The 144,179-nt window shown below is 40.0% G+C and overlaps 3 protein-coding genes across 7 annotated transcripts; 1 reads left to right on the forward strand and 2 right to left on the reverse strand.

The window, feature by feature from the left end:
- Positions 1–24,048: 24,048 nt before the first annotated feature.
- ALG5 (ALG5 dolichyl-phosphate beta-glucosyltransferase) lies at positions 24,049–48,297 on the reverse strand. Of its 5 annotated transcripts, XR_008238953.1 has the most exons (11): positions 48,176–48,297; positions 47,161–47,332; positions 45,813–45,859; positions 44,617–44,685; positions 43,267–43,359; positions 41,592–41,705; positions 40,214–40,273; positions 39,511–39,619; positions 36,826–36,977; positions 26,512–26,597; positions 25,216–25,316 (listed from the first exon to the last, which is right to left on the reverse strand). XR_008238953.1 is itself a non-coding variant. In XM_052812756.1 (10 exons), the coding sequence occupies exons 1-10, from the start codon at positions 48,236–48,238 to the stop codon at positions 25,204–25,206; spliced, it is 969 nt and encodes a 322-aa protein (XP_052668716.1). In that variant the 5' UTR covers positions 48,239–48,297; the 3' UTR covers positions 24,049–25,203. The 5 variants fall into 5 exon arrangements, 4 of the variants coding, with proteins under 4 accessions (XP_052668716.1, XP_052668717.1, XP_052668718.1 ...); XM_052812756.1 differs by lacking the exon at positions 39,511–39,619 and having other exon boundaries at positions 24,049–25,316; XM_052812757.1 differs by lacking the exons at positions 39,511–39,619; positions 43,267–43,359 and having other exon boundaries at positions 24,049–25,316.
- Positions 48,298–48,304: 7 nt separating this feature from the next.
- EXOSC8 (exosome component 8) lies at positions 48,305–61,851 on the forward strand. Its single transcript, XM_052812760.1, has 11 exons — positions 48,305–48,363; positions 50,298–50,334; positions 52,581–52,644; positions 54,997–55,070; positions 55,619–55,664; positions 56,721–56,826; positions 56,914–56,959; positions 57,215–57,311; positions 58,370–58,490; positions 61,136–61,242; positions 61,639–61,851. Exons 1-11 carry the CDS (start codon positions 48,347–48,349, stop codon positions 61,752–61,754), a joined length of 831 nt encoding a protein of 276 aa, XP_052668720.1. The 5' UTR covers positions 48,305–48,346; the 3' UTR covers positions 61,755–61,851.
- SUPT20H (SPT20 homolog, SAGA complex component) lies at positions 61,780–98,568 on the reverse strand. The gene is given in 26 exon segments (XM_052812755.1): positions 61,780–62,306; positions 63,175–63,302; positions 63,847–63,952; positions 66,131–66,229; positions 66,231–66,251; positions 67,612–67,667; positions 70,076–70,227; positions 71,316–71,628; positions 73,387–73,554; positions 73,787–73,895; positions 76,034–76,151; positions 78,206–78,238; positions 80,472–80,629; positions 81,621–81,692; positions 82,729–82,785; positions 82,872–83,028; positions 84,295–84,434; positions 85,410–85,463; positions 85,599–85,715; positions 86,231–86,334; positions 87,012–87,138; positions 93,381–93,447; positions 93,532–93,590; positions 94,734–94,769; positions 96,868–96,964; positions 98,448–98,568. Coding segments are annotated over 25 exon segments (2,595 nt in total). The 5' UTR covers positions 96,871–96,964; positions 98,448–98,568; the 3' UTR covers positions 61,780–62,165.
- Positions 98,569–144,179: the final 45,611 nt, after the last annotated feature.

The raw sequence follows: 144,179 nt of genomic DNA on the forward strand, positions 1-144,179 counted from the left end.
CACCCCGCGCCAGGGCTGTCACCTGCGTGGGGTCTCCTACAGAAATCCCCTTCGGCGGGTGTCGGCACCAGTGCTTGGGGACACGGCAGCCAGCTGCCGGGCTCCCACTGACGGGCAGAGTCAGCGTCTCGAATTTGCCGTCCTGAAGATCTTCCTGGCGATTTCGTGAGCTGGGCTCATAGGACCTCCGTTTAGCTTTTGACTGCAGCACAAAAAAAAAAAACCCAACCAAAACCAAACCAACAAAAACATTCGTAAATAGGATTCGTAATACCCGCATGGGATTTTTGAATGGTCCCATCGGTTCATGGGACTGGTCAGACAACAGCAAACTGGAGCCATTATTGGTGAGCAGATCTATTTTCTGCTCCAGATATTACCTATTAAACCCTCATATTACCTATGAGCAACCATTTCTAGCTACGTAGCGTATTGCATTAGCTGTAAGAAGGAGGGGCTGAAGGAGGAATATCGGGGAAGTCAAGTGGCTCCAAGGACACTAGAAATAAAAGGTACTCGTGAAACTGGGGCTGGAGGCAGTGCTACGAACAGGTACCGGCAGAACCTGCCCCGGCTGCATTGAGGGGTTCCAGTTAAATTGCACTGAGCCTTCTGAGGTCAATCAATAAATATGATTAAAGATACCATTCTGCTGACATTTTCGCCAAAATTTTTTACATTGTAGAACATGACAGAAAAGCTAATGTTGTTTGAGTAGACATCAAAAAGCCACAATGGAATTAGAGCTCCACAGCGCAAATTTATGGAGGCACGTGTGTGTGAGCCTTGTGGTGGAACAGGGAGATACAACGTAATGCCCCAAATACCTCTGTGTCCCACCGTGGCCCAAAATGTCCTAAAATACTGGCGGCTTCCCTACTGCTGTCTCGCTTCTCCTACGAGAGACTTCTTGACAGATAAGTGGCAGAAGAGATGCTGTTATTTATAAATCCCTGTAAGCATTTTTAAAGTGCCAATCACACATTCTAACTCAGCATGACTTGAGATTTTATATCCATAATGCTGTTTAATTTTATCTGACGATCTTCAGACGTCACAGCGCAAATGCTATACACGCGGCCAGTTAGGGTGGCTTGGCTGAGGTGTGGTGTGTAACTCAGCGAGGCATGGCTCTCGATGATGAATCTGAGGGCTCTCATACCCAAGACCCGCTGGGTCTCACTGCATCTCCTTCAGGTGTTGAAACCTCCAGTTTCTCGTGCCTCTGCTCACAGTTGCTGCTGCCAGCGAGGAGGTGGCGGGACAAGGTGGGTCAATCCTCTCACCTCTCCGGTGCACAGCCCGCCGTGCATCTCCAGCCCGTCTTCGTCGGCAGGGTGAATTAAAATGCCAGTTCTGCTACTGGAGGGATCCCAACCAGTGGGGGATCGTGGCAGAGCCACTGCCTAGATTTATCAGTCAGTTTCTACATCTTTACTTCAATAGGAGCTTCAAGTTAAATAGGCATAAACTATTTGTGAAATGACTGAATTGCATCCATATTTGTGTGGTGCCGATTTTAACCGCACCATTTTGAAGAAGTCTAGCTAAAAGAGATCACATGGGGATATAACTAGAGTTTGATACACTACAGATTATACAGCAGGGAACGCTTTTTTTGCAGAGAGATGTATTTCAGATCATGTGGCATGTGCGCGTAGCTGTTTTATTACAACAGCTGAATATATGCTGGTGTTACGTGTGATCTGCTAAACCTATTGAACTATGTGTCTTCCCAGGAGCAGGGCTCATATATCCCACCTCTCCTTTCCCCTCTCTCCACACACACTTTCAGACCCATCCCTGAGTCCAAATCCTCGTCCGCGTGGCTTTCAAAGCCTGTGAGGCTCCGCTCTCCCCTCCTCCTGCCGGCGTGACTCATCACCTGTCACTCCTCTGCACCGCCTGGGCTCTGCTAATTCCATTTCTCATTTGCCATTATCCCTCTCAAGTGCCTCATTTCCCATCCTGTCCCTTCTAAGTGCAAACGCCCTCCCTTAGCCTGCAGACGGTGTAACTTTCCTTCCCAAATCCCATCCCGTAAAACACAGACTAACCTTCTTTACTCATAAACCAAAATCTGAGAGTGTTCTCCTTTTTTTGGTCTGTATTTTGTCTTTTATGCTGGATAGCTCTGTAAAGAAAATAATCAGTAAAAGGATATGTAGAAGATAGTAAAGACTGGATGTAGTTGTAAAAGGGAAGGAAGGGTTCTCATTTCTTTTAGCACCAAAACTGTGTAAAACACATAGAATAACATGAATTTTCCACTTGGAGGGAACTGCAAGTTCCTAAGAGCTGTAAATATGTCGACTCTGTGTATGTACTGCTCCAGGGCTCCAGCAAAGTACTGGCACTGTCCACCACTGAACAAGAAATAGCTGTTACAACAGCAGTGTCGTATGCTGTGCGACAGATATACCTCAGACGGCTCCAAGTGTGCTGGCGTGGGCACTAGAAGGCTTCCAGCCACAGTATCATGGATTTACTGTGTGAGTTACATTTTCCTCATGGGCTTTCTCTAGGCAAAGACACAGCAGGCACTTGCCTCTGGCAGCAGATTCTTGGGAACAGCAACATAGCTGTGGTTCTGCTGCCCGCTTTGCCCGTGCCAGAGCCCTGGAAAGCAAGGGCTGTTCCTGTATTGCAGGGTGGAGTCAGACGTGCGGGGCAGCACAGCTGAGAAGGAGAAGCTGACTCTTCAAGCAGCAGCAATCGCCATCTCACTCCCTCAGCGGGTGCGTGAACAATGAGCCCAAGCCCTGCCAGTATGCCTAGCTCCAGACCTTTCGCTCCCCTTCCCAGGGTAGGACTGGGCCAGCCCCAGCCCCTCACCCTCGGGTTTGGGTAAGTTTGACGTTGCTTGTCCTGTCTAGAAGCTTGGAGCTTGCTCAGTCTACCCTGCTTCTTATTGACAGGCAGTTTGGATATCTCGGTATCCTAACTAAGGTCTGAACAGTTTGGACACATCCGTATCAGGTTTAACAATAAACACTTGAACCGTCAGGGAGTCTTCTGTCACACATCTTTTCCAGCACAAGCAGGATAAAACATTTGCTCCATACAAACATGTTTCATGCTACTCACATCAAATTCCTGCATGTTTGTGGCTTCAGATGCTAATTCTCAGAAGAAAAACAGGTGGAAAAAGCAGCTGCAATCTTGTGCAACACATTGGTGAATGCGGCGTTGCAGAGACTGTGCTGGGCAGCTGGGTTCTCTGTTCCCTCACAGCAAAGGCATTAGAATTGCTCATCTCACTACTCTTTGCTTCAGACTCTAAAAGTCAAGCTATAAATTCAGAGATTTTCAGAGAGGCAGAAGAAGGAGGTAGGCAGGCATGCCTAAAGGGAGAGAAGGAAAAAAGGGAATCAGCAATAAAGTGGACAAGTAGCAAGGAGCACCTGAGAAGACTGTAAAGCAGTAGTTCAGAAATACTGGGAGACACAGAGGTGAGCAGGCTGAGTGACTTCATGTACTGCCACCAGAATGTGGATTCTGTCCCTTTTGGGTCAGACGACCAGCAAGATGTAAAATTTATCATTGAATTTCGTGGCACTTTTCATCCAGATTTGAAAGGGATGTCAAGAAGTGAATGAGCACACTGTGATACAGACAAATGAACTTAAAACATTCTTGGTAACTTTCAATTCCCAACCAAAAAAGACTCAGGGAAACATGTGAACTGGCCAGGTTACTACAGTTTTTAGAATTGGAAAGGATAATTTTCTACCCAGCACTGTAACTGAGCTAAAGATTTTTGTTACCGTGTGTATGTAAGTACCTGCTGAAGCAGCTGCACAAGAATGAAGTCATATTATTTGTGATTAAAGATTTTGAGGGCAAATTCTGCTCTGAGCTACAAGAACATAAATTTTAAGTAATTCCAGTGAAATTTGTCATTATCTTATTATACTCAAACTCCATAGACTCCCTTGTTTTTTTCCTTTCTTTGATATACCTACAAAGACTTGACTTTAATCCACCAAAGTTTTTAATGCATTGAGATCCAGCTACCTGTCTTGTTATTTGTGCAGAGTTTGTTCCCTGCTGCAGAGGGTATGACTTCGAGATGCTCCGAACAATATGACTGTTGGGATGTCTTTTTATTCCAAGAGATGTGGATTGACCCCAGACTAGCTAAGATTAGTTTGAAATACAAGATCTTCCAGTTGACAGAGTCTATTGCTTCCTCCTCAGAACTATGAGACCAGGTGGGGGAAGAGGACAGAGACAACCTACTTTTGCGCTTCTTGTTCCTTTTGCATAACAGTGTTGATGCCTTAGTAAACCTTAGAAGACAAACTCTAGAAGGATTCTGTTCCCATTCTTTTTAGGCAGCACTGGCTGAAACGTGTAGTAAGAAATCACTTCCCTGCTGTTTGCTTGACCTGACTGAAATACTTCTGTGCCTTAGTCTCGGCTGGCACTGGTTCAAGAACCGCTGTAATCCCCTGCCTTCACTTCACCTTCTGAACTTTACATCTAACATTGGGCAGAATCAGATGAAGTGTCAGCCATTTTATCCGAGTCCACTCTTTATCTTACTAGCCTGAACGGTTTTCTTGTTAAGCATTTGCTCGGATGAAAAGAAGCAGTATGGAAAAGAACCGGTATGCAAAGATTAATAAACAGTAAGAATGAACCACTGTCCTCTGACTTCACACATAGCCAGAAGTCCCAGGATTTCCCTGAACTTTGGCATCAAAGCCAATAGCTATGGTTGATCTAGAGCAAATCTTCTGGAAAAACAGATTTTGAAATCTTTAGTGGTGGAAAATCCATTACAAGCCTTGCTAAGTTCTTCTGTGGTTAGACTCATCCTTGCTGTAAAGAAAAATGGCTTTCTCTGCTCTGAATTTTTCTAGCTTCAGCTTCTAGCAATTCGATCTTATATCTTTACGTGAGTCTACAAGCTCATTATTGCTACATGTCTGTTCCTTTACAGCCTGTGCTTATGCTACCTTTTCCTTCATACACTTGAGAATGGCCCTTAAGTATCAGGTGATTAAATCTTCTTAAGAGTTGTTGGGCTTTCCTTTGAGCCCTTTCCAAATTCTCAACATCAAAAATTTGAACTGTGGACTCAGAACTCAGGGTTACCTGGAGTGTGCAGAAACATGCACTGTTTTCTTGCACCAAGTTTACAAATAACTTCCTTATGGATGGTGGGGGAATCTCTCCCCCTGAAGGGCAGATTAGGCAAAAAACTGTCAGAACTGCTTCCTTGGAAATGGGGAGGGATGGAGTGACCTTGAGGTCCTCGCTTGCCCTATTGACAATCTAACTACATCACGCCTTTGATTTTTTTCTCTTCCCTTTTCAACAATGCCATCATTTGTGTCATTGGCAAAGTTCTCTGTAACAACTTCATAGTTTGTTCTGCATCATGGTTAAAAACATAGTTAAATACTGTGAGGTCAAGAAATGATCTCTTTGAGCCCTCATTAAAACCCCATCAGGTTGATAAAATTTTCCCCATTTATGGTGACATTTTCAGAGCTAGGAACTAGTCAGTTTTTAATCAATTTAGAATAATACAAATTCAATACAGCTTACATTAATTTCCTAATTAAAATGTCAGGTAGCGTGAAGCTCAATACCTCTGAAAAGTCTGTAATATCAAACCCATTTCCTTTACCAGCTAAACTTTTAATTCAGTTTTAACTTCACCAGATATTTTTGTTGACTAGTGGTACTTACATTGTCCTCCCTTAACTCTTTAGCAACTATGACCTGTGTAAACTGTTCCACTGTTTTACCTGGAACTGATTTTAGCTCTGAAAGACCTCTAATTACACCACCTATTCCATGTATCTCTAAAAATGCTGGCATAATATTAGCTGTCTTCTACTTTAACGCTCCTAGCCTTCCAAAATCTGTTGAGGAAGTGTGCATCAGTCAGAGAGCTCCTCAATGCACACATTTAAAATTCTTGAGAGCAAGGTGTCAGGATCTGATGATTTCAAAATGTCTTAAGTTAGGATTTGCTTTTTAACATCATCTTCAGTTATCATTGAAATAGAAAATATGTTATTACCTTGCAGTATAAGTAATGTATCATTTAACTTTTTTTTCCCAGATATTTTTTTAAGTCTTTGCTTTAATATTCACAGTCCTATCACTTCCAGCTAGTACTGATACACATAATTGTTTGAATTACTTGAATTTCTGGGATGCTTAACTCCTTTCTTACTGTTAATTCTGCTAGCCATGGGTTTCTCCTCTTTTTGTTTCCATTATTATTTTTTTTCTAAAATCTCTATTTATTTTTTGGCTCCTGTGTTTTATAGAATGTATTTGAATTCATACTCCTTCTGAGTCTGTCTGTTCTCTGTTAACCAGAATAGCCTCCGTTCTCAGTTGGATTGTGGTTTTGAAAGCATATCCTAGAATGTTTTAAGCAGTTCCTAATTATTATTGCCTTTTCTATTTATTTTCTTTCTTTTCAGCTGATTTAGTTTTTAACTGTTTTCAGCTTTGTGAGACTGGATTGTTTATTTATTTATTATTTTTTTTTTAAATTACCAAGAACATGTATAGCTGTCTGAGCTATCTTCTGGTCACACATCACAAATGCAATCAAGTCACAATACCTTGCACTTAAGCAATCTCTTTTATTTAGTGACAGATTTCTCTACCAGTCAAGACTGAGTCTAACATGTATTCCTGTCATGTTAGATGCTGAATTTTGGGGGCTAGGGAAGCCACCCTTAGTGAGCAGAACTTTTCACAAGAAATTAGTGACCTGACAGGATACCCTTCCTGACCCTTTCTGAAAGTACATTTAAAAGTGAATCTGTAGAGAGATTTTTCACTTGGCCATGTTATCAGTGAAGAATAGGTGGGAAGATCAGCATGTTTTGGAAATATTAAGAGTGGGGTCATCTTAACATGCTAATTTCAGTTCTTGTGGGCCACCTTCTATTTGAAACTCAGCTTAAACAGTTCCATCTACACAAGTTTGGTGCAAAATAGAAACAAAATACTTTTGTCTTTATAATGTTAAGGGATGGGCATATGGAAGTGTTACATTAGTCACCTGTGAACTTCTTAATAGTTCTCACTATGTTTTATCTTCATAAGCTGGCCACACTGCAGCTGTAATCCCTAAAAAGCCCTTGCGTGTTGTCTTTATTTTGAAGGTATGGTTATTTGGATCCTCACACGCTTATGTGGTTTCTTCATAGTCTTGCTGTAGAAAGGGAAAAGAATGGTCACAACAACAGGCCAATTAACTTTTTTTTCTTCCCTTCGTTCATGGACTTGCAAGCTCATTAACAAATGTCTCAAAACAGAGACTGTAAAGATGTGTTTTACTTTCAGAGAAAGCCCATCTCAGAATGTCATCTGAAACTCTCTTCACTAAATGGTGTCCTCGGCCTTCTCTCTCCAGATGAAAACATGAAAAGATGTTCACAATTAATGTTGATGGCAAACACATCCTTAATAATGTTTTATTTTAAAACACTCCCATGGTTTTAACAAAGACAGTATATATGCCTTCCGGATGGGGGCAGGGGAAGCCATCTTTATAAACTAGTCTATTTAAAACTCAAAATATAATGAGAAGGAAAAAAACATCGGTGAACCATTCTATGATTCTATGATATCTAACAGACAAGAACATTGTACTGATAAGCACAGCTTATTTGTTCAGTGTTGGCATTAAAGCAGGATGCAGTGAGTGGAAAGGAAAATGCCATTTGTATTAGAAAACCCACTGTATTTTAATTAAAAACTTGATTTATATGGATCAGATTTATCTGTATTTTCACTATCTGGCAGAAGTAAAAAGAGCCTCATAAACTTATAGTTGCTTCAAGCAATAAGGGTCAAGCAATGCATCATTTTACCATGTGTTTGCTTTTAAACAAGTTGGGGACCGACTGAATATTTTGCCTGGGGGTTCCGAGAAGAAAACCATTGCACTCCAATCCACTCCTTGCAAATACGTTAACAGTAGTTGCCTTGGAGATCATGAAGTTATTACTGCTCCGTAGGACCAGTAGCAATGGTCTGTTTGGAGGTCTGTGCCTTTCCAAGGGAGATGTGTTTGGTAATTGTCGTGGTTTCAGCCCAGCTGGCAACAAAGCACCACGCAGCCGCTCGCTCGCTCCCCCTGCCCAGCCACGGTGGGATGAGGAGAAAATATAAAGGCAGGCTCGTGGGTCGAGACAAGGACAGGGAGGGGTCACTCCCCACTTATGGTCACGGGCGAAAGACGGGCTCAACTTGGGGAAGGAACAAAATCAATTTAATTTGCTCCCAGTCAAACCAAACCAAGGCTATTGGGAAGTAAACCCCAACCCGAGAGCAGCTTCCCCCCCGCCCTCCCGCCTCAGCCCCACTCCCGGTTCTCTCTCCCCAGGGGAGCAGGGGACGGGGGCTGGGGTCGGTTCCTCACCCCTGGTCTCTGCCGCTCCTTCCTCCTCAGGGGGAGGAGGACTCCGCGCTCGGCCCCTGCTCCGCCGTGGGGTCCGTCCCTCCCGTGGGAGGCAGCCCTTCTCCAACTCTTAAACCTGCTCTCCCACAGGTGTTTCCACTGTCACTGACGGGCTCGGCCTGGGCCAGCGGCGGGTCCGGCCTGGAGCCGGGGGAGCTGCCAGCAGCTTCTCACAGGAGCCGGCCCTGCAGCCCCTGCCCTGCTACCAAAAAACCTGCACCACACAAACCCAAAACAGTAATTTATGCCCTGATTTAAAGCTGAAAGGTAGTTCATGGGAACTACCACCATTTTCAATAAGTTATTGATGAAGCAGTTATTGAGTAAGGATTGCAAGGCTAAGCATGTGATAAATTCACTCCCCTGGGAATCACCTGGCACCAAACACCAGGCCTCACATTTAATCAAGTTATCAGACAAGCTGAGTTACATGAAAATCTGTTTTACTCTGTATCAGTTCAGTGACTATTTGTTAGACATCCAAAACGTACAAATCTTAAAGAATATTTTTACACCTACAGTTTTTAACCCACTCAATGCCTAAGACAAAATACTTTGAGATAGCGCATTAGTCTTACAGCTTCTAGTCTTACCATAAAAAAAAAGAAATAGGGGGAGAAGAAGCTGTTTTCCTATGGAGGAAAACAGATCAACATTTAAAGACGTGCCACTAAAATATACCTCTAGGTATATCACTATATGAATTTTGGACAAAAAAGTATTTATTCCTTAAGTCATAAGGCAGCTACTTATTTTCTAGAATCTTACCACATTTGCATTACAGGGATGTATGGTGGTGTATATACTGTTGACTTTTTATGATGTCTCTTCATCTTTTTCCACCTTCCAGTCCATATTCAAGAAAAATTTCCTCATTCCTTCCACAGGGACATCTGCCCAACTGTAAGATGGACCTTTTTTTTGTTGTTTTGTGGCTTCCGAACATTTACTTCCCTCCATCACAAGACTTAAAGGCACCATATTCTACAAACTAACACATTTAGATTCAGTGAAACCCTATGTTACTGCACACTAATGTAATAATGAGAAATGTAATTAAAGTCACTACTATAATAACATCTTATCGGAATGCACAATGAAGATAAACTTGCTTATTCCAGAGACAGAGGGCTTATTGCATAGGAAGCAGTTTGTTCTGGTGGATTCTTTGATCTACAACTGGTATCTCTCTTAACTGGAAGGGTGGGGAAGGGCTTGGTATATATTGCCACATTTTCGTTCAGCTGCCAAGGGAAGAATAATTAAAAATAAGGGGGGCTTCAGGATCAAAGAAATGGAAAAAGTTACGCTGCCTAGTGAACAGGCTGAGGGAAAAAGTTTTTAAAAAGATCTTCATTAGTAAATATTTAGAAGGCACAGATGCTGAATAAACACCTCAGCTACAGACTTCAGCAGAACAATTACTGTATGAAAAAAATCAAAAGACTCAAAAGAAAAATAAAACTAGGTTGGTGGCAAGTATGTAAACTGTGTATAGAAATACCACAACTATGCACAAGGTATCAAGTTTTCTTCATAAAGGGCAAGAAATTACTCTGACTCATCTCTCCATATTTTGTACACAAATGAGACTGTATGGCAACTGAAAGCCTCAGAGACATTTCAGCACTCAGTCCCTGGGAACTGGTTTCAGCATACTGGCCCTTGGCACTGTGTATCTCAAACTGGGACATTCAACTAGCTCCAGTCGCTTCCAAAGGAGGCACTAACAAGCACACGGAAATAAAGAAGAAAAGGAGCGATTTCTTTTTTCTGCTTAAGGCTTGCCAAAGCTAGAGCGCAGCATTAATAGTTTATTCCAAATACTTAAACACTCAGTGCATGGGTCCGTGTTTGCAGAGTCCAAGTGGAAATGACTCAGCATGCAAAAAAGAAAAAGAGCAGGCTGTCCTGTTGTAATTCACATAATTAAAATATTCTGCCTAAATGCATTACATCTCCCCACACACATCAAAGGCTTGTGTTTCCTCAAACTCTCCATTTACATTTAGGGAAGCCAGAGTTCTTAAGCTCTTATGAGAGAGAAAGTATGATGTGGTCTGGGCATCTCTGCCTTGGTGTGGATAACAAATCACAACACTGTGTAAAATACCAGGTCCCAGGCAAAGATGCATTCTGTTTAGTATATACTGCAGCAGTGCCAGAACTCAGTTACCCTTTGCTGTACTAAGAGCTGTATGTCTAATTCAGCTTGTATGTTAGCCTGTATTGACATGAGCCTGCATTAAGGCATCTCGGTCCCTCAATGACCTAGACCACCAGCAGCCCAGCTGTGTCGGAGAACTAGGTTGCAGGTGTTAAGGAACTGGCATGGGAATTTATGTCCTAGCTGGCAGATTTAAAGGCTTCCTGGGGGTGAGTGATTTTTGGTTTACTTGGTTTTTGAAGGTTGTGTGGGGAAGTCCTGGGAAACGGAGGGATACCTAGAATGGTGGCACTTCTGATGCGAATGGGGCAACGGCCTGCTGTGCCACTGTTGGTATTTGGATGGGGCTAGTCTCTTCTCCTGCGGGGTTAGATAAAATCAATGAAGACTTTCTTCACCAGCATGGGTGAGGTATTTGCTGTCTTGCCCAGCAGCCTCCAGGTGGTGGAGAATGCGGGTTGGGAGGCTGCAGTTCAGGGAAATAAGGACTCAGAGATCCTGATGTGGGAAGAGCAGCAGCAGCAGCAGCCGTGGGCTTTGCTCCACTAATGAGAGTGACAGTCATTGCAGAGGGCTACTGAAAGCAATGAGCAGCCAGCAGTAATTCTTATCTGGGCTGCTTGCACTACAACTAACCGGTAATGGGGTGGATGCAGCCTCGTGGGGCTTTGCTGGGAAGAGAGATGGATGGGAAGATGAGGGGCAGGCACTTAGTGCTTGTTGTACCCTCTTGTATCAGGTCCAGGAGGCCAACTGATGTGAGCAAGCAGAATGATCAAAAGCCTTAGAATGAAAACTGGATGCTACTTTCCCCTTTATAGCGTAGTTAGCTGGACCTAGACAGGGGTGGCACCGGGTCAAGGATGCTAAGAATATGAAAAGCGTGAGGGTAGGGGCCGGGGTATGGTGGTAATACCCACCACCTCTAGATGTCAGGTTGGATCTTTGCCTTGGCTTAGGGGCCTCTGTTCCAGCTGACTATGTGATGGACAGTCTCAGGAGTTTTCTGGTGGGGGCAGCCACTCCACAAGCTCAAGTCTGTCACCTGGCCCATATTACCCTTGGCTGAAGAAACCTCTCCCTTCAGGTTTCTTTACTGTTATTTGGTACTTCCAGTGGGCTGGTGCCATTTACTGGGGTATTGTATGGTGTATCTTATGAAGACTTATGACTGACTACGATAAACAACTACTGCACAGTGCTTCTTCAGGGGATGAAGAAATGAGACCATGGACTGAGCATATTTTGGAAAAATTTCCTTGCTCAGCTTGTTTTCTTTTCCCATTATATTCCCAATCTAGTTTTCTCTAGCAGAAGTAACTGATCATTCTGTTGCTTTTAGTCTTATGCCACAAAACAATGGTTTCCCAATTAATTATGCCTTAATGAAGAGTTGGGGAATGGATCTCATTTCCACAACATGGCTGTATAATCCCCTTCTGGTAAAGTTCTGATGGCAGTTGTAACAGTTCTCCCTGCCTGCCTTAGCCCCTCAGTTGGAAGTTGTTGAGCTTAAGAGTAGGTGCTTGATCACGGCAGGGTGATTCTCCCAGTGTAAGGTAGGCAGTTGGGCTCTTCGTAATGGACAAGACTGGGTGCTCCCACAGTGGGGTTGATGCAGTCTGTGTGCAGCTCCCTGATGGCTGATGAAGGCAGGGCTGCTATCCTTAGGGACTGTCCCACCTTCCCTGGCTGTGCCTTCTTGTTCCTTCCCTTCTACAGGCATTTATAATTGGGTCTCCATGTGGGGAGATTGATGGGTAAAGGTCCAGCTGAAAATGAAGCATGCTTCAAATGTGTTAGCATTCAGCTGGACAACATGCTGATGTAGGTGCGGTTGTGCAGTAGTGACATGAAGGAAGAGATGAGGACAACAGACGAGAAGATCAAGACCACACCTTACAGCAGGAGGGGAACCTTATGTAGGCTTAGCGATGTGACTGTCTCTCGATGGTATGGGAGCTCCATATGCCTCTGCACGGCCATTTCTGGTTTTGTTTTTATGCATGTGGGAGCAAAGCCATTTGGAGTCAGCTGCTAGAAAACGCATGGTACATTTGAAATGTGTGCTTCAGGTGGCACTTGACTCAGGCCTTCGCAAGGGACTTGCAACCTCTTTGTAGGAGACTGAGGACCAGACCTTCTGAGGAAGGTAGGAATTAGGGACTGTGTTACCACAGCGACATAATGGTTGCAGGAAAATGGAGCAGAGGGGTTCTGGGTCCTCCTTAGCTTGAAGGAATTTAATCCGCGGTACCTCCCTTCTGAAATAGCCACTGAGCTATGGAAAGGTCTAGCATGAGGTCACTGAACTCTTGTTGAAATTGGGCTCTTGTTCAGCAAAGAGTGCAAGGCTCTTGAGGACACAGACTAAGTGGAGAGGTACACAGTCTGCTTTTTTACAGAGGAATGTGTCTGAGACAGGGAAGTCTTGGTTCTTGTCGATGTGCTGGGAACTGCTTCACAACACTTGCCCGACAAGCCATTGAATGAAATGCCTCTGCAGCACCGGAAACAAGACTGAGGACTCCTTTCCCAAGGGGATATTTAAACTTTTCATTGGAAAAGATTTAAACTTTTCATTGGACATATTTTGTCAGCAATGATTTTATTACTTGGTTGCTATTAATCATGTGCCTTACTGTGGCATTCATATATCAAATCATTAGCTTTTTATTTTCTGGCAAAAATTTAGTAGATCTGTAAGAGTGACTGTTCCCTGCTGTTGAGAAAGCCATGGCATCATAAAACTTGAGAAGCCTTGCACTAATGTAATCAATCATCTACTACATGACATCTATATTTGAAATACTATGTGCATGTATAATGCCTCACAATAGAAAACAAAATGCTGGTAGCACTACCATGTTGTGGCTCTGTTCTGGCATTTGGTGAGTTTGTGTGAAACTTCTATTCTGCAAACCCTTCTTCTACATGAAGGTCTGTTCCCTCTGACTTAGTGGCACTTATCAAACACAAATTGTGTGTTGCCACATAACATTTTGATGGCAGGTTTGCATCTTAGCAAAATGACAAGTATATCTTTTTTTTTTTTTAATTTACATTATCTCTCAGATGAAAGATAATGTTTGCCACTGACTTTACATGCAGTGCATGTTTCCTATAAGCTTTTTTGCTGTGTTAAGCAAAGCCCTGGGAAATGTGAGCCAATTTCTTTTGCAGTTCTTTAGTGTCTTCCTGTCTACAAAGGCAACAGCCATCTTAGGTGCATTAATCACTTTGATCTATCCTCTTCTTTGAGAATTAGGAATTAATCTATACAGGACACAGTCCTATCTAGAAGGACTGTAAGGGATTCAACTGTGAGTGAATATAAATGCAGATTAAATTGGGGGCAAAATGTTGACAAGTCTGCAGCAGAAACATGGAAAGACTGAACCTTTTGCAGAGCTAAGGAATGTGAGCTTCCTAAGAAACTTTTAGGGTCCTTGTAAATTATTATCTATAATAATAGAGAATCGCAGTCTATATGCTTGCTGACTTTTCCTAATTCTTAAATATCTGACTGAGCGCAGTAGTGGCTTTATGAATGACCACTCTGCAAATGTTCTCCCCAAACATCTTGCTTGATGGAAAAATAAAAGCTCTTGCACATTGCTCAAACTTGTGCAACTATATTATGCATTAGAGTTGCACTTAGTAGCAAAGATGGTATTCTCCCCAAAGTAATCACTGTGCATAATGAAACTTCTTTAAAGCGGGGAATGTAATTGCTTGGTGTTGACTGCACACCTACAGAGTTATATGCATAATGCTTACATTAATAGACAACATCTTAGGAGGAAAGGAGCTAAAACCCCAGGATTTTTAGTGCAGCCTGCAGGCAGGGTAATTGGGGTCCCACGTAATCAACAAAATCACTTCATAACCCCCTGTGAATGTTTGCTGTTCACAGCAAGGAGCTTCCATTCTAACATATTAAAATCTTATGCCCTACCACTGGAAAATTCAGTAGGGGTTTTTTGAGGGTAAATAAATTATCATGCCCATCTTCCAGATTAGGGCTAGACTGATATACTGTATAATCCTGAGTGAATCAGAAGTAGCCAGGAATAGAAAGAATGCTTCATTATTTTACAACCCAGAGAAATCAGTATATGTAAAATTAGATTCCCTTAAACATGCAGGTCTGTTCAAGCCGCTCCTGAAATTCCTTTGTGATGGGGGAGGGTGCACGCAGCAAGATCAACCTTCCCTTGCTCCTTTCTCTGAAACTGTTTCAGTATCAGAGGCAAAGCATCCATGGTTTCAGGGAATGGAGTTGGCCTTGCACTGGATTTTCCTTCCTTGGATCTTCTCAGTGTAAGACGTGACCACATTCTCCCTCCTTTGAATGACTGTTCAGGTGTAATTAATTTCTAGGATACCTGAGCAGTGAGCCTGTATTTTGGATTTTACCATGATCCTCTTCTATTGTCTGAAGAAGGCAATGTCCAGGATATGAAGTTAGCTCTTCCTTCGTTAGCATGAGGCTTAGGAAGGCACTGGCAAGTATGTGAAAGACAAACATAACACATGTAGACAAAATCGTAACATCTCCACTCTGCAGTATTTCTGTAGGGTCAGACAAATCATAGCATTCTTTATTCCTTGTTTACCACTTAAAGATGAATGGCTCTAGTAAGTTGTCTAGCTGTATTTATTCATTTTGGTAAACAGTCTTTCCCAATAAATAATTCATTTGATAAGTGAACTGAAAAGGTCCAGATTTTTTTTGCCATGGGATCACTTGTACTATATGCAGATACGGGTGCGGGTGTAAGAATTTCAGAAGTATCGTGGAAGTTGAGGCAATGCATGAAAACGTGAATAGAGCACACAGAAGTTGCTTAAATCTAATATATTCTTGTGCAGTCACCTATTCTTTTTTTCTGTCTTTCTAGCAAGTACTGGAATGAAATGGCTTGCTGTCTCCTTTATGAGAATAATTGGTCCTTTTTGTAGTCCCATTGCAGTACTCCTGCAGAAAACTGTTTATTTTTCTTCTGTTCCTGTTCTTATGAAGCATTTTATTGAAAAAATAAATTGTCAAGAATAGTAAAATTAGACATAACATCTGAAACTTTTTTGTGAGACCAGAATTTTATTGTTTGATTAAAAAACAGTAAAGGTTGTTCTAACCTCATCTGTGCTTAAGCTCTCATTATTATGAAACCTTCAACCAGGCAGAACCTAGCCAGACTTGTAAAACTACCAAAGGAAGAGCTGACATAGTTGATTACCATTTCCAAAACCTATGACTTGGCTTAAAGACTGGAAGATGGCCATGGATATGGTTTTTGTTTTTTGGCAACAAGATACAAAAGTTATCAGCAGTACTGTTGTTGAGACCTTAAATGGCATCAGACCTAGTCAGCCAAAAAGAGTTAGAAATTCCTTGTGGTTTTGACGTAGTTCCTAGTTTGACAGCAGATGACTGAGAGTATGCAGGGGGGTGGTTTATGACAGCCTGTGCAACTGAGGTTGTAATGTGGCTACAGGATGAAGCCTGTCCTTGACATAATTAGCTAAACCTTTCCCTACTCTACAAAGATAGGAAGATAAAGATTTGTCCCACATGCGGAAGGCTGCTGTCCAGAGACCATGCAAAGTGAATTTGCCAAAACTGTTTGCAAAACTCAATGATTCTTCATCATCCTGTGGTTCAAACAGCTCTTCTGATCTCCAGTCCAAAAGCTGACACTCAATATTTCCCTTTGTTTTGTAATGGGATCTTTATACAGCTTCAGAATAACCCCAGATGAAACATCAGAACATGGCAAAAACCAGATGGGAATTCCAGAGTTAATGTCACCTCATTCTTAAAGAATATTGTACAGAACATGCCAGCGACAAAGGCTTGGATTCAGTCTAGATATTGAAGTTCACTCTGCTAAAACAACAAATTGCTGGAAGTTCAAAGGAGGAAAGTGATCTTGACAGCAGAACACAAAGACCCAAGGAAGGCAGAGCCTGACTGATGGAAAGGCATGGACCTGAGAGGGAGTGAAGGTCAGGTAGGTAAGAAGGATCACCTGTGGCTAAGCCACATTTTGGGAGGATGTTTGTCTGCTCTGCAGCTGTTCCTTGAATACTAACAGTACATGTAGAAAGTGACTGTGAGTATGAGTAAGTTATTTATATAATTTGCTGCTTGCATGGGAATGCTGCGAAGTGTGGTAGAGTAAATGTAGACAAAGGATAACCACCCCACAGCCTGTTAGCTTACGACAGTACTGCTCACTGATGGTAGACTGTGTCCTTAGAAAAGGTATGAGAATTAGGAGGCCTTAATGTCATACCTGGGAGCCGCAGGAATTTCGAAGAGGACAACTCCCTGCTAGTGTGGCTTTCCTCCATGGAAGTTTGAAGCACTTCCCCTGGGCCTGGTGAACTGCTGTAATAATGCTTACTTTGCAGTTGGCCAGCATGCCCAGCTGACCCATACCCTGTGCTGCTGCAGCTTGCTTGCTGCTGTTTTCCTCAAATAAGTCAGATTATTTCTAACAAATGCATTTACAGTGCATTGAAGATCTACTGCTGACCTGGCTGCTGGTTTGAAATGGGCTGGACAGTTCTTTTAAAAGGACTTCTTTCTTTTAAAATGGGTGTCGTACATTTGTCAGGTATGGAGTGCTATTACCAGTGGCTTCCACATCCAGCAAGAGTTCATCTCCTTCTCCAGAATGGGAGACACAGAGAACATTGCTTTAGCAAAAAAAGATTTACCTTTTGCACTGACATGCACATACTAAGGCTGTGTGTGTGTGTGTAGTATAAGAATCTGACAGATAAATGGACAATGTACAGACAGATTCACTATTACCTGCAAAATTGTACTGGTACTTGGAAGACTGTGCCCAGCAAGCGTGACTGGAAAAGTTTGTTTTTGTTTTTTTTTTTACACCAGGGAAATATCTAATTATGCAGTTAGGGCAGTTGAACAGATCGATGAACAGTATAAAGAAAAATGGATTAAAAAATATCCAGGAAAATGGAGGCTAGTTAGCTCTTTCTTTTCTGATGGATCTATTAAATGAAATCATATTCTAGCACACCCCTCTCAGCTATGATCTCACAACTATTACTTAAGCTTGGTCATATAAAAATACCATCTCTTTTTCCAGTAAGAAATAAAGGTTTGTCTGTAGCTTCTCCCCTGAGCCTAGATGACCTCTTGGGCTAGTGTGCTCGAGACTCCCTTATGTGCTGTTGGCTAACGCAATCAGCACAACATAGCAGCATCCAATTCTTAACCTCTGAATCCCTATCCCAAAGAGGTAAATAACTTACGTTTCAGCTGGCAGGTTGCAGCCTTCAACAATGCTGGAACACTATTTTAATTCATGCCCCTTGAGCTGTAACAGACATGCCACTGCATCCCTAAGAAACATAAACGGATCATAAATAAGGTTAGATGTTATTTTAAGTAATAAACACCGAGATACAGAAACTTCATTGCAGCCTTCTGTCTTTGCCTGTCTCTTCATTTTGACTATTTTTAGTTTGCAGTCAGCATTATGACTGTGAACTCAAGGAACACTTGGACAACAGGTACATAAATAATTATGGATAGGTCTCCAGAGCCTTAAACATTAGCAGAGAATTCAAGTTAACTACTGGCTGGGACTGTTCAATGGCTTGGAGACGTTGTGTGCTTATACATATTAAAACAATTTTATTTCCCATGGTGAAAAACTAACCTGGACTCCTCTGCATTGGTGGTGGTGGAAGGGTCTGCACAGCAGCTTTGAGAGTTGTAAATTGATGTGTTACTGAACACAGTTCTGCAGAATGAACTGGAGCTGTCTTCTATGTTTGGCTGCTTATACTTCATAGTAGTGATCTCTGAGTACTTTATATAGATTAAAACTGATTAAAGCTGTGTTATTACTCATTTAAGAGTTACCCGGCTTCGTGATAATGCTGCAGTGTCACTGAAACCAGTTAGGGATATTGAGTCGACTGCTACAGTTGTCACAGAAAACATACTGTGCATCAGGACATGCCTGAGAGTAAAAAGAGAGAATTTCTACTGTTTTTTCCAATCCATACCTGAAACTTGAGTTAAAAAAAAGGCTTGTGAGGATTTTGCACTGCTGTGGCTTTGGGTTGTGATCAAAAATGGTAACAGTGAAGAAAACTTGTGTAAACCGCTGAACCTTTTTCAGTAACTTGTTTTTTTGCATGTGTTTTTCAAAGAGAACTCTTTGATATTAAGTAGCCCATTGAAAAAGTCTCTTATGAAGTGTTAGTAAAGTGGTCAGAAAGGTAAGTTTTTTGTGCAGAGATGTCAAAATATTTTCTAAAACTTGAAATCTATCTTTATGAAAGCACTAACTATGCAGGCATTGATGTTGGTAAGAATGTTGCAGAATTACCATGTATATTTTCTCTATTTGTTTTTATTTCCTCTGCAAAGTCTGTGAGATTACTTTGTTTTGATGGGTCTTTAAAGGGCTGGGTCATGCAGGACAGTGAGTAATCTAGAAGACTTACATCTCCATGGGTCACCCCTGCAAATGCAAGGGTACGAAGAGATAGTAAAGTTTAAGATTCCACTGAAATACAAATGAGGAGACCTTCTGTATCTCTGCAGGTCTACAAAGAGAAGAGTGAGGACAAGTTAGGCAGAGCACTGGTCTGCATGACAGGCTTTGCGATCAGGGAAGTTGTCTACATATGCTCAGAAGAACTTGGTTCTCTACACAGTCTCTGCAATTAAGTAGGACTGCATCAAATGTGAATCAATCAGCCTTTCTCCTAGTAGGAATGACCGGGAAATGTTCCAGCCGAGCTTCCCATTTTGTGTTGTGGCACTCCATAAAATCAAGTGCAGGCTCTGGAATACATCAAGAGACAGAGCCAGGACTTTCTTGCCGGAGCTCCGTAATTAAAGGTCTCATTTTAGGAGGGCAACAAGACCTCAGGTCTTGTCTAGGCTTAAAAAAGGAGGAATTTAATTCACATTTCCTACCTTAGAAAAGTGTCCTAGCCTCCAGGCGACAAGTCATTCTTTAAGCTTGTGGTGAGTTCACAGCTGTCGAAAGGGGAAGTCCTCCTTTTGCTGCTGCACCCTGTGCCTGCTGGACCACTCAGTGAGTCATTTTAAATCACTAAAATGGCAGAAAACTCTCTCAGAAGAAAAGAAAGGAAAAAAACCCCAAACAAGTGGAAGATGGCGTCCTGCCACTCTAGTGAGCTGAACTGGCTTGAGAGAGACTCCAAGCAGCCCCAGAGCAGGTGCAGGGGGAGCAGGAACACTCCTCTTCACAGCTTTGTGCAATTAAACCAGCACAGCTGCTTCTGAAATGTTACCTAGGAGAATCTTCCACTGATCCTGGGATTGCTCTGCAACAGTTGAGATATGTTGGGCGTGAAGGAACACAGAGGAGAGTAGAGCTCTCAAGAAATCTACCACCTGATACCCTAAGTAAGTATAGTAAATATATAGTAAACAGACAGTAAATATCCCAAAGAGAAGGGCTGGAACCCAGGTCTTCCTCACCCTCAGGTGGGTGATATGCTAAATGAGGCGGTTAAGTTTCACTGCTGGGCTTTATGCACACCAGTGGCCAGTGCAACAGCTTAAATAGAAAGTAGTTAGAGAACACCCCATGGGACGTACGGGTTTGATCTCCCTCCAGTGTGGGAGTCTACTCTTGGTCTCCCATTTCTCAGATACAGATTTGAATTGGCAGACTAGTAAGCAGGCTCCTGCGCTGCTAAGGGAAAGCTTAGACCTGTTTTCTGAAAGGCTTCTACTCCTTCCTACCCTAAGAAAAGGGTTCTCGGCTGTGCAATGAGCAGAGATCTTCCCACATGCTGAACAGGCTGATGTTAGACAACTCTGACTGAAGCCAGCAGGCTGGTCTGGGATGTGTAGTGTTTCACCCAGGTAAAAGGTGCCTCACTCAGGATTCTGGATTCCAATAACCTTAAACATAGGCACCCGGGAACCTGATAATTAACTTCTTAAGTCACATATTGGGTCTGGTCCAAAAACTCTGTCACCTGATGTGATCTTCATGGGAAAATCGAGATACATGATTCCAAAATTCCCATTGGTTCAGACAGCTACACAGAAAAATAATGGTAATAAATTAAATAAAGTTGGAAATCAGATAAACTGAGTAACTAGTAAGTATCTACAAATTTATGGATTTAACAAGAACAGCTAACTCTTCCTTTTAAGGCAAAAGCTTGGGAAAGATCAGGATGTGAATGACTGTTAGGATATGTATTTCATACAAAGACTGGGCATCTCTGATCTCTGACAGCTACAGATTTCTATTAGATATGTTAACTTTTAAAGGATCTGATTTCTGGCAATTCTAAATGAGTTGTGTTTCCCATCACTCTGCCTCTGACATTTCTATAAACCTCTTAGGTTAGCATAAAATGTTTTCATGTCAGATACTGCTGCTTGTGTAATTAATACTGTAATTTGGGGTCTCTGCCATGTGGTTATCTCTTATTTAAATAATTCATAGCCATTGTGTAGCTGCTTTTCAAAATACCTGATCATCCTTCATATTTGCTTAATAGTTTTCAGTGCATACTTGTCATTGTGCTTCCTTTTCTCTGCATTCAGTAAATATTTGGATTAAGTTAATGTTGACCTACATATTGATACAGGGCTCAAGGCACAAGTGGACTTAAGATCTCAGACCCCAAACTGAAATTTGACAGTGTTCAAAATCTTCGCTCTGCTGTGGCCTGACCTGAAGACATGTAAAAGCCATGGACTTTAAAAACTTCCAGAGTTTCTCAGGTGTACTAAATTTCACTAGGGACAGGCTCTTAAGCACTTTAGTTTTGACAGTGAAAGCCACTTTTTGCTAATCTTTTATTTGCTCCTTGTTGGGATCCACAAAGCAGGTGCACCTTTACTTCAAGAGTGTGATGTGTACATGTACCCGACCAAAAAGCATTTAGAGGAACACTGATAACTGACTGCGAGCAAAAACCTAAAATCAAGCCTAAGTCTAACCTTCTGTTAGAGCATGTGCCTGGTGGAGTCCCGGTCTCCTGTGACAGCCTGTGTGTCTTGTATTTCATAATCTGCAAATACAAGGAGTTGAGTATGCTACCCAGAAGACTTCTGATCACTACATGAGTGACAGAAGGCAAAGCCAACCATCCTTCTCTGCTAAAGTAGTCTCCTTTGCTGCCTCTGCTTCAGAGAAAGCTTGAAGCAGTTCATTCAACAAGTGCAGGTAACTGTTCCAGACCTAAGATCATTCCACACAAAGAAAAACAGTTCTCAGAAAAGCAACCGATAATGCTTCAACCCAGAACACACTATGGCAGACTTGGAACTCAATTTTTTTAACTCTTATCTGCTGAAAGATAGGGATAGTGCCATATCTACATCACTGAACTGTCCAAATATCCCTTTGAAGTGATTTGCAGAAGGGTTTGGGAATTCTTTCACCACTCCTTAAGATGTGGGCTTGGATGTGGGTTTAAACAATAGACAAACTAAATCTGTACCTCTAACACCCTCTTTGAATGTGTTGACCATTTGGGCAAGAAGGAAAAGAACCATATGCCTGTCTTATTTTAACTTGATCTGATAAAGGAGAATATAGTGCCTCTCTTTAATCCTGTCCTTTAATACTCTATCCAAACTTCCATTTTCTAAACAGAAGGCCAATCAAGCAAGTTGCCTTTGCCATACAACTCACCGTTTCCTGAATCAGTTCCATGCACTAAAAATATGTCTTTTAGGAAAAGTAGTCCTTACATAAGCAAGTATCTCCTCTCATAGAACATATACACAGTGTGGGAACAAGTCAGAAAGGCTACCTGTTTCCTATGTTCTTCATACCTGGCTTTCCAACTCTGAAAAGTGAGCTTTCATTGAAACTTGGTTTGTATCATCACCCATCTCTTTGTGAAAGATTCCATTGCTCCTTCATGCGGTTCAGAATTGGAGCCTGTATATCTACTGCAGATTTCAGTGACCAGGGCTGGAAGAGTAACCGATACTGGTAGCCAGTTATTCTCTTTATGGACCGGCACAGAAAGAAGATCAGATATGATTTGCCAAAGGATTTTGTAGAGGTTAAATAGTAACTGAGAAACACTGAAAAAAAGCTCCTGGGTTTCAGCCCAGACTCTTAATATCACTATATCCTCAGTCCTGACTTGTTTTAGACAATTTCTGTCCTAACCCTATTCTTGTGGAGGACTTGGCTTAGTGAGCCCCTTCAGCTTCCCCTTCCCTCATTAACACCACTTCCTTTTTTCCACCATTAACTGATCTGTCTCCTTCCCCACGCCCTTGTTCCAGTCTCTTTGCCGAGTCCATCGTTCCATCCTCATTCCTCGTGCAGTCTCAGTACTTCCCATCTTCCACTTCACTCTCTGGCTTTCAATCTCAGCCCCAGATCAGTCTCCTTTTCTGTTCCTCCCCATTCTCCTTCTGTCCCAGTTTACTCCTTTTGTTTTTTCATCCCAGTTCGGCCTTTATCCCCACTGCAACAGAATGTGTCAGGCTATACCTATACAAGTAAACTGCACTGTGCCAGGTGTCCCACAGCTGCCTATCCCCGCTCTCAAAAAATTTTCAGGCATAGTGTGGCAGTCAGTGCAGGTCACGGACTATCTCCAACAGACAGTTTAGATGTAGCCAGCCTGCTTTGAAAGGCATCTGAGAAGGGAGATGTAGGCATATGGATGTGACCAGTGCCATGTCTATCAGCCTCAGAACCAGAGAGCAGAATCTGGGCTATGAAGACATGTAGTGACCTTCATCCATGGCTCAAATCCACTGAAAGCATAAGAGAATTCCCTGCCACCAAGCTCTAGCATCCAACCCCACAAAAATCAAAGATGGTAAATCGAGCCTTACCTCTGCATCTCTGAGGTGGAAGATATCGAGTATTTTGCTGGACTGACATATGCACAGTTGCTAAAGGAGACTGCTTAATAATGAGAGAGTTACTGGAGAGTTTATCTGCTAAGTTTTGAAAAAACTTTATAGACAATGCACAAATTAATTAAAAAAAAAATCATAAATTTAGCACCCCCCTTCCAAGCTTTGGCATCCAATCCAAAAGCAGAATTTTTTTAAAGAAGATGTCACCAGAAGTTTACTTATCATGCAGAAAATAATGCATGACCTAAGCCTCATCATTTGAAAAAGGTGAACTATTTTGTTTAAAATTTCAAATAAGCTCAATTTTAAGGTAAGACATAAGAAAAATTTTAAGAATCCGCTTTTGAGAACTGGTTGGCAACTTTAATGAATTATAGGCAGAGCTATCATTGTCCAGGTTTGATCAGGGAAATTCACATTACAAAAACTGAGAAGCTGGTATTTTATTCTAGCAATGGCAACGAGGAGTCATGTGATTGATTCTGCAGAAGTGACAGAGATGTGTGTGGACTAGGCAAGAGAATAAAGCCTGTGAAATCAAACTGAAGATACTTTTTGAGAATTTATTCCAACACTTCAATTTATAGAAAACTGAGGTAACCCTAACAGGAGCGAAACTCAACTCGATATTGCAGAAGCAATAAGAAAAATCACCAGTGAAATCATATGTCAAAGTACAACCATATACCATTCATTCTTTAAATCTATTCAAATTTGTACACATTTCTGAAAGAAAGATTGGCTTGGTTTGTTGGCAATCCACAACTGTTTTGAAAGCACCATTGAAACTTGTGTACTGTAACAGAGTATGACATGACTAAGAAAGACTCAAGACCCTCTCTGATCTCATTTGAAGCATGAGAACTTAAAATTGGCATTGCTAATGCACAGGCCCCCAATGTACATCAGGTCTCATTTTTGTATGCTCTGAATTAGCTTTGCATAACCTTTTCACTACAGATTTGTAGATGCCAAGGAGTCCTAGCCTTGAGCATGCAGTATTAATTAGTACATATGAACAAAACATATTTATAAAAGACAACATTTTAAAACAAAGTGTGCTTTCTCTTGGACCTTTTACAGTCTGGAGACGATCTGCAGTTTGATCTCAGACAAACTATTTCAGCTTCAGACAAAAACATCTGGAATGTCAAGAGACTACTGAAAGTTCTTACAACAGCCTTATGAATATTACTGTTATAACTCAGTAAAACCCATTAATGTTTCCCATAACATTGAATCTAAACATGCATCAGCGTGAACCATGACTGATAATTCCAAGTTGCAATATGGCCATATATTTCCAGATACTACAGAAAAAAATGGTTGCGGTCATTCACAACACAGTATTGCACAATGTAGTATACAGTGCCTCTTTTTTATATGTATAAGGAAATTCCAAATGTATGATGAGACAAAAGCAGATATATTTATTTGAGTGATTGATACGACAAGTTAAAGCTACTATTTAAGAAAATAAAACCTGATTACCAGATAAGAAAATCTTTTTGGAAATGCTTTCTCTTTTCAAAACATTGTACAAATTCCCTGCTGACAATCTTATAGAACACGTACATGCTGCAAAAATTAAACATACAATAGAAGCAATGAAGAATTACCTCAGCTTTCATCACCACTTCACTTGATTGAAACTGTTCTCATGTTCCATTAAGTATAATAATATATTTGGAAAATGTAAATAACCTAATTACATTTTCTTGTTTCAAGCTGCCAGGCACCAGTCATATATCGCAGTCGTATAAAAAGAAGATCCCTGCCCATCTGCAGCCAGCTCCAAAAGGGAACTAACTTAGAACCTGTGATTAATGAAGAGAGAAAATCAGAAGGATGTTGTTAGAAAAAATGAGCATTGGCAAGACACAAATTTAAGTAGTCATGAACCTCTGCATTCTCAGCACATTCAGCCCCACAACCCAGACCTTAACATTAATAAAAATTTATATTGCAAAAGTTATTGCTTTATAGTAATTACATTATACCACATGTGGGAGATTCTAGTTTGCCAGCAACACAGTTAATTCCACGTATGTCACAAGATGCATAGTCTTCTCTGTGACAAGGCTTTTTTCAAGTAAATAGGAACCTGAATACCAATAATTAAGCCAATGATTTCTTAGCGACTTTGGAGAAGAGGACCACCACATCGTCTTACAGCAATAATATGAACGTGCAAATCTTCAGGCAGGGTAAGGAAGCCACACTATGAAACCGAGCCCTGTTCCATCTCCATTTGTGTTAGGTGCAATACATATGTGGAACTGCATTAAAAGAAAACATTTCTTTTCCAGTAAAGTTGACTTAGGATGTTCTCTGCTTGCACCCTTCATCACCATTGCAGTTCACTACACTTTCTGTTGTTCAGGGGTTGTGTTGAGGAGAAGAGATTCAGATTAAAAAAAGAAAAAAACATGAAAGGGAAAAAAAGAACTGCATTTGATGTGAGGAAGCGAGCAGAAGCAAGCAGTACCTCTGAAGCTGGCTTTGCTATGAAGAAGTATGTATGGAGCTATACTTTCCAGTAACAGAGACCTCCCTACGGGTCTGAAAGAACTTCATATCTTAAGAAGAGAGGGTGCCCTAGAGGAGGCCTTAATAGGTGGGCTGAGAATTTTGGAAGGCAAGACACAATGAAATGGAGTGGAATCAATAAACAATGGTGGTCAGACTTCCTGCACAGTGTTTTATAATTGCAATATTTTTATTAACGCATTACAGCAAGAGGACATGCCGAAGTAGTGCTTTGTCCCAGCAGTGTAACTACCTACTTTTGTCTCCAGCGGGAGTACAGAGTTTCTCTCCCTTGCTACCCCTTCACCCATTCTTCCTGTACCATGCCACAGCAGAAGGCTGGCAAGGACATGAAATTCAAAATTTGTATGGAAAGAAGGTGGTGTGTTATCAAAACTGGGTAAAATATGGGAAGACCCTCGGATATTTTATTCTGGATTGACACATAATGAATCTTACAAGAAATATAAACAATTTCCCTACCTTCAATTTCAGTCCAGTTGACAGCAACTTCTGCTATAGGTATTCTCAAGTGCTGAGCTATATAAAGAAGTTCCACATCAAACGCCCTGAAGAAGAACAGGAAATAGCAAATACAGTCACACTTATTTCCAGAAGAAAGATGGTGGCACTATTAATTAAATCCCTAGCCTGATTTAAGGAGGTTGGTGTTCAGTTATGAAGTTGACACCAATGCTCTACAGGTCAGATGCACACGAAAGGGAAATGAATTTCCCCAACTGAACGGCTCAGAACATAGCCAATATACACACAGCAATACTTCACTGCGTCCTGTTTCTGAAGGTATAGGTCATGCTGTGTTCAGACCACTGCTCACTTTTCATTCTGCCACAGTCATGATTTAAACATTTTTAAAGACCAAGCAGTCAAACGTGCAGTGTCGATCTACATCTCTAGTTGTTTCATCAAAGGGGACAACTACCTGCTGCGGCTTTACGCTGATCTGATGGTTTCTAAATCAAGACTAAAGGCAGCAGCGCAGAAGTGAGAAATGATTTATGTTACTGTGCATAACAGTACCCGAAACACAGCTGTACTGTAGCCAGTGACCGTTAATATACAACACAAAAACCCTCTTGAGAGATCTGTCTTTTATGCTGGCACAATTGTTTGCAGGTTGTGCAGCAAAATGCATTGGGGAAGTGATCCTGCTCTAAGTCAGCTGCCCCTCCCTGCCCAGTTTGTCCCAAATACACTTTAATCCTCTCAGTTCTCTGCACAGAGAATTGTGTGTTTTATGCTTGCAACTGCATGCTCCGGTGGGCCTTCTGGATCTGAGACACTGAGGCTTTTGATATTAGAAAAGTGTTTTGGCAACTACAGCTTGTAATGCTCATGTAGAAATCAGCATATGAAACTACCAGTAGCTGCTATTGACAAAGGTGAATGCAAATCACGATTATGAAGATCCTGGTTAAATTTCTTAGATTTATTGATTGCTGGGTCTTTTTTTCCCCCTCTCTTTGTAGTCTTCAAATGCTAGTAGGGGTTTTCTTGCTCCTTAAATAAGTTCCAGAACATCTAGAATTTAAGAATTTAAGGTAAACTGCCCCCTGCCCTGCCCCCCCAATAAAAAGCTTTTTAAAAATACTAGTCTGTATCGGAAAAAACTGTCAATGGCCATCCACATCTGATTTCTACTAGATTCAATACATATTCAAACAGAGAGTTTTTCTCCCAGGGAACTAACCCTTGAAGGTTAAGGAATTGGAAATGTTTTAGCCAAGCTGTTCGTAAGGTTTCTAGTTTGAAGTCAACGGAACAGATGTTCCAAACCAGCTTACATAGGTCTTGAAAACGCAGCTGTGAGGCAGTCAAGTACAATTCAACACTATTCCACGTTTTCTCTCAATAACTTTGTAAGTTTAGAATCTCCTTAAATTCTCATTGCTAAGTCCAAGACAATTTTCTTTAGAAAAAAAATCTTTTGCCACTGAAGAAAATGTATGCAATAAAAAAATAACATTATTTGTTCATGCTTCAAGGGTTGCTTGAATTCAGGTCATTGGTAACCCCATTTAACACTACAGAAAGGGTAGAAAGGGACAGACAGGTGATCCAAGAGCAGGCAAAAAGACATACTTTAGCAGGTTTCTTGCCAAGTTCAGATGTTATTTCCTTCTGCTTCAAGCCACTCTCTCCTTTTAAGCAGTGCAGTGCATTTCTGCAAAACTATTAATGAATGCAACAACAGAAGTCTACTTTGAAACGTGCCCTTAGGTATGATACATACATGTAGGTTCCCACTGAAGTACAGACCACAGCACGCTGGCTTGCTGGTGAAATCATTACCAAACACGCATCAACCTGAACTTGCACTGCATGTGGATGTTACAGGAGAGCTAGTGATATCACTCTGGACAGCGTTAAAACATGCAAAGGCAGCATAAACGGAGGTTATCTACAGAGACTACAGTTATCGCGTATAAGGAATATAGAACCACTTTGTAAATCTGATTTTGATTAGGACACAGGCCTTTTAATTGTGTCGTGGTTTAACCCCAGCCAGCAACTAAACACCACACAGCCGCTCACTCACTCCCCCCCCACCCAGTGGGATGGGGGAGAAAATCGGGAAAAGAAGCAAAACCCGTGGGTTGAGATAAGAATGGTTTAATAGAACAGAAAAGAAGAAACTAATAATGATAATGATAACACTAATAAAATGACAACAGCAATAATGAAAGGATTGGAATGTACAAATGATGCGCAGTGCAATTGCTCACCACCCACCGACCAACACCCAGCCAGTCCCTGAGCGGCGATTCCCCACCCCCACTTCCCCGTTCCTATACTGGATGGGACGTCCCATGGTATGGAATACCCCCTTGGCCAGTTTGGGTCAGGTGCCCTGGCTGTGTCCTGTGCCAACTTCTTGTGCCTCTCCAGCTTTCTCGCTGGCTGGGCATGAGAAGCTGAATAATCCTTGACTTTAGTCTAAACACTACTGAGCAACAACTGAAAACATCAGTGTTATCAACATTCTTCTCATACTGAACTCAAAACATAGCACTGTACCAGCTACTAGGAAGACAGTTAACTCTATCCCAGCTGAAACCAGGACAAATTGTCACAAAAAAAGTTACAGGAATAAATGTGGGTTTTTTTATCTCAAGTGAACTGAATCTGCTCCAAGCAGCCTTGCCATTTCACTGTTTTCTTTAAATGAGGGTTGCATATTATTTTATTAATAATGCCATGGCTCTTCTACTGAAGTTGTATTATTTAATTTTTTGCTGACGTTTTACATATGTAAGCCAAAACCCCCATGTATTCACCTTTGAATGTTTGAGTCGTGTATTAAGACTAAATCTAATTTTGTAATACTACTTAACTGACTAAAAATCTTAAGAGACAGAATAATTGTCTGATTAATTATACTATATGAGCTGCTCTAAAAATATTACTACATAACGTATCAGCCTAGTGAACTAATAGTTATTTGCAACAATTCCTATGGACAACCAATTACTGGAATGTCAGCATGTACATCACAGTAAAACAACATTAAATAGTTCACCGAACTACAGTGCTCAAAGTAAAAGATTAAAAGCACAGGAATTAATCAGGTTGAACACCAATATTGTTACATGTGGTTGCAATCTGCGTAACAGTGAACATATCCTGAAATTAAAAAACCCCTATTCAAAGCTGAAAGGAGAATGATATCTGTAGCATACTGCTGGGATACCTTTTTTCATCCCCTGTTCCCCACCACCTTTCAGTATACTTCATACACATACTAGAATAGTTAATTGGGGAACATAGATCGCAGTGTATTCAATACACCGATAGTACTACGCCCATACTGCAGATCACCAGATCCAGATGGTACAGAAGAGCCATACAGAAGTTTCCATAGTCAGGATTTAAGCGCGGGTATGTTAGCTGGAGCCTACCCTGGAGGAGACCAAAGCAACACCAGTGGATGAGTTGGTGAGTGCAATACGTGTGTTTTGACATGAAGCCATTTGTGACTAGTTAACATCTGACAGAACTGCTGTTAGAAATAGCAGGGAATTATTCACACCGTGTACTTCAATGGATCCTGCAGCCCCGAGTGAAAGTAGGTGCCTCTGGGGAAGGGGGACACAGCTCAGAATACCTACGTTTGACTCCAGCCTGAATGAATTCAGGCTCCAAGCTAAGTATCCAAGGTTAGACGCCCAAAAATAGATGGTGCAAACGATTTCCCCAACTATTTCTAATAGTGGCTCCATTATGTGTTCATTAACACAAACATGAAGTGTGAAATACAGAAAGAGAAAAACTCCATGTGGCTGTGTTTACACTAAGGAGTACTTTTTGTTAAGTTACAATTTAAGATGATGCTGGCTAAAATTCAGTTGAATACCAAGTTGGTAGGTGTTTAATTGAATTCAATCCTTTTAAACTGCATGCTTAAAGGCCTCAGTTTATAAAATATCTATCCTGTATTTTAATTGTTCTGTATTTTAAAATTGCACTAGGACTCTTTTTTTGCTGGTCCAATATGAAGCGTTTCAAATATCAAAATTAGGCCTTCAGTTATACTGTTTTAACTGGAATTTAGGACTTTTCTACACCCAAGATATGTTGTTCCAGCAAACTCTTAATGGGCAGAGAAAACTTTCAATGGCCAAAGAGGTCTAAGAATGAAATAGGATGTCAAGAGGGTTAGACTGCCAGTACTGCTCTAGCTGTACTGGGGCTTTTGAAAGTCCACATATGTCTGCCAGGAGCAGGATTTTTTACAAGACAAAACAGACATAGCTATAGCAGCAAAATATTTCTGCTTTGATTAGATGTTCATAAACAATTCTACTTGTTGTGCACACAACCAGGAAAAAACAATTCATTCCACTGCTCGTGTCAGTCTACAATGCCAAAGGAGTGGAAAAAAATCCCTGTAACAATATGAATGCTCATTTTTCTGTAATTTTTCTACAGAGACTCGCATTTAGAGATTAGTGACAAACTGGAGAAACAAACATTAATTTTTTATACTGACCTTTCAAGTTCTAAATGTGAAACAGCACGGCTTGTTCAGCGCACAAGGCAATTTTTATAGACAAAAGTAATAGCAACGATTTGATCTAACCAGTGATCTGCCGAGTTATGCAATATCATTATAAATTGCCACTTTACAAAGTATGTCAGTCAAACCAGAACTTGGATTATGTTTTGAATTTCCCCTCTTTTTATCAATATTCCAGTTAGGACAGTATCTGCTGCTATGTCTAGTTCTCCTAGGTATGGAAAGACATTTTCTAACTGGAAGAAAATTTATGATTTTTTTTTTTGTAGTCAAAAGAAATCAATGACCAAATTTAGGGTAGGAAAATTCTGCCAGTGAGACCATTTAATTTTCCAGCTTTCCTCCTGTGCATTAAAATTTAACATAAACAGTTACATTTCTCAGGTCAAGACTGTAGATGCTTTTAGAGTCTGAAAGTGAGTAATTCCAACCTTCTCTATTATGTTTTTAAAATATCTCTTTTAATTTTCTTTTAACTTTTAATTTAAAAAATGTGCTGCATCCATTTCTGAAAAATAGGTCAGTGGTGTAATCAGATTCAGAACCTAAAACACAAAGCGTATGCTCTCTGTTCAAAAGGTTGCTCTCATTTCAAACTAATATCAAAACTTTGCTATTTAGAAAGTAAATTTGAAGAACGTTTGGTTTGTATTTGTATATACAAAGCCAGCTCTCCAAAGGACAGTTAAACAAAAAAGTCAACGAGAATACTCACAAAAAAAAGCTAGTTTAGGATGTAAGCATGATTTCTTAGTATCAAATATACAAACAGTTTCCAGTTTCTATTAATTTTCAAATGCTTTCTAAACTTCAGGGTTAGATTAACAAAATATTCTGGGAAATATCTTGGTCTCTCTTTAAGAAGTGTTACATGATCCTTATCATCATAATGATAAAACAGTATTTTTCCTTGTATATTTCAGTTTGCTTTTAAGATTACCTAAATATAAGCATCTATAAATCAAATTCAGCACAGCAAGAAGAAAACTGTTTTCTCAGTTTTTTTCTCAGTTTTCTAGTATTTTTAACATTAAAGAGGTGCTATTCAATTCAATGTCAACTGGAATAGAAAGAGCACGAAGAAAGCAGAAAAAAGTAAAGGTCTAAGCAATTAGTTTTTCATTCTTAATGCAGCTGATATTGGGTTATTTCCTTATGATTAAACTAATGTTGAAGCTGTCAAAGATGCACATAAGATCATATAAAGGAAGGTCTTGATTTTCTCCCTTCTTTTTCATACAAAAGGTGAATATGGAAACACAAGACTCCATTTTATTGGTGGTGCTGGTGAAACACTGAAAACACCATATGCATTTATTTTTGGTGTCTCTCATAGCTATCTAAGTATGGAAACTTAGGAATCCTTCAGCCCATCCAACCTAGCAGCAGGATAGCTATGTTGTTTACATTGACGTATCTATTACCAGAGTGTAAGATGTTCAGCTGCCAAGAAAAGGACTGTACTCCTAACACTTGCTCTTTGAGTTCAGCCTGCTGAGAGACGTAGAAATAAAACCTGTATTATTTCTTGAGTAAGTACTGCTCTGCCTTTTGGAGCAGTATTGACAATATCCAGCACTTCAGGGCAGTCTCCTACTGCCCAGTGATAATTCAGCACTTGTGTTCTCTTGTATGCAAAGACAATATGGGATTCCTTTATCCGAAAGGAAGAATTCTTGGGGCTTTTTGTCTACAGAAACAACGGATGCTGCCTATACAGCCCAGAAAATGAGCTCTCTTTGATACAGAATTGCTTCAGTAGTTTTTCTTTCAGGGTTTACTGAATAGTTTATCCTTTTGATGCAGTTCAGGCACCAGCAACCTGACATGTTTTTTCCTACTTATTACAACACTATGAGTCAAATTTACCCTGCTGAACTTCAGTCATCTACAGGAGCAATAGCTCTTTCTGCACAAATTGCCTAGAGTTCCTTTACAGTCAAGGGAAGGAAACAGGCATTTGTCAGCTGCGCTTCATCTGGCGTATTTTAGAGGCCTGTATTAGGATGAAATGAATTATACCCTAAAATTGTCCCTTCTATTGTCTAAGGTGGCAGGTTAGATGATAAGTAGACGCAATGAAGCAAATCCTGTCCATTGTGTTTGTGTATTTATATTCTAACTGAGCAGTAAGCTTAACAGCTCAGGGCAGGAATTAATCAGGTAGCCAATTTTATAGCCATTTTATATTAACATCATGAGTAAATATGCTATGTATTAATGTTTAGTCTAAATATTTATTATGTCCTCACATAAGAATTCACTTAATGCTGTAGTACCTCAAAAAATCTGAGCCTGACAAAACTTGAGCAGGCAGGACAGATGAGGCTTCTGCAGAAACCGAATCGTGTGCATACTCTTCAACAGCTGGCCACACGCTCCGGTTCAGCAGTGGGGCAGCCCTCGACAGACCCAAGGACTAGGGTGCTGGCTCTCAGATGGCTTCTATCCTACTAAATGCTGCTTGTTTGTCAAATATTCCCCAGCACTCTCCTCCATTATTACCAGAACATCTGAGCACTGACCACGCTGAACTGAATTCTTCTTTCAATACCTAACAGAGCTGCACTTCACTAGTGGGATTTTAAGATTCAAAAAGAATCAATTAATTTCTTCAGATGTCAAACAGCCCCAATGCTGTGATGCAGAGGTGGTAACAAACGCAGATTTCAGAGCCTTTTGTCCAATATCAAGAGAGTGGTTTCTCTGCAACCCCCTGCTGATGGTCTCAGTATGAGTAAGTTGTTCTGTGACCCAGTTAGGGACTCACCATTGTTCAAAGTCAGCAGAAACACAATACTGACTACTATTTCTTTCTCTTACATCTTCATTCTCATGACATGTACAAAGCCTCCATGGCATAATGTCTAAGCAGTTTTTATTTTCCTTTTTACACACATGCTATGCAATGGAAAGACATCAGGGGCCAGTTTTGTTTAAAATAGGAAGTTTCCATTATTGGGCTATTTCAGATTCTTACATTACCACATATAAAGGAATCCAATGTATGGTTCTATGGGATGAATGTTTGATGTACCTGTATCATTTCCTACTGCAATTATCCCAAATGTCTGCACACCGCAGACATTTCACTTACGACTACCATTTCCTTTAATATACCCACTTTCCCCACATGCTTATGCCTCCCCACCTCCCAGTCTTCTTTCCAGGTGTTACGAATATTAACAGGGAAAGGGACAGTACTCTGTTTTGTGCACTGAAACGTTAGCTTCCAGTTACACATGCTGAATGGCTATCTATGAAGCTGATGATAAGCAACTTTTGAGTCCATACTGTAGTTTTTTCCTTCAGCAGTGGCAATAATCTGAATTTCTCTCCTCTGCTAGGTTTTCAGTTGCCACAAAACTTGCCAAAGCTTTCCATCTTGAGATCTCTACTCTTCTGTCAGATTTCATTGAAATTAGTAAGTGTGAAAATAAAGGCAGGGAAGTACAGGGACTGCCTGAAAGACAGAGGAGGATAAAAGTAGATAATATATTGCCTGTTTTGGCAGAAAATGAAACCAAATAAACTCTGTTGTTGTTTTAGGCAAATCGGTGACTTGGAAGTATCTGAAGAGCTGTTTATTGGACGAACTTGAGTTATTCTTTTCTTGACTAACAAAACAAACATTCTTCATCACTAACCAGTAAATTTCACACAAACAGGAGAACACTTAGGGGATTAGTTTATGGATTACTCTAAATAAAAGAGCAAGAATAGAAGGCAAATTTTATAGCAGCACAACGAATTAACACATCAAGACCTGAAGATCCAGTGTGTTCCACACCAGCAATACAATTACTATAAAGTTAGCAATATCCCTTTTTCACTGCCTCTATTCCTGAATAATGGGGTACAGATGACAATGTACAGCACAATTTTTTTACTCTTTCATTCCTTTGCTGCTAAATAATCTGAGTAGCAAGAGAAAGCTTGTTAAGATTTTTTTTTAGTAAAAAAACTGAACACTTTACATAATATGTCCGCCCAATAACTACAATTGTATTCAGAATCTTCCGTTTACAACAGAATAAGATTGAAGATTGCATTTTTACAGATTGAACTGATTATCCTCATTCATTTCTTCCAGTACTTCTTCTTGAAGCCCTTCATTTAGAGAGTGAAGTTAAATAGGGTAATTTTGAGATGTGCACTTCTGAGCTACGCATACATGTTTAACCATGTATTTAGAAAATTCTGGTATATGAAATTTAAAGAACTTTATAGATTAAGTTTGGTTTTGGAAGTGGCAGCAGAAATCATGTTTCTGGTTCAGCTATAGTTTTCTTTAAGGCAATAAGCAAACCACTCAGCTAGGAAAGTGATTTTGCGAATGCTGACTGCTCACAATTCCAGATTCAATTGAACAGAAGCTTCATGTTCTGCATCAGATTTGAGCACCCAAACACTACCTTTGCAACCCCATTCTGGAGGAGCAGTATAGCTCAACTATCACTGCCAAAGCTCAACCTAAAACTAGATGTATTGGAATTGACTAGGACTGCGGGATTACACACATTTTCGTATGAGAACATTGTTGAGTAATTCTGTTCCCTGTCAGCAAGCAGTAGCCCGTGAGAGATTTTCTTGGATTAAGAGAATAGTTTGAAAAGATTTGATTATACTTAATTAAGCCTGGGGACTGTCACCATCCTTTCCAGCAATAATTGCGGTGTAGGAAACTTACAGAAATTATGGTATTTGTGTGGAAAAAGCGTTTCAGTCCCGTAACAGTAGTCATGACTGCGTATCACTCTCATAAGGGAACTGTTCTAGCTAAATTATAATGAAAGAGAGCTCTAAAGTAATTCAAAGACTATGCATCATTTTCTACTGTCTTGAGACAGTCAATGAGATCTATTGGTAGTTCTCTCATGAAATATTCTAGCAAGAAAATAAGCTAAGAGTAGGCATTTCCTTTCACACTGAGCCTTCAGCGATTACAAACGTCAGATATGGATTTTAGGTAAAATGTTTTAGTTAAGCAGCACTGAATTGTGAGGTTGTAATGCATAAAAATATGCTGATAAAATTTTTGAATAGGATTAGTAACTCAACTTTCCTTATTATTATAAAAGCTTCTCCCAATTTCTTACTCTGCTTGCATGGCTTATATGTGTAAAAGGAGAAAGGACTCTTAGAAATAGGGAGTAGATTACAACACAATCAAAAATTGTTCGTTTGGGATTTCTTTTAGAGGTGAAGAGAGGACAGAAGAGTTCTTCGGATTTTCTTTTTCTTTACTCCCCTAATCAATTACCAGTTGCTCTGACAAGGCAAAACCAAAATGTCCTACTTCGCAGTATTACACAACTCTTTCTATACCATGTGCCAAAGTAAAATGGACTTGCAAGGAGTCAAGGAGTCAATTGTTGCCACTCAAAATCTCACCAACGTAGTCTTAAAATCCTTCTTCAGTTTATGTTGGATGCTCTTTTAAAATTAAAACATAGTAAGCCCCTCTGTTCCCCTTCTCCCTATCATCATGAGTAGAAAGAATAAAATTAAATACTCAACTATTTTGTAAAGTATATCTTGATAATAAAATAGAATTCCTAGCAAATACCAGGATATTTTCGCATAACAAGAAATCTAAATTGCCAAGCAAGTAGTATTATAATTGGTTAAACTGAGCAGCTACGACTTATAGCTTACAGACATCACATGCTTCATAGTAGCTGCAATATTGAAATTACTTTTTCAAAACGATGTTCAATTAGAGAAAAAAAACAACCACCAAAAAAGAAAGAATTTACCAGCGTTCTATATGAAGAGTTGAGAAGGTCCGCAAGGCAGCTTCTCTGGTTAAAAGTTTAAATCCGCACTGCGTGTCCCTGATCTCTTTGACACAGAGAAACCATACAAGGAAGTGGAACCCATACATAAGAAGAGTTCGAAAGTAAGAGCGCTGTGGACAAAAGGCAAGAAGTTAGATGATTTCATTTATGTGATGAGTGAAGTGTTTGAACAGAGCTGGCTTATGGGACAAAAATCCTGTTTCATGATAGCTTTCAAAGTTTGTAAACTGTTTTTGTTTTGCACTGGAATAAAACCAGAACTTTTCAATTGTTACAGTGAAACAAAATTACAGCTGAAAAGGAAAGACTTGCCAGTCAAGCACATGGTTAGGACGCTGGCCTAAGATACGAGAAGCCCAAGTTCTTTTTTCTGCTTTCCCTAATTCAGAGCAGCTTTTCATTCTGGATAATGCCTTATTAAGTGGCGCAGGAACCTGCACCTGGAGTTCAATTAATGAGTGGGACAGCCATAGTACCTTTTGCGTGGTTCTCTGGCAATTCCCCCAGGAAAAGAAGAGTGGAGGAGGAGGGGTATGGCATGCTACATGCTCTATTCCACTGGACACTTACAAGCTATTTTTTTTCCCCTCTATCTAGTCCTCATGTTTTCCTAAAAATTGGTTGAACAGGTCCAACAAATTCAAAAGTTACCAGGACAAACAATGGAGAATAAGCCAGCAGGACTGCCTAGAGAGTACTATTCTTAAGAACACACACTAAAAACTAAACAGGTTCCAGCTGCTACTCTGACACAAAAATGAGGGGGGAAAAAAAAAAAAGTTTTATATTATAAAAAAACCCAAATGGGAGCATCTCTTGTTTGCCACCCACTTCTTTCATTCAAGACCGCATGATCTCCAGAGCTTGCACACACCATGTTAAGGCACTTAAGGGAATGCAATTAGAGAATGCACTTTTTTGCAGCATATGATGGACCAAGTGAAAACAGGACTAAAGTAACAGCTGCTGTGCAAGAAAATATTTCTTTTTATATTTCCAGCAATGTTACAGAGTCATCTCTCTTGTTCTTTTGCAATACAAAAAAAAATACAAATGTATTTTATGTTCGTGGTAAATGTTCTCCCAGCCTACTCTTTGGTTACACTTTTGTTCTTGACATCATAATCATACAGGTAAGCTTGTCCATGGAATCCAGAGGCTGGATTCTGAGTTTGCAGAGGGCCCTTCTAGTCTTTTAATCAAGACAGCTGCTGAACAACTAGAACTCTGATCCACAAACAGCTTCTGAACTCACTGCTGGTCTTAAGCTGAATTTAGGTGCAAACGAAGACTGCAAACCAAATACCATGCAAAACCTTTAGGAGCCAACAATTTAACTGGTAAGCATCTCTGGGTGATAAGACATGCCTTTAAAGCTAATAATTTCAAACCTCACTTGAAAAATGAGATGCTCAGCTTATTATGCAATATAGCCTTTGGCTCAAGGAAATTCAAATTCATAGCTTGTGCTTCTCAGAAAAGTGCTTTAGCCCAAGGTTAATGGTGGATCTGGTGTGGATTCTTTGGTTCTTTTGGTGAAGAAGAACCACTGTGTGAGCAAGAACACAAGGCTACTAGTCCCAAAAGGGAAGCTCTAAGAGGCTGCATGACTGTCAGCCAGTGAAACTGTGCACTTACTTCACAGAGAGGAGTTCTTGGGTTATGTTCATCACTCCCAGGACTATTTATTCATGTCATACTAGGGATTCATTAAAGTACATTAACAATTTTGGAGGCAGAACAGAATTCTTGATGTCTTGAGACTGAATTCAAGGGTGAAATTCTGGTCTTAATAATAAATCCCATACAGCTGCTTTTCACAGCTTCATTCTACTGTTTTAGATGCCACTAAGGCCAGAGAGAAATCCCAACTTCTCAAAGATTGTTCTGCAATTTTTTTTTATACCTATTGCACTACATGACTGTCTCTTTCCAATGTTGTAAAGGCAGTCTTTCCTTACCAGTCTAAGGACAGCTAGGTGATGAAATAGTCTACATATTTCAAACAGAGCAGTACTACCTAACCAGTTGGTGATTCCTTTATCAAAAAGTCAGACATATGGGGAGAAACAGGCAGCCAAGGATGGACACATCCTAAAAACTGTACTTTTGCATTAAAAGATAAAGTCCTTTTCCAATTCCCCCCCTTCATGTAACAAGACCTTCAAAGATGAAAAGAAATGTGAATGCACTGAAGAAAGTTTATCTATATTCAGTACCTGACCACACAATGAAGCATTTTTACTGGGCTCAAATTTATCAGCTACATGGTCTCCATGTAGTAGCAACATTTCCAGGATACACTGGCTGCACAGCTAACAAATAACTGCAAATGGTATATTCTGTACTACAAGCACGCAAGTACCATGCCAAAGGTCTATCCTAATTTCTGATAATGATGGCGGTTTTGGGTTTGGTTTTTTTTGGTGAGGATGCCAGCATACACGCAGCAGTATTTACAAGAAGTCTTTCCAGTGAACCACTCCAACACTACCTGATAAACCAGAAGAAAAAATTAAAAGATCTACCAGGGACTGAACATTACCAGTGTAACTTCTTTTGAACTTTTGTAACTATTTTAGTAGTTGTGTATATATTTTAGAACCATTCCAAGCATTAAACATCAGTATAAACAAAGCCTACTCTTGAGAACATTCAACATGATGAGCACATCCAATGATGCTGAAAAAATTAGTCCAGCAATGCGTCTGTTGCAATACAAGTTCCATGCCTGTGCTTTGTCAACTACTGCCTGCCAAGACATCAGAAAACCAGATGCAAGATAAGAGTGTGCTCCTATGCATCACTGTTTATTCCACAAGAGCCACACACAGAACAGTACTGTCTGTGTGTTCAAAACAAAAATTTTATTATGAGTAATATGGAAAAATTACAGTTTCCCACGAATTCAGATACTATTCAAACAGTTTGCTGCTAATTATCCCTAACTTATTTTAAACAGGTTTCAAGATCTGCAGATCAAGCTCTTGCACTAGAAGGGAATCAATAAAAATGAACTCAGCAGTTGCCTTCCAGTCCAGCCCCAGTACTGGTTACTAGCTACCAATTCTGTCAGGGATTAGAAGCTCTTCTTGTAAGATGTTCTCAACTAGGAAAATCAAATCCACAAATTGGAACACTAACTGACACCAGTTCAAAGTGCCTGAAATCTAGAACACATCCTTTACATATGATGGAGCACACACTACACTTATGACAAGCTTTTCCTTTTTTTTTAGCTTCCATTCTTTTACAAATATTGATTATTTAATTGTAAAATCTGTAGAGAAGAATCGAATAATGGAAGTATTTGAGTGTTAGTACACAGCAGGAAATGGAAACAAACCTTTGCTATTGAGTCCTTCTCCAGATGAGCTCTAGAACCACAGGAAATAGCCATCTGGTTCTGCACAGGAATACAAATTAAAGAGATATTATTTAAGCTAACATTTTCTGAATCAGTGGAATCTTGTGCTGAGAACTGTATAACTTCAAAGCAGTGTACTTTCTGCTTCCTGTAGCTGCACTTTTTCTACTGCTAGATTCTGAGGCTAAAATCAGACTTTTCTACAACTAACAGATCATCTAAAGGGTCTTACTTTTGCATATGGCGCACACAAATTGCTGCAATTTATTCAGGTCTGGTTTAGCTTACACTGTTCCTCTGAGATATGCATACCAAAAATGTGTTAAACAGCACAGATAAGCATTCAGCATTCCTAGGCACTTAATGTTATAATGTATGTTTTCCCTAAATATCGCACTATGGAAGGGAGAACAGAATAAAGTACTTGTTGCACTGATGTACCTTCAAACAAATAAAACGCCATGGTATCAGCCAAAGAATAAAATCTCAAATTAAATCAAAAGACGTGATCAAAACAAAAGGTTTAAAATTATTCTCATGCCACTACTTCTCACACGAAATCTCTCAGATCTACTATATTTGAAAGTGCAGGACTGATGCTGGAGAACCAGCAGCTGCTGCCGCCCTGGTAGCAGAGAGCATCAGGGAAACACCGCTGCCCAGCAGCTCCCGCACTTGTGGTCCTACACTCACAGACCGTGACCCTTCACGCAGGCGCATCCCTCGCAGCTCCCGCTGGAAGCCTGCACATCACTTCTGGCACTTCGGGAAACTAGCTAGAAGTACCTCACTCATCTGCATACAAGTGGAAAATAAACCTCAGTTCTTTCAAGTCAAGCACCCAAAAGAGAATGACTACGCAGGGAGGAGCTCTCATCCCACAGGTTTTTGAATTTTTATTTACAATAAAAGTTCTTCCAAATACTGTCATTAAACTAACAACTCTGACAAAAGAGAATCTCTGTAAAATAGGGTGAAATTCAGATGCATCCTTAAAGGTATATAGGATGACATCAGATAAAAAGAAAATACGAAACAGTTAACACAGAAAAAATTGTTTTTTAACTGAGTAGGCAACACATGGTATTTATACAGAGTAGGACAACTTCAAAGGAAGAACGGTAAATAGAACACTATGTACTGCATTGAAATAGGCACAGTGAATGCAAAGGAGGTAAGCACTCTGTGGAAGGTACCTTCTGACAGCCCATTCTTACAGCTTCTAAGCTTACACCTAGGTCTTCAGACTTACACCTGGATCTTCAGCCAGATCTCAAAAACCTCAAGTTGAAGAGAATTATAAAAATCAATCTATGGGCACATGTGTTAAACTAAAACCATGAGAATTCATACTCACAGGCCATGGCTGAAGATTTTTTAGACCTTCTTCTACTTTTTCAATATCTTCAAATTTTGTAGCTCCATCTGCATCAGCCATAAGAATTTTTTTCCCCCGAGAACTAAAGACACCCTGCAAACAAAATAGTCAATAAAAATCAACACCTTTGAAATCAGTATTTGTCTTAAGCTAGCTGCAAGACACTCCAAAAACCTAATGTAGTAACTAGAACAGCAGTATCTCAAAGATTCAACACAACAGGTGAGTCAATATTCTGCTACTAACAACAATTTATCAATTTATATTGTAGTAACAGCTAGAGACTTCACACACTGAGTAGTGTCCCACAGTGACAGACAATGCATGAACACAAAAAGCTAACAATCCCTCTACAGAGAAGCTTGCAAATGAAAAGCTTTACAACCCCAAAATCCAGAGAGACAAGCTGCTACAGTCAGCTATACAGGGGAGCACAAAGAAGCAGTGATTAGTTGCTGCCACTGCACTGGGTAGCTTTTCTTTGTCATTTGAGCTATGGAAAGGAGGATGCAGTGCTATTTTTTTTCCTAACACTGTTTCAAGAGAATTCAAGAGATAAATTAGTTTTGAGAAATAAGTCTCAAGTCACAGTATCACTGCAAAACATTTGTGATGCACAGGTCTCACAACTTGTTTTGCCATATTCTTGGTCAGACATCTTTGACAATTTTTGAAGGGGTCCAGACATAAGAACAATTAGCAGTGTGTCTTCCAAAAGTACTGTCGTAACCAAACATGTCTGACTTCGGAAAAACCTGTCAAGAAGTAGTAGCATATACATCCAATCTATACTCTGCAGTGTAAAAATATATCACACAGAGAATCACTCTCCTTCTCTTGGAACAACTTTAAAATAATATCCCTTAGAAAAGTTCCACACATTCTAATTTAATGTTCTCTCCAATTGCTATGCTTACTCATGTTTCATAAGAAAAATTAAATTGACATACTAAAGATAGGGCCTATAATGCAGATAAAGACAGTCACTGATAACTCGTAAGTGATACCATCCTTTTTCATAAAAGTAAGGTGTCATTCACCTTAGGAAAAAATGTTCCTTCTAAATGTGTAACAGCTATTTTATTTTTAGAACATTATGATTTTATGATAATATCTATGTGAAAATTAATATGCGAAAGCATAAATTGTGCTGGTTCTACTATCAAGTGCGGGCGATAGCAGGGGGCTTCAGTTAACACAAATTTTGCTGGATGAGAGTGTTTGTTCATTAGCCATTTTCAAAACCATTACTATGACCTAGAAAGCAATGTTTGCAAATTTAGCTGTATTTTCTCTACAAAAGCTTCACTTTAATCTGTAAAGATTTTTTGGGGGGGTTGGTTGTTTTTTTTAAATGCAAGCCTATTTCTAAGTGGAACTAACAGGAACATGAAATTCAAGTCTAACTTTTCTTCTTTTGAATTCTCATATAAAAAAAATTGTTATTGATCTTCCTCGCAAGAAAATACTGTTTCCAAGATCTAAAATAAGCTTATTTTGAAAAGAGTTTTGCCTTAATTTATAGAACCTGTACTCAGTTTTCTGATAATCATTTTGTTACTGTACTGAATTCAAAATGTCAACCAGCACAGCTCTATCTTCTGCATATTTGGGCACAGGTAGTTCAGACAGAGGAGATGAAAGTGTCAATTACCATCCTGACTGCTCCTCCTTTCCCTCGATTTTTTACCAAAGAAAGCACTCGCACTTTGTCGCTTCCATATTTCTTGCAGTACTTCATTGCAACCTGATAGACACACAAAAAACCAGCATAAAACAAAAACAGGAATCAAGGCAGAAGTTTACATTTGCTCACCCTTTAAAAAAAAAAAAAATTAATAGCACAGAGCTATAACCACTTCAGTCGGCACAAATACATTGCCAGTGTTTGCTGGAGTCTGGGAAGATAAAAACCAGTTCACAGTCAACAGAAGAAGACTGAAGAAGCTAGTCATGTTCAATAAGAACAGGATATTCCCCCAAGCAATTCTAAAGCCCATTCACCCAAGTCCAAAAAACTCAATACTAATGTAATGTATATCATACTACTACAGACCTTTCATACCAACACCAATAGTTAATCAAAGAAAAATAATTTTCTACTACTGCTACCTATTTCTCACTTGTCTAGCTGCTATCTGTGGTTTTACACAAAAATTCACAGTGATCTAAAATCCTATTCACGCTGCAGGGATGTGCACATTTTGTTCCATGTTGTGGGGAAGAGAAAGCATGAGTTTTCTCCTCTTAATTTTTAGTAAAGGTTGTCTCAAGTCCTTGTAAGTCCAGAGGCCCATGGCCATAGTGTGCTCAATTAGAAATTATACTAGAAGGAATGCAAAGCAGTCAAAAAATATATATGAGCAATCCTTAATGGACAAGCTTAAGGGAAGTAAATGAAAAAAGCAGCATTCATTTTAGTAGCCAACTCAAACATCTTCCAAGCAGTAGTAAAAAACCCCTCAAGTTGGCCAGCCTTCCTTTCCAGGGACATACATCAAAGTCGAAGCAGAAGAATGCAGAACTATTTTGAAAATACTGCTACTGGCATGGGGATTTTTAAATGAACAATGCCATGAATGGCACAGGAAAGAGCTAGACAATGTATCAGCTGTTCTCTCAATCGCAGTACAGATCAGCTATTTTAAAAGGCTTTTTAGCTTCCTCAAGTTCATATTCACATCACTATGCACATGTAGAATATTTCGTATAAAATTTCTTGAAGTTAAGATTAGAATTTTTAGAATCTCAGCTACAGGAAAATGGCTGTCACAGCCGCCAATTGAGAACACTAGTATTTGCAATAGAATTATATGTGTATGCATGCATGTATGTGACATCCGCAACGCATACAGGACAATGACAGAAAGTATTCAGAAACATGAATTGTAATTGTCAACTACTTCAAGTACCAAAATATAAATGCAAAACATTGTTATATACCACTAACGCAGTACAAAAATCCACACCTCTGATTACTTGGCAAGACACTTCTTTTTCTTACCTTTGTAGTTTCATCTTTACTGCCATCATCAACAACTATTACTTCGTAAGTGAATGAAGGATCTCGTTTCTTGAAAATAAAACCAGAAATAATGCATTTCATTCCATTTCTTAAGTAGGTAGTAGGTCTTTCAAACATCAGCATTCTTTTCTCCCTAGCAGTTTTTAACTCATTCATGGCTGCCAACAGACACCAATATGATGTAGTAAATTTGTTAAGATAGCACAATTAAAGAACTTTGCCATATTTGATGCGTGTTCCATTACATCGGCTTGTCATAGTTTTCCTCAGCTACCATCTAGAACCGAAAAATCAATTTAGTTATAAAAGATGAAAGCTCAAAACAACATCACTGTTAGGAAAACCCAAACAAAACAAAACCTGCAGATCTTCACAATGGGCTTCTTACCCAGAAAACAAATCCTAATGAAGTACAGACCACAGAATCAATCACAGAACGGGGTTTGGGTTGGAAGGGACCTTAAAGATCACCTAGTTCCCACCCCTCTGCCATGGGCAGGGACACCTTCCACTAGACCAGGTTGCTCAAAGCCCCATCCAACCTGGCCTTGAACACTGCCAGGGATGGGGCAGCCACAACTTCTCTGGGCAACCGGTGCCAGTGCCTCACCACCCTCACAGTGAAGAACTTCTTCCTTACATCTAATCTAAATCTACCCTCTTTCAGTTTAAGCCATTACCCCTTGTCCTATCACTACATGCCCTTGTAAAAAGTCCCTCTCTGGCTTGCTCGTGGGCCCCCTTTGGGTACTGTAAGGCTGCTGTAAGGTGTCCCCGGAGCCTTCTCTTCTCCAGGCTGAACAACCCCAACTCTCTCAGACTGTCTTCACAGGAGAGGTGCTCCAGCCCTCTGAGCATCAGATGCTTAAGAAACTTGTTGGAATAGACCAGGATTTAGTTTAGAAAGCTAAATATATGGTGAATCCTTAATCTCTGTCTTGGAGAGATATGCATACAATGATATTTCATCACATAGTAGTATATTAAAATTTTATTTAATTTAAAAATACCTTCCAGCATTCAATCTGAAAATAACTGGTAAGAGACAGAAGCATTACTTCTAAGTGGCTAAGTAATACTGTTTTAGCGTACACCAAAATATGAAGTGAATAGATCACTAACTTATTATACGTAGTACATAGAAAAATAAAATTTTGAATGCAAAATGAAAATACCTGTCTTTTTTCTAGATAATTCAAAGCTTCATCCATCATAAGGGGCACTAGAGAAAAGGTGGAGGAGGTCAAGTTAGTAGATTACAAGACACAAAGCACCCACACAAGCAAGCTGAAAACAACCACAAAGCAAAGTTGAGCAATTGTCTCTTTCATACAACACTACCTTCAGTAAACAAGCTTAGCACCTGCAACTCTAAGTCCCGTCCTTTCTGAATGCAAAAAAGAACACTGAAGAAAATCACACATGTAAGACAGGATAAAAACATTTCTTCTGAAGATAAGAACCAACTTTCCATTTTGAAATACGTAATTCTCTACACAATATTAAAGGGGAAAAAAAAAAAAATCATTCTCCACGGCTGACCCTGCAAACCAGTACTGACTTTATCTATTTAAGCAAGCTGACAGAGAAGGCAACAAAAGACTTTCCTAACACTAGTCAGTAACATGCCTCCTCTTACTAAGGCTGCTGGCCATGATGCTTCAGCCAACAAACAGGCACTACTTTTGCAGCTGATTTATCTGCAGGTTAGAAAGACATTCAACCTTATGGTTGTCTTTGCAATATACGTTCCTTCCTGAGCACATCTCAGGTGATTATTCTATCTCCAAAGAGAGAGACAACTAAATGAAAACCACATGAAGCATACTAAGACCTTGCTTACTGAAAACAGGTGTATGAGAACCAGGACTGAGGAATGCACTGGACCTGAGAAAGGGCCATACCTGCCTTGTGCCCAGATACACTTTATTTGTCAACAGCTCTCTTAAGGGAATCCTAAACAGCTTAGTATTTTCACTCACCAAGAAAAGGAATGACAAAGTGTGCTACCACATCAACCCCAAGTACGGCTTTGGAGCTTGATTACTTCTATCACACCTGAAAGCCTTCACTTTTTAGGATCAGGTACTAAAGGCCATATCTATATATCATAGATATGGCCAAGTCAAACAGAAACCCGTGAGATCATCCTTTTTTTCTGCTTGCCTGAAGCTGCTGCTGTTGTTTACAGAGTGGGAAGCGGTCAAATCAATTTTAAAAGTCTTTTTCTACTTCTTGCCTTACAGCATGTACAGGGCCAACGAGCAGCCATTCTGCAGGACTTCATTAAAATAAAGAGGATTCTTACAAGTGCCCCATGCTATTTTTAGCAGCAGAAATCAAGTTACATAGTGTCTTAATTTTGAAATTCAATGTACTTGGACTGTTTTCCGGAAACTGTGTCCAAAATCAGATACATAATCTGGCCTGCCAGAATCTACTGCTAACATAAACTGACCTCCGCATTATTAGAGTAACAACAGACAGATTTTCTTCTTTTTCTCAAAACAAGAAAAATCTTACACCGGTCTTCCTCATTGTACGAAGGCACAACAACAGAGAGTTCCCTTGTAGGGGGATCGTGTATACTTGGTACAGGTTCTTTCCTCCCTTCAGCATTTACGAAGAATTTCTCTTCTTCGTGCCGGTGAAGGGTTGGCATTTTTCTGGCAGTTACATGAGCGATCGTGCAGATCTGTGATGAAGAAGAAAAAGCAGTGAGAAAAATCGTCGAGCATTCTATTAAAGGTTTACCTAGCTGTTGAACGTGCTATAAGGGGCCACCGACTGGTATTTCGGTAACGAGGCGGGTCAGCGGTGCAGCACTTCATCCGCTGACCAAATCGCACAGGACCAAAACCTCCTCGTTCCATTCGATGACTCCATTTCACCTCCTCCGACCACGTCAGCATCATCGGCTTGCCGCTGTTTTCCACCCCAAAGCGCGGAGATGTCTCCGAAGCTCCGTCCGAGCCCACGGCCCCTTCCCCAAGTGATCCCGACCCCGCAAGCCAGCGCGGGCTGCGACCCCGCAGAGAGCCACCGAAACCAGCGGCACGGCTCTCGACCGGTCACGGCCACCACGTGCTTGCAAAACCGAGGTTCTGACCGTTTTTACCGGTGGCCACAACAACTCCGCAGAGCCTGGGTTTTGTTTGGAGCACCTCTTACTCGGGAGCACCGCACAGGCGGTACTGTTGGCGGGCAGCGCAATTCCACCTCCCAGGCGTGGGACTTCTCAAAACTCGCCGGGGACTTCGGCCGCCCCGAAGCCTACAGGGCTGCCGCGCGCGTACCTCGTATTTTACAAGACGAGGACGAAACGCTCCGTTTCCATCTCGCCGCCAGGCCGTTTCACACACAAACACACCCCCCTCCCGCCTTGCGAAAACGCACCAGCCCGGTTCCCGCTGCAGGCCCCGGGCCGCACAACCGCCGCTGTCCCTCACGGCGGGGGCAGCGACGGGACGGGGCGGCCCCGCGCTACCGCCCCGGAGACCCCCCCACCCCGCTCCCGGGCCCGCGGCGCGGCTCTCACCAGCAGAAGGAGGAGGGCGGCCAGCACGGCCGCGGCTTCGGGCAGGGGCAGCGGCAGCGCCATGGCGGGCGGCCGCCGCCACAGCGAAGCCGCCGCCTCAACGGCCGGCGGGCGCTTCCGGCCGGGCGGGGCGGGAGGCGGCGGCACATCCGGGACGGCAGCGGCGCCGCCATGGCGACGGCTTTCAAGTAAGCGGAGGGCCTGCCGGCCCTTGAGCCCCCGCTCGCTCCTCGTCCCACTGTGGCGGGCGTTCCCGGCCGCTCCCCCCACGGGGCCTTTTCCCCGCCGCCGCGGCGGCGTGCGGTCGGAGGGGAGAGGGCCCCAGCGCGGTGTCGTTTTCGTGACGGCGCTGCTTCCCGCGGTGCGCGCCGGCTGAGGTAACGCCGGTCGCGGGCGGGTGGCGGGGACCGTCCCGCGGAGCTTCTCCCCAGCACAGGCCGCCCCGGGGCCGTGGCGTTGGGCCGCGGGGGCTCCGGCTCCGGCCTCGGGGTATCGCGGCAGGGGAAGGAGGTGGGCGGGCGAAGGGGCGTCCGGCGGGGTGCTGAGGGGGGCCGGAGCCCCGAGATGGAGGAGGGAGGGCGGCCGGGCGAGCCGGGTTTGTTCAGTCTGACGAAGTCACGGCGAAGCGCAGAGAGCGGTGAGGCCTTCGGCTGCCTCATGGCGTGCGGAGAAGGCGGAGGAGGGTGACCGCGGGCGCGGGTGGAAACGCGATTCCGGATCGGTACCGGCGAGGGGACGGGTGGGAGGTCGGTCATGGGGAGGGGTGGTCAGCCGGGGAGGCTGCGGTGCCTCCGCCCGCACAGACAGCCGGTGCGGGGGGACGAGGCCCTGAGCGACGGATCCACCCGGTGGGGACCTGGTCTGGGCGAGGGATTGGGCCCGACGCTCCCCAGAGATCCGGCCGGCCGGGACCGTGCGGGGCTCCTGCGGCACTAGACGTGGAGGAGGGCGGCCTTCTCCCTCCAGGGACAGAGGTACAGGCAGGACGAGTTTAGTGAAGCGTTACAAGGAGCTTAAAACTGGGGAATTCAGTGGCTTCCCGTTTGTAGCTGCTCCTTTTACAATCACAGAAGGGTTTGGGTTGGAAGGGACCTTAAAGATCACCTAGTTCCAACCTCCTGCCATGGGCAGGGACACCTTCCACTAGACCAGGTTGCTCAAAGCCCCATCCAACCTGGCCTTGAACACTGCCGGGGATGGGGCAGCCACAGCTTCTCTGGGCTACCTGTTCCAGTCTCCTTGCTTCTTCCAGGTTTAGGGCTTAAATGTGGGAAACAAGGTTTAGCAAGTGCTCTTGCATGAATTGGAAGAGAACAGGCCATGTGTTGGGGTTAAAAAACAGTAGTACAGGACCAACGTATGGGGAACCAACAGGGGTTAATTGATGCTTGCCATCGTGAGTTGCGGTACCTCTCTATGTTAGTTTGCATTTAGAAAACTTGCCTTTTCCAGTTATCCTTTTTTTTCAGAAGTGCTTACTTTTAACAAAATTGAGAAGGCTTTGTTCAAATGTCAATGACGCTTTTATGAGTGTTTTTTACTTTAACGTTCTGTGCTTAAAATACTAATACACAAATGCTGTTAGTAATATATAATTAATAATAAGCGTTAATTATTTCTCAGCTGAAGCACTGCATGAAGCATATTTCTTGATTTTGTAATTTCTTAAAGATTCTAAGAAAAACTAACATTTCAAGACTGTAAAATTGTTTTAAACCATTTTGTACATCTGAATACAGTCCCTAAACTAACAAATATTTCAGATGCTCTAATAAAATTACCCATGCTGCATTTCTTCAGAAAGATTCTACACCCTTGTCTCAATAAACATTCCTTTTGAATTAAAACAAGTAGTCAAGGTTGTTGAGGTGAAAGCTAGTAGTTTGTGTTTGGTGTATGTGCAGGCAGGTTCCTTGTAAGAAAGAAGCATTTTGGAAGTGGATATAGGAAAACATCTTTTTGTTAGATCAGTTTTGAGTTTCCTCATCTTCCTGTAACCATTTTGCTGGTCATCTTGATTGTCAAATTATTTGTTCTTGTAGGTTCAGGCTTGCTTATCTTTTTCGGTTTCTCTTCCTTACTTGGGAGCTTGCATGTGAACTTCTCTTTCTGTTTGTTTTAGAACGGTGGAACCATTGGAGTATTACAGAAGATTTTTGGTGAGTAAAACACAATATGCATGTATAAATTGCTTGTAATCAAATTTTTTCTTGCTTGCTTCTGCTTTTCTAATTTGTCTGTATGAAAATCTGAAACTAGAAGGGAAAAAACACCTCACTGAGCAGGGGAAAAAATGGTCATGCTCTTCAGAACATGTTTTTCCATCTGTCTGTGGCATTGATGCTGCAGCGGGTTGTGTCCCTGTTCAACTTGATGGATAAATGCTTCTGTTGGCCTCGAAAGGAATGCTAGTTAAGTTTGACCAAGATGGTGATGCAGGTTTGTCTAGTACAAAATTGTCAGACCAGGCTCTTAGATGCTACTAAAAATGACTAACAGAATATTGCTGCTAACCATGCTTACCGTAACTGTGAAGGAAAACCGCTGACTTTTTGGTATATTAAATTAGCCTATCCATTACTAAAGTAGTATTGACTTAGAAATGGGTCCAGTGTTACTGCAGTCAGTTTTGGTTCTTGTAATTGAACCAAAAGTCTTTGCTTTTGAGAAGCTTGAAATTGTGATGACTAATAATTCAGATCTAACGTGATGGTGAATTGGTGCAATTTCTAACTTAAGGTTCTGGTCTTGTACAGCCTCTGACTGACAGTATTTGAACATTGGGGTTTTTATTTGGGGGGGGGCGGTATTTGTTTTGTTTTGTTTTTTTCTCTAGTTCACTCTAACATTAATTTTAAGGGGGGGGGAATTGCCTACAAAATTAAACAGTGCAGACAGGTAGAAGCTCTTATTTTAAAGTATCGTTGAGTATTCATTCTTGGATGATATTCTGAATCTAGCCTGTAGTACTTACCCTTGAGACAATCAATCTATCGTTATATTTATTTTCTAAATAAATTATAATAAATTTATTTTTTTTTCTTGCGGGCCTACAACCACAAACTGCATATGAGTTTATGAAAAACTCACTAGAATGTGGTCAAGTTTTCCCTACGTGATGGGTTAACCCTGGCTGGACGCCGGGTGCCCACCAGAGCCGTTCTATCACTCCCCTTCCTTCTCAGCTGGACAGGGGAGAGAAAATATAACAAAGAGCTTGTGGGTTGAGATAAGGACAGGAGAGATCACTCACCAATTACCATCACGGGCAAAACAGACTCAGCTTGGGGAAAATTAACTCGATTTATTACAAATCAACCGGAGTAGGGTAATGAGAAATAAAACCAAATCTAAGAACACCTTCCCTCCACCCCTCCCTTCTTCCCGGGCACAACTTCACTCCCGGATTCTCTACCAACCCCCCAGCGGCACAGGGGGACGGGGCTGGGGTTTACGGTCAGTTCATCACACGTTATTTTCTGCCGCTTCATCCTCCTCAGGGGGAGGACTCATCACACTCTTCCCCTGCTCCAGCGTGGGGTCCCACCCACGGGAGACAGTCCTCCACGAACTTCTCCAACGTGGGTCCTTCCCACGGGCTGCAGTTCTTCACGAACTGCTCCAGCATGGGTCCTTTCCACGGTGTGCAGTCCTTCAGGAGCACACTGCTCCAGCGTGGGTCCCCCACGGGGTCACAAGTCCTGCCAGAAAACCTGCTCCGTGGGCTCCTCTCTCCACAGATCCGCAGGTCCTGCCAGGAGCCTGCTCCAGCGCGGGGTTCCCACGGGGTCACAGCCTCCTTCGGGAACCCACCTGCTCCGGCGTGGGGTCCTCCCCGGGCTGCAGGTGGAGATCTGCTCCACCGTGGTCCTCCCTGGGCTGCAGGGGGACAGCCTGCCTCACCATGGTCTTCCCCACGGGCTGCAGGGGAATCTCTGCTCCGGCGCCTGGAGCATCTCCTCCCCCTCCTTCTTCACTGACCTTGGTGTCCGCAGGGTTGTTTCTCTTACATGTTCTCACTCCTCTCTCCGGCTGCCGAATACCGCCGTCCCAACTTTTTTTCTTTCTTAAAAATGTTACCACAGAGGCGTTACCACTATCGCTGATTGGCTCGGCCTTGGCCGGCGGCGGGTCCGTCTTAGAGCCGGCTGGTATGGGCTCTCTCGAACACAGGGGAAGCTTCCAGCAGCTTCTTACAGAAGCCACCCCTGTAATCCCCCCCGCCGCTACCAAAACCTTGCCACACAAAACCAATACACCCTAGCATTTTTGTAACTGCATATTTCTGCTAAAAAGAGAATACTATTTTATGTGAACTTGTATAGCATAAATATTGGTGTGTTATGTAATGAAAAATGTTTTCTGATTTGAACTTTGTAATTTTTTTTTTTTTTTTTTTTTTTAGAAAGAGAACTGTCGACCTGATGGAAGGGAGTTAGGTGAATTCCGAGCAACCACTGTCAACATAGGCAAGTGCTTATTTGGAATAATAATAATGGGGAAGGTATTATTAGTCTCAGATTATAGTAGTTAGTGACACTAATGACTTGCTAATCAGTTTTCTTGGTGCTTGCATTCTGAAACAAGAAAGAGGAGGAATTTTTATTTATGGTTTCGAAAAGCATTAAAGAGAATGCATGGTACAGTAATATATTTGAGCATTGTTACTCAGTTCTGCTCCTGGGTTGATATGCACAGCACAATTTAGGTGGTCGTGGAAGCTTGTCTCTTTCTAAGATCAGCAGCATATGTTATAGATGCTGAAGGCAGTGTCTAGGCATATACTGATGTCCTGGTTTCAGCTGGGATTGAGTTAATTGTCTTCCTAGTAGCTGGTATAGTGTTACATTTTGGGTTCAGTATGGGAAGAATGTTGATAACACACTGATGTTTTCAGTTGTTGCTAAGTAGTGTTTAGACTAAGTCAAGGATTTTTCAGCTTCTTGTGCCCAGCCAGCGAGAAAGCTGGAGGGGCACAAGGAGTTGGGAGGGGACACAGCCAGGACAGCTGACCCAAACTGGCCAAAGGGGTATTCCATGTGACGTCATGCCCAGTATATAAACTGTGGATTGGTGCTCGGGAATTAACTGGGCATCGGTCGGCGAGTGGTGAGCAGTTGTGCTGCGCATTGCTTATTTGTATATTCCAATTCTTTTATTATTATTATCATTGTCATTTTATTATTGTTACTATTATCATTATTAGTTTCTTCCTTTCTGTCCTATTAAACTGTTCTTACCTCAACCCGTGAGTTTCACCATTTTACTTCCGATTCACTCCCCCGTCCCGCCGAGTGGGGAGGGAGTGAGCGAGTGGCTGCGTGGTGCTTGGTTGCTGGCTGGGATTAAACCATGACAACTGACCAGTGCAAAATTGATGCCCTAGCATCTAGAAAGAGGTGGTGACTCCTTGCTTCTGTTTTATTCTAAGCTTGATGAGCCATTGTCTCAAGCAGAGGCAAGATGCCTCTTATGCAGTGAGCAGCAGCACCTTACCTGCCTTTCTTACACCTCATAATTTCTGAAAGTAAAATACAGGTTAGCGTACCACCATGGAATAGTTGCTGATTATCGCTCAAACTCAACACTGCAGGCCTCTTCCATTTTATAACGCTGCCTTCCATGAGGTCTTGCTGTAAGTCAGCCAGAAGGTGGGCTTACAGTAACCATCTATGGTTTCTGGTTTAAAAAAGTACACCAGGGATCAAAACTGGGTCCAGTCCTTCTCAACATCTTCATTAATGATCTGGATGATGGGGCAGAGTGTCCCCTCTGTAAGGTTACAGATGGCACCAAACTGGGAGGAGTGGCTGATATGCCAGAGGGTCATGCTGCCATCCAGAGGGACCTCAGAAACGAGGAGAAATGGGCCAACAGGAACCTCATGAAGTTGAACAAGAAGCACAAAGTCCTGCACCTGGGGAGGAACAACCCCATGAACTGATATATGCTGGAGGCTGCCCAGCTGGAATGCAGCCTGGTAGAGAGGGACCTGGGCATCCTGGTGGACACAAGGTTGAACATGAGCCAGAGAAGTGCCCCTGCTGCAAAGAAGGCCAATGTTATCCTGGGCTGCATTAGGCAAAGTATTGCCAGCAAGTCAAGAAGGCTGATCCTTCTCCTTTATTCAACACTGGTAAGGTCACACCTGGAGTGCTGGGTCCAGTTCTGGGCTTCCCAGTACAAGAGAGAAGTGGACATACTGGAGGGACTCCAACAAAGGGCCATGAAGATGATGAAGGGACTGGATCGCCTCTCCTGTGAGGAAGGGCTGAGAGAGCTGGGACTGTTCAGCCTGGAGAAGACAAGGCTGAGGGGGGATCTTATCAATGTATGTAAATACCTCAAGGGAGGGTGTAAAGAAGATGGAGCCAGGCTCTATTTGGTGGTTCCTGGTGACAGGACACGAGGCAACGGGCTCAAACTGAAACACAGGAGGTTTCCTCTGCACATCAGGAAACACTTTTTCCCTGTGAGGGTGACCAAGCGCTGGAACAGGTTTCCCAGAGACATTGTGGAGTCTCCATTCTTGGGAGATACTCAAAAGCCATTTGGATACAGTCCTGGGCAACTGGCTTTAGGCGGCCCTGCTTGAGCAGGGAGATCAGATAAGCTGCCTTCCAGCCTGAACTGTTCTGTGTGGTTCTGTCTGATTGACTGTTTAACAGAGAGATTCTGTTCCCACCCTGGATTCACTGAAACTTTGCTAGCTTGTGTTTAGTATAAAATGATGGAAAATAAACAGTTTTTGAAGGTGGATGTTACTTAAGGCCCTTTGAATGGAAAAACAGATTTTATTGAACAGCACTTTCTCTCTTCAGGTTCAATTACAACTGCAGATGGTTCTGCCCTGGTGAAGTTAGGAAATACTACAGTGATTTGTGGAATTAAAGCGGTATGGTTGGTTTTTATTTTAACTTAGCTGTTAGCTGAACTTGTGCATTCGTGTTTAGAATGAATCTCCTGCAGAGTTACAATAATATGCCAGACACAATTACAGTCTTTCACCTGAGTTACTTTCAGATGTGAAAGTTAATATATACTTTGTCTAATCCTGCCTGTGTAGTCTGAGAACATGTATTTTTGTGGTGTGTATTGTGTATGGGGAAAGATACATACAAAAATAAAGTCTTTGTTATTTCTAGGTAAAAGCTGTATAATTGAAGAGTTACTGAATATTGATCAATAAGTGCATTGGTAATTAGTTGGCTGGACTATTAAGTGCCTTGTAGCCTCAGCTTGAATGCTGGCCTGCCATAGAACAATTCATGTCCCTGTATTGTGTTTTCCCATAGGAAAAATACAGACAGGGAGCAATTAAAAATGGCTTTTGTAAATCTCATTGTAATGATAACTGGGAAGAAAATGACCATTCGTAGATAGAATAGCTGGAAAGTCTTTTGGTACAAAATTCAGCTCTTCATTTTTGTCTTTTTTCTCTAGGAACTTGCTGCACCCGCAGCAGATTCTGCTAACAAAGGATATATTGGTAAGCTTTTCCGTACGGATCTTACTCCGATCTTGTATTGCTTCAGCTGAAAGGCTGTAATGATGGGACAGATTGAGTGTGTGGTGAAGACTTCTTAAAAGAATGACTTTGGGTAAAATCGTATCACTTTCCTTCAAATCAGTTTCCAAATTGACATATAGGAAGTGGTGCTTCAGAAATTTCAGAATGCCCCCTGCTCTGCTTGTGAGTTTTCCATGTAAAGCTACCTTCTTATTGCTGATTCCAGGCCAGGCTGAAAACAAGCCTGCAGCAGGGGGAAGTACGTATGTTAAGAGGGGGAAGGTAGTTCATCTATAAAAGGTTGTGGCATGCAAGGTTGTGCAAAGGCACATTAACTTTTGTCTTGAAGTCCCAGTAGGCAAAAAATTTAACTCTTAAAAACAGTGAAATCAACCCCGTTTATTTCTCGGAGAACTGTAGAAGTCTCAGGGGTACATCCTTGCTCCAGTTTGGAGTTTCTTTTGAAATAAAAGAATTCCGTGGAACTGAGAGCTTAGACTAAATCCCCCTTTTATAAGGCATCTCCAAAGTATGTTGTTTTCAGTGAACTTGATTATGCTTAGAGTTTTTTCACAAATGTTTATGCATGTTTTTGCTTCAAGTCTAAAGCATCAGGTTTTTAATGGTTGATGAAAAGCAGATAGCATACCAGTAAAGTCAGGCAGTGGGATGAAAACACTGTTGTTTCTTGATCTACTTAAGAATGCTTAACACTTAAAGAAGAGTTTGGGATGTGGGGGGCGGTTCATGATATTCATAGCAGGATTACAAACAGAAAATGGTAGTTAGGAGTACGTGCTTCTCCATGGAATATATAGTTCCTGAGTACAGAGTACTACAAGTTCTTTAATACAAACTCATGCGTAACTTTATATTTGAGGGGAGAAGTAGGAAGGCTTGGTTGTAAAATTCTTGTCTTGCCTCTCATTTGAGGTACATAAAATGATATTAAGACTGTGTATTGTCTTATTTCTACTTTTGATATCCCATTGCCTGCTTTCTTTAGTTTTATGACTAATGATTCTTGCTACCTAGTTCCAAACGTAGAACTGCCATCCCTCTGTTCAACGAGGTTTCGCTCTGGACCACCTGGTGAAGAGGCTCAAGCAGCAAGCCAGTTCATTGCAGATGTGATTGAAAAGTAAGAATCATCTTAATGCATTTAAAACACAGACAGCGCTGCAAGACAGTTTTCTATTTCCTGGTTTACTCTCTCATTTTATTTTAGTTCACAGATAATAGCGAAAGAAGATCTGTGTGTTGCACACGGCAAGGTAAGTTGTATCTCAAACCGAAGATGTACATACTAACAAGATCACAGTGTTGAGACGTTAAAGAAGGTATTTGGGGCTATACGTTGTTTTGTTGTTGTTCTTGCTTTTTAGTCTTCATAGCTTAGTTTACATCTGAAATGTAAAAATCGTATGATAGAAATAAGTATCTTTGTTCATGTGCCGAGCGTTTTCTTAGATATTGCGCCATTTGCTTACCTGCTGAAATATCTCACACGTGCAAACCTTTTCTGATAGCTTGCTTGGGTGTTATACTGTGATATCATATGTCTGGACTACGATGGAAACATTTTGGATGCCAGTGCCTTTGCTTTGTTAGCAGCATTAAAAAATGGTAAGTCTTCTCTAGAGCAAGAGACACGCTCTGATTAGTGTTGCTTGGAGAAATACGTTAGTTTTGAATTATAATGAATAGGTAGCTGGTTCACAATTCCCTAAGACTGCTTTTTTCCTGTCATTTGAATGCTGAATTACTAAAATGCAAATATGAAGTGGCAATGATGGTATGGATGCCATAGATGTGTAACACCTGGGGAGTGAGATCTTTTTGTATGCATATTACTGCTCTCTTATAAGACTAATAGCTCTTCTGCCATGTGTTCTTCTGTGACAGAGATCTGAACCTTTCGGCAGTGGTTGTAAATGACTTCAATGCCTAGATCAGGGTCTTACCTTGTTAATGTATTTTGCGTAGGCAGAATAAGTTGTTGGGGGGCTTTGCGTATTTGTCACAAGAGAATATTCCTAGCTTAATGCATTATAGTTTGAAAAAACTGTTTTCATGCATGCAAGATACGGATTGATTATTCACAGGTGTGTGGGTTATAAATGCACATAGGAGGTGGTAAGGGAAGCTTACAGCAAGGCCTGCTTTTCTAACTGTGAATTGCTTGCCTTTGAATTCCTATAGGTACTTTGCTCTTGATTTTCCTGTCTCCAACACTGTATGGGTTGTCAGAGCAAGAGTTATCTGAAGATCAGGTTGCACTGTTTCTGTGGATATATAAAATTCATGAGATGAGACCATATTCCTGTTTTTTGTATGTCCAGTAGGCTTTTGGTGGAAAAAATACTTTTTGTTAAATATGACTCTAAAGTATCGTAGTTGTATGGCATTTTGGAAGCAGAAAACGGTTCTGTGTAAGGAAGAATGTTACCTTGAGGAGAAAAATTAAATACTTCCTTGGACGGGTAGTTCTAAGCTAAATACTTTCCTCAAATTCAAGAATGTTTTTGTACAGAACACCAGTAATACAGCCAAAACTCTCTTCTGATTGATTTTCAGTGGCTTGAAAGATCAGCTTAAGTATTTCAGTAGTCTTGGACACCTCTAGGCCTACTAAAAGCTGCAATGTATAATATTATATCATTGTAATTTTTTCATCTCTTCAGTACAATTGCCATCAGTTACTATAAATGAAGAAACTGGTTTATCAGAAGTTAATTTAAAACAGAAGAATCCTTTGATTATCAGAAAGCATCCGGTTGCCACGTCATTTGCTATATTTGATGAGTAAGTTCGTTATCTGTTTCGTACTTATGAAAACAACTGTGTCTGTAAAAGAGGTGGAGGACAGAGGATGCTACCAGTGATGTTTCTGCGCCTCCTGTGCACTGCTGCTAGGGAAGAGCACGCAGTCTCAGGCAGTGCTGCTGCACTCGATCTTAAACCCGTGGCCTCTCTTCTGGAACTGACCTGTAGTTCCGTGGTATGAATGAGCATGCAGAACAAAGCAAAGTCTGTCCAACTTCTTCCTGTGACTTAAAGCAGAACTGGTTCCCAACCTAAAAAATATGCTTGAAAGTATGGGAATAGGTATTGTTTTATGCTTTTGCAGCATCTTTGAGACAAAAGAATGTTACCAATGCAATTAATGCTTCAGAAGCCTAGGTAAATAAGAGATAGAAAAGATGGTAATTTTTGAGTAGCTTATACCAAGCATTTAGTCAACAGAGGAAGAAAGAAGTAATGGTCTAGTTAGTTAGAACAACAGAACCTCTGGATAACTGAAAACATAATTACCCAAGCTGAAGTATAACCAGCACTCTGAAGTGATGTTCATGAAGGTAAAGAATCTGATTATGAGAACTCAGAATAATCACATCTGATAACTTGACTCCTCACCTGAAATTGTTTACTGGCTCTTCATTAGTCCAAGCACGTTAAGTATGTGTTCTGCTGCTGTTAGTAAGAAATGCTGTTATTTATGGTGGTATCCATTTGAAAAGTAGAAAATGACAAATAAGATGCTGCTTGCTGTGCCATGAATCTGATTTAAGATTTAGGTGTATTTAGAGACATCAGGGGTTTATGGCACATTAATCTGTATTTGCAGAGATGATTAATAGGTCCCTTCATTCAAACATGAGATGGGGTGGGGGAACACTAAACTCAAATGTTGACCAAGTGATTACCAAAATGAATCAAAGCAGAAAGTTATCAGTACTTTAGAGTGCTTCTGTTAATTGCTTTAATACCAGTTCTTGTGGGTCTGAAGTTTGATGTAGACTGAGAGGGTTTGGACAGCACGGTGGTTAGACAGTTGTCAGTAGGATATTATTTGCACACAAATCACCCATACTTACCAATAGACAAAAAAATTGCCTTTGGAAGAGAGCTTTCGGTCTGTTGGGCTTTTTTCCCTTCGCTGAAACCAACTGTTGCATCAAACAAGTTACTTGTCTCCCTTTAGTTCCTAAAACTAAATATGGAGGGTGTGTGTGTGCCTGTGTTGTGTGGTTTGGGTTTTGTTTTTTTTTGTAGTTCTGGTTTATTAGTTTTTTTACAGCTGTTGACACAGCCCTCTAAATAATATGCTTTAAGTGGCTTCCAGAGACATTTTTCTTCTGCGCAAGAGCCCTCCTTGAATAAATAAAACTTCTGGGTTGCTGGGTAGTGTAGCCATGGGTGAGGAACAGTGGTGCAGAGCACTGTGCAGCTCCTCAGCTGGCTCCCATGGAGCCAACCTGTACATAAATAAGTCTGATACATCGAACGCTCCATGTGGTGTCATGCAAAGGGCTGATGCTGCACAGTGGATGTGGGTAGAATTAATAAAGCAGTATTTTTGAGTAGTGTAGCTAAGGACTTAAGTTTTCATTATGCGTTTGCTATTAAATGGCAATCTGAAACTATTGGTGAAGCTTTAAATTACCTGGAAAACCTTCAATTATGTATTGTACGAGTTCAAATTGAAAAAGCCTGTTACCCTTCCATCTATTTTATATCGGCTCCTATAGCCTTGCTACTGACTTCCCCCTCAACTTGTCATAAACATCACTTAGCATAGGTGTACTCCAGCTGCTAAATTGAGTTTGATGACATCAATACTAAATTTTAGTTTACCAGTGTAAACTGAGGCTTCATGAAAGCTTCAGCTGAAGTCTTTCCTGTCATGATACCTGCACTTTAGCTAAATGTTCATAATGGTAGTGATTTTTTAATTATATTATTTTTTAAAGAAACTAAAGCTGAACAGTGGTTTAAGTTGAAGTTTTTCTTGTTGTGCAAAGTTGGCTTGTAGTTTAGATCCTTTTTTTTTTCCATTGGTTTGCTCTAACTTACTAAATGGTTCAAAAATAACACTATTTAATCTCTTTTAATGATGTGCATCATGTGATGTATGACAGCTTATTTTGGCTGCCTTAAGGAACCCAGTAAATCCATCTTTGAACGACTCCCAGTCTGAGTGGTGTTAGTGAGTTCTCTGACAAGAACCTGAGAACTCCTTTGGTTAATTTACCATTGGAAATGAGTTTTGCCTTGAGGTCTGGTAGAGATTAGCACAGCCTACACCTAAAAACAATGCTGGTGTCTTTGTGTAACTACCAAATAAGTGACTGCATACTGCAAATAGCAGTTTAATGGCGTTTTCCTGCAATGCACGGGTGTCAAATCTATGAAACTTGGGCATAAAGCTGTATTTTCAACAGCTAGTGTTTTAACAGACATATGCACTTGAATATGTGGAATCTCCCCCAGTCTTTTTTTCTTTTTTTAAATTGGTGCATTTTGGTAAGAAGACGGATAAGCCTGAGCACTAAATCCACCTGCAACTATTTTGTAAGGCTACAATATGAGTAAGTTATGTGTATTTTGCAGTAATGTTAATGGAGCAATGTATACTAATATGTCTGTGTATGTTTTTCTTTCACAAGCACATTACTCATTGTTGATCCAACTGCTGAAGAAGAAGACTTAGCAACTGGAACAGTAACTATTGTAACTGACGATGAAGGCAGACTATGTTCTGTCCATAAACCAGGTACTTCCATGTTTATTACACAGGAACCTATAGAGATGATAATCTTTTCTTAACCTTCTTTGTAAAATGTGGGTGCTTTGTGGTAACAGACCGTCTGCTTGAGTACTTATTAAATTACTTGCTCTTGAAATTAATTTTCAAAAATGTGGCATGACTGAAGTGCAAAAAGAAGTCCCAGCTTGACCTACATACAGCAAAGGATGGATTTTCAGCACCTCTCCTCTGCTTCTGTTTTCTTTGCCTGAGGCTGGAGTTGGGGAAGCTGTATGCTCCCCAGGTGAAAGTTGTTGGTCATAAGAATTGCTACATTACTTAATGCTCTCATTTGGAAAACACATTTAGAGATACATAACTGAAGTCTAAGTAGAAAATCAAATTGTTCCTTTTAATTTTTAGGTGGAAGTCCTCTTACAGGAGCCAAGCTTCAGGACTGTATCACCAGAGCAGTTACAAGACACAAAGAAGTAAAGAAGCTGATAGACAAAGTAATAAAAAGTATAAAGCCCAAGTGAACAAAAGGAGAGATCTTTTAAAAAATGGATTTGTAAAAATTGTATTTGTTACAGTGTTCACAAACCTTTTATACTAAATAAACAAATACCAGTACTACATTTACAAAGCTCATTTTTTCTAAAATGTTTTTCACCCTTATACTATGTACAATGCTGCTGAGTGGTAAAAAATACAAGATAAAACATTCTGTTAAAAAAATTTAACTTAAGGAAACCAGACCCTAGCTGCTTTACAGACGAAATCTCTAAGTTCTGTAGGGTTGGCTTCCAGAACCAGTTCATTTATTTCAGTGTAATGTCAAAGGTTCATTTTCCCCACCAGTAATATAAAACACTGATTTGATGTTAAGCTTTCTCCTTTTTAATCTGAAAAAAAAAAAATCAATTTTGTGGGTTGGTGGGAAGCAAGTCTCAGGAGTTTGGAGGGGCTGGTGTGCCTCTTTTTCTTTTACTTTTTGAGTGGCTGCCTGAATGCTGTTGATGACGCAGGTGAGCTGCTTGTGCTGCTGCTGCTGCCGCCATAGCCATTTGATGCTGCAAGAATCGCAACTGCTGCCATGAAGAAGGGGGAGAAAAAGCTTGTTAGTGTTGACTATAAAGCTATGTTTCATGTCAGGAAGAATGAGAGGAAGGGGATAGGGGGGGATAAAAAGAAAAAAAAAATGAGGAGGCACCAGGCTGACAAAAGGAACACACCATGTACTGGGGCAGTGAGTACAGTCAAGCAGCACCAGTGGCACAGAAGCCTGCTGAGGGCACATGGAACACTTTACACATGTACTTGGACAGCTTTGTTTCTTTGCCCTTTCTCTCCGTTGCAGTAACTGCAGTAACTCAGCAACTTCAGTGAATGTTTGGGTTTCACAGTACATTTTTAACATAATACCTTCTCAGTGCGTGCATTGTACGTATTTTCTGTATGTATCACAAAGAAGAGACTGTGTGCTAAAAAAAATATTAAAATATTTTCATAAAGCATCTGAATGACAGAATGCTAAAGGAATGCTTTGCCAGAGCTGTTGCTTCCATGTACTGACTGTAGCAGTGCTACACTTGAACTTGCAGGTGCTTAGATTCAGGCTATTTTGAAATCTCTTGGCACCTGGCAGAGCTTATTCAGATACGTGCCACAAGCACTCCTTGAATGTGAGCAAATCAGGAAGGTGGATGGCTTAAGTGAACAAAAATAAATTCAGTGCTCCAAGCTGAGAACCACAGATTTTAAATCTTTCATGATATAGTTTGCCAAATTCATGGTTTTTTCATTTGTGAGACCATAAAGATATTAGTTTAAAAAAACAACAAAACAAAAAAAGTCAAAAGGGGCAAGATTTTTGGTTTTGGAGCTGAGAATTGTATTTTTAATTTTTTTTTTTTTTTTTTTTTTTTAAACACAGTCAGAGTGAAGTTGCTGGATTACTTGTATCTGTTGCTGCTGCTGCTGCAAGGCTTGTTGTTGTTGCTGTTGTAAGGCAGAAGAGAGCTGGAGTCTCTGCTGAGGAAGGCTTTGCCCAGGTCTGTTCACGGCAGAGCCAAGCTGAGACAACACTAAGAAAGGAGAAGGGGAAAGCAGGCAGGTCAAAGAGGTCAGGTCGAGTTGGTCAGGGTCAGGGAAGGAAGACATAGGAATAGAGTGTCACAGGAAAGGGGGAACAACAGAATTAGTTTCAGAGTCAAATTGGAAACAGTGCAGAATCAAGTATACAAGATATACATACTCCTCGTTAGAACATAATTAGATTATGAAGTGCTTGTGGAGACACAAAGAGGTTTCTCATAGTGGATGTTAAGCACACAGTTAAAGAAACATTCCTCAATGAAGTCTGGCATGGAAGTTACCTGTGTTTGCTTTTTGTATCAAGTGTGACTTATTTTCACATGGTATTATGGATTTACTACACTTAACTGCCAAACAAAAGCACAAAAGCGCATGCTTTGGAAGTCCAGTGTTTCTTATATAATTCATATGCCGATAATAAATAGTTAAGTTGTTTTGATCTAATTTAAGACTTCTTTAAGACCAAACTTCATTTCAGTGTGAATTTATCAACATACACATGTAACTACAAAAGGAGGCTCAGCAAGCACATACCTGTGGCTTGAGGTTGCATAAAATTCCCTACTCCAGTCAGGTTAATTACAGCAGCTTGTTGGGCAGATAATGCCTGATCTTGATTGGATGGACCTTGGTCAGACCCCTAGCAAAAATGAAAAGCTTGATCCTTATTACCAAACTTTGGTATCAATGAATAAGTAAATAAAGCCAGTGTAAAGGCAAACTTTTGAAGTGCCATTTAAAACCATTTAATTCTACATCTTCCAGTGTGCGTAGATACAAGCTATAACGTAGTCACTATTAAAGTGGAACGAACAGATGTCGAATGCCCCAAAACAGCTGCTTTGGCAGAAATGGTATTGTGCCCGTTACCCAGCAGAAGTCCCATGTAGTTGTCAACTTCCCTGCAGTCAGCAGAGAGTACAGCTGATGGTTGTAAACTTAGGACAATTTCCTGTCCCACTCCCAACCCCACAGTCTTCAGGTGACACCTGAAACCATCCATGTGCAAAGGTCCTCATCAGTCAAAATGTGACAAGTCTGAAACTTACATTCACATGTTCATATTGTGCCACACACTCCTTAATTTCATAAAAAACACAAACCCTGCTTTTAAAATCTTATTTTCAGAACAGAGTAGTTCTCACAGTAGTCACTCAAGTGGAATTCGTGGGGTCTGATCTAGTGTCCACTGACATCAAAGGGTACTGAATTATGACCTCTTCTAGAACTTAAATTATACATCGATTCATAAGGTGGGGAAATAAAGTGTTATTATGTAATTCAAGCAAACTGCATAGCTTATCAGTCAGGAAAAAAAAAAAAACCTCAAAAGAACAGCTTTTGAGCTGGTGCATTTCCAGGAGTTGCAATGCTTCTTTAGAATAACCATATGAAATAATGCCACTAAGATCTAGGTAAACTTGACCAAGCACATTAAAAAGATGTCATCATCTCAATGAAGATGACTAAGGAAGACTTAAAAAGTCATAGAACCAACATCTGGGGGAAACCCCTAAGTATGAGACGAGAACGTGTATATTCTGTTGGCAGCACAGAAAATTTTTGGTCTTTTGGGGCTTAGGTGTTTTCCACTAAGCACTTGGATTACAGCACTGTGAACGCATACGTTCTTGTCCTTAGTGAAAGCTAAGGAATCTAGTATTCCTAATAGCTCATTTTAGCTAATGACCCTGGTCTATAAAGTGTGGTAAGAGAGAAGTTCCTTAGGGCAAGTTAGCCAATGCAGAGACTGATTTCCTCCAGAAGAACTTTTTGCCACAAGAAGGACTAGGCTTACGTCAGCCTTTTTGTAAACACCCTTGAAGTTCAATGCCTAGAAAATAAAACCCAATAGTACAAGTGTGCATGACTTTTTTTAGCAATTCAACTAGTAACTGACACTTGGATTCTGAGAACAAATCTGAAAGTTTCCCATTAAACTGTCCCACATTCCAGAACAAGGCCTGTGACACAGGAGACTATACACCATAAAAACATTCGAAAGAGGCATCTTATTTATGGACAGCCTACAGTAGCACAAGCAAAATTGTTAGGACAAACTGAGTATCCAGTAGAGACTATTTAGTAAACAGAAGTCTTGCGTGTCTGGGAAGACAAAAGATAAAGAACAGAAAAGCAGAGCAGCTGGTTTTCCCAAATTGCTGCATTTGTGCTGCTAAAGATTTTTAGGCGCAGGTAGAACCAACCACTCAAAATCTGTCCTTTTGAGAACAGACAGATTGGTCTCTATCAAAACTTTAGACTTCCTTCAGTGATTAAAGCCTTTAACACTAATTGCAGGCAGCAGTAGAGCAAATGTCTTAAGATTACAGCTTTAAAGCCAACTGATACTTTCTCTGGTGCAAAGAGAACAATTCTGCTGAACTATAGCTGTGAGGATCATAAGGCAACTAACAGCAGTGTAAGAAGTTTTAGTTACTATGCAGCAATTCGGATTGTGTTTTTTCTCTGTTCACCTGATGTATCTGCTAGTTATGACAAACAGGACAACACTAAGCTGATTTTACACCACTTGTACAGTGGGCTGGCTCTCTTCATGCTAGACTTCGACAATGCTTAGCCAGTTGTTTTGTTATAGCTCTTCTATACAGGATATAAATAAAGGAGTATAACCCAGGCTCCAGCTGTGGCAACAAAGCCACTGCAGTCTCCGCAGTTTGAGAAGGTTTTGCAGGAAGACTTCCCTCCCCTTCTGCTTCAGATCTGTTGGGTAAAGGCTCATTTACTTGTGGAGATGGGGAGAATAAGAGAAACTGTTTCATCCACGCACCCCAGACTGAGGGCTGTTAGCACAGACCTGTTCTCCCTGTTGCTGAGGACTACAGGTTGTAGGCTGCTGAGATTGTTGCTGTGGAGGAAACTGTGACAGCTGCTGCTCCTGCTGGAGTGGGTTAAAAAATACATGAACCACCTGGAAGCTGTTGAAGATTAAAACAAAAAGCACACTTCAACCAAACTGCTGAGTTTCCCCACTGTCCGAGGATGAACGTGACATCGATAATGACCTCCTCCTTGGAGGTTTTTTTGTTTGTTTGTTTTTAAATCCTTTAAAATGAATCAGTTTACAATTGCTGTTGTTTGTGAAAAAGCCTTATGCTCAGAAAACAAACCTGCATTAAATTATAGCAAGGTATTTCCACAGGAAAATACGTTTTTATTATTCTAATTAAAATAGTAGAGATTGTACTGATACTGGAATTGTAAAGGCTAGTCTTCAAAAGCACTGTACATTATTTTCACTTTCAAAATATTCCACTGAAGTTTAATAGATGCTTCCCATCAACAAGCTGCAAGGTCTGATGCAGAAAAACATGAAACAAGTCTTGATTCCTCTCCCTTACCCCAGCTTTAATTGCACTGATTTCAGCCAAACAATTCTTGGCTTATATGAATGGCAGAGGTAGCTTGAAAGGTTGTATCTGTGTGATTTAATTTTATAGAAAAGCTCTACTCTGGCATAACTGCCTCCTGTGCCTGCCCTTTTCCATGTTTCTGGAGTGTGTACAGAAGTTGGAGGAGGAAGTAGCAAAGCTACAGCTGATCTTTTACTGGTATTAATTTTTTGAAGCATGGTGCAACATCTGTAGAACACTGAAGCTGCAATTCCACACCTGTAACTTGCAGCTGACTTCAAGATCCAGGAACTCCAGCTGGTTCCACAAACACTCCCCGTTCTGCTTTTAAATGGAGCTCTGACAATAAGCAACTTTTGCTCATGTTTGTATCTGTATGTATGCTTAGTGGAAAGAAAACATTTACAGACCTTCTAAACTCCCTATCTTACATGAACTCCTATTTGCATTACCAGAAGCTCTTTAAAGCCGTTATTGCACCTACCTGCGCATGTTGAGCTCGACTTTTAAGCGTTGTATGTGTAACCCCTGAGTGATTCTACTGTACTGTTTTGTACTTCTAAAATAATCATAACTTCAGTTTAAAGAATGATTTGCAATAAAAGCTTAAGCAAATCCTGAAAATAGAAGTTTGTATTTTAGGATTAATCTCTTGAATTCAAATGTCTGCATTTTTAGATTGTTACTGAGAACTAGCTGCTTTGTTGTGAGCTAGGAATATAATTTCCACCTGATATCTTTATGGAAGTAGCTTTTTCTCTTATTCCAAGCATTTTAAATAAGCAATTAAAATTTGCAGTAAAGGGTTTGTCTGATCAACTGGCTTCAAAGATCTGTGGGGGGCAATGCAGTAAGCGGCACTAAACATGTCTCTAAAGAAATATAAGAAATTATCATTATTATTGTGTCCAAGTGTATCAATTACCTGTAGAAGATTTAAGGGCCGAAGATTTGATGCATTTTTCAAACCAAAGGGGCTGCCTGTTAAAGAAAACATCTTTTTATTAGTAGGAAGTCTTTACTTAATTATATATGTGTATTGCAATTAATACACCTTTCCACTGGGATTATTTCTAAACATTTGGAAGTTGGAAAAATGGCAAGTGTAAATTTTATACTTAATACAATGCTGCATTTTCCATAATGTTGGTAAGTTCATAATTATCCAGATTCAAAGTTAAAGAGAGCTGACTAAACAGAAAGAAATCTGTATTGCTACTAAACACTGTACCCTGTAACCTATAACCTGTTAATGCATTTACACAAAGGTGAATGTGGAGAATATCACAGCAGTTATTCTTCAGTGATTCTTCTGGCTTTAAAAAGTTTTACTGTTTGTACAGTAAATCCAGAAACGTCCAAGGGCTCAATGAAGTAACAGGCTCTCAGTTTCTCAATCATTAACAGAAAACAATCCCACCCAAAAATCTCAGCAACTGCCCACCCTCCCAAGGGCTTCTGGCAAGACATCTGACTTCTAGAGCTTTTGGCATTATTCCACATGGCACTCTTCAAAGCTATGCTAAAAGAAGATGTGCGTGTAGTAAGCTCTGAGGTGGATATAGGACCGGTACAAACGCTCCAGTAAAACAGTGGCTGCCAAACAGAACCCCCAGAGGCTTTCCACAGACCTAGCTCAGCTCACTACTCCCATCTGTTATGTAGGCGACAGCATAGCATGTAAAAATCTGTGACACCAAACTGGTAAAGGTTGACAGTGCTTGAAAGGACAGAATTAGAATTAAAAGCAATCCTAGTGAATTGAAGAAAGTGTCCAAAATTCAACAACATGGAACTAAAAAAAGACAAATGAACAAGTATAAAATTGTGAGTAACTAGCTTTGTGTCTATACAGCAAGAAAGGACATGAGAAGTTACGGTAGGTCACAAACATATCCAAATCATCCATATCACAAACTACAGAACACACAAAAGGAAAGAACCTCTTCACACAGTTTACATTTATAAAACTCACTGTCAAAAGATGCTATAGATTCCAAAAATATAAACAGGTTCAAAACCCAATTAAATAAATCCACAGACTAGAAGTCTAGCATGGGACATTAAGCATAAAGATCCACGTGGATAGTCTTCAGCTGAGAAAGTCTCAAAGCTGCAGATTGCCAGAAGAGGTACACTTGCATACAAGGGATGTTTCACTTCACACTTTTGCCTCATCTTAAACTCTCTCCTAAGTATCCTCTAGCTGCGACTGTCAGGGACAGAATATAAACTGGATGGATTTTGGCCTAAACCAGTAAAGCCATTCTTATGTTAATGTAATGCTGTTGCAAAAGATACAGATAAAAAATAGGCAGACCTCATTTGGGGAAATGTTAACAGGCATGTTGTGAAAGAGATGAGATGCATTTATTCTGCTGTGCTCCACAGTGGTAAATCAGCCAAGCTCAGGCTTGTGTCCAGTTTTGGTTATCACATTTTAAGAAGGATGTAAGCAAATTGGACAGTCTAGAAGAGAGTGACAGGATTATGAAAGGTTTGAAAAATACGACCTATCAGAAAGAGAAGACAAATGTGGGACATGACAGCGTGTTTGATACTTAGAGGGTAAAGAGAAAGGGTGAACAACTATTTTTCATGTCTGCAAGGAATAGGAGAAAAAAAAATTTAATTCACAATTAAGGAGATGCATTGTAATTAGGAGGAAATATTTTGTACAGATAATGAACTACTCCAAACAGCTACCAAGGAAGATGGGAATCTTTAGTGAAGGTATTTAAAGACAGTTTGGATAAACATTGGTTCAGTATGGTTTAGATAGATTTGACTGTCTCAGTGTAAGGGATGGAAATCTTGAAGTCTCTTCTATCATTCTGATTGCATAACCATACATTAGGGGTTTTTTTTCTTCATTATATGTTCAGAAAAAATAAACTAAGAATTTAAATCCTGCTTTAATGAATATTGAGGCACACAGATTTATATAGATACATTTGAAGGCAATAAGGAACTAATTAATTGTCCTACTAGAATAAGCAGTACCAGTGACAGAATAAAATGCCCTGCACATTTAAAAAGTGAGGCCTCTTTCTACATTCAGTCATGCCTTTTTTTCTGGCAGTCATCATTATCAAAGTTGCATTTGAATTTAGAGTTTCTCTAAAACTTCCTACTGTGCATACCAAACAATCTAGGTTGAGAGTAAGTTTCCCCAGTCTAGCTTCTCAAAAAAAAAAAAAAGAAAAAAATCAAACAATCTCAATCATAGCCTACACTTTGAATGCAAAAATACATATGTTGTTCCTGAGCTCCAGCCATCAACAATACACAATCTATTCACACAATGGCCACTTTCGTCCATTGTTCTCACAATATGTTTTCACACTGTCCCTATCTGAAGGGTGGCTTTTCAACTTATTCACACTAACCTGCTTGAGAGGCAGACTGCATTGCAGCAGGCAGCGCACTTGGTACCAGACCTGATGGTAAAATGCCACTCAGATTTATACCTGCAGGGGCTATGGCACCAGTGTTGCACCCCAACATAGGGTTTGAACCACTCATCAGTGTCTGTGCTCCACTGTAGAAGAGGAAAGACAACACATCAAACCCAAGTGGTACAAGTAAACGTAAGTAACTAAATTTTTGCCCTGTCTCATGACGAGTAAATCAATTGTTTGCTGTAAATGGGATTATGGATAAAGCATCAAGGCAGCTTTAAAAATTGTTATGCCTAGGGCATAACAAATACATAAATCCACATTCTCGGCATATACGTGTTTTTTCTTGGGTATAATCTATGGAAAATAAAACACAAACGGTTCTTTTATTCTAGGAATACTGAAAGATCAACAGTCTTCAAAACAGTTGTACTATCATAACAAAAAGTTAAGGAACAGGTTTGTGTTTTCTTTTTGCACCATTAAAAAAAAAATCTAATTAATCAACAGTGATCAACTGCTGAAGACCTTGGATGAATAACTCAAGTGTCTGACACTTGCATTGAAGCACACTATGTGTCTCACACTGACCATCTTATATTGATCACAATTTCATTTAGCCTAAAAAGCAGCTCATGTTATACCACACAATCTATTCTTGACAGCAGCATTTTTTTTTTTAAACCACAAAATGAGTTTTAAGAATCAAATAATGTTTAACCTCAATGTTTAAATTGTTAGAAAACAGATTTGTTGTTTTCTTGTATTTTACATATAACCTTTCATTCATAGGCACCTTAATATCAAATCTCTTTCCATTTTTCATTTAGAGTGTTCTGCATATGATATTCCACCTCCTCTCTGATTAACAAATAATGTTTTCAAACTTAAAGGGCAAAACCTCAGAAATCACTTAAACTGATGTTAAGCCTTATGAAATTAAACTGTATACATCCAAAAAGCTGAAAGCAATAAAGGTCTTTCTTAATAGACCTTTTCAATATTCTGATAGCAGGTGCCTTATATTTGAGAAATACAGGTAGTTTCTAGTGGCTCTTCACTTCATAATTACAAAGTGAATGATCTTTTTGTATTGCAGATCCTGAAAAATATCTATCCTAATGGATGCTGGACAGTTCTGTACCACTCCCACTCTCCCCACCGCGCCACCCCAATGACCAACCCACCCAGGGCAAATTAAGAAACCATCACAACAAAAAAAACTTACCACACAGAGCCCACTACATTGATGAAGTTAAGTCCTGCAGGGTTTGCCATGACCTGGGTGGAGGTTGTTCCTGTAGTAATGGATGTTACCATGGTGGAAAGAGGAATAGTCATTACAGGCAGTGCCTGGCTCAGAGACATTTGCTGCTGAGCAAACGGGGTTAACAAAGTGGGCTGAGGGGTGAAGCCTGAATCTTGGGGAGTAGGGGTGGCAGAAGGGGTAATAGGAGTTGAGCTCTGAGCATCAGGAGGGTGTGGGGTCGATGAAGGGGTGTTGGTTGGAGTAGGAGTAGATGGTTTAGGAGTTCCAGACCCTGCTCATTGAGAAAAATAAAAAGTGCTAGTTTGTTACAAAAGGCCAGTCCTTTTGGTATAATAAGGTTAATGGAATCTTATTTAGCACTGACAATTTGTTCCATTTTTTAGGCTGCAAGTGTTAATTTCTACACGACACAAGTGCTGCAGCACACACTCCTTGTTAAGGATGCAGTATAATCACACACAAAACCCATTCTCCATGGTTAATTCCTTAAGCCATACACCGGTTTGTATCCTCCATTAAGTCCTTCCATAATTTATCATACACTGAGTCACGACTCCATTCAGAAATACTTAAATCAAAATAAAACAATTTCTTAGTGACCAGTTTAATCTAATTAATGTTTTTTTTCCTAAAATGTTAAACATATAGTCTATATGCACTGCCTGCACAATAGCATCGTGTTAAAAACATATCATGGAAAACAACAGATTCAACAAAGAACACATACTATCTCAATAATGATGAGGTTAATCTAAATTTCAGATAGCTAAGCTCCCATTTGCCAAATTTTGATCAAATAAAAATATTTTTTTTAATATTTGAGAACCAGAGGATAATACTGCATCTTTAAAAGTTACTGTGTAATTCCTTCTGCTTAAATGTAGCATGTATAGCTATATTTGTTGTGGATGCAGTAAGCACAGTCATCAATAGAAAAACAAAACAGAAACCCCCAAAAGCTTGAGGTGTTTCTTTGTTTTTCTTTTTTTTTTTTAGCTTTCATGTCCTGCAGAAAGAAAGGAAATAAATGTGGATGTCCAGCTGTTGTGACCAGACCCTTAAAGTAACAACTGTGTGCAGCAGATTTACACGATTCATAGCACTAACATGAAAACACAGTAAATATGTTAGAAGAAAACTTTTATAAGTTTTCTTTTTTTCTTTGTGCAAAACAAGAAGGCAGAAAAGTTACACCTTTTGAGCTATCCAGATTTTAAATTATTTAATGCAAAAAGCATAATACTGTGCAGGATACTGGAATGTGCAGTATACAATTATTCATAAAAAAATGAAAAACTGCAGCTATGACTTCTCTTTGTACAAATCTGTTCACGACATGTCTCAAGACGCATACATATTTTTAAAAATGTTTATGGTCTATAGCTACGATTACAATGATCCTGTCAGTGTTAATGAAAATACTTAAACTAGGATGACACTTATTATTGAAATTTACATTAACACCTGAGAATACGGTGCTATCATCACCAGCATCACCACCACACTTGCAATCAGCAATGATTTGTAAAACAGTGTAGGAGTGTTTTAAAAAAATCATCTTATCGTTTATTGTATCACCACCTTGGGACTGATCAGATTATATACATACATAGAGATACAACTGCACCAGCTCCTATAACATTTAAAAAACCAGATGCTTAAATTATGTAAAGGCAAACTGATCTAACATACTGTTTTTACACTGGAGGAAAAAAATCTACACTTTGGAATTTTATCTCATCACATCATCTACCAGCCTTTCAGAAATGAGGAGATCATACTAATTGCATAAAAGGTATTAAAACGTATACACAGAGGGTGCATACATATATACAGAAAAAACGAACACAGTTACAATAAACATAAAATACATACAGTGAACAAGAGACCTGCCTAGAGCTGCACAACTTATACAATTTAGGGTACACTATACACTTAAGTTTCATCATTCCACAGGTTAAGAAGTTTATCTCGGGAAGCATTTATGCAAAAGCCTAAGATTTAATGGAGAATTTAGGTCGTGACTCACTTTGTGAAGAGCTCGCAGGAGACATGGCAGCTGGAGAGAGCATGCTAACTTGATTAAGATCCATAGATTGTTTCCGAGAAAGACCAGGAGGCTTAGAGGAAGGAGGAGGAGGAGGAGGAGTTGGGGATTTTAGATGGCCACTTGACTGTTGTGGACTAAAAATATTACCTGAAAAAACATAATTAAAATACATTATTGTTCTGTGAGTACATGTTAACTTGAATATTTGTTAGGATACAATTTTGTGAACAATATAATCAGAAATAAAAAAAAATACTCTCTTCACATATAAGATACTGATTTTTTTTTTTTTAATTAAATCTTTACTAAAGGGATATCATGTAATTTTACAACAGGCAGAACACATAAAAAGGAGACGCCTGAGTCAATAAATAATTACCTGAAGAGCTACTTCCTGAACTTGAAGGTAATTTGATTGGAGGAGGTCGGTGTTTTACACCTTTCCCCAATACTGAAGACTGAACAGAGCCTGATATACTTTCTGGCTGCTAGGAGGAAAAAGAAATTAACACTACCACAGCAATAATGTGAGCTTCCACATGTTTGACAGAAAAGACAATTCAATTAATTTGTATTAGACTTCTCAAGACCATTACAAAATTATCTTCAAACATTTCAGATTTTTATTTATTTATTTTAAAAACATAACCTATGACCAACTCTCTTGAGATAAAATGGTTACCATCAAGCAGCAGCTTGCAAATGCTGGTAAAATTTAAACCAAGCAAAAAAAAAAAAAATTTAAAAAATTTAAGGAGTTTCACTTGTCTCCACAATTCTGACATCCTTCTCAGTAATTTTCACAAACGCAAGAGTGACAGATGCACTTTAAATAAAAGGACAATTTGGTCTTACTTGAAAAATTACATCATTTCATTCATTCACCATCTGTATATATCTGCCATTTCCAACCAAGATGGATTTAAAGAACAGGATCAGATTTCCTGATTCTGGGAGTAGGAATTTAAATACATTCAGGAAAATCCTGAATGCACAGAAATCAATACATGTTTTCCCATTGACTGCGGTGGGATCAGAACTTCACTAATCTTTTTAGAGGAAAGGTGCTCCCTTCTTGTTTGTTCTTATAGCCTACTTATCAGGTTGTTTGAACACAAATTAACTTCAGCTAATCAAGTCTGTAGTTCTCAGCCACTCACAACAGACCCTAAATCCATAATTCCAATAGCTGACGCCATCAAAAGACTCAACAGTGAAACACATTTACAGTTATAGTCTATATCTTTTTACCTACAAAGCAGGTATCCCATAAATGAAAGTAACGCCTAAAACATACAGTCCACAAACTGCTGAAACTAGAAAACGAGGCTGTCAATACAGTGAATGGAATACTTCAATGCTGGAGCCAAAATCAGATGTGTATGGGCTAACAAATCGGAGCATTCAGGATCATGCAGAAATCAACCTTTTTGGAGAGCTGAGCTTCCACTGATTCTCAGTAATGAGACACACCCTCTACATGCTTCTAATTGCTTGCTTATAAAAAAGAAACTTTTGAAGAAAATTCTGAGGGCTGCCTTTCTCTTCTACTATTAAAATCTGCTTTCATCATTCTGAAAATAAAGACTAATGCCCCATTCAAAAGGGGACTAGATCATTAAATACAGTAACCTGAGTAACTTTCATCCAGCTTTCAGTGGGGGCTTGGACAGCCAGACAAGATGACTTCCAGAAGTACCCTCCCACCTTAAGTTATTCTACAATTTTAATATATATATATATATATACACACACATATACATATATACACACACGTGCATGCATATATCTGCACATGTATACACACATACAGAAACGTGCATATTGCTTTCTGCAACTGCTGGCCTCTGCATGCTGTTCTTCTGGCAGATACCAAGAACTACCTCTTTTAGAACAACGTTGTTGCAGTTTAACAGTAGGTATTTAGGGAAAAGATGTAGCACAGGAAATAGCCCAATGGATACAAAATTAATTTACCAGTTGGAGCCTAAATACAGGTCAACACTGAGTATTGAATCTGACCAAGAAAGCCAGAAGAAACAAGTAGGCAATGCCAACAGGCATGAGAACTTGGGAATGCAGGAATTTCTGCTGGATGTGTGTATGCAAACATAGGCACTTTAAAGTTTTTGGTGTTGGCTTTGTGGTGTGGATTTGTTTTTGTTTGGTTTTTTTTAAAGATTTCCTCTTCAAATTAAAGAGAAAATAATTTTAATAATTTCTAACAGTAAAAGAAAAGAAGTTCAGCTACTACATCTGCTTCTATGTTTACTGACCTGTAAAATAAAACGCATAGCTGCATTGTACTGTACTGTACTGCTCTGTGAAAGGTTCATCTGAGCAGGGGAAAAATGCTACAAAACAACCTTGGAGCTAACTAAACTATACACGGCAGGGGGAAGAGACATGGATAAAAGACACAACATTTGAACAATGAAAACAAAAGTGCTTTCCTCTAACTTTTCCAATATACTCACATTGAATGATTATGACAATAAAGCATTTAAAAATTCATTCAGAATGAAATTTTTAGGTTATTTTACTTTTAAATGTGGACAGCAAAAATTATTCTAATAATTCAATAATCAAGTGCAAATAAAAAAAATGTACGGCTCAATAAACTCACTTCCATTTCCTTCCCTGGAGAAAGATGACTAAGATTGACTGATCCACCTGAATTATGAAACATTTTCACAGGACATTTAGCTTCACTTTGTACTAACTCCTGATACTGGTTCACCACTCTGAAACAAACAATGAGGACATAAAGAGATTAACAACTTTGAACTTCTAAAGTAGATATGTATGTGTAAACAAAGAATTGTATACGTTACAGAGTCATGTATTTCATACATAAGTATATATCTATATAAAATAGAGATGCACATATATAAAACATATCTATATCTCTATATATCTTTCTACTTCATGTTCCTGGCCTCTTCTTAGATTTATTCCTGTTTAACTTTTCTTTTAACCACTCTTTTTCTAATGCAAAATACAGTTTAAGAAATGAGTTTAAGAAACACTTTTGGAGGAATGTGCAAAATGGTAGACAGAACAGTTCCCTTCCCAAAAGCAACTGCAGTTCTTTGGGATGTCAGTCAATGGGGATCCCATTCCCTTCACAAGGGTCCAGAATCTTTTCTAAAGCTGCGTCCTCTGCTTATGCTCCCTGTGGAACAGTCGACCCTCCTTTAACTTGAGGTTTATGTCAGATGAGGACTCTGAAAGCAAGGGCTGAACTAAGCGGTCCATACTGAATGTACATCCAAGAACCAGTCATCACAGCAAAAAGTCATCACTCTTTGAGCACCAGGACAGCCAGGTCTTATTCTATAAGACTAAAGAGCAGTGATGTATCCAGGAATTTAAAGGATCAATAGCATCAGGCAAACAATTTTAAAATACTGTTCTACCAAATCAAATACTACATGTCGACTAATCTGAGAGAACTAAGTTGAGGGAATACTGTTTCACAAACATGAACAGAATATACAAAGTGACCTTGCAGACTTGAAAATCAAGCTGAAGACCTGTTGCCACTTAAACTCAAGCAGACTGATCCTCAATGAAAAACTGCTGGAACATTTCAATTAGCTTACACCTAAATGCATTGATCTACACTTTATTTTGGTGCAGCACTAATTAAACATGCTGTTACATGACTAATGCAGACATAAGCAAGGGCCCCAGGATACATGGCAGAGGAAAGGGTGCAGTGTACTTTTTTCAGCAATTAGACTGCCTTAAAGTTACAGTGAAATCAGAGTATTAAAACGCTACATACTCAAAAAGGTGGTCCTGCCCTCCTTCCTCCTCTGCTGTTTCTTCTTGTCCTAGTCCCTGAAACCCAACTGCTTATTCTGATAGAAGGATTTGTGCAACCCAGCAACAAACATGATCAGGAAATCAATCCCAGTTAAAAACTAGACCCCTCCATTATTGTTGTTTTAGTTTTCAGCCAAGCAATCCTCCAATTCAGCTTACAGCACAAACAGCAAAAGTCTCTATCAGCACAAAGGAGGCAGGAGAGAATATAAGCAAAGACTTGCTTGATCAAAGTTATCTATTGGAACAAAGAACATTATTACTGATTTTTGACCAAATCAAGGACTCATCTCTCTGCCAGGCACATAAGAAGAGGGTGTAGTGGAGTAAGAGCTATGGCATGTACATCACCTCAAAGTCTCCTACGAAGGCACAAAACCGTCATAGAAACACAGCTATCTAATGTGATGTGCATTGACAAACATCTGGAGAAATACTTACAGTTATCCCAGAATTGCTACTCATAATCATTCTACAACTAAAATATACTAGAAAACTGTTTTGTTACTTGCTTCTCTGAGAAAGCTGAATCAAGTAATGCACAACACACAAAAATAAGTTGCATATATTTAAGTCCTAGATTACACTTAAAGTTCAAATGAACAATTTCTGTGATTGTCAATTTACCATACAAAATGTCAAGATGAAATTCCTGCTAAGTGCTCTCAGAATTTTATTACTACCTGTGTAATCAAGAAAAACTGTGCAAATAACTGAAACAACACACTTCAAGTTTAGATAGCGGGATAAACTGTATTGACGTACTTGCTTTCCTCTATTCTTCCTTGCTTGTTAAATATAGAAACTGCACACTATATCCTAATTCTTGTTATGATGATTAATTCCTCTTATTTTCCTCATCTGTTCTGCACCTGTATCCATAACACTAGCAGTCATAATGGCTAAAAGGAACAAATTTCATTATTTGACATCAAGCCAAATGGTTGTACATACTATATTAATTTACCTTTCAGCATCAGTCCTCGAACCAATAAGGAACCTAAAATGTAAAACGTATAATACATTTTCAGTCATTAATTGGACTAAAAGAACATGTTTTTATAATCACAAAACTTTGAACGAATGTCAATGTTGCTCTTTTTTCAGACCTGCTGAAAATAAAAGAGATACCACATCCATTTAATGGACTGGGTATTATTTAGTACTTGAAATACAAACTTGGCTTCATAACTATATATACAATATACACACATAGTCTAATATGGTCTCCTTTAAGAGTAAATTACCTACAAAGTAAAAGGCAGAATATGGAAGTTTTGCATTTTATACTTTCAAAAAATGGAAGTAACTGCTACAGAATTGCTACTGTAAAAAGTACAAGAGAAAAGTTACATATAAATCAACATATCAAATGCCAACACTGAAATATAAACCTAAGTGTCATAACCAGCCCTATCTGTAATATTTTAAGAAACACTTAGTTTCCATTGTTTGATTTCACTTACGCAAATTCTGATCCCTCACAATTTTCCAGAACTCCTAAATAAGCATTTCTCTTTTGCGTAATACTTGTGGCTTGCAAACTTATTACTTCAGTGATTTTTTTTTTTTTGTAAACACTACAGACCTCTGATTCTCTAGCTCAAAAAAAAAATCATTGTTTTATTTTACAGCAGAACAACAAAAATGTCTTCTGCACCTTTCACTTCATATGACATAGTTTTCTAAGGAGGAAGTATCCAAACTTTGATGAACTTTAACTGGCAATGTCTTAAAAATAATGGACTAGAGCAGTGATTTCCAAAAAACACCAGGTATCTAACACCTATAAATCCTTCTAGTTCCCAGCCTTATTACACAACTGTAAGCTAGCACTGCTGTTCTAGGAAGATCAGTACTAAGTACGTGTGCTGGTTTTGACTGGAGTAGAGTTAACTCTCTCCACAGTAGCTAGTAAGGGGCTGTGTTTTGGATTTGTGCTGGAAACTGTTGATAATTCAGGGATGTTTTTGTTACTGCTGAGCAGTGCTTACACAGAGCCAAGGGCTTTTCTGCTTCTCCCCCCAACCCACCAGCGAGCAGGCTGGGGGGGCACAAGGAGTTGGGGGGGACACAGCTGGGACAGCTGACCCCGACTGACCCAAGGGATATTCCAGACCACGTCATGTCGTCTTCAGCAATAAAAGCTGGGGGAAGAAGAAGGAAGGGGGGGACGTTTGGAGTGATGGCGTTTGTCTTCCCAAGTCACCGTTAGGTGTGACAGAGCCCTGCTGTCCTGGAGATGGCTGAACACCTGCCTGACCGTGGGAACTGGTGAATGAATTCCTTGTTTTGCTTTGCCTGCATGCGTGGCTTTTGCTTTACCTATTAAACTGTCTTTATCTCAACCCACAAGTTTTCTCACTTTTACCCTTCCCATTCTCTCCCTGATCCCACCGCAGGGGGGTGGGGAGCGAGAGAGTGGCTATGTGGTGCTTAGTTGCCAGCTGGGGTTAAACCATGACAGGATGGAAAAAACCCAGTATATAGCTCAGTCTAGGGATAAAACATCCTAAGCCTTAAGAAGATTTTAAGATTTTAATAAAAAATAAGATAGGAATTATACACTAGACAATAAAAACAACTTTCATTAACAGAACTAAAGTTTCCTCCGGCTCACTGCTTCTTGCCTTAATGAAATTTATTGCTGCACAGGTTCCTCCATGCAAAGAATCTGGTACACACAACAAAGAGCCAAGAACAGAGAATCTTTGTAGAACCACAGCCATCAACAGCAGATTCAAAACAATTCAAAATTATGAAGCTTCTTAGGAGCTCATGTTTTTCTTTATTGTTTATTTAGCCTAAATTTCTCTGCATAAGGGTAAACATAACATAATCAAGTCTTAGGTTTTCATAGCATCAGGCAAATTTCGAGAACAATCAAAATTATGAGTAATACTGAAAAAGAGCGCTAACCATATTTCATGGTGTCTCCACAATTTGAGTGGGTTGCATTTTTTTGTTGGTTTTTTTTCCCCCCAATATATGTTTAATGTAAAAGAACATGCAGATTTAACAAAAAGTATATTTAAGATACAGTTGCTTGAACAGATTTTGGTTTGGGTTTTTTTGTTAAAAAAATGTTAGGTTCATTAGCTGAATTTTTCCACACAAAGCTCTTAAATCCGAATTCTAGCTCTGGAGTATGTTTATGACTGAAAATGATAGGTAATGTTTGTCTTCCTTCATCTATCAGATCACAGTACAGTTTAAAAGAACATGTAACTTACTGTGATGGAGTTAATAGGTTGTCATTTTCTTCATCACCTTTGAGTGTCTGAATTTTACCATAGTACAAGGGATTGCCAAGAGACTGAAAAATGGTCAGTTTTGTTTTTTGAAGCTGATTACCAACTTCACATTCAAACACATAATCATCTTTTATTTCCTAAAAAGAAGAAAATAACCAAATAAGTATTAAACAAGTGATAATAGAAACAGCTAGTAAAATATGCTATAATATAAAAAAATATATGCTATAAAAATATAGTAAAAAAAGAAAGGTAAGTAACACTCTCTAAGAAGCAGTGCATTATCTAAAATGAAAGTGATTTGAGAGGAAGTTATCTAAAGGGACGAGAGGAAAAAGAGTTTATCATCTCTTAAAAATACAAAAATTTTGCAAACCCTAAACAATCATGTTATATATGGAAAGGCAGACTGGGTAAACATATATAGAAACAGTTTTACATAAGTTATGACAATGCAAAAAAAATTATCCAAGTAAAATGTTAGAGATGAAGATTAAATTCTATGGGAAAATATTACTTTTGCTAATATGAACTATAAAGACATCATGATAGATGCTGTTAATAAAGATAGTATCTTGCCTCCAAAATTACAAAGAGTTAATGAATTTATTTATAGCTAATTATATCAAATGACTACTTCTTACTAAATCATGTAATTTGTTCCAAAAATCTTAAGGTTCAACTTAAACATTGCAGAAAGAGCTTTTTGTAAGAGGTATTTAATATTACTTAATCTCTTTCCAAATTTAACATTTTTATTTTAACAGAAGCTCTTTTCCATCAATCTGAGTATCTGATTAAGAAAGCAATCTCTTGAGCGGGGCACTGCTTCCCGTAAATTATTATGCTTTTTTTACTATACAGTAACAGCACATGTTACTTGGGAGATTAAAGTTGCTTTTCCTTGTATTTCTGAAAAACCTGAGGAAATTACAAGACTGATCACATGCATGCTGCACTGTATGAAATTACAAGTATCTGTGGTAATCTTTCTGTGTCTATATAACACATGGAAGATTAATTAAATTGGGGGAGGGAAGCTTATTCTTACATTCCTCTGATTTTGTTGAAATAAGAGGCGTTTTAACTAGAGACAGAGAAGTTTGGCCAAAGGTCTAAACTACTCACATGTGCTGGCCAGACAGTTGGTTGAGAGTCATCAGGCTTGATAGACTTTTCCACTTTGGCATATTTTTCCACCTTAAAGAAAATGGAGGTATCAGGAAAAAAAAGAACAGCAGTCATATTGGGCCAGAGTTAAAGTCAATCTAGTACAGCTTCTTTTTTTTAACAGTGGCTAACATGACAGTCTTAAAAAGTAAGTGCAAGAAACAGACAAGGATAGTCTGATACTTTGTATACCGTCCCCTCTTTGTGTTATGCATTCAGGAAAAGTAAACTGGATAACCTCCAGAACTTCACATTTATTCTGTTACACCATATTTGCTACGTTAACCTTAAAAAGTGTGAAACATGGCTTAAGACTACAGATGGAAATCACTGCCTGCAATGTGAAATCATTAAGAAATTTCACAATACCAGTAACTCCTAAAGACTCTGATTAGGTCAGATACAACACTGTTGAAGTGCAAAGAGAGGGAAGGTTTGTACAAACTTACAGCATCACCATTTCATGTGTAATGTGCACTCTTCCCAGCCCTATTAAGTCCAAAGCTACAATCTTGTCTAGTCTGAGTCCCTTCTGTATGCTAGTAGTGCGTGTTTTGGCAGTGCCGTAAACCAAGAATGTGACTGTCCCTGAGAGAAGAATGCACACAGAGTGATCAGAAGAATTCCCAACTAGAATTCTCTGTATAAAAAATTAAACTACTGAAAATATTATGTCCCATAGTATCATAACATGTCAAAAAAGAGGAATTTCTACCAAGTTGAGAAGTGACTCATTTTTAAACAATTTCCTTACCTCATTTCTTTTTCTATTTTTTATATTATCAGACAACTTCAAATAGATATGCGCTCACTGAACCCACAGATGAACAATACTAAGGGTCTGTTTGCACCGTTTATCTCATCCAAACTATCATGTTACAATTGCAATGTATTCCAGTGTGGTTTAGCTTGTGTTTATACCTTACAGGACAGAAAAATAATTTTAAATGTTAAAGTCACTCCCATTTTTTTAAAGGTCATTCTTTGTTACTGGATACTCTTTAGTCATACAATACAAAGTTCAATACAATTGCTAATAATTTCTAATGGTAACAACTGGACTTACATCCACTTCAGAAGGTGCAGTCAAGTAGCAAGGGTTCTGTTTCCACATATCTACGCACTGGAAGATGAAAAAGCAGTATTAATGTTTTAAATGTTTTAAACAGGTAGTTAGAAGTATACCCACCTATGTCTCAGAACACTTACATTTCCAGCTTTAGAAATTTTGAGGTCATACTGCTGGGCTCCTTTCCTCTCCTTTCTTTTCTGTAAGTAGTCAAGTAGTCTGAGCTGAGGTGGAGTTGAATAGTGAGCTACTTCCTGCTGTCTGTTCAGAGACGACCTTGAGTACCTTTTGAAGCACCTATGGTAAAATGACAGATAAGCTTGTAAAATCATAAAAATGGAATTCCCCACTGCCTGTGTACAAACACAAAAATATGCAGGGAAATGCTACTTACACTGAGGCTGAAAAACAGCATCTGAAATATTAATTTAAAATTGCTATGCTGGATTACACTGTACAACTCAAACTCTTGATTTTGTATTTTTTAAAAAAATACTAGTATTCTGTTCATGTGTTTCAGCACTAAGAATGGGGTTATTTTTGAAATGCATAATTGAAGTACATTGTCAAATTGAGTAAGTGAGAAGTTGCCAAGCTTAAAATATTTGTATGTTATCACAGATTCCAGTTCTGTCAAAAGATCTGGGTACTGCTTACGTAACTATGAAGTTCTAAACACAGTAACTACCCTCTATTCTTCATCTCATGCCAAACCCATTGGTACATTAATGCTGTTCTGGACATTCATTTAACACCTTTGCCTATTTTTCTAGTGGAATGTTTTTTGACCACCAAGCTCTAATGTTAAGGACAACTTGATCAATTTCACTATTTATAGTTTTTTTAGACATTACCACTGGTTGTATATTATCATAGTATTTCAAAGCAAATCTAATTTTAAATATTTCAGTAATTCTGACAGACCATTAGTACATTTTCATTCTACATAGCAAGTGTAACTCTTTTCGTAGAACAAACGTGAACCATCTCAAGCTTTTATGGAAAAAGCGAACCACCATGCACGGAAGTGAAACAATTTCAATGTTTTGTATGTAGTGCATTCCACATTACTTTTAAGTTTTCTAAGATTCTAATACGCTTACACTTCTGTTTACCCTGAACAACAAGCATATAAATAATTCCCTTGATTTCCTCATTCAGGGTTAAACTTGTACATAGCTTTTAAAAAACTCAGAGACCAATATGCAACATACCCATTTATATTTTTTACATTACTGAGCTGTCATCTGACTCAGCTTACATATGAATTATGCCAAAAAAGACAAAATCAAAACTGCAATATAACGTATTAAGAGAATTATATACACATTCTTTTGATATACAAAAATAAGCGTATTACAGTATCTACTACTAATTGAAATATAGTAAAATATTGAGCACTTAAAAGATATAATTTCTTGACTGTTCCTTATATTCCTAATATTTAAGTAGATTTTACATATGAGAAGCAAAATTTTCACATAAAGCATTACTTATATTTTTCTTTGAAACACTTCATAAAATTTCAAAGAAAGTCTCAACATGCTTCACACTGAAAACTACCGTTTCATGGGGCGAGTATTCATCTTCTGCTTGTTGTACAGGAGTCTGTTTGTAGTACAGGTCACTGCTATTGAAGGATCAAGACACAAAGGCTCTGCTGTAGCCAGAATAAGTTGGCTCTCAAGTAGGAGTTTGTCCTCCTGTAATATACACAGCTATTAATAAGTGTAAAAATATGAAGAGTTTTACACTAATTAAGTTGATACATACCTATGCATATGTGCATATTATCTTTAAGAAAACTGAAAAAAATTGTGTGTGGATAGTCAACAAAAGAAAATATTCAACAGTTATTATGAATTACAGAGCTTTGGGTGGGTCTTCCAATAGAGAAAGAAATCCTTCTGAAAAGCAGGGGGCATGTTCTGGTTTTTTGTTTGTATTTTCTTTCTTTGTTTGTTTTAAACACAGTATTAGTGGCAATGAAATCCATTTTCTGTCTGTGATTTATACTGATGGACTGGTAATCAGTGCCATAAAGATGATCTACCTGGGACTTTAGATTACAATTTGAAATGGATTTGAGCGCGATTGTGGCTCTGAAATAAACACAAGCACATTGAGCAAACCATGCTATTCAGCACTTAACTAACTATAAACGTACAACCGTAGTTACTTAGGATTCTCTTTACTGTAACAGTATCAATAGCAAAATAATGTTAGAGGAGCAGTTGTGTCATTAGACTCCAACTGCTGTTCTGGGGCTGTATGTTGAAGATGAATGAAGTAAGGTAAACTAGTTAGAGTAACTCCAATACTGTCACTCTGCATTACCAAAAATTAAGGTCTGATTCTACAAAGCTTTTAGCAAATTCTATTGTTTTCTATGGCATCTTAGAATCATAGAATCATAGAATCATTTCGGTTGGAAAAGACCTTCAAGATCATCAAGTCCAACCATTAACCATCTTGTTGGTAGATGTTATAACAAGTTAATTTAGCAGCTCTCTGGAAAGTGTACCATGCACCACTATGAACATCACTGTCAGTCTGAATTAATAAAATATATAATCAGTTTTGTTTATCAGATTTTATTAAACAATAATTTAAATACATTTTATTTTATTGTGCATTTACCACATCACTGTAAAGTTTTAAAATAACTGCTAACCCACCTGTGTCCATTTGTGGTTGTCACTTGTTATAGAATGCACATCACAAATTAAAGTCTGAAGAAGATGACATAATGGTAATTAGCTTTCAACTTAAACAATAAGATATCTTAACAACATATGTTAAGTAGTAGTTCATATCCAGGCCAGGAACTACCGTAACACCGAGGAACGACTTAAAATACTTCTTACCTGCATTGTAGGACGCAAAAGAATGTGCTTGCTTTGGTATGTTGGAGATTTCATGTTACCAGACTGCCTATAGTCACGTATTTCTGCTATGACACATCCACAATGAAAAATATTAACCTAGTTGAAACAAAAGAACCAACTTTTAAATAAACAAATAGTTACCAATCTGCCTCAGCCCCTGCCTCCAAAAAGGAGTTTGTTATATAGCATATAAAATTCAGTGATCTTATGAATAAAACTAATCACTAATTTCGTCAGACCAGTGTTCTTTACTACATACCTAGACACACCTAAAATACAGGCTTCAAATGTAGTGTTTTCATATGCCAGCTACGTAGTTTTAAGAAATTCCCATGCCAAATATTTCATAATGACAAAGAACAAAGGACATTTTGCAGAGTTGAAGTTGTTTGGTAGCCTTAACCATAACAATCTCTCTTCTATCCCTTTCTCTCCAATTTTTTTTTCACTATGTATCAATAAACTATTTATTTGGGACATTAAATATTACAGTTCCGAATGCACAAGTGTTTTATGTCTTGTGGTTGGAATCACATATGTGAAGCAATCAAAAAATCAAGGCCTATCTGGGTACAAAACATAAGTTCTTTTTGAAAACAAAACTTTCAAACCTGAGATTTTTCTAAAAGATCAACCAAAATAGGTGGTAGTTCCTCTGCATCCAAATATTCAAGCAGCTCTCCTTCCTCATAAGGCAGCCGAATGGTCTCAGAATCTGAATTTAAACAAAACATATTGCTTTTCTTTTGCCTTTAAAGTTCAAACTTTAACCATGTGAAATCTAAAACAAGTTTGCCACAGGAAAAAGCAGGGCCGGTGGAAACCTACACAAACAGTCAAATTTTTTGCATAGTATTAATTTTTACATCCATTTCTGTTCCCAGAGCTTGATTTTGCTCTTATTGTGCCAAAAGGCAACATGCCTTAATAGCTCAATGGGACAAAATTTTTGCTCCCATCTAATGTACTGTATGCTCTTACTGCACGTAACAGTACCAGTGGCATGAAGGTGCAACCAAACTGGAACACAGATGCCTTTAGTCAGACCTAGGTTTGGGAAGCAGTGAAAGAAACCATTTGAGAGAAGGAACCTGAAGCAAGAGAAACACAAATAAGCAACTCAGGAAGCTAAGTGGAAATAGGAGAATGGAAGGCTATCGAAAAGACTCCCATTTACTGATTTATGCTGCATTGTTAGAGACATTTCTGAGCACCTCACAGCTTTATGTAATTATTTAGTTCAAGAACAGTTGTTTTGTTTTTTTGTTTTGTTTTGTTTTTTCCACAAGGGATTATATTAGAAGTGAAACAGTTAAATGTAAGCAACAACACATTCTAACTATTTATAGAGCATTCTGAGTATTGTTAAAAATTAAAGAGCAAAAATATTACCTGAACCATTTTTTCCCCTGAGCATAAGTGAATAACCCTCATTTCCTGGATAGAGGTTCACTACCAGACATGACAACGTCTCCTGCATAACCAGCTTCTCAAGTAAATTCACATTTCGCCTCAGCTTCTGCTTTAAAAGTAAACATTGCTCATGAACATAATACTATCAAGTAATTAGTAGAAATAAAAACAATTGCTACAATATGAGTACTATTTAGATTAATGTTGAAGTATATATCTAAACGAGCCCAGTTAAATTTAATTGGGCTGTATTCAGCAGAGTATATACTTTATGTACTATTATACATACTTATACACACAGATTAAAAAAAAAACCAACTCATTTAAATTAAAAACCCCCTTGAATTATAAGTCCATAGACAACACAGTTAATAAGAATGACCCTATGCTACAATGTTGTAAATCTACAGTGCATTACTATTTGTGTCATTTCTATAAGCATCATTTATACCGTCATTTATACACCACACATTGTTTGACAACAACAACAAAATATTTAGTACTTTCAAATATTCCTAACAGAAACAGATATTTATTTATTTCCAGGATTAAAATATTGAATTACAGCATTTGGAAGTTTTCTTAATTGCATTGCCTTGTCTGTATTTGCTGAAATCTGATCCAGCAGCTGCAGAGACCATTCCCTTATTCTACTGTAAGAACGATCTTTTCCACATATAACAGATTTTTAAAATTAACTAGTATGTTTCAAAGACCCCACAAACATCCTACAAATCTAAACACTTTTAAAGCCCCCTTAGAACTTAAAACAATGAATTCTAAACCTCAGATAATTTTACACCTTCTGGTTGGAGGCTAGATTTCATAGCTGAATACCAGGTCTGGGTGGAGCCATTCATTGGAAGTTAACCCTAGTGCTCTACTAAGCCTGCCTAACTACTCATTTCACATACATCTAAGTTGTAGTGGACTATCTCTTTTTGAACAAATCTGTCTTTCCAGAGATATTGATAAGATAGAAAGCAGAATTATTACTTATAGGGGAACGAACTACAAGAACAGGACCGAAAACAAAACCCCAAATCCCACAGCAATATAATCCAACGGATCATTTTAACAGGTATGCAGAGAAAAAGGAGGAAAATCTCTTCCATCTCCTGCTATGCAGTTTTAGAACCACTGCCCAAAGTTAACTCTTCCCCATACATCACGAATGATGATGGCTACATCTTACTGGCTTTTACAGTTTAGACATCGTGGAAACTGACACAAAGAAAAGGACAAAGTAGCACATAAATCCTGGAGAATTAACAGGGAAAGAACTGGTGGAGCAGGGGAGATTGGGGGAAAACACATCATGGCAACAACAGAGGTAGAGACTGCTCAGGAAAGCCAATTCCTCATACAGGACTCTGGAGATACAGCCTGTATGAGAAACTTTCTTCAGTTAAAACTCCTATTAAGCTTCCCCAACATCTCCCCTGAAACAGGAGACTGCACATGCACTGCTTCAATTTGCAGACACATCGCCGAGTAGGGGAGATAGCTATGGGGCTTTCACTTAGACACAGTATGAAGTAGCCTGAGGTACAGTAAATACCATTTGAGAGCAAAGTCAACACTCAACTATTCTGACATCTTTTCTCCTAAAAACTGAGATATCGTCATCTTTTGATGGAAAAGTTTTTGTATTCCCCCCCCCATTGGATATATTAATACTTTTATATTTAGTTATGCAATGGCATTAGGACAGAAAGAAATATGAGAATTCTGTAAGAGTTGACTTAAAAAAGGATCATCAGGTTATGTTAAGAAGAAATTAATTATTTATACTAAAGTTATATTTAAAAATAAAAAAAGAAGGCAATTAAAAAAAATTCCATTCCCCTATCACTGGGACAGAATCAATATCGCTTCTAGAAGTTGTTAATAATAATACTGTTAACATTTCTAATTCAACTTTACTATTTTCACGAGCTGAAGAAAAGGGATCATTCAGTTAAGGGCATTATTTGATCCAAAATATAGGCACTGAATAATTGATACTAACTAGTAACCACTCAGAGAATTTCTAAATAAATAATTCATCTTTTTTCCCCATAAATTTGTCTATGCATTCAAGAAATAGCCATGAGATTTATTTTATGGAAGGTGTCTGCTCCTTAAACACCTCACAAGCAAAATACATAATGGTAATTCAACTGTAAAAGTAATTAAATTGAGTTAATCACATCACTCTCTAATTTAAATTTATTTGGCAAATGACATATTAGTTTTATTTTTTAATTTTTAGGTTTTGTTCAATAATAGCCAGTTACAGCTTGGGGTGGTTTGGTTTTTTTGCTTGTTTCATTTTTTTGGAGGTTAGGATGTTGAGGGGGGAAGACAGGTAAAGGATAGCAGAGAGGACAATCAAACAGGCATAAGAACATGTTTGACACTGCATTCATATGACCTGAACTTCTTAAGACATATTCTAAGCACATTTTAAAATATAAAGCCTCTTCAAGACACTGGAGTAAATTAGCATTTTAAGTACAAACATTTCACTAAGCATGAAGATTTTTTTATGACTACAAAAATCAGCTTTCTCGTTTGAGCTAGCTATTAGAGGTACTAGCTCGGAGCTGAGCATTAGCTCTGGTCTTGCCGGAAAGGTTTTAAAGATCAAAGAGCAGCCTGAGGTGTATTACATTTCTTAAGCGTTCATTGCAGTATATTGCCACAGTTCAGGTACCAAGCAACCAGGGCAGTTATACTGCTCTGTTACATCAGCTAAAACTCCTAGCCCTCTCCATCTTCACCCACAGAAAAGCAGCTCTCTTCCCTCCTGAACACGCACCGCAGTGACTGCGTGATGGCTGGGCAGCAGCACAGAGAAGGCACGGGTGCTTCCTTTCACTTCCAGTGACTTCTGATGACTACCACTGAATAAAGAATACTGAGCCCTCCTGCCTAACAAGACTGAAGTAGTGATTTTATGCTGTTTGTTACTCCTCCATCCTTGGCTATGAGTGAAATGCTAATTTTAATACCTACTGCTCCAATGGTGCACTGGTATTACACAAAACTATGATTTTATCTTTACTGTGACTGCTTTTCTTGTCCCTTACTATAGCACTTTAGATTGATTTTCCCACTTACCTTTATGACTGAAAAGTTGGTCAAAAAACTTAAACAGATCACCTCCATAAAAAAAAGTTTTTGTAGCTATTTAGTATATCTCTGTGAAATGGAAATCCAAAACAACTACCCCAGGCTCTCCCCTTGACTTTGGACACGTTTCATTAATCCCACCACCACTTTACGATGCATAAAAGATGCACCTTGGAAGGTACAATTTTGTCTCAACTTCAACAGAGCTATTAACTATTTGAAAACCAACTTCATGAACAATGCTAAGCATTGTTCTTTCAGGAAGCAGAAAAAGCAAAGCAGAGTTTTGGACTGCAAAATAAAACACAACTCAATAAGACAACTTGAGGAAGCATCATTTTTTGATTACAAAAATACAAGGAATAAACTGAAGCCTAAAGATGTCTGTGACCTAGCTGAACCGAAATCAGATCCTGAGAGAAATAACTAAGTATACTTCTACTAGGATGTAATTGGCTGTGTCAATCTTTAGGCTGCCATTCTAACAGAGACTAGTAATGCAGCTCAAAGACAAGGGCCATGCAGCCTCTGTAGTGGAGGCAAGAAAACATTTCCGTTTCATAAGCAACACCTAAGGTAAGTTGTTGAGATAAAACTTCAGGGAATACTGTGGTCTGAGCAAAGTCTGCTTGTTTTACCCTAATGAGGTTAGCTTTGCTTTAAAGTGCCTTCCTACAGTCAATTGCTTCCTCAGCTTACACGTGCAAGTTAGTTACGTTTTCTTCAAGAACAGAAAGATGCACGCAGTACGACGTTTTATACAATTTCCCAAATACATCCAACCCTGCGTATCATGCATCACCATTAAAGATTTATCAAGGACCAAAAAACCCCAACCAAAACAAACAAAACCCCCCACTGTTATTTGGCACTATTTGGTTTATTCATGTATCATAATTACTCATTCCCCAGAGCTACCAGGGTACCTCTTATCTGCTACTTCATTGTGAAAGTGTTTCTGTGCTTTATTATTTTGGCACTAGTCCAACACGGAACTCAAGTGACTTTCATTACTCTGAGATGTTTTCATGCTTGCACAATGATGCTACTGTATGCAGTTGTCAGAAGGCACCAACTGAGAATCGGCAACTGATAAGTGGTTTTTAATTTTTAATTTTTTTTTTTTTTTTTTTTTTTTGTAGCAGAGCTCCTCAGATTTACCTGTCTAGCATAGAACTTCCAGCCCACAGACCAGGTCTGTTTCCACATTCATGTTTAACACTGCTTCCAAAATTATTGTTTTGATTTTTATTTCTTTCAACTTTTAGGTACAGGAATACTGCACCCTAGAGTCCAAATGAAACAAATTGCTCTAGAACGTCACCTCAGCATACTTGGTTCTCTCTCTAGTGTGCATATGCACAAACAGAAGAGACACTGAGAAGTAATAAAGCGGGGCAGATTGGACTAATAGAGGACAAGTAATTAACTAGTACTTCGTGAATTACTGTGGAAAATCTGGTATTCCCTATGAACACCAAGAACAAGGATATGAGTGACCAAGTAAATGCAGGGTAGAAAACCAGAACATGGGAAAGATGCAGTATTACAAGAGCTAAGATAAAGGGAGCAAGTTAAGACTGAAAAATAATATTCATTGTCGATTTAAAAATTGCTTCTGAGTGGACAACATAATTACAACTTGTACCATCAAAATGGTGCAATACTGGAATAGAAACTTTGACAGTTCTGTACACTAAAACCTTTAAAAGCTACATTCAAGTCATTGGCCAAATTCTAGTCAGAATACTATTTCCTTCTTCAGCTTTATTGTGCAAATTAAGAGACAAATAAACAGTCCTATGCTCATGGATGAAGTTTCACAATAGCATTATCTTCTAAACTTTGCACCTCGATCTTTGAGCTTCTAATTTTCAATAATTACAATCCATAACATAAGACCAAGAGAGCTATTAACTATCCACATCTTAGCTCAGTGAATAAGAGCTCTAAATACAAATTTTTCTATCATAATAAGCTTCCAATCCTTCAATAAAGAACAACTTAAATCTTTACTCAAATCTAGATCAGCAATAATCCACTTCATCCACTGTGATAACTCTCTTCACAACTTTAATTTTGTTATAGTTGGGCAAGTTTGCTGAGTGCCTTCTACTTTAGCAACACCTATTGCATTAAAATCCTACTTTTTTTTCCAGATTCCAGTCTAGCAAGCCCAATCTTCTCCCTGCTCAAATATTTCGTTACCCATTCACTACTGATGTTTTAATCTTTTCAAGCCTGTAATTTGCTTAACACCTCACGTTTGTGATTTGAATCAGCATCATATGCTAAATAAAACCAACTATATCAGAATCACCAAAAAATTACAGGTGCTCAGTAACTAATATCTCATTCCCATTTGTCGTCTTATTGTTTTTTACTTCCCTGGGAAGCAGGAATACAGCAGATTCCACAGCTTGTTCTTCTCATTCCATTTCATATTCACAGTTTAGCAAAGTAGCTTGACCCTCTTACACCTTAGATTTATTGTTGTAAGCCTGCTTGAGCTTCTTTGATAACTTTATGAAAAAATATCACAAAACATCTTAGCAGTTCATCAGTTATCTGAGAAATAAATCTGAATTTACAACAAAGCACAGATTCTAAAAAAATTCTCTGCATTTTTTCCTCATGGCAGTCATGCTAAGCAATTGATTCTGAAACAGCGATACTGCCAACAATGCACATGGCACTGACACTGGCCCTGCGCTTGACCACAGTTGACTTCAGTGACACAGGATGAAGTCAGAATGAACAGGTCACTCAAGGCAGTCTAGGCCTTACTATTCATATTACATCACTCAGTTATTTTAATAGCACTGTTATCTAATAAACTTGTTATATACACATCTCCATTCTAGACCATTCTTTTGAAATTCTCTTTTTTCATATATAGAAAAGCATCTCAAGAGCACAGCCTTTACAAACCTCTGCCAGCATTCTACTTTTATTACCTTTAAAAACAGATTTAGGGCTACCAGGTACTCACTGGCCCTCCCATCACCTTGTTTTTATTTCGAACTGAACTAAGTTGATGCTATTAAATTACACAGTTTAGTCCACAAAGGTCATAATAATAATTTCTCCTGTAGTCTTAGCCTTATATAACTACTACAGTAACCAGAGTCTATTCTTTTTTTAACAAAGGAATTAAGTGAAATTAAAAAGTATTTTCTGAACCTGCCTGTTTAGACAGCAATGAAAAGCTTCTCAGCAATTTCCACTTACCTTTATCTCAGGCTCTTTTTCACATTCTTCTATATATAAATCATAGAGTTTTTGAAATACAGATTTTCTGAAATTAAAAAAAGCTTAAAATGTAACCAAAATTAAATCAAAGAAATGCTATTTAAAAACTAAATACTGAAACTCTTACTACCTTCCACTGGATAAATATTTTCTTTTGGGAGGTCTCTGACGGGCACTTTCAATGATATACTAGAAGAGAAAAGTAAGCAAAAAAAATAACATATATTACAAAGAAATTTAGTTCTAGCTACCATGCAACTTCAGATCATTACCAGTGTTCTATGTATACAGAAAGCAATTAACAGTTATGGTATATGACTGTTTCAAAAGTATATTAAACATGATCTGGTGTATGTTACAGTCATCAACAAGGACACAGCTCAATCTAGCTGCAAAACACAGCACTTCATGGCTATGGCATGAGTTGCATGCAAAGTCCTGATTTCGCATTCATGTTTTTTAATTACAGTAGTAAATAACACTACTGTAGTAGTGACACTACTATATTTAGTTAACACTACTGAAGTTAACATGGTAACATACTGAAGTTAACATGCTAAGATACAATCAAATTCATGCATACTGGCTCAACAACATTTACAAAGCAAGTAATCCGACAAAACCAACTTCAGGAAGTTTAATTTTCCCCTTGTCTCTTGCATTTACACTTGTTTTCTCTATAGAGCTGTGTATTATAAATACAATTCATGTATATTATATATTTGAATTAAAAAGGAAGAAGAAAGATATCACCCTACATTAAATGTAGCTTATATTCTAACAAGGTTTTTCCAAACTTCTATTGTTTGGCTGAAGTATGTTGATTAACAGCTTAGTTCAGAATTTCAATGAAAAGAGGTTCTCCCACAGAAACACGTATTTCCTACACAAGGGTTCAAGTTAACCATTATATCAGATGTCAAAATGAAAGAACATGAACATGAAGGCACTTGCCTCTTCGTTCTAACTGGGCTACCCTTAAAAATACAAACAGGATTTTGTCGTATTTCCACCAGCTGTCTCTGTACAGCTCTGCTTATTTCACAGCACACAGATTTGCTGGTTTAAAAGGGGAAAATTGAAGTCCTGCATAGTCTATCATTGTTGCACCTGATGATGTTCTCAGTACAATGGGTAAGAGACAAATACGTGACACAGCAATTTTAGTGAGAATTTTGCAAAACCAGTGTTACATGTATGGGTGATTATTTATATACACACATATATATTTACATAACATGCTATTTGGAAGAAATATAAAAATACAACAGTTATTTTTTAACTGTGAGACCAATATATTATATGCAAACAAATAACTTGTCTACTCCTTACCTCTGCACGATCCAATGCCAGTTCTAAAGCTTGTTGCTGCAAGAATTACAAAGGGTTTTTTAGAAATTACATTAACTGTTTAAACATCCTCATACATAAAAAACGCCACATATATTACTACTGATATGAATTTACAGTGAGAAGATGGGCTCAAACATTCTTTCGCACATACTAAACTTAGCAGCTGAAACCTGATGTAACTGCATGAACAGTAATTAATCCCACTACCAAGTGTCTACGCTTGCAAGGTTTTGGCTAAATTATGAAGTCTCAGAACAATAAAAGGCAATTAGAATTAAAAGTAGGAATAGAAATTACACCCAACAAAAGCAGTAACAAATACTAACCAAAACAATTAGACATGACAAGTAGGTAATCTGGTTTCCTTTCTTAAGCTGGCTACTAATTCAACTGAAAGACTAGGCCAAAGTACCCCTGAACAGTTGTCCAGGAGGAAAACATTTAACTTTCAGAAGCTGGTGCCTAAGTATTAGTACAGTTATTTTTCTACAAAATGGAAACAAAGATCTCGTGCTCAGAATGTTACATCTGCGCACAATACTATTTGAGAAGAGTTTCTTATGACATACTGTCAGGTGCCTAAGAAGCAAATACAGCCTCCGCTCCACATTTCCTCCAAGGCAGGCTAAGAAGTATGCCCAACCCTAAGACGACACACCAAGATCTGCAAAAACTTCTCTATATCCCATAGCATAGTATACTCAATAGCATTTACTTTAATGGATTTAGTTCCTTTGCAATGTCTTTCACTTCAGTATACCTGCGGTTCATATACATGTATTTCAAGAAGAGCAAAGAGCTTCATCGATAAGAATAATGAGTTCTTGGACTAAAATTTGACAAGTATTTGACAACCAGAATAAACAAGCACCAGTGCCAAAAAAAAAGAGAAAGTCTCTCTTGGCCCCTAACTCTCCTTCTCTGGCACTTACTTTAGCTCTGACACCTACTTTGTGCGGGAATAATGTGCAGCTGCTAAATGAACCAGACAATGAAACTGATTTGGGGCAGGGAGGAGAAAACACACAATACTAAGAACTGAAGTCCTGTAGGAGAACACCTAGGGCTTGATTCAACTCCAGGTAAGTCGAGAGAACTAATGCATTCACTTCAGTGGCAGATGGATAAAGTCCTTAAGAATGTATTGGTGACAAGCTCTAATAACAGTAAAAAAACCTGTTACTTAAAAAAACAACTTACATGTAATCCCCACAGCCAGAACCTTTTAAATAGGCCACACTATTCAAAAAATACGGAAGTGTTTTGGAGAATCCTCCACTCTTCAGTAAAGCTTAGAAACATTTGTAATAGGTACTTCTTCCCACATACATATTTGTGTTGTTTCCTCAGTTTAACCCATCCCTATCAGCTGTTCATGAAAGCAAATACCTTTACTCAAACCTCAAGGAACAGAAGGCACATGAGCCGTGTCCAATACATGGCAGTACCAGTTATTTCATACATTAGAATAGAATTCAGGGGAGAAAAACATACTACAGTAACAACAAAGAAGTATACAGCAAAAAAGCCTCAGGCCTTTTACCATTCACCTACAGAGTCTCTAATACAAAATTCCTTATCTGTTCTTGGAAAAACAAAAAAAAAAGCACTTAACGATGTGCTATTACTCATTAGAACCTGCCATTACAGAACACTTAAATTTTCAGGTGTCTAGGTGTTTATATGAAAATGTCAAATACTCATGCTTTCTATATAAGTCAAGTGGATAACTGTATGATTTCAGCCACTGACTGCTTGACATTAGGTAAAAATCCATGGCAATATTATCACCTGTGAATAGAAGAATACTACGTGGAAGCAGGATTTATACGTACTCAACTGCCTAACACCAGTCCTGACTGAAAACACACCACTAGCTTTATATGATAATTCCTACCATGCACTGCACAGTGACTAAGTGTTTAGAAATACTTACAAGCTACGAAGGAAGACATCCCTGAAAAGAAATATCAGAACTCAGGAGTGACAAGCAAAATTTTTTTTTTTTTTTTTAAGAAAATGCAAAACATTAATGGCATTCTCCTCATCAGCCAAACAGCTAGCAGACTAGAGCAAAAGGATCTGAAAATATGTTATCTGAATCAGAACTTACCATTGTAGTTGAAGCCAGTGACCAAATGGCAAAAGTAGTACTTAAGAAGTTTCATGCAGCAGGCAAAGAATCATATTTTATGGTCACACTTGGGGTACTGAAAAAATCAAGGAGAAAAAAAAATTACTAAGAAACTAAATAAGCATTTTATTTAAATACAACAATTTCAGTGGTTAATTGTACTTAAATCTCATTTGCATAGTATCCTTTCTTCCGAAAGTAGAAACAAAAAAGTTCCATTCAGTGTAAGTGCAGAGGTTCCTATTCTAATGACTACTACTACTGTGCACAATCATTTTACATTAGTTATATTAAAGTAACAATAAGCATATAATTGAAATTATATAGCCAAGTACTCTTCTCTGTTGCAGCAGTCTACCAGACACCCCAAATATCACATCCACAGATGCACAGAAGGCTAGAACATTTAATTGCAAGCAGCCAGAATATTTAGCATACCTACTAGGTTTTTTGTTTTGCTTTTATGAAGATATTGCTCCACAGACACCACCTCCACTAGCAGTGCCTTCTAGCACTATTTTAAGATATTAGTTTAATACTGACTCACAGTAGGCTGTCAAGTACGAACTGAATAAAATTTGCACGGCACTAGCACCTTCCTTAGATGTCCTTGCCCTCAGCTACTGTGTCCCTATGCCATTTCATTTTTAAATTCAGCTAGATAGTTGTACGAAGAAAACACCGGCTCAAACCCCCCAATCTTTAAATCCTGTTCTTCCTATCATTCCCAACGAAGAGATGTGAAAATTTAAGTCGGTTTTACTTTCACAACGGAACGTTACAGTGCCTCACTACACTTGAAGCGTTCACTTAAGCAGTTCCACGACACATAACTTTAAGTTGTAGAAATGCTACATTCCACATCAGCCTTGGTTTCGGCAAACACCCTCCTAGATTTCAGATGACATACGCCTGCTCCCTCACGCCTCCCTGAGCCTTACTCGGCTGTTCCAGCGGGGAACCGATTCCAACAGAAGAAAAACAACGAAAGACCCCCACGGAGGATGACTCGGAGCTCCCCGCAAGGCTGAGACCTGCTGCCTTCCGGCCCACGGTGAGGCGGTGGGCGAGAAGCAGCCCGCACGGGATGGCCCGGGCCGGGGAGGGGGTGTCCCCGTCCCTGCCTCCCGAGGGGCCAGCTGCTTCCCGAGCAGCCCCTCCGCCGCCGCCGCAGCCAGGTCCCGGCAGCGGCACACCGAGAGCGCCCGGCTCGGCTGCGAGCGAGGCGCGGCTGCGAGCCCCGCGGGGGACGGGCGGCCCGCGATCCGCCCCGGCCCCGCCGACAGCCGGGCCAACCGCACCTCCGCGGGCCTAACCTGCCAGGGCGGAGAGCGACCGGACGGAGCCGCCCCACCGGAAAGGACCGGGCCGGGCCGGGCCGGCCCACGCCGCAAGGCCGCGCTGCGGCCGGGCCGAAGGGCGCAGGCCGAGCCCCCAGCTCCCGCGGCCCACCCGCCCCGGCCCCGGCCCGCCGCCACCCGACCAACCGCCCCCCCGAGCCCGGCGCGGGCGGCGGAGGGCCGCGATGGCGGGGAGCCGCGATGCCCGAGCGCCGTTACCTGCCGGCCTCCCGCGGGGGCCCTGCCGCCCCGCCGCCCGCCTCATCCGCCCCCGCCTCGGCCCACCGCGGCCGCTTCCGCCCCGCCGCTTCCGAGCCGCTCCCGGAAGGGGCGGGGACAGGCGCCGCCGCGGCGGGGCGGCTCGGGTTGAGGGCGGGAAGCGGCTGGCGGCGTCGCTGTGGAGACGGGGGGGCGGGCCCCGCTCGCGCCCGGGGAGCCGTTGGGCGCTGAGGCGGCTGAGGGGCTGAGGCGGGACGTGATCCGGGGCCGAGAAGTCGGTGGGGTGTAGCGGTAGTAAAGTGCCTGGGTACCTCTGCGAGCCGAAGGTTTAACGGCGTTGTGGAGGCCTGAATAGGTTTCCCTGCGTCCCAGGGTTACGCCGCAAGGATAGTTGATGATTTTGGGTGTGTGACGCCCGGCGTTGCGGAAACCGGTTTCTGCGAGGGCAGAGAGGAGGGGTTGGGTGGTGGGTGGTGTGACAGCGGTTCAGGGGTAGAGGAGGATTACTCGGGAAAGGCACGGTGGACACTTGGCTGGGGAAGCTTTGCTTCGTGTAAGTGCAGTGCCCGAATGTAAGTTTTACTCAGTCATAATGCTCTGTGTTTTCATAATTCCCAGTTGAAGTATACAGGAATTATTCTGAAGAAGCCTTAAGACTCTTTTCTCTGTCATAGATTATTGTGAGTGGTTTAGCAGCTGCTTCTGGGTAACTTGCTAGAGCTGCTAGGCGATTCACCAGATCATTGTGCAAACAACCATCAGTTTGAAGTGATAAAAGCTAATTTTAAAAGTGCGTTAAAAGCCTGCTGTTTGTAAGGTGAAAAAATGACTGCCTGTTTTGGGGGAGTTTGTTCCCTTGCTTGTTTGTTTTGCTGGAATGTTCAATTTTCTGTAAAATCAGACAAAATAGATACAGCATAGTACCTATTGGAAATTTCTTTGAATTACGTAGTAAACAGCAAAGGGATTGGAGGCAGCTTGAGAAGAAATTTACCGTGACCTTTCCCTCCAGAGAGGTTAAATAATGCCTGTATTGTTTTTGGCAGATACTTGTCTAACAATGATCAGATCTGTCTGCAAGCAAAGTTAAATAATATGTTGTTACAGATTAACAAACATCAGGATTACTTGATAAAATATCTTTGTGATAAAGGATTGAAACTTCATCATGTTAGGAAAACAGTTTAAAGTAGGATTTGTATTCCTAAAAGAATAAGAATTGGGGAAAAAAAAATATTTTCAATTTATCATCCCTCAGCATGGACAGGAGAGTCAACTAAAATAAATTACTGCCGGGTTCACATGAGATGCCTACATTGCTGTGTTAGGTTGCTTCTATGGGTGTCCTGGCAGGAGGGTTCCTCGTTGGGATGCACTCCCGGTATCCATACTCTGAGTCCAAGGATGTCCAAGCTCTCACAGGCACATCTACACTACACATTGCACATACTGTCCCTGGGCACAGCACTTACCCGACTGGTTGCCTGTTATTCCCAGGCCTTCCTAGCACTTCTGGCTGAATCACTGTTTATTTGCTTATAGCAAGGAGCAAATGTGCTACCCTGTGATTCAGCAGCCAGTCCTATATGAAAGACTACCCCTAACACTACCCTTCAATACCTTTGTTAACCTTGCGGTGCTGGCATGTCCTAACAAGGGGTGACTTGAAAACTCAAGGAAATTTAGACACAGGGAGCTCTAGGCAAAGAGTGGAGTCCTTCCTGTAGGACCACCCAGGTGCTCCATCTTGTTGGTGCTGACACTGGTTTGGTTTCAGCACTGGAATTCTTCTCAGCCCTTCTGTGTCTCACACTTGGAGCATAGCCAAAATGTTGGAAGTCATAATTGCTGATGATGCCTAGAGTCTCTCAGAGGTTCTCAGTACATACAATAAAAACCTCTGATGGGATCAGTGTTCTTCAGCTGTGGGGATAAACAAGATGGGCACCTAATTTCAGCATGTGAAAAGCTATTTTAATGGTTTGGTAGGAACCCATGTTGTTCCTGAACACCAGAGAAGAGATGGCCAGAATACCATCTGCTCCAGGAGCAGGTGACAGGTCTTCCTGGACTCATCCAGGCACCTAACAGATGCATGGTACAGCAGTTGTGCAGCTGCATTTGATCCAGCTTTGAAGCTAGCCCACCTTTGAGCAGGCAGTTGGACTGCCTTTCAACCTGAATTTTTCTATAATAGTTCTGTGTTGTATGCCATCTGCTTTACATTACCCAGTAACTATAAAAGTTATCAGAACATAATTGTCATTATGGAAGCCATTTTTGGTCACTTTTTTCTGTGATCTGAAGAACACTGGGAATGTGAGAGTGCTACATTGTTAGCTAGGCTTTGTTTTGAAAGGATTAATTATATTTTTTTGATTTCTGCTTAAGTCTGTAGCTTTCTGTATTTTAATATGATTAGGCAGAGTTGAACATGGCAAAATACAGGCATAAATTGAATCTCATTTCATCTCAGCTTAATCTGATGCCTAGAGCAATGTTGTGGGGTGTTGGCTCATCACCAGAGTGGCAACCTGCAGCAAGTTCTTGTGTTTCTGAACTCTTGTTACATTTCACTTGGGACAGGCGGGCAACCCCTTTCTGCCCAGCAACATCATCATCCCCTTTGAGAGACCTACACGCTAACGTGTTCTTGTTGCCACGGTCTAGCTTGGTGACCATGACGCCAGCCCTTAGTTGTCTGCACATTCTGTCACTGCTCAGTGCCCACCTGAGCAGGCATTCGGCTGGCTCGTGTGGTGCTGCCTTTGAGAGCAGCTCTGTGCCTGTGTGCCAAATGCCATTAAGTCCCAGAGGGATTCACCGCAGAGAAATGGTGACTTGAGTAGCTGCAGGAGAGCTGCACATTTCATAAGACCTCCTATCCAAAGGCTTAGTTGATATAGCCAATGTCACGTTTTCCTGCCCATTCTTGTAAAAACCTTATCATTATGTGAAAAAGATTCTCGCTTTACGCTCAACTATTCACTGAGGGCACTTCGAGGAGAACTTAGGGCAATACAGATATAGCTGAAAATTTAAGTATGAGTCTATGATGCCAAGCTTGTGTAATGGACTGTAGCATGCTAGCATATAAAGGGAGGATTGCCTTTAAACCAACTCTTACATTTTGAGTGTTTCAGGGGAGAGAATTTGTCCAGTACCAGTTAGTACAACATGACAGATCATAGCAGTCAACTTGGCGTTATTAAACAGTGAAGTTGCCATGGCAAACCATACTGGAAAAATAAAATGGGGTCCTCTAAGGCAATGATGTCTGAATGCAAGAATCTCAACATAACAAAATTTAGAACAGCCCCAGAAATCCCTAGAAATTTTTGTCAAATTGTTCTTCATTTGGCAAAAAATATATATATATATATATATATATGTACTTCTATTATGAACAAAGTTGATGTGGATATTGAGTTAATTAATCTATAATAATGATAGTAAAAGGATGTTTTCTTCTTCAAAGATTAAAAAATGCATCTTTTATTGAGCTGCTTCTGTAATAAATAAGCAATGTACCAGTTCTACATAATTAATTTTTGGATGAGCTGCTTTGGCTGAGTTTTCCAGACTTCATAAGATTTGTTGGTCTTCTCTTGCAGTACTCAGAGTCTGGAAGACATATCTGCATATTTGCATTTTGAACATATACAGATGATGTGAAAGTGCAGCACATTTGTGACTCTTTGTAAGTGGTATCTTTGTTTTATTTTTTTATTATATTTTATTCCGGTAATGATGCCCTTGTTATGTTCTGTCTGTCTAGGTTGGTCTGATTCCCTTTTGCTTAGTTCATGGTACATCAGAACAACATTATTTACATTAATGTAGGTATATAATGTGACTAAGAGAAGCAACTGTATGAGTGCTTTCATTAGCACTTCTGTGCTGGAGACTGTAGGATATATGGGGAGGAGCATAGCAGAGTAACTGCAGCTCTCCTGTTAAGACCGTCCATACATCATTTACCCTGTGTCAGGAATTTGAAAGAGACAGCCCTCATTCCCATCACTTTTTGTCTGTCTTTGGCCTTCTGGTTGAAGACAGCTACATTTAATATTGTGTCTTGCGTATTTTCTGCAGTCTTCATGTGGAAGCCTCTCGTATTTCATTGGAAAATCATTGCAGCAATCTTTTCAGAGCTCTGGATTTAATTTTCACTGTAGGACAAAAATAACAGGAAACCTAAGACCCTTAATCTTTGAAGTCTGGAGTGTATCATGGAAGTGTTAAGTTTTCACTGAATGTAATAGGGGTTCATAAGTCTTCGCAGCAATGAGATATTCTTAGATTATAAAAAAAATTTGCAATGTACTTATCCCTAACCTGACTTATTTGTTTTCCTGAATCCAATAATAGATCTCTCTTGGGCAAAATGTAAGTTAACCAAAATAAGATAAGTCAACCAAACTATGCAGATAGCTAAGAGACTAATAATGAAGTTTACTTAATATAGAGCTCCCAACGGGAATGAGCATTCATCTGCTGAATGTCATAAACACCTCATCAGTCAGATGGATGTTGGTATAAGGCAAACACGGTACCGCCGTTGGCCTGTAATTAGTTTTCATTTGTTTAATAAAACAGCTAGCCCTTGGCTGATTTTATGGCTTTGCTGGAACTTCTACATTTTCCAGCTTTAAATAAAATTATTTATGAAACCAAATTAGCATGTTATCCTGACTGCAGTGACTGTTTCACTCAACCCACTAGAGGTCAGGGCTGTACTGCTAAGGTAGATGGTTAAAAATCAACTAGGAAGATATCTCTTAAGAAGTTGCCAGAAGTGAAAATTTTGTCAGAGGCTTCTAAATTTTAGAGATTTAAAAGATGTTATATATATTATTCAGTTAATATTAAATAATCGTTTGTATTTAATGCTGGTGAAGTAGGCCTATTTGGCAGATCCATGGTTATTATAAAATTATATAGCTTGATTTAGCAATGACAAAAAAGATTAACCAATATGTTTTTTTAATCCATATAACTCTAAATTTCTATTTAATTGCTGTTGAAGCTTTATTTCCAGCTTTGTGATTGCATTTTATACACTGGTTCTTTAAGTGTCTACTTAAAGAAGATCAGAGACAGGTATAAGGGACATTTCTTAGTTCTGTAGAACAAGGGTTAATTCCAGTCGTGTAACCTCCTCAGCTGCATTTTGAGGGAATGGGTTACAATAGTAATGGCTTGTAGTCCAAAGGATGGGCAAGGTCTTTGTCATAACATTTCATAGCTTGACACCCAGTCTAGGGACTTCTAGTCTTTACTTGCTGGTTATAAGAACTTATTTCATCTTGTTATGAATGAATAAAACTTAGCACATGATCAATACTTTATTAACATTATTTTATTCTGCTCTTTAATAGTGTCCTTTTTGTAAAATTCATGCATGCTAAAGCAAAAGGGAGCCACAAGACTCATGGTAAACCTACACAAAGGGTTCATTACACTGACCACATCAGAATATATCAAAGCCAGGGGATGGCAGACAGGGGAGCTTGGTATTGCTTCTGGTTGTAAGAAAGGAGACGTTCTTTTTCGTGCTGTATTGATTATAAGCCTGAGATAGGTAGCTCCACCTTGTGACAAGAAAGGGAAACCTGAACAAATGAGAAATTAGTGTTCATCCTGAGACTGGTAGTCACACTCATTCCTTTGGCATTGTTTGCTATGAGATCAGCGTCTAAAATATCTAAAACATCTCTCTCAAGTGACCAGACTTCAGACACACAGGATTCATTTGTCAGATTGATGTCTGCTTGTATTATGGATGTGTGCCTGCAAGTGGCGGTGAGCGACAGCAGCACCAGCTCCTCGCTGTGCGTGTAGCATCACAGGAGGGACGCACGCCTGCATTTGGAGTAGGTGTGCTCTATGGTATGCGTGCTGGGGGTGCCGCAGGGAAGGGCTGACAGTGCAGAGTGCATGGCTCTAGGAGGCTACGTAGTGGATCATGCTCCTGGCTTTGCTGGGCCATGCAGTGGGATCGTGCTCCTGGCTTCGCTGCCATTGTACCAGCCCAGCAGCCAATTTGCCAGACCAGTAGTCAACAAATCCCAGGTCAGGGTGACATGTGACATCTGACGTGGGGCTCTGGAGTAGTGAAGCTGCAAAAACAAAAACTGAAGGGACCATGGCAGAGCCAGAAGATTGAGTGTTAAACTGGGTGTGAGAGGTTTGACATGTCTGCTAGTATTTGTTTTTTAACATTTTTCATAGGGTGAATCCTCCCTCCTTCCCTAAGTTTTTGAAAAAGTCAATAATTTAAAATTTCACATATGCAGTTGTGTATTTATCCAGAACAACTAAGATTCTTTCCATGATATTTGGCTTAATTATTCTTTTAGAAATCTCACACTTAGAGAACTTGATAAATTCGAACAACGGAAGTCGTCGTTATGTGTCCGAGCAGCTCTGATACCGACATTTGCAGGAGAATGCAATGTGATGGGTTTGCACATTTGCCAATAGTCTGTAGCAAAGGAAATCCTTTTGACTATGTGTTGGGATTTGTCAGCCTTCCGTTTTCAATTTGTCTTAGTGAACTAAAGTTGGGAAAAAGCAATGTGGACTCTTCTAAACTCTTCACAGTACTGTAAGATGGTGCAGAACAAACTCATCTGTCTCTGTCAGCATGAAGGGTGATATATATTGTGACAAGAAAAGGCAGAGACCCTTTTCTGTAACATGTTTGTGAGGAACACTGTAAAATGACCTGTAAATTTCTCATAGCTTGAATTCTACCAGATTAAATGTATAATTTGATATGCTGTATGTGGAGCTTGTTCACTACAAGCTCCGACAAAGGAGAAACAGCTGCATGACACAGCATTGTCTCTGGAAGACAGTTTGCTGTTCCAGTAGAAAGGGAGGACAAATAAATCAGTGAGGTGACTTGTAAGAGAGTCACTGACCAATTGATTATTTGCTATCATAGATTTTATTCAACTTTTGCTATAGCATCTTGGCAGACCAGGATCATCTCCTTTGTTTTTTGCCAGGCCTGGCTGGCCTGCCCTGTGTCTCACTATGACCAAATTGCCCCTCTGAAACCTCGGTTGCTTTAAGGCTTTTGGCTCTCACATTTTACTTTTCCCATGACACTGTCTTTCAGGACACGCAATTTAAGAAGAGTTACTTGTTCAGTGCATCTTTGTCCTATTACTTATGCCAAAGTAAATGTCAAGTGTTGCTGCTACATAGTATTCATGTACAGGTGATGTAGCTAGATAGCCTTAGCAATCTCATACACCTTCCTGCATGTTGGAAGCTTTCTGAAACTAATTTGGTTACCCAATATTTGGCAAGAGCTGGGGTAGTGAGGCTCTAAAGAGGGAAGAATGACAATCTTTTTCTCCATTGGGATGGGCTGATGGATTGTGATGGTCTCAGGCTGGATATCCAGGGCCAGTTCTCCATGGAGAGTTTCAAAGGTGGCCCTCTGTATGGTGAGGTTCTTCATCCATTACTGGTCATCGCACCCGTAGCACAATGTAGTCTTGCCAATGGGTGTTAGTCTTTTAGACCTTAGACCTCCCCTCTCTTAAGAGGTAACGTGTAGCAGTCTTGGACCCTCCTTGTTGCTACTGGCCTTGGCAGGGAGGTCTGGGCCTCAATAGCAGTTTTCTTTGGTTCATTGCCAAGTCCCAGAACCAGGTGTGGGATGCATGTGTTGTGGAGCCTCTGCTGACTAACAGTTTTGTTGGCCCCAACCAAGGTGGCAAGCCTGAGAAAGCATGGGAGACTGTCTGGTATGGATATAAGTAACAAAAACTCAAAGCAGTAGGAGCTTTGGGAATATGAGCATCCAGAGGCAGCATGCTAAGACACAGTGTGCTCAATAACTGCCCACTTGAGAGTGTCTGTGGGTCTGAAGTTATCCACTGTGTGGGGCAGATGAGGGGGTGTGTGGCCTATATGACATGCTAGAGAGGTGTAGGGGTAACTTCAAAGCTCTGAGAGGTACATTCTGTGCCTGGGTCTCTGCCACCTACCTGGCATCTAGCACAAGGTCACTCAGTTTTGGCAGTTGGTGAGTTTACTGGCCTGGTTGCACACCATGCAGTGCCAACTTGCGGGAGGGCCTGAGCGAGTGCTTTGGCTTGTTCATTTTACTAGTGGAAACATACTGTAGTGTCCAAATTAGGCAGAGCTAAGTACCTATGGATGTTTCATGAATGCCAACATGCTGACTGGGAAATCATATATGCTACATTGTTGAAACTGTTGAAAACAGCAATATTGTTAATTGTAACTTTTCCCACCTTTCTCCGCAGCAGAATCACTGCCCAGAAATTCCTTTGAAGGTAGAGCCATTGTAACAAAACTGAGGAGACCTCAGTCCTTTCTCTCAAAAGATGGTCAGAGATTAGATACACATTTTATCAGTCCTTTCTCTGGAGTTTTGCGTCACTTTCTTCTGTGCTCTTTTCTCCTATCTGGTTTGAAGAACATTTTCTTATCCATGAAAAATGGCCCAGTTTGAATGGAGCTATCAAAAATAGCTCCAATTTTCTCCACTCTTCCCTAACCCTGTCTAATGCTACAAACACACATTTTTCTGAACCTCCTAAAGCTGTGAGGAGGTGATTCCCTAGGAAATCAGGAATGGTATCTTTAATCACCCAAGCAAGGAGGGCACTTACATGCTCATCATCCTCATCTTTGGTAATCACACTAACCGTTGTGCAACCACTAATGATGGGAAGAGGGACACTTCATTCTCCTTTACACAGAGATTGATCCACTGCGTATGTTCTGAACATGCCTCGTGAATTGAGCTCTTAAGGTAACAGGCCTGGGACTGGAGGAATACCTAATCAGGTTTAAGCATGAAATAGGTGCTGAGCTCCTCAGAGCTGTCAGGAGTACATTTCTTCTGAGAATTCCCAGGTGCAGCATTCTAGGCATCAGGTGAACTCTGGTACCAGAAGCTTGGCCAGCTGTACATTTTCTGTCCCTCCAGATTGAACAGATAACAAATGGTGATTTTGCTGGGCTACACTTTCAATTAACACACCTAAAATGGCAGTTGGGACTAATCTACAGTGAGACTTAGGCACTTAAGAGAAATCTGGATTAAGTTATTTAATACTAGCTTTAACTGTAGTAAAATTAATAACTGATCAATGAAATAGCTGAAAGCAAGGCCTTTCATTTTTTTCTCAAGGCCTGAAAGAATGCCAACACATTATACTTCTTTTTGCATGCCTCAAAATTTTAAAATTTTCAATATGCCTCTGTGTTAAGTCAATTTAAAATGCTATTTGGTATAAATAATAATATTTTTATGAAGAAGTAGTTCTGAAAAGAAGTCAGATTAAATTTTGCTAAACTGACATAGCATGGAAAAAATCACCTGGTGAGAAGGCCAAGTATCCTTATGATGTAACTTTGTCTTATATATCAGGTCATAATTTTGTTTGAGAATATATGTTTCTTTCCAGCTACTGGCAGCCTCTGTTTTTCAGCTTTATGAGCCTCAAGTGTGTGTCTGTTAAGAAGAACATTGACTCAAAGCCATTTTGTTTTTGTTGCTTTCCAGATAGAATAGAGTCACTGCATCTTCTTTTTGTGTAGAGAATCCAGAAACTTTTCCTATGGGAATTTGCTTCCTTTTCATTTTGGCTTTTTATTTTCGTTCTTTCATGTATTATTATTGTTGTACAGTATGCTGTAAATGATAAATGAACCCAAAACTTTGAACTGATACTGAAATCAAGAGTATTTGGCCATTTCTTACATGAACAAAGCCAATTTGTTCCATACGGTAATGAAAAGTTGGTTTGTAATTTCTGTTTATGTGTTAAAATACATGTATTATCAATACTAACACCTACTGGTCATAGTTCTAAGGACTTTTTCCTATAGAACCCATTTAGTCCTGGAAGAGTGTGTAGCCAGATAGGCTAACTGAAGAGACTGGCCAGCCCAAGGCCTGTGACCTTAAAAGAAGCATAGTGCATGCACCTTTCACTAACCTGGGTCTCTCCACAATCTGAGGTCCCTTTTGTTTTGTCTTTGTTTTGTTTTGCCAGAAATGTTAATTACTATGTCCAGGACAAACTGCTGCCTGGGGAATAACATACCTTTTGACTTTGCAGATCATACATATTCAACTCCATGGTGCTTTTAATTATTGTCTAAGCTCTTGATATGTCAAGGGCTATTTTTTGATGCTTCTGGTCTTTTGTATTAATAGTATCACATTTGGTATGGGAAATAGGATGTGTGTCACAGCTTCTGGTGCGTGTAAGGGCAAGGAATGGACATTTCTTACTTAGGACTTATTGTTCTACAGCTGTGGAAAAGTGGACTTGATACCTGAGGACATCCCATCCGTTCCTATATGTCTGTACATTTGTAATCTCTATGGAACTCTAGACAGGATATGTTATTTCTATTTTAAATTCCTACACATATTTGCATGTATCATTCAGGTATTTGTATCTTCAAGAACCCAAGATGGGAATCATGTCCAGGCTGTAAACACCTAAGCTTCTGTGTCTCAGTAGAAGTTTCCACATTCACATGAGGTGCCTTAGATGCTGATACAGTAGAGAGAGGGTACAGGGTGGGATTCAGTTGCCTGAATTCAGCCCAACAGTCTTAGAAGGTTATTCAGCTGATCACCTGTAGGTGTCTCTCTTAAGATAAACTGAATCAGTCTATAAGCTGAATTGATTATATAAGCTGGAGGAAGATTTAGTTTCTTAAGCATATAAATTTAATGTCCTTTTTGGTGATAGGGGTACATTCCTGGACTTCAGCTGCTGCTCCACATTTTTCCTGCAAGTCCTGTGACATACCTGCTAGCTCAGTGCAGATGTTTTGGTTTGTCCATGACACTGGAAATCTCTCTTAAGGCCACTGGATCCCATGCTAGATGTGGTAAGGGAACACCAAAATGTCATCTTCAAAATCTGAAACTGATTCCAGCCTTTGTCCTTCATTGTTCTGCTAATCACCTCTCTGTTAATCTACCTCAGATTTTTGTGTCATGCCCAAAGTGTTGTGTACTGGTCCTGCAGGTGTGTTTTAAACTTTACTTTATGTCATGTAAATAATCCTGTTCTAAGTTCACGATACTACTCAGGCAGTTAAACATACTGATAAAGTTTTAAATTAGAAATTTGAATCAGAGATTGTATAACTGTATGTTCTTCTTTACAAAATGCCTTATGAATAGTATAACAATTTTTCAAGTATAACTGTGCTGTATTTCAGTTATGTGTGAAGTGACTCTTAATTGCAATTTTGGGATCCTTCTGAATTAGTGTCATTGGTGTAATTGTCATTTGCTTTAAATAAGAGTTTTACCACCAATGCAATTTGTCTAGTGGTGAGGTTTATAAATACTGGATGTCCTTTCTCTTGATTTCATAACTTCATCTTTTAAGCAACTCCAGCATTATTCTGATGTAGATGGCAACTATCCAGTTCTGCAGATGCTATGAACAGGCTTAATTGTAAAACCTCACTCTTCTCAGCAAAGAATATTCTGAATTGCTAGACAAAAAAATCAGTTTTTGAAGTCTGTCCAGCTGTAAGCTGGAGAAGTCTCTGGCATTGCCTTTTGCTATTTCTGTCTGAAACTAATGCCTTCTACAATAAATAAGCTTTATATCATTCCAGACAGCTACCTCTTTCAAATGCAGCATTTACTACATAATATATGAAAAAGTATACAACATTTCATGACCATAAATGAGTGAGAATGCATTGTAAGGAATAAATAGAAATGCCTCAATTTGAGTTTATCCAGGTATTAGGGTTGCCTTCCTGGATTTCAGAGACTTACAAAAAGTGGTCAGAGTATGTGGGGCCTAGGTTTGTGTTTATAAGGAAGAGACACCTTTAGATTCAGGTTTTATTTTAACATTTTGCTGAAGATTTAGTTCAGTACTGATTGACCCATATCAGATAACACTCAAATGATGTCCCAATATCACTCACAGTCCAAGATGTTGTAGGAAGACTCCTGACAGGGCAAACAGGAAGACTGAAGAGGCACCGCTCTTGTGGCTAAGTGAAAAGAAATAAAGGTTTATTCACTAGCTGTGGGACTTTACATACTGTATATCCCTAATCTTCCAATGCTTTCCTGTCCTACTGTGGCGGGTTGACCTTTGCTGACCATGAGGTGCCCAGCAAGCCTCTCTATCACTCCCTGCTCATCAACAGGACAGGGAGAGAAAATAAAATGAAAAGCTCGTAGGTTGAACTAAGGACAGGAAGATCACTTATCAATTACTGTCACGGGCAAAACAGACTCAATTTGGTGAAATTAATTTAATTTATTGCCAATTAAACAGAGTAGGATAACGAGAAATAACAACAAATCTAGAAACACTCTCCCCCCACCCCTCCCTTCTCCCCAGGATCAAGTCCACTCCCGATTTTCTCCACCTCCTCCCCCCGAGCGGCGCACGGGGACAGGGAATGGGGGTTGGGGTCAGCTCATTACATGTTGCCTCTGCCACTCCTTCCTCCTTATGCTCTTCCCCTGCTCCAGCATGAGGTCCCTACCCATGGGATACAGTCCTTCATGACCTTCTCCAACATGGGTCTTTCTCATGGGCTGCAGTTCTTCAAGAACTGCTCCAGCATGGGTCCCTACCATGGGCTGCAGTCCTTCAGGCGCAGACTGCTCCAGCGTGGGTCCCCCGCGGGGTCACATGTCCCACCAGAAAACCTGCTCCAGCGTGGGCTCCTCTCCACAGGCCGCAGCTCTTGCCAGCAGCCTGCACTGGTGTGGGCTCTCCATGGGCTGCAGCTTCCTTCAGGGCACATCCACCTGCTCTGGTGTGGGCTCCTCCCTGGGCTGCAGGTGGATATCTGCTCGACCGTGGTCCTCCACGGGCTGCAGGTGGATATCTGCTCCACCGTGGTCCTCCATGGGCTGCAGGGGAACAACCTGCCTCACCATGGTCTTCACCACAGGCTGCAGGGGAATCTCTGCTCTGGCACCTGGATCATCTCCTCCCCCTCCTTCTTCACTGACCTGGGGGTCTGCAGGATTGCTTCACATTTTCTCCATCCTCTCTCCCAGCTGCTGCTGTGCAGCATTTTTTACCCTTTCTTAAACAGGTTATCACAGAGGCGCTACCAGCATCACCGATTGGCTCAACTTTGGCCAGCTGTCTGTCCATCTTGGAGCTGGCTGGAACTGGCTCTGTCTGACCTGGGGGCAGCTTCTGGTGTCTTCTCACAGAAGCCACCCCTGCAGCCCCCCGGTACCAAAACCTTGCCACGTAAACTCAGTGCACCTACTTTAGGCATGAATTAGTTTTATCTGCAGCAGCCTGCTGGACCTACAACTTGCTACTGAAATAGGAAGGTTTCTCTTAGTAAATATTTGCAAGAAAAAAGTTAGTTTTATTAGTTATATGTATGACTGCAGCCCTGGAGAATCCTGTGTCTCTGTCATGGCTGTGCTATGTCACTGGAAGACTAATTTTCTGGTGGTCAATAAATGGTCAACAAATGGCTGCCCAGTCTGAGATCTTACGATTATGTTTGTAGAAGCGCTACAGACTCACAGCTGGATGGAAGTCAGTGGGAGCTGTCCTTTGAAATGTCACATAATGCTCAATACACTCAGGAGACAGATTCAATTTCAGTTACCACAAATAACCATGAAAAATTACCCAGAAACATACAGTTTTGCCTTCAAAGCAATGTTGAATAGCTTACAATGAATAATGCATGAGAGTGAACACAGAGTAAAGAAAACATTAAACAGTTGGTCATTGGCACATTGGTGGTCTGTGTGTGGAGTGAGTGACAAAGGATTTGATAGAAAATGACTGGTTACATGATCTGGTAATCAGAAATCGTGTTGTAGCTGAGGTCACCTTCACTGCCACACTGACTGTGGGTTTCTCTCCAGATGTCAGCAAACCAGCATCACACAGGCACCAGCTTTCTCTTGTGTAACTAATGCACTTTTTTGCGCAGATGTTTTTCACAGAAGTTTTTTGAAAAGTGTTACTCATTGTATTGTTTGGTGAATATTACATGTTTTATTTCCAGATTTCCTCACACTTTCATTAATTTGGTACTCTATTAATTTTATCAGCATTAATTATTACAGTCAGGAAAAATTGCCCCTGCGACTGTATGAGAAAAAGTTGTTTAGCTAACATTAACACTTCTTTCCCTGTTTGGGGTTCCTCAGGCTAATTTTTCCTTCTGCCCCTTTTGATCAGTCTTACATGTTGTTCCTCACATAGGTTGTCCACCTAGTCCTGACATAGTTAGTCCTGTGTAACAAAAGTGTTGCACAGAAAGGAGCTTTTTTTATTAGCTTAAGGTATTCTCTTTTTACAGCTGAGCAGTACTGAAATGACTGCACTGAAATGCAAGGTAAAAAAAATATGACTACTGCAAGTGATTGATGGCACGTAAAATACATAATGAAATCGAATTGACCAGTAAGCTTTGCCTCTTTATTTCCTTGCTTCAGAGTTGTTCTAATTATCCAAAGAAAAAGCAGCTGAAAATGTACCCAGTAAGAAATAATTGTTTCGTATTTCCAGTTGTTATTTCAGAAAAAAAACCCCACTCTTTCCAATCAGTCTCACTTTAAGAAAAAGAGCAACCTCTAAATGTGGAGGAAGTTAGCCAAGCACTTAAATGGAAAGCTCAAAATTGCATGAAAGAATGGGAGAAGTTTCAGTAAAAAACAGATTATGTCATTCGCTCATTATATGTCTGATTTGCTACTGATAGATTTTCCTTTCCTGCCCCCCACCCCCTCCCCAAAATAGCACAGTGCAAATAGCATGTGGCTTGCATAGCAGATACAGTAGATATACTTTGGACAGATAAATGATAAAACCACATAGCTTGGAATATAGTCTAGCTAGGGTTTCCAACTGGAATTATCTTGCAAACCCAGCAAGAGGTGGACTAAATGGTTTAGGGATCTTTTTTCACCACTACTTTTTCCTTTGTTCCTTTTTGTCTTAGAATGAAATAGAATAACATTTAAGATTTGTGCTATTTTCTTTGTGTTTTTTTTTTCTTTTTTTCCCCCCTTCTACTCCTCTGTAAGTTTTAGAACCTCTTAATTGGAAAAATGGTAAAATGGCAAAAAAGGAAGAAAAAGAAAATATGTCCATATGTGGGGGGAAACTTCTGAACTTTACTAACTCATTTGTAGTCAGTGGTGAAAAGAGGAAAAGTCATTTCCAGTCATTAATTTTCATGCTTTCTGAATACTTTTTAGTAGAGAGGTTGAGTAAGAGAATGATTTTGCACAATTTCTCATCATATAGAAAGAACAAAAATGGGCATTTTTGATTAGTCAAATGGATGAAAGATGGTCTGTGTAACTATTAGAAATGGTGGCCTAGATACAAACTCTGGCTCAGCATGTCCCTAGACTGATGATTGTGGGGAACGAAGAAAATATTATTAAAAGAAGATCCTTGTATACTTATATTTTCCTGCTTTTCCTTAAATCAGGTGTTAGTGGCCACTGCTGGAATCAAATGAACCTGTTTTTGTAGCCGGAAGGGCAGTTCTTACGTTCTTAGGTTCCCACACTGTCCTCACTTTTAGAGTATTTTATGTGTTAATGCCTGCTTTAACTAACATTACACTTTTCTTCTCAAATCCATGCAGATTGCTTTATGAATGAAACATCGTTCTTCATTTTAGATTTCCAGTCTGAGAGTAGGAGGTTTCAGAGCCCATTGTTTGACGTAACTCTCTGGAGAGATGCGTAGCAGTTGATAAACTCTGTGTCGCTGACTCACATTCATCTGTGTCTTACATGCTTCCTTCTGAGTCACTGTATGGCTTTCTGACTGACTTCTCATGTTTTAGTGTTTTCATGTTTGAGTGGGAAATTATTTTGGCTGCCGACCATACATTTCTGTATTTCTATGCATTACATATGATGAAGAAACTTGATGTGAAAAACTGGGAAAAAGAGCCACGGGATGATCACAAGAAAGTCTTTTTTGAATGAAACAAACCATTCACTTAAAACTGAAGGTAAAACTGTAAACTAGTCTTCTTGCCATTGACAAGGCACATGTTGTAGCAGCTGGAAGCAAGTGACCAGAGAATTCAATCTGCAGGTTGTCATTTGGACAGAGGAGATCCCCATGCTCACCACGCTGATTTACAGGGAACACATTGAGCTATTAGGTCTGTACTTGTAACTCTCCAACTCCTGTATCTCCCAGACTACCTGTAACAAATCTGCCAACTGAAAACCTGGATGGTGAACTAGGTGTTGTTGCGATGAAGAACTTTATGTAACAAATATGGATTCTATTCAGAAGAAAATGTTTCTTTTGGTGGTTTTCCTCTGCTTCCACCTTCTTCACAGCTGCACTTCTAAGATAGTCTGCTGGCATAACTCAGATAAATTAAATGGAGAAAAGAAATCAGTTGATATTAACTTATAAGGACAGATATTTTTATGTTCATGTGGATGACAGTATACATTTGCACTGCTAGAATAATAGTGCAAATAATAATTAATAAAGATTAAATAGGTTTAAAACTGGGGCCTAATTTTCTATCGATGGAAGTGTGCTTGGTCTCTTGTTGCGAGGGAAATGTTACAGACTTACAGACCAATGCATTGTTCCCTCTTTCTTTCACTTCCAGGCTTTCCACTTCAGTACCTGAGTTCTACTCTCTCTTCTTTTTTCATTCTGGGGAAAGTTTTAGCAAATGAAAGGGCTTTTTATTCTTAGCAAAGCATTTGAAAATAGGGGCTTGTATTAATATGTGGTAGCCTATTACTGAGAATCCTCTGTCCTGCAGTCTACCTGCAGGCATTTTTCGGTTTGCAATGTTTCTGCAGATTATCTAGTTAGCTGCTGAACTGCCTGAGTCTATCAGGTCCTAGCACTCTACGGGCCTTGAATTAATGTTACTACTTTGGCTCTGAGACAGAAGCAAACGACAAGGTAGGAAAACCGTCTGCATGGAGGTGGTGTATCAATGCTTAGTGTCAGAGACTGAAGGAGTTAATGTCTCAAACACTGTGGTGGGGCAAGTTCTGCTTAATGGTGCACTCTGCGTAACAATGAACCTGAGAGGGAAAGGCTATGGATGTTATCTACCTGGACTTCAGCAAGGTCTTTGACCCTATCTCTCATGGCATACTCCTTGAGAAGCTGGCGTCTCATAGCTCAGACAAGTGTACTCTTCGCTGGATGAAAAACTGGCTGGATGGATGAGCCCAAAGGGTTGTGGTGAATGGAGTTAAATCCAGTTGGCGGCGGGTCACAAGTGGTGGTCTCCAGGGCTCAGTATTGGGGCCAGTTCTGTTTAATATCTTTATCAGTGATGTGGACGAGGGGATCGAGTGCACCCTCAGTAAGTTTGCAGACAACACCACGTTGGGAAGGAGTGTTGACCTGCTCGAGGTTAGGAAGTCTCTGCAGAGGGATCTGGACAGGCTGGATCGATGGGCCGAGGCCAACTGTGTGAGGTTCAACAAGGCCAAGTGCCGGGTCCTGCACTTGGGTCACAACAACCCCATGCAGCGCTACAGGCTTGGGGAAGAGTGGCTGGAAAGCTGCCCGGCGGAAAAGGACCTGGGGGTGTTAGTCGACAGCCAGCTGAATATGAGCCAGCAGTGTGCCCAGGTGGCCAAGAAGGCCAACAGCATCCTGGCCTGTATCAGAAGTAGTGTGGCCAGCAGGAGCAGGGCGGTGATGGTCCCCCTGTACTGGGCACTGGTGAGGCCGCACCTCGAGTCCTGTGTTCAGTTTTGGGCAGGAAAGACATGGAGGGGCTGGAGCGTGTCCAGAGAAGGGCAACGAAGCTGGTGAGGGGTCTGGAGCACAAGTCTTATGAGTAGCAGCTGAGGGAACTGGGGTTGTTTAGTCTGGAGAAAAGGAGGCTAAGGAGAGACCTTATCGCTCTCTACAACCACCTGAAAGGGACTTGTTGTGAGGTGGGTGTTGGTCTCTTCTGTCAGGTGGCTGGAGACAGGACGAGAGGAAATGGCCTCAAGTTGCAGCAGGAGAGGTTTAGGTTGGATATTAGGAAAAAATTATTTACTGAGAGTGTTGTCAGGCATTGGAATGGGCTGCCCAGGGAAGTGGTTGAGTTATCATCTCTGGAGGTATTCAAAAAGCACATAGACAAGACACTTCAGAACATGGTTTAGTGGGCATGGTTGATGGTTGGACTTGATGATCTTGAAGGTCTTTTCCAACCTAAATCATTCTATGATTCTATGGTTCTATAAGTGATTCATCTCATCTTGGAGTGTTCATCAAAGATAGAGCAGATAAACCATGCCATAGAGGTATCTGTTTTTTAACCATAATGGTAATGTTTCTGTATAGAGGTCTAAAGTTAGGTGAGATGGATCCCATATCTAGCTTCTGTTTCTGATGATCATTATTTGTTACAAAAAAGGAAAGCTAGAGTAGGCTGGTGACACCAAATTCCATAGTGGTTTACATAGGTTGAGAACATGGCCAAGTATTGTAATGAATTGGTGATTTCAATATTCAAAACGGTATTGCATACCTTCTGCAGCTTTCTTCACTTACATGAATGCAGATGTTTATATTTCTGGAAGGTAAGTGTTAACATTTCTGGTAGGGTTGTTTTAAGCTCACTTTTTGCCTGCTCTTTGAACAGGAATGAACTTACAGAAAGTTTTCGAAACCTGGAGATGCATTTTCCTGTGTCCCCTGCATTAGACTGGCTGTGTATGTATAACAGATTTGTACATCTGCAGCTGGCACTCCTCTAGGATTTCTGGACATATGACAGTCAGTAGGTCATTGCTTGGAGCAGTAGGATGGCAGGGTATTGCTGTGTAACACCGAAAGCAAAGACTGAGAAGTAACCTGAATATTCACAAACAGTCTGTTTCTCCTTTGAGTCATATCCCCAGAGGTTCCAACATTAGCTATGTTGCTTTAATCCGGTCTGGGGAACTATGCAGCTGTTTCTCATGACTGATTCCTAGTAATTCTCTTATAGTATTTGATTTTTTGTGCCATGGTGATTCATTATGGAAGAAGCTTAGCAATATTAATTGGCATCCTCATCCCTTTTCTGTGTTTACTAGAATGAAGTCATTGACATATGGGAACATTTATATGATTGTGTCAGCCAAGCTTGACTGAAAGCAACAGACAGATGTCCAGTGAGTTAAATATGCAAATCTTTAATGTAAATGTAATTGTAAATGATGAAGCAATTAAATTAATGAACATATGAAAAATGACCATATTAAAAATAACTGGAATCTGATCTCATTCCTTCTGGGAGAGTTTTTGTAAATCACATCATTATCACAAAGACAGTGTGTTTCTGTTTTAGTATAATTCCTGATAATTAGCACATTCTTTGTTATTATCATGCTATGTATGAATGTATTTTTCTGTGCCTAAGTGGAACTTTTTGACAGGTATTTTCTGAAGATTTATCATTCAAATTCAATTTATTTGGATATAGCACTAGGTAGATCCCAGTAACAGGAGTTTTGATTCATACTCTCAGTAAATTTAAAATACCAACAATTGACCTAAAGGTGTCTGATCAAACTAACAAAAATAAAATTCTGCCTTTCTTTGGTGCATATATTTTCATCACTGGGAACTGCGTGCAGATACACGAGGCTTGATTTTGAACCACTGAAGATTGTAGGGTTTTGCCACTGGCTGGGGCACAGCTGAGTTGATCAGATTTAATATGAAATGCATCTACTTACAGTGGAAGAGATTAATTTCTGTCTAGCAGACAGCATAGTCTGAGCTATTTTTTTAAACTTCCTCTACAGCCAGTGGAGAGAAGTAGACTGAGGTCATGGTCAGAGGCCCACTTTAAGCTAGCATGTCTCTGGGCTGCTGCTGAAGGAGGTGTCTCCTCATGCCCCATTTGTCCTATTGTTCCTTCTGTGTCTTTTTTAGCAGCGGGTGGAATGAGCAGGATCAGACTCCAGCATACTACCTGTCTCCATGGAGGGATGCAGGAACATGGGGAATGTGGAAACATCCCTTTTGTTTACAGTTTGGGATTCTGTTGCATAAAACCTCCCATTTAACCACAGTTAACAATGCGTGGAATGAACTGTACTGGCTGTAGCAGGAGCCCAGACAACTAATTTACTTAGTTACCTAGGGAAATAGAGTTAAGTAAGATGAATCCTGGTCTTAGTGTACTAAAGACTTATGGTCAACAAAAATGAAAGTTTTTAAGTATCTACATGGCAGGCTGTGTGATAGTGTGGTGTGATAAGTCTCCTCTGCATTTCATCCTTTACAACTACTTTATGAAATATGGAAAAAGAAAAGATGAAATAAGTTACAGATGAGTATGCTCTTGTAAATATTGATATAATTGCTTATTTTCACAAAAGCATAGAATGGCTGAGGTTGGAAGGAACCTCTGGAAGTTATCTGGTCCACCCCCCCTGCTCAAGCCGGGCCACCTAGAGCTAGTTGGTCAGGACTGTGTCCAGTTGGGTTTTGAATACCTCTGAGGATGGAAGCTTCACAACCTCCCTGGGCAAGCTGTGCCAGTGCTTGGTCACCCTCACAGTAAAAAACCTGTTTCCTGATGTTCAGATGACACCTCCTGTGTTTCAGTTTGTGCCCATTGTCTCATGTCCTGTCACTGGGCACCACTGAAGAGCCTGGTTCTGTCCTCTTTAAACCCTCCCTTCAGGTGTTTATACACATGGATAAGATCCCTCTGAGCCTTCTTTTCTGAAGCCTGAACAGTCCCAGCTGTCTCAGCCTCTCTTCGTAGGAGAGATGCTCCGGTCCCTTCATCATCTTCATGGCTCTTTGTTGGTCTCTCTCCAGTATGTCCATGTCTCTCTTGTACTGAGAACTGGACACAACACTCCAGGTGTGGCCTCACCAGTGTCAAATAGAGGGGAAGGATTCCCTCCCTCCACCTGCTGGCAATACTTTGCCTAATGCAGCCCAGAATAACGTTGACCTTCTTTGCAGCAAGGGCACATCGTTGGTTCATGTTCAACTTGGCGTCCAACAGGACACTGAGGTCATTTTCTGCCAAGCTGATTTTCACCTGGGTGGCCCCCAGCATATATTGGTGCCTGGGGTTGTTCCTCCCCAGGTGTAGGACTTTGCACTTCACCTTGTTGAACAAAAAAAATTATTAAAATGTTTTCAACATTTGGAAAAAAATTCTTTTAAACTGTTGTAACCACAGTGATATATTCCTTCCTGAGACACAAGGCTTTCTTTACCTTGTCAGGTTTTCTCCTACTGCTCTTGTTTAGTTTGTCTGGGTCTTTTTGTATAGTTTTCTGATGAAAAGGCAATATAACATTGAGCTGAAAAGTCTAGTTACAGTATTTTATGGTTTACACTGGTAGGCATCTCAGCCCCACCCAGCCACTTACTCACTCCTCCCCAGTGGGACTGAGGAGAGAATCAGAAGGGTAAAAATGAGAAAGCTCATGGGTTGAGATAAAGAGAGTTTAATAGGTAAAGCAAAAGCTGCGTGCGCAAGCAAAGCAAAATCAAGCATTCATTGACTACTTCCCACAGTCAGGCAGGTGTTCAGCCACCTCCAGGACAGCAGGGCTCTGTCACGCCTAACGGTGACTTGGGAAGACAAACGCCATCACTCTGAACGTCCCCCTGTTCCTTCTTCTTCCCCCAGCTTTATATGCTGAGCATGACGTGCTATGGTCTGGAATATCCCTTGGGTCAGTTGGGGTCAGCTGTCCCAGCTGTGTGTCCCCCCCAACTCCTTGTGCCCCCCCAGCCTGCTCACTGGTGGGATGGGGTGAGGAGCAGAAAAGACCTTGGCTCTGTGTAAGCACTGCTCAGCAGTAAAGAAAACCACCCCTGAATTGTCAACACTGTTTTCAGCACAAATCCAAACCATAGTCCTGTGCTAGCTACTGTGGAGAAAATTAACTCTATCCAGCCAAAGCCAATACAAGTATACTCAGTAGTTTGAAACAATTCACATCACTTCCTCATATTATTTTTAATTCTAGCCAGAGCAGAACTTAGATTTCCATCAACTGATTTATGAGTACACTGCATGGTCTAGGAGGATTCTCTGTTACAAAGCTGAGATGTCATTCTAAAAATCTGGGTTCAAAATATTATCTCTAACTATTGTGAGTCTGCAGGAAAACCACCTTCCCCCCCATTGCTCGTCAGGCTATTCTGCTTTGAGCCTCAATTGATGAAGAAAGGAGAAGAAAGTGATATGGCTAATGAGGTTGCCTTCCCTGTCCTTTTAGCCCCTCTCTCATGTGAGGACAGCTGAACTTGCTATTTATCAACTGGTGAAGTGGCAAAATTGCAGCGTCACGATTTAAAAAGTAAAGCATCACTAGTTTCATCTGCCTTAAATACCACAGCCTGTACTGGAGCAGTTCAGAGGGTGATTTGTAAGTGGTTTAGCACATTTTTTTTCCCTCCGCTGCAGGCAAGGTGGACTTCTGAGGTGGAAGTTTCATCAACAACCCTGTTTTGGGATGTCTCTGTTCAGGAAACAGAACATTTCAATCCTAATTTAGTCTTCAGAGCAGGGGTTTTTGGCTCAGTGCATTTTAGTGTGTCATCTACTATGAGAGGCCCTTCATGTTGCCTGCCACTTCCAATCACTATGATAATAGAAATCACAACAAGCTAGTTAACATCTGCATGCGATTATGAAAAGGCAATATGTAACTGCGTAGTTGCTAAAGAGATTTCGTTAGCCTATTTTCAGAACAAGCAGAAGTGCAGGTTTTGGGAGTGTCCCTGCTCTGTAAGGCTGACTCACATGTGAGTACTTTCACTGTCAAAATTTGAGCTGAATTTATGCCCTAACGGCAGGATATCTTCCAAATGCTCAACTTCCACCTGTGGAGAGAGTGGAACGATGTGGCTTTGGATATGGCCCATTGTAGACAATGTCACCCTGTTTTGGTCATCCCCAGAAGACCCACTGGGAGGTGCTAACCTTCTTTTGTGGGAAAAGTAGTGTTAAAAGAGACAGAGAATACAGCTGCATATATGTGTATCCTGCAGTGGGAGCTATATACCATGTACAGGGACTAATATAGACAGGAGTTTTAATTTATGCGCTTCTTTTTCCAGTTTGCTTTCATCATGTGAGCAAAGGCTGTATATATGCTGTGATCTGCTTTTTCTGAGCATCTACCAGTATGTGTGTTTGTCTGAAGGATTTGTGTTTATTCTCTCAACAGAGAAGAAAATATTAGTTTCATATAAATTTAAGGGACATTTGCAGCAAGTAATTGTTCCCAAATTCTGACTAATTCCAGGTTAAATAAGTTGTAACTAAGAAATTATTGTGGCTCATAGATACAATATTTTGACTTTACTACAACAGACAAGTGTGAAGTATACTGCAAAATATTTGTCAGTGGAGAATAGTGAGGCTTGATGACTTCCTAGACCTTTCCAAATTAATGTGAGTCAGCCTTATTATGTATTTATTTTCTTGCATAATTTCCTTTGCATTCTATGACCTTGAAAATAATCCCAGAATATGTCTGCATTCTTAAAATATTTATATGCCTAGGTAAATTGTAGGAAAAAAAAAAAGAAAACATAATCAGCCCCCATCACTTCAATTATTCTTTTTTTACAGCTAAAAACCTTTGCTTACTTGTGGTGGTAAGACATCAGTCTGTCTGCATGACTAATTCAGGCAACAGAGAAGAGGGTGAGGTGGGGAAGGAAGGTGGGAGTAAACTACTTACATGAGAATTGGTCATTGTTTGTTAGATGTCAGAATCAATCCAGATTCCAGTTCTTATGAACTGACGACCACATTTTCCAGTAAAACATGAAGCTCTGACTAAGAAGTTTGATTCCTAATTATGAAGTTATTGCCTGTCTCCTTTGGTATTACATAGACTACTTTGGGGCCTAGCCAGACAATAGCAGTGAGTCCAAAAGCAGTTAACCTTTTACTAAAGCATCTGGACTACTGCTTTGCTTAAGACATTTAAAACACCATTAATAGTCTACTATAAAGCCTTAGAAAATACACAGAGACAATCTGTAATAGTAAAACTTTATATTCTTCACTTAAAATAAAACTTTGACTTTTTACTAACTCATGTAAGTATGTTTTTAACAACATTTTATTGTGTGAGTAAATGAAATAAGGGGAAAAATAGAACATGTTTGGGTGCTGAAATTTGAGTCAGTCTTTAAATGGGTAGCCACATTTCAGCTTCCTTGAAAATGAAGGCATATATGTAAGTCTCTGTGTAAGAGTTTAGGCATATTTTCTTGAGGTGAAAGAAAGTCAGAAGAAGAAGGTTTGATGTCCTGTCCCACATTTCAGGCACAGGCATTGATATGAACAGGAGCTTTAATTTATGCACTTCCTTTTCCAGTTTGCTTTCATTGTGTGAGTAAAGGCTGTATATATGCTGTGATCTGCTTTTTCTGAGTGTCTACCAGTATGTGTGTTTGTCTGAAGGATTTGTGTTTATTCTCTCAACAGAGAAGAAAATATTAGTTTCATATAAATTTAAGGGACATTTGCAGCAAGTAATTTGTCTCCTTTATCTCTACTATATTCTGTGTACTTCTATGTAAAGTTTTAACTTTATTATAAAGGACCTACTTCCCTATTTTTTTCACATAGCCATATGCGTTGTGTGTGTTCATGTGATAGAAAGAGCCTGTATTGCCCTATTCACCCCATATCACTATGACAGCTATTTCCACCTCAGCATACTCTATCTCATTTACACATAAAATTCCTTCTGGGTAATTTTTTCCTAGTTTATCTCTTCTGGACCCAGGGAAGTTACAATACATAAATTCTACCAATGGCCAGTTTTCCAGCAGAAAATCTCCAAAACCTATTTTAGGCAAGCTTCCAGTTATTTAAGATATCCAGGAGCTGTACATTCTCCACTAAGTCTAACCTGAAAAGCAGAGTCTGTAGCTTCTTAAATTATGTCTGGTTCAGAATTAAAGCAAGAATTCATGGAGAAAGTTTTCAGTTTCCACAAGCATGAAGAATTCTTAAAGGGAGAAGCAGGGTAAAAAGCAGACAAGCAATAAAAGTAAAATAAAAATGCTAAAGATATTTGCAAACCTGATGTCTATCTACAGCTATTGGCTTAGAATGATAGTGAGTGGTGCCAGGGACAAATATAAAACAAGTTCATTGCTTGCATATGAATCTTTAAAGGCCATGTGTTAAGTTAATGCGCTGCTGATAACTTATCACATTTTCTGTCTAGACATCCAAGCTAACGTGAAGGGGAATTTTTTCATGGACTTTTCCCTCTGGGTTTTTTTCTCCCACAACAATGCTCTTTTTCTGCTTCTGTGCTGCTAGAATAATAATGGAAACTTGGTGTCAAAAAAGACAGACCCACCCCTGCTCCTTACCTTTTCATGGTGTATTGTGGAGTATGGAGCTTTGGGCGTTGGGATGTTGTATTTCAATTTGAAAGTAGTCCTTTCTTCCTTGCTTAGAATATATGATAAACTGTATATATATAGACTGATTCTTGAGGGGCTTAGAATATTTAGGTCTTGTTTTGCATCTGCTATAGTCCAACTGGATTATAGATGGGCTACCAGAAAAGAAAGACAATTCTCTTGGTCTTACTCTGGATTTTTATACTGTTGTGGAACTGTTCACTTAGGTAAGTTTCCATATCAGAAGGAAGGGTCTTGAATTTGTGATGATTTAGCTACTCCTGCAAGATGTTTTCCTTTAACTTTGTGTAAAAACTCCTTCAAAAACTCTTCTATTAGTAAGGTTCCCCTGCCGAAAGATTAAAAAGTGGCAAGACTGGGAATTGTCTAAAAACTGCTATGGAAACCTATCTTAGTTATGTAAGTTCTAGCCATCTGACAACACTTATAACATCCTTTGCTCTTCAGTAGATTTATAGAGTAGAAGGCTAAATGCCATTTACATGTCCATGTAATATTTGTTTATATTTTACCCTATCATCAGTTTGGCTCATGGAATTGATTCCATCTTTTTGTCATTAAAATTAGGATAAATTCTCCTAACAATGAACAGTGGACAGATATCCATGCTAATCTGTCAGGTCTCTTAGCAGCTTTCAATAATACTGACGATGAGGTATCCTGCCTGAAGGAGAAGTAATATCCAGGGCAGTGTACTAAAATAATTAATTCCTTGAGGGATGTATCTTCTGACTAGCGAAAGAAGCCTCCAACATTTGATCTTGCACTTGTGGTGTTATCTTTTCTCTTTCAACATTTTCAGGCCTGTCAGGGAGCAGTGGCTGCAGGCCTGCTCTGCAAGGGAAAGTGAGCCCGGAGCAAAGGGCAGGGGCCCTCGGACAAGAGCCCTGTCCCATGGTACCCAAACAAGAGGAACAGAGCAGGTCTGGGGGGTGACCAGGGCAGCCAATGGCTCTGATTGCCAGACAAGGTTGTGGTGATGGATTTGTCTAAAGCCAAGCTGGGAAGACAAATCAGCAGGTGAACGTAGCGCAAAGCCAGGCACAGGCAGCCCCACAATGCAGCTCAGACAAGGACCATGGGCCAGGGCTGAGGCCAAAAGCAGCTCCCGAGCTGCTGAAACAGATTACCTCTCTTGAGTGACCTCCAATCCTGAAGTCCAGGGCTGTCTTGTGGAAGGTGTGGGTTTGAAACTTTTCTGACTGAAGGAAGACAGTTCCTCACAAGTGCTCTTCCCAGTAAATTACTCTGCAGAAGGTGGGAGATGTGGCCACCAAGTCCTTAGTCCTTCAGCTGAAAGATAAGTAGGCTGGACCCAAAACTGATTTAGGTATCAGTTGCTGTGAATACAGAACAGGGAAGCAGGATCTCCCTCCAGAGGTCTTCAGGAGCTGTTGCTTCTCTCCCCTGACATTACAACATAATTGGGTGTTAATTTTAGGAGTTCTGACTAATTTCCCAGAGGAAACCACTGAACATCAAGTGAATTGAATGTGTAAGATAGGCAATGAAGATATGCATTGTGAATTACACCCAAGATTAATAGGGGCCTTTAAAGAAACTCTTTTCACAAAGCTGTCTTTAATGGGGTTCATGCAGGCCAGAGTTAGTAGATTTACACAATTCTTCCCAGTTTAATCTGGACTAAGAAACTCCTCATATTTCAGCTTCAGTTATCTCCTCTCATTTGCAATGGCATGTTGAACCTGTTTTACAGCCTGGTACCTAATGCCAAGACACTGATTTAAACTAAATTATAGGCTAATCTATCTTTCCTTTATCTGTTTCCTTTTATTTTATTTGGTTATCATTTTGCACAGGCTGTTTTCAGATCATTGCAGATTTTGCAAGGCAGGATTTAATTGGTAGAAATACCCAAGGAAATATTTCCCTAAATAATTTTTGATCACAAAACCATTTTCTTTGTTGTGGTGTTGATAGCATATGTCCATACATTCTGTATGGTATGTCTAAATATTTTTATGGTTTTAATATTTTGTACCAGCCATGGAAACTGGTTTGCTGCTAGATGACTGTAAAATTGAGATTTGGTAAATAATTATTAGAAATCTTACACTAACACTATGATTGAAACAATAGACAAAAGTGTAGCCAAGTAATTAACTAGTAGAGGTAGTTACTCATAAGTTTTACGGTTCTTTGCTTTTATGACTGGATGTTGCTGTACATTAGATAAGAATATTGAAATAATAATATTGAAACTGACCATATGTGACAGAAGCCATGTTAAGCTCCAAGATAAAGAACAAGGATGACGAACAAAGACTTGACAGTCAGCCAACAGAATTTCAAATGGGTTGGTGGTCGCAAAAGCAGCCCTTTGGCTCAAATGAAGAACCATTGTGCATGATTGGGTGTAGGCAGTACTATGATACTCAGTTACAATAATTTTAATGTATATGTATACTAATCTGATTAATATGTAATTAGTTACTCCGTATAACCTGTTTGTGCTGAAGCAGTGGCATGCACGCTAGGTGGAATTATCCCCTGTGCATCCAGTGCTGCAATAAGGAATGCCTGTTTTCTAAAACTCCAAAACGAGTCTTAGAGAGTTTCTTTGACCGGCTTTTCCGTATCAGTGTCTAAACTTCTTTAGATACATTCTCAGAGAGATCACTTGCTGTCTCACTGCTGCCCTTTGACATTTATCAGGTGTAAACCCTCTAGATAATGTCAGCTATTTAACTGAAGACAACCAAGGTGCGATAATGAGTGATAGACCTGTGTTACTAACTTTATGAATGATTTGTGATTATAGTTCAATTTTTTATTTAATTGATAGTGAACCTCTTCATCTTTCCAATCCATTCTGGACTGTTGAATATAATGAAGCTGAATATTCAGTTTTCCCTTCAAAAAGCATCCTGAACAATACTCCAGGAGTATTGTTACAGTTTCACGTATATATTTTCTCACAGTCAAGGACTCACAGCGGTGCAACAGTTAGAGTGCCATTTGCTCCATCTCTTTTTATTACCACTGCTTTCCAAACCAGATGGTGTTTTGCATCCATGCAGGTTGCAGGGACACCAATGTAAATGCTACTGAATTTGAGTTGCTTTTGGTTTGATCGTGGTGAAGGTGATATTTTTTTTCTTTTTCTTTTGCTCACTGTTCTTTGAAGAGGTGCTGTGCTCTTTCATGAGGAGGGCTGCAGTGTGTGCCGATCGTTTTTAATAGCACACAAAATGATTTGCTTTCCTAGGAGACAGGCAGTCACCAGAAGTCACACACTGTCTTCAGCAGTTTTCATTGCAGCACTCTTTTTACATATGTACAGGGAAAATGCAGCTTCTCTCAGGGGAATATTTAATTATGCTTTCCCCCTTCCATAAACCTCTGCCAGTCCCAAGAGTGAATTTTCTCTCTGAGACAGACTGTGGTGCAAAAGCCTGGGCCACCTCGTCCAGGCAGTAAGCAGAGAAGCTGCAAGCCGCCTCAGCTATCAGCTCGTAATCAGCATTTGTTAAACCTACACATTATTTACACACTTATTTATGGACTGGACCGCCGTTTATCCAGGAAAGCAGTCCTTTGCCCTTCCCGGCTGGGACTGGGGGGCAGGGGGTGCTGTGGCAGGGCCGATGCAGGGCGAGGACTGTCTGCAGAGAGATGGCTCGCTGTGTGCAGGCTTTCTGCAGCAAAATGAGGGAAAAGGCTTCTTTTTGCTGTGGTTCACAATTACTCACAGGCTTTGGAAATGTTGCACATGAACAGTATTAGAAAACGCAAGCTCTGAGGTGTCAGCTGAGTCTTGGAAATCACTGAAATGGTTTCTTTCTGGGTTTTTTTTAGGGGGAAGAGAAGGGCTTTTGGCAGACTGCGAAATTTTTCTTTATGAAGTCTCACCTGTTCTCATAGCATCTAATCCAAGAACTACAGAAAGCAGTTGGAAAATGTTACTACGGTTTCATCAGGCTTCAAACAGGGTCTTTCACCCTGAGCTGAGAGTATCTAAACACAGTGTCGGTAACTGGGTTCCGTACCGGCAGCAGACGCGGGAGGGGCCATGGGGATGAAATCTAACCCCAGGTCTGGGTCCAAAACCCTGTGCTACACATTTTTGGGCAAGGGGTAAAGCAAAGGACCCCCTTTGGGGTAGGGAGAGACAGTAGCACTTTTCTGCTCCAAAGAGGTGCTCTGAGGATGAACAGATGCACACATCTCCCTGTGAGCAGGGCTGTGAGCATCACTGTTAGTGCTTTGGAGGGCTGAGGTAGAGGGGGACAGGGAGATCAAGTGCAGCCCTGATGAAGTAACCCTGTGGCATGCAGACTTCAAAACCAGATTTTCCGTCTCACATTTTTCCAAATGCAGTTAGTTTAAGTAAACTCATATTTTCTACACAGCTAATATTTCTAATTTCACTAGTTGCTTCTTGTAAAGGTTTAGGCTAGAGACAGCTTTACAAGACTATCTGTAGTATGGTAAATGTAATAACCTGTTTGCTTTGTTAATATGTAACAATTAATTATAAACTTTTTCAAATTCCTCTTATTCCTGACCAACACACCCTTAAATGCACTCTTGCTTATACAGGTTTGGGTTTTTTTTTGTTTGGTTGGTTTAATTTTTAAATGCTGTAATAGTAATGAATGGCAATTTCTGCTCAATAATTATACTCTGAAATTGCTGCTGTGAAAAAAACAAACTAACAAACCCAGCCCAAACACCATAGTGTTTTACCCAGTATCGTACACATTTGTTTGCTAAGATCGAATGTGTCTCTCTCCCGTGACTGCATTCCTTTGCAATGGACAAGTCAACACAAGGTGGTGCTAAATAGCACACCATTAATATGTTTCCTGTACACAGCCCTGAAGGGAGCTTTTGGAAAAGGCAGTTAAAAGATCTTTTTTCAACTGCCTGTTAAAAGATTTTTTTTTTATTTGTTAATAATTTATTTATTTCTGTCTGTCATGACAGGGAGAGTTTGCCCAGTAAAGCCTGCCCACTATGGCTGTCAAAGATGTCTCCTCTGAGAAGTGTGGGCCCCCAGTCTTTAGATTAATGCAATAACTTCATGTTAGGCTTTCCTTACAAGAAAATGTAGCCATTATCTACTTATTTGTAAGTTAAGTGGATGATGGTATTTTTCACCTCTGTTCCATGGCTCTTTGGGGTTTGTGAGTTGTTTCTGAGAAAATCTGTACAGCATGCGTGCTGGGGGCTTAAATTACAAGGTTCTGTAGTTCTTTTGGACAAATGCTGTTGTGCCCGGAGCAGAGAGAGTTGCAGTGCTTGATCAGCTGCTGGCCTCTTTGCTTAACCCGCCAGCAGAAGTTCTAGTTAGATGTTTTATTTTCTTGGCATCAAAACACCTCTCCTGTGAAAATGCTCCCGAGATGCAAACTGGAAGGGTTGGACATCTTGAAAAAAATTTTTTTTTTAGGGAATGGCAAAACTGGTCTCTCTAAAAAAACCAAACTGTGTTTTTGCTAGTAAACACAAAATAGATCAGCTGGAATCAACTAACCAGAGTACTGTACTTGATGACTCTGTGTCTTTCAAGGAATCTCACCCCACAGATATTTGGCAGCACTTTGACATTGTATCTGCACCTCAGAGACTTTCTCTGGCATCTTCTGCCCTTTAAAAACATATTTTTTGGATAGAAAAGGTCTCTAGGAAAGCCTGGAGCATTATTTCCTTTCGTGAAGCAATGGAAGGTTGAAATGGGTCCTATTCCTTTCCCATCATGTAAATCCCAGCCTCAGAGAGAGCTTCCTAGGTGACCTAAGGGGAGCAGTTACTATTCTACATAGGCAGCTAAGCTATCTGTTCACTCTTGTTTTGTGCATGATTTGATGGGCCCTTCTGCTTATCACTGTACTGATATATAGCACCACGTTCAAGGTGGTGTGAAAACTTGTCTTTTGTGGAGTGATCTGAGATGTCTGATTATGTATGGTGTATCATATTGACTTGACATTAGGATAAGATTGGACATTCGGAAACATTGCTTTACCGAGAGGTTGATCAAACACTGGAACAGGCTTCCTAGAGAGGTGGTTGATGCCCCAAGCCTGTCAGTGTTTAAGAGGCATTTGGACAATGCCCTTAATAACTTGCTTTAACTTTTGGTCAGCCCTGAAGTGGTCAGGCAGTTGGACTAGATGATCGTTGTAGATCCCCTCCAACTGAAATACTCCATTCCATTCCATTCCATATAACGAATAGCCAACTTTCTCTCATAATTCATTTGGACAGGAGTTGAACTAATGAGTGAGAGATTGGCTCTATTCTCTTTTATATAGACATATATTAGTTAATATATACATTAATTTATACGAATATACTAGTATTGCCAGAATTGCAGGGCTTGAAATCCAAGCTGAGTATCTCTCTAGTTCTTATAACCTAATTTTTTCATCAGTGACACCAGATCTCTGAAACACATTTGTAATTGTAGTAACCCATTTTCTCTTGGAAGCAAAGTGCAAATCAAGACTTGTTCTTTCTGTACTCCATTGACACTCAGTTTCACTAAGAAACATTTATTTGATTAAGCGTTAATGCTTTACCTGTTGACTCTTTATCAGGCTTACTGATGCTGCTTTTGTAAGTTAACATGCTAAATCGTGTTTTGGAACTAACTATTTGTAGACTTTTTCATCAGGAGATGAGTCTGGACAACTCATCAGGATCTGAAACATCCAAATTTATGGTGAAGTTCTTACTTTCGGTGATTGTAGTATGAACTGTTGGAACAAAATTTGGCAGGCATCAAGAGATTAAATGTGTTTATATACTGGGAACGTTGAATTAGTTTTGGATAAGTACCTGGACTTCAGAATATAGTTCAATAACTGTCTGTCTGCAGTGAGCAAGACATTCCTTCTCTGGTTAGGTTATCCCACAAGTTTTTACTGGATAGATAGATCAGCAGTCTGTTCTGATACGGCAATCCCTTTCTTTTTATGTTTTAAGCATCAAGTGCAGAACAGACTTGGAAGCACAAAGTGGCATTTTGAAGGGTGAGCTCCAATACTCCCCATCTGTGTTTTTGAGTTTCAGTCAGTAGTCTGAATGGTAGCGCACATAGCCAAGAGTGACTTTTTCACTACCAAAGGAAGTGATTAGAAAATAAAGTGGTTTATTATGTTTTTAAAGTGAAGGGCATGAATTCATATACCAATAATCTTCCTTTTTCTTATGGTCCGTTCAGTTTTTCAAATGTGGGTCTGTGGATTCCTCAGCTTTGCAAATCCTGGACTGGTGAGTTTTAATTTGTCCTCCATTCCTGAGCTCAGTTTATCTATTACTAATTTTGACCACTGGCAGTGAATTGCTTTCTCATTTACCCAAGTCTCAAGTAGGCAAGAAGACCTACTTCCAGTGCATTCAGCCCAAAATAATTAACTTGGTGTCTATTCAGGGAGGCAAAAGGGAACACATGAGGGAGCAGCACAGTTCCTTGGTTAGGGGACATGTTTCTAGAAGCTTTTTCATAAGGCAGCTTTGCAGAGTTACTGAACTGGCACTGAAAGCAATTGAAAAAAAAAAAAGAATGATACAAAACCTCACAGCATTAACAGCATTTATAGATAAGGATCCTTCATCTATCAGGAGAGCCTCAACAGAGAAAAAGCAGGCAGTGAGGTAGAAATCAAAGTATTTGCAGATCTCATTGCTCATGTCGATACTATTGCACTGCTACTTGCTTGTGCCAGTGGGAGAGAGAAATTTGTATTGCTGAATACCCAGCAGCGTGGAAAGCTTCAAAAGTGCTTTGTATAGATTGAGAACGAGTTTACTTTGTTCACTAACCTGATTCTTCAAAATAACTAGTGAGAGATTTTGCTTGATGTTGTAACTAGTTGCATTTGTCATAGCCCAGTTGTTAGTCTCTTTCCTCTGCTTTATGTCTCCTAATTATAGGTCTGCGTACAAAGGTGTGAGGTTTTAGCATCTACATTGCACCAAGTGATTGGAGTGCTGAAAGAGGAGACATTTTCCTCATTTTGTAATAACACTGCCTTCGATGAATGCTATAAATCACTTGGTCATTATGCTCATTTTCCTTTGGCCTTCTGGTGTTGTCCCTCCTGCAGTCTGGAATGCTGCTATGAAGCACAGTTGGTTTCTGGGAAAGTCTTGTTGGCATTTGCAGCTTGAGCTCCTCTGGAGGATACAGCCTGTGCCTGTACAGAGAGGCCTAATGGTTGCCTTGCTAGAAAACTGTCTGTATTCTCTGGAGTTGTAGAAGCTTAAGTTACTAGTGACTGCATCTTTCAGGCTTCCAGCCTCTTATTCCTCTAGGAAATAAAAACTTAGCATTTTGATTTTTTGCTTAATGAAAGCATTCTCTTTCCTATTGCTCGGTCATTCTGCTTTTTCAAAAAAAGGGAGAGAAAAATGTATATTTTGGAAACCAGAGCTCTCAATGATATAGCAACATTGTTTTCCATCCAACAGCGTGATGCTGAGCAATTAAAAAAAAGAAGTTCCCTAAGGTAGTATTGACCTTCAAGCTGTGATATAGTAAGCACAATATTACTAAATATTCAACATAAGCCCAGGCCACAATGTTTGATTCAGATTCCAATTTGAACAACTTCCACTGTTAGAGGTGCTTACAGCTGAGTCTTGGGTTCAGTCTGGGGTAAAGAGATGGGTCATTTGTGCTTAAGCTTAGGTTTCCACAACTGCTGGTTTGCAAATGGGCTTTGGTTTGGGCCCATTTCCTTAGCATGGATGTGTACCTTTGCGTATGATTGTATATTCTGGCAGACTGCGGCTCTGCAGTGTGCTTTGGTGTCCATCAGATCTTGGAGAGTCCCCTCTGAGCGGCTGTGCAGCTTGGTTCTGTCCATGCTGAGCAGGGCGGCGGACGCTGCTCTGCTGAGTGCTTCCCTCCGAGATCATAGGGGAGAAAGGGGCTGAGCTCTTGCAGACGGAGTTTATAACAACTGGTGTAGCTTTGTGTTGTGGACCCCTGCATTTCAGATGGTTGTTCCTCCTCCCGGCTGTTTCATTAGTTTGTGAACCAGGTAAGAATAATATATATATATATATCTATCTATCTTTAAAATTTACCTTTTCAAAAAAAGCCTTGGAGGTTCTCATTATCCATATGAATGCCTAATTCTACCTTTATTGCTGGCCAATGCTTGAATGTATCTCATAGCAATGACCTACACAGCTAAATGGTATGTCATGTAAAAGGCATCTCTGTAAAATGTATTGCTTTTTGGTTTCACTACTCGTGCCTTTCCTTCTTGTATAGAAGTGTTCTTTGTATGAGACTTCTTTCAAAACTTACCTCTTAGAAAGAACCCATTTGCATGCAAAGGTCCTGGTTATCCATGCAGTTTGGGAGCACTAACCTTACACAAGAAATGGCACGTGATCTACAAAAAAGTGCATTATGGATTTCTGTTACAACTACAGGAAGAAAGAAAATACAGGGAGCTGCAACAGGTCCCCTTATTGCATAATCTGTTGACTTGGGAAGATCTTTGATTTTGTTTCCATTCTCTTTGCTTTTGTATTTGCTTACCTGAACAATTTAGGCTAAGAGAAGGTGTTTTTATTTTTAATATAGACAAAGCTGTTGCAGGCTTTGAGCCTGTCAGAGTTTTTGAAAATAGTTGCGAAGCTGACACTCCTTTAGAGTAACTATTGGACATTGCTCATGTGCTCAGGTAGTCCATGTTATTCGTCCTGCCTCTGTCCTCTTGGGCTCCATAGTGTGTGTGTGTGTGTGTGTGTGTACACAACCAGGAAAACTCACAAGAACTGTCACAAAAGAAGTACCAACTCAACAACAGGATGGTTTCTATTTCTCTGGTTTCTCATACAAAATGTTTCTCTCATTCTTTGAGGAAGATTGCATTCTTCAAACTCCTCAAGAGTCCCTTGAAACCACCCTTCTGCCTGGTAGGAGCCATCTTCACAGGAGCTTCAGTAGTTAGTTGGCAAAGAGGCTGGTACACACATAGGAGCCTACTCAAGTTTCCTGAACTCAACAAAAAGTTTCTTCATTGACTGTAGCAGATTCTGGAACTGATTTGTATAGTCTGATGGGCTTTTCAGAATGGGAGAAAATCCACAAATAAGTTTTTCAAGAGCTTGTTAAAATGTTATATTAAGACGAATTTAATCAGTAGCACAGTGCTATCAGAAAGTGAAAATTTCCCTGAGGTAAGGACACAAAAGGGGTCATGAATCTAACACAGTAGATTGGAGTAACACAGTATAGTGCACAGATACAGTTTCTAGTGGATTAAATGCCATGGAAAATTGGGAAAGTGCCTCTAAAATTTTATGTGCTATTTTTAACTTGTGTACTTAATTTATTCTAGAATTAATATCTTTAGTGAAACTCTTTTGATTTAGACCAGCTGGAGATGTGGTCCACCATATGTTGTTGGGGAAAAGCAGGAATGCATTTGAGGGACTCTGGCAAAAATTTTCAAGTTATTCTTGTTGCAAGTGTGAGTGAATGTCTGTGTCTGAAGAAAGTGAGCAAGCTACCTTCATCTATGTCACATATGCATTTAATGCATGATGTTCGCCACGTACAAACCCAAAAACATTGTGAAGGATTTCTGTTGAACCTAAAGGTAGTCAGTTTTTTTCTCCTTACAGTTCATCTGAAGCATTTTGAACTGTATTCTGTCTATATAAGAGCAATTGCCTGAAGGATATGGTTATGCTGCAACACTGTGAAAGAAGGAAAAAAAAAAGCACACCAATACTGTCAAAACTCAGAAGTCTTCTGTAGCAGTTGAATGAGTGTGAAACTAGTTCACTGAGTTTAAGCTAAAGCCTTGGCGGGGTTTTCTGCTGACAGGGTTAGAAGGACACATTGGAAATATGGTGCATTCCCACCTCATGCTTCACTAATGGAAACCATTATGATTTCGTATGAAACCATAATGGAAACCATATGATTTCAAATTGTTTTAATACTTGCATTTTGTCTTCGTGAAGTATATCGTCTATTATTTCTTCTACCAGTATTACACTACATAGGAGTAATAATACTTGCTCCAATACTATGAAAATACAGACAGGTCGCTGTATGTAGCGGGTTATTTCTTTTCCATCCTCCAACAGCCTTCTCCCTCCATGCCTCAGGAGCCCTACCTCTGCAATTTTCCTTTAGTACACTTGCATCTCTTCCAATGAGCATCTATTCCCATCACAATATCCTCCCAAATTTGTTCCCTTCCTGGTCTGCTCTTCACTGCTGAATGCCACTACTGCATCTCAGCTATTCAGTGAGCTACCTTACCAGGTGAATAGATGGAGGAATTGCAAGCAAAGGGATGGTTTTGTGCTATAATCTGTGTATAGGCCTGCAACAGATGTTGACTCAGGGCCAAAGAACGTCCACACTGTGCATTACACAAAAAAACTTTTTAGTGGGCCATGACAAACTTGAGACTGCAATAAAAAAACCCAAGAGTCATAAAAATGGCTTGAATGGGTCACAGGGACACAACAGTCAAAGGCATTTTCCTTGCAAAAACAGGGAAATAAGTAAAAATGACAGAATTTATAGGCAGTTGAATTTAAGGTGTGAATGAATGAGTTGCCCAAGAATGTGATTTATGTCAATATCAAAACTTTTAACAGAAACTAAATGGCTTTATTTGTAAATCCTTGTTTCTTTGTTTAAAATAATAATACTAATACTCCTGGTAGCAGTGCAAGGATTCTTTAAATAATGTAACTCCACTGTATGAAATGAAATGCAGTTTATTATTTATTCTTCTGGCTGCCTTCTATAGACATCCTTGGCTAAATTCTGTAGAGCTGAAGGCAGTGGATACTGGCATGAGGCCACAGAGCCTTAGTTAATATAGCAAAGCAGAAATGCAAGAGTTATAAGTCCTGGAGATCTTGGAGAAAAAGGAAAGTAGCTGAGAGAAAAGCTGCAATAGCCACTATAATAACTTGATAAGCCAAATGTGAAATTAATGTGTGGGTTGGCCTGACAGTGTGAAGGGGAGCTATGTGTGTCTGGTCACACACAGAATTTTGATTATGCCTGTGTAAATGAAGGTATTTTCAGGAAGAGTTAGTGAGTTGAAACTGATTGTGCGAGTCCTTCTGGCACAGCTCGACTGATCAGCCATGAAAATACCGGGGAAAGACCTCCTATATTTTCCCTAGTCTCACATCTTTTCTTGGTAATTCAAAAGTAATAGAGGGCCCTCATAATTATTGTCTTTTCCCTTATATTTTCAGGAATGTCCCTCACTCCTGTTAGACTTTAGCTCTTGTCAAAATCACTACCAGCTCTTTTCTCCCACCACTGGAAGAAACACAGTTTCACCACCTTTGTCCCCTGCAATTACTTAAAGACAGGCTGCCTCTGAAAACATCTGGATGTCTCAACATGCTGTTTATCAAACTTGCATACTATTAGGCAAATACAGAATTATGACTAAGCCAAACCAAAATAAGAGCAAAATAAACATGCACATAGAGGGGAAAAAAAGAAACAAGTGAAAAAGTATTTCATTTGAAAGTCATCATGCTTCCTTGAAAAGTCATTATGAAGTAAGTTTGTTTTTACATACATGCCCTTGTCCTCAATGTAGGTTTGATTTAGGGAAAGAAGAGAGGAAGGATGGACAACATAGACCCTCTTTCACCTCTGCTAGTCTGATGATCTCAGTTTCAGTGATTCAGTAATTCCCGATTTGTACAGACAGCAGATGTAGGCTCTAGGGTTCTCCAGTTTATCAGTTTCCAAGAACTGGCTTTAGCAACCTTTTTTTTAAAAGTTCAAAGAGCAATGTTCTGAAACTATCTCTGGGATACATTATATCCTAAAGGAAATAATAATTTCAAGGTCCCTTGAGGTTTGGTGCTCAGTTCTGTTTTACTCTGGATGAACTCTGGTGTAGGCAGGCAAAAAAGGAAAGTGTCACTATTTGGTCCTACTCCTATTTAAAGAAGTGATTTCCAAGGGATGAAAATTTCTTTTCATGCTCTATTGCAAACTAGTTAAAAAATAATCCTCCCCTGTTGTTGGCTCTGCCTGTGATTATGGACGCATTTACTCATATTACAAATGCTGCTGTCACTGAAAGTGTTCTGCTGTGAACACAGTATGGGCTTGTAGGTGTTTACGTACTTTTAGAGCAGTACAGGAGCTATCCTGCTCCTTGGTTATGACAGCTGGTTCCAACTTTTGCAATGTGTTAATTTTTTTCAGTGAACAGTACATCGCATTAACTAGGTACATCATGTCTACAGGTTGCTGAGGACCTGCCAAACAGTGTGAGATACATACACTGGTCAGACTTTTTATTCTTTTTATCAGGCGTAGTCATTCTTCATTAGTTGCTCTGAACTTTCCTGGAAAGTAGATGAAGATATAGCCATAGATGGATTTTGGCCATTTTTGAGGTGACTTTACTTCACTTTTAATTGCCCTTTCCTTTTTACATTGCAGATTTTATTAAATGAAGACATGCTGAATGCACAGATTATAAAATATTTAGTAGCTTAAGGTCTATCCAGTGTTCACCTCTAGTTTTTCTTTTTTTTGCTGTCAGCTATATCCACATCCATTATGCTAAAGAATACTCCTGCTGTTCATAAAAACATGTCAGACTCGTAATTAAAGCGTGCTCTCTGCAGCTTCCCTTCACTGAAATCAAATCTAGAGCTAGATTCAATTTTCTCTAGCATCCTTCCAGTTAGAGCATAAAGAGCACACATCATTGCTGGAGACTTTAGGCAGAGACGTGCATAGCACAGTTCACACCCACTCTCGTCTGTTGGAAGACCTTGCAGTTCTTACTGGGGGAATGTATCCAAGTTGCTTATCAGTGCAAGGAGGGCTGGAGGGACAACAGGAAGAGAAGCATCTGTTTCTCTCCTGTTATGGGGTTAGGCATGGCTAGAGAGCCTTGGAGCTTAGTAGCACTTCCAAATGTTTAATGTTGATGTATTACAGTTAATGGACCATGCATGCCCCATTCTTTGCTGCTTATGGGAGAAGAAGACAGGCTTGAATAAAAGTGCCCCGTAATAGTCTGGGAAAGGGGGTCCAGCTGAAGAGGGGGAAGAATTACCTAGAGAAAAGAGTCAATTTTCTTCTGAGAACTCAGACACTTGTTATCCCAACTAGTGTGTCATCAAACTGCTAGCTTTAATACTGCCCTAATAATGTTCAGAATGAAAAATCATTTTCCTGGGTCATGGCATCATTTACTGATCACATCCAAAAGCCTGTTAATGTGGGCCTCATCACCTTTATTCAGACAATATCTCTATCTTTGCTGTTTCCTTGAATCCCAGAAGGTCGAAAGTGCAAATATAGACAAATATCCAAAATAATTACATGAGGCATATGCAATAAGAAATCAATCACTGAACTTGAGAACTAAATACAAGGTAACTAACCAGTGCAAAAATACTAGTCAGGACTGGGACCATACGTACTCTAATAGGAAATCAATAATATTTTCTGTTTTCAAAACATAAAAAGTAATTAACAGCTGTAGGTATTATCCATAGAAATCCTCGGCAATTAGAGTAGCTGCAAAGATTAGCTGTCAGAGGATTATGGTTCCATATATACTTAGATGTTGTTTTTATAACCATCTGTTGGAAGATGAAGTGATTGAAGTTTTTTTCTATTTTATTACTGTTTTTTAAAACAGGAATTCCTTAACAGTTCAACGAAGTGGGGTTTCATGTGAGTGTTGCTCAGCACCATAGCGTGCAGATGGCCAGCTGGGGGGAAAACCTAGGCTATTTTAAGGCACATCATTGCACATTAGCTCTTCCACCTTTGTTACCCTTAAAACATAAGTAAATATGCTAAATGAATAAAATTAAAATGCTACAGCAGGTTCTACAAGGTGTTTGTTGGAATGCATATATATGTATATGGGGGAGATCATCAGCATCATTCTCAGATGAGAAGAGCATAGTCTTGTGAGATGTGGACCTCAAATATTTGGGGAAAAAACCTAACTATGAGATGAATAGCAGCCCTTGTATGAAGTGTCAGGCAGCTCCATCATATAGGTCTGTTGTTGCTACCGCTGTAAGCAACTGATTTTGAACATGACATTACTAAGGGAAGGATGGGCTGATTCACCATGCTTAATGGTTAATTTAGCCTCCAATTTTATAATGATTTTATAATCACAGAACACTGAGGAGAGGTATTTTAACCCCTAATAAGTCAGCAAAGTGTGCAGCTCTGTGGCACAGGGCATGTCTTGTCTTGGCTCCTTACATGAGCTTTTAATAGCTTTTGCATTGACATTTATTTTCTTTACAAGCTTTAGGGTCCTGTCAGGTTGTTCCCTTTTCAGTCAAAGACTCAGGCAGAATGACACTATTCATGTTTCTTTATAAGAATCTCAGGACAACACAAATTTTATTTTGACTCTGAAGTCTTCTTCATACAGCACTGTACTTTATTCTGCTTCACAGCATTCAAATAGTCTAGAGATGTGTTAATTGATTTTTTTTTTAATGAGAAGCAACCTAAGTTTTTCTTAAAAGAATTCTGCTGGCAGTCCTGTACAATATACTGGCTTTAATTTACAATCAGCTGAAAAATAGGATGTCTTTTTAATGGTAATTAGATATGTTGGTTTCCACTTTGCGTTTCTGTATGGTGAGAATGTGTATGCTTTTGTTTGCATTTGTTTCACATCACTCCCATACCTTACACACCACCTCAGATCCTCATCTATGCAACACTGCTCTCAAGCAATGGTTTCTAATCCATAGAATGTGGGCAATGAGCCCAACGTTACTCATTGTACCTTTATTTCTATAGATTTTTAATTCTTTAACGTGACATGAGATTAAAGTGGCATGTGTCCTCTGAAAGCAGCACAGAGACTCTTAGTCATACTTTTATATACTCTTCCCATAGTTTACATATACTTTACTATCTACTCAGGAAGATTGCTCATATTTTCCAGGGAAACTTTTTAATTAATCATACAGTCTAAAGAAAAGGTATATCTTAAAGGGTATTCTGACTGCACAAAAAGATGTCTGTTTTTTATGGGTACCTCCTAGTACCTTTTTGATTTATTGAGCATGGAAAAATTTCCTATCAATAACAATTTAAAAATTCAAATATCCAAACATTTATTGCTTCAGTGGAAAACGCTGCCTTTTTCTATATCTTTTTAACCTTTATGGTCTATGCTATATGATAGGTTTCATGTATTTATTTCCTACAGTGATCATGGAAGAACACAAACCCTGTGGGCTCTTTTGCTTGGTCATGATTTCTGGAGAAATCAGCTTATTTAACTCTCTTTTAGTGCTTGCTTTTCCTCTTGTCATTACCTGGGGCTACTGGGTTATTCTATGTTGTATTCTGTTAGGAGCTTCTGTATCTTGAAGAGGTGTCAAGCTGTTGCTTAAATATGTTGGCTTCATCCTTAGTACTCCCTCTAGACATCAACAACAGTAAAATATATTTTTAGCAGTTTAGTGATACTATTACACATGCTATTTATTCTAATTTGCTATTTGCTCCCCATATAATTCCCATATTCCTTTAGTGAGGCAATATGGATACTTTAAGTCCAGAGTTTTACTTCTATACCTTCTCCTGCTTTTGCCCTGCCTTTCTCTGCTCATTTTCCCGTTTCTCTTGCTTCGTTGGCTGATATGTATATGCCCAGGTTAAAATAGTGGTGATATTGGTTCTTCCTCCTCAGCTGTGAGTTTTTTTGGCAGTAGGAAAGATTTTCCACCCTTTTCTTGTGCTTCTGCTGTCATATTCTTTGTCCATGCTACTGTCATCGTGATGGCATTGGCAAATTCTTGCAAGCAGTGTAATCTGTTGTGATTCTTCCTTCTGTTTTTGTAGAGGCTGGTTTGTGCTATTTGCTACAGCATGTAAAACTCTGTTGTTTTTTCTGGACTCTGATTTTGAGCTCTGTGTACTTTTCTGTCTCAAGCCTCTTTCCTTTTAGTGTGCTGGATTATTTGTCATGTACCCGGTAGTCCAGTATAAAACACCTTCCTTAAGCATTGGGGAAAACTGGGTGTTTCCCTTAGTTTGGCATCTCTAATTTGCTGCCTAGTTTGCAGGTGGAGGGTTTCCTTTCCCAATTATTACTTGCATAGCTGGCAAGCGTCCAGGCTGGGCAGTGAGACATTTGTGCAGAATTCATTTCTATTGAGAGAATTTATTTTTTTTAGTCTTACCTCCAGAGCCACAGGCCATTTCCAAATCCCACAGAACCTGGCAGAGGCTGGCTACACTCAGGTCTGCCTTTGACTGTCTCTCTGACCCCACAACACAGGAACGCCCAATTCCCACACCGGTGCAGGTCAGCTGGCTTTAGCAGGAGCCCATTACACGTAAAGTTTCCCCAGACACGCCAGGGAACCAGCGAACACAACATGTCTCTAGTTGTTGTATTGTTTACAGAGTCTTTCCATTGTCTGATTTAGGCATTTTTGTCTGTTTCAGGTGTTTGCTTGCAGCAGGGTATGGGAGGTCTTTCTGCAGCTGGCTCTGATGAAGCTTGACTCTTGCTCCCTCCTGACCTCCCTTTGACTTTTTCAGCTATGATGAATGAGTCAGAGTCTGCAGGTGCTGATCCAGGCACAGGCTTTTCTTGTGTTGCTGCCAGAGAATGTTTTCAAAAGGAGAACCAAACACACCATCCTTTAGGAGTTTCCTTCTTGCTCTCCTTTTCATTCCTTTATTTGTGTTAAAATATAACAGCATAAAAGACTGCCATATGTCAGAACTTGCCTGGATGCTTGCCAGCATTCAGGCAACAGATTATGATAAACTATAGAGAAATAAGCCTCTTTCTTAGAAAGCTAGGATAAATCAGTCCTGTGTTGTCTGTCACACACTTCAGTGGATTCGGGAGATCAGTGCTCTAAACCAGATGTACCCAGAAATGAAATCATGATTATATGCTGTTGGCTACACAGTGTGACTAGAAAGTCCTCAGAACTTTCCCTCAGTTGATGGAAATGAACTGTTACCAAAAACAGAGAGAAAAAAAAAACGTTTCTTTAGGTCATGCGTTCACCATCAAAAGGGGAAGGGGACAGAGACTCCAAAGAAAGCCTTACAGGTTTTGTAATCATCTTCCTGACCCTTCTACTAGAGGCACTTACAAGCTGCTGGGATGGGCAACTATAAAAGCATCAAGGAACTAATGACACTCAAAAATAAAAAATGACCCTACCTTTTTCCCAGGAGGACTTTCTGCTGTTTTGGAGGGCTCGATATAACCTCCAGTAGTGCTTGAAAGTGTGTCAGAGCCAGTGAAAGTCTTGGGGTTTAGGCTAAAACCCAGATTTTTGAATGACAGGGACTGACCATTCAGTGATTATTTCCTTCTGCACCCACTGCAGCTTCTGGCATGGTGGTGAGGTAGGCAGAAAGAGGCAGCATTTTCTTGAGCTGCCACAACTTAGACCTGTTCAGGTGATCTGTCTGAGCCCTTAGGCTTCTCTCTCTGCTCTGCATTCACAGTTCAGGAGGTGGTTACATCCGAACTTCAGCGCTGCTGCTCCCTGCTCCTCCTTCCCCATCCCACCCTGTAGGACAGAGGGCCAGAGCCAGGAGTGTTGCTTAAGTCATGTGAGAGCTTTCTATGTGTGGATGAGGAGAAACGGCTTAGGAAAAATTCTTCTTACTTAAGGATTGAAGATGAGAGGTTTTCAAGATGTGGCCATGGGAAAAAAGGCAATCCAAGACTGTGAATTTGGTAATGGTAAGAAAGGATAGTTAGTAGGATATATTCTGCCTAACTTGTGTTACAAACTTGTGATTACATTTTAGTGCTAAACAAAGCAGTTATCCTAAACTAAGTGCCTATGTTGAGTATTTATTAATGTAGAGAGGTAGATAATGTTGAAAAGCCCCAGAAGGAGATCTCATCTACCTGACACAACTGCCTAACATGATGTCTCTCTGAAAGCCTGCAAGAACATCTCTCTTTCTCTCTGTGTGCCCTAAAGGCTCTGTAGGTCTTTGCTCTATTTGGCTCCTACGAGGCAGGTGAGCATCAGGTGTCTGCAGTGATACTGATGGGAAGACCATTGCATATCAAGGAGTCAGTGAGATACGTAACAGTGAACCTGTGTAGGTGCAGGTCTGTGCTGCGCTAGGCTGCACGTACAGTGTTGCCTTCAGGCCTGTGCTGTGCCGTGCATCTCCCTTGGCACCGGATAAACTCAGCTGGGTGATGGTAATGGAGGAGCCTGCAAGGCAACTCCCGCTCAGTACCGGCACGGCATTGCCTTTACCCAAAAGTGCAGCAACAAATTTTCCTGCAGACAACTTCTCTGTTTGATGGTAGAAATGCTGAGTACAGTTGTATTCTTGTAAGAAAACCCTATAACAGCTTGAATGACCCTAATGGGGCAAATCCTCCACAGATGGGGTCTGTATGGCGTGCTACATGCAGATCAGAGCCTGTTCAAACCTGCACAACTCAGGGCTCCCGTCATCTAAAGGGGCATGAGATTATCTATACTCTCTTTCTTTATAGTTAGCTCTAATAAAAAAACATTTTAAATTATACTTTACTGAGTCTGAGTGTTTTTCTTGTCCAGATAATAGTGGACCAGCACCTCCTGGTGCAAAACAGTGTCCCTTAGGAATAAAAAAATGACAAAGGCATCTTGAAACAATGGACTGTGTCTGAGGAATAAAGATGAATCCAGTTCTGCCATAGGCTTCAGGCAGACCCTGGGGACTTTTCAGGAATGTTCAATTCCAGGGTCAAGGGTAAAGTTAAAAAGACTTTTATTTCACAAAAGCAAAGTACCTCTCTGTTCTCCATTAGAGAAAAGAATAGCACAGAGCATAGTGCAGTAACTTTAGAATAATATTGCTTTGATAATAAGTGGTAGAGGTGGTATTAACCCTTTGATTTTCATTGCTTTCTGTCACCATAGTAGTTTTACGATGTGCTACATTATTTTTTTTCTTACAGAGTATGAATACTCTGTTCCTGGTGTGGGGTCCAAGGAAACCTGTCCAGGAGACATTTGTTAATGCACCAAGAATACAATGAACTTTTTCAGGTTTTTTCCAGATTGACTTTTATTAAATGATAAGCACATTTTCATCTTCCCTTTAATAGCAAACATTTTGTTCTGATTCAGACAGAGCACTACAACACCGAGTCCTTAATCTTTTTTAATCTTTTTTAATCAGCAATGCTAAAAATGTTTAATCAATGGACTCACTTGTGCTGTAAAGTCCAGACAAGGTGGATCATCTCCTGCTCAGGAAAAAACAGTCTGAGAATTGTTTGCCTGGCTCTTTTCCTCGCCTTCTTAGTTGCAT

Source organism: Harpia harpyja, chromosome 17 (assembly GCF_026419915.1).
Source record: "Harpia harpyja isolate bHarHar1 chromosome 17, bHarHar1 primary haplotype, whole genome shotgun sequence".
NCBI classification, from domain to species: domain Eukaryota; kingdom Metazoa; phylum Chordata; class Aves; order Accipitriformes; family Accipitridae; genus Harpia; species Harpia harpyja.

Excerpts from the sequence above, each read along its gene's own strand:
- ALG5 (XM_052812756.1), bottom strand. The coding sequence starts at position 48,238 with ATGGCGCTGCCGCTGCCCCTGCCCGAAGCCGCGGCCGTGCTGGCCGCC. Across the intron at positions 41,706-43,266 it reads AAGGAGGAGCAGTCAGGATG|GGTGTCTTTAGTTCTCGGGG; the intron begins GTAATTGACACT and ends TTTTGTTTGCAG. Across the intron at positions 36,978-40,213 it reads AGAAGGACTCAATAGCAAAG|CGCTCTTACTTTCGAACTCT; the intron begins GTTTGTTTCCAT and ends TTTTGTCCACAG.
- EXOSC8 (XM_052812760.1), top strand. Across the intron at positions 55,071-55,618 it reads TGATTTGTGGAATTAAAGCG|GAACTTGCTGCACCCGCAGC; the intron begins GTATGGTTGGTT and ends TTTTTTCTCTAG. Across the intron at positions 58,491-61,135 it reads TCATTTGCTATATTTGATGA|CACATTACTCATTGTTGATC; the intron begins GTAAGTTCGTTA and ends TTCTTTCACAAG.